Source organism: Dasypus novemcinctus, chromosome 19 (assembly GCF_030445035.2).
Source record: "Dasypus novemcinctus isolate mDasNov1 chromosome 19, mDasNov1.1.hap2, whole genome shotgun sequence".
NCBI classification, from domain to species: Eukaryota; Metazoa; Chordata; class Mammalia; order Cingulata; family Dasypodidae; genus Dasypus; species Dasypus novemcinctus.
The window spans coordinates 78,883,229-78,999,817 of NC_080691.1; the positions used below are offsets into that span (position 1 = coordinate 78,883,229).

General features: G+C 39.8%; 1 protein-coding gene across 1 annotated transcript; it reads left to right on the forward strand.

Moving 5' to 3' along the window:
- Positions 1 to 26,763: 26,763 nt before the first annotated feature.
- LOC101421720 (adhesion G protein-coupled receptor E1-like) lies at positions 26,764 to 79,616 on the forward strand. Its single transcript, XM_058281976.1, has 20 exons — positions 26,764 to 26,839; positions 32,088 to 32,180; positions 40,322 to 40,372; positions 41,282 to 41,404; positions 42,760 to 42,912; positions 44,695 to 44,741; positions 46,610 to 46,742; positions 48,987 to 49,063; positions 52,254 to 52,331; positions 52,584 to 52,761; positions 57,045 to 57,164; positions 60,005 to 60,216; positions 61,489 to 61,659; positions 63,842 to 64,036; positions 65,534 to 65,769; positions 68,123 to 68,189; positions 69,946 to 70,037; positions 73,280 to 73,448; positions 73,561 to 73,665; positions 79,266 to 79,616. Exons 2-20 carry the CDS (start codon positions 32,150 to 32,152, stop codon positions 79,269 to 79,271), a joined length of 2,244 nt encoding a protein of 747 aa, XP_058137959.1. The 5' UTR covers positions 26,764 to 26,839; positions 32,088 to 32,149; the 3' UTR covers positions 79,272 to 79,616.
- Positions 79,617 to 116,589: the final 36,973 nt, after the last annotated feature.

The window sequence follows — 116,589 nt, forward strand, 5'->3', positions numbered from 1 at the left end:
TACCCCTCCCTCCCCCTTTTTTTAAAGTTAGGTGCTGTTGCTTGTTTTCTGTTCACTGTGCTTCATCTTCCTCGAATTTCTCTTTTCTTTACGTACTGATTTTGGCCACCGACATTATCTCTTTTCCTTCCTACATCTTTCTATCTTCTACCTTCTGTTGTTGATCTTACATTCCATCTCTCTTCGCTTAGCCCCCAATTTTTCTGGCTTTTTATTTCTAACACTTCTACTCTGTTTTCTATCTTTTATTAACTCTTTCTGTTATTGTCCTTTCTTTTCTCTTTCCCTCTCTCCTCATTTCTCTGGCCTTTTCATTCATTCTATAGTCTTCTCCATATTCGGTTTCCCATTTTATTGTAGGTACTCCACTTTTTTATTCCTGTAACTCTACATTGCTTACATGAGTTTACTATTCATTCTCCTAGGTCTTACAGGGTTCTTCTGCTAACAATTACTATCAATACTGTTATTATACTTTTTCTTTTCTTACCTCTTTTGCTTTCCCTGGCCATAATCTTTTTCCTTCAAGGGAATTTGGATGACAACAAGGAAACAGAACAAGAAGAACAAAATGTCAAAGAGAACACTTAACACACACACAAGAACAGCAACTAAATAATACCAGAGGCTAGAGGGAGAAACCAATCAACTGAACAAACCCATCAAGATAAAATGATGACCAGACAGCAACAAAAAATTACAAACCATACCAATAATCAGGAAGACATGGCCCAGTCCAATGAACAAACTAAAAACCAGGAAGAGGAATAGAACATCAAGCAAATAATCAAAGCTCTCCAAACAAATATCATAGACCAACTTGATGAAGTGAAGGGAGAGATTAAGGATATTAAGAAAGCACTTGGAGAGCATACTGAAGAAATTATAAACATATACAGTCCATAGTTTGCTTTGGTTGTATTTTTGCCCAGCTTTCACCCTATTATTAACAATTTGAACCATTATCATACATTTTTTGTGTGTGTTTCAGAGAAAATCCATCTTATTTTTATGCAATATTAACCACTTATTTTCCACAAGAGGTTTTGCTGTGCTGTACAGTCCCATGTTTCATCTTTTTTTTTCTTTTTTTAAAGATTTATTTTTTTAAATTTATTTCTCTCCCCTTCCCCTCCAAACCCCCCCCCCCATTGTCTGCTCTCTGTGTCCATTTTCTGTGTGTTCTTCTTTTGTTCGCTTCTGTTGTTGTCAGTGGCACAGGAATCTGTGTTTCTTTTGTTGCATCATCTTGTGTATCAGCTCTCCATGGGCGTGGCACCATTCCTGGGCAGGCTGAACTTTCTTTCATGCTGGGCAGCTCTCCTTATGGGGTGCACTCCTTGTGCGTGGGGCTCCCCTATGTGGGGACACCCCTGCGTGGCAAGGCACTCCTTGCGTGCATCAGCACTGCACGTGGGCCAGCTCCACACGGGTCAAGGAGGCCCAGGGTTTGAACCGTGGCCCTCCCATGTGGTAGATGGACGCCCTATCCACTGAGCCAGGTTTGCTTCCCCATGTTTCATCTTTTAACTTTCCTTCTAGTGTACTTGACCTTAGAATTTCTCCTTCAATCATTATCATACCCATACATTAGTGCCACTAAATACAAACATTTCTATCCATTTCTAAACATTTCCAAACAGCTATTTGTTTACCAGTTCTGCACAGATTAAGTCAGGTTTCCATTCTTTGTCCTCATTCTATCTTCTGGTGGCCTAAAATTTTAGCTATTTATGAGTTTGTTCATTATATTTAGTTCATAATAGCAAAACCATACAATATTTGTCCTTTTGTGGGTGGCTTGCTTTACTCAACATAATGTCCTCCAGTTTCATCCATGCTATCATATGCTTCACCACTTCATTTCTCTTTATACCTGAATAATATTCCATCATATATATATACTATAATTTTTTAAATCTACTCATCAGTTAGTGTACATCTGGGTTATTTCAGTCTTTTGGTAATTGTGAATAATACCACTATCACCTTCGGTGTTCAAATGCCTACTCAAATTTTTCCCTGCTTTTTTCTATCTGTTCTTCTGTCTTTAATTTTAGCTGTTTTGCCTGCTAATTCATTAATTCTTTCCACTGCTATTTCAAACCTGTTGTTGAATGCCTCAAATGTATTTTAATCTCATCCATTGTGTATTTCACTCCCTTAAGTTCTGTTATTTTTCTATTTAAGCTTTCAAATTCTTCCTTATTCTCACCCTTTAATGCCCTTTCAACTCCTTCAATTGATTTGTATGAACATAATTGTCTAGTTTTTTCAAATCTTGCATCTCATCTGTCATTTTGAATTGTTTCTTTGCCTGGCCATATCTTTCTGTTTCTTACTATGGCTTATAATTTTTTGTTGTTGTCTAGGCATCTGAATATGATGGTGAGTTTACTATGAGGATCAATTTCTCCCTCTTGCCTAGGGATTTATTGTTGAGTGGCTTTGTGTTATGGCTCTGCTTTTATTCTTGGTTCAGCTTATTCTTGGTCTTTAGAATTATCCATTTAACTGCTCATATCAGGGCCAGGGACCCACTACTTGGCTGCAGGCCAGTTTCCAAGGGCCTTGGGAAGGGGGTCAGTAAGGACACCAAAAAGTCTCTCATTTATTTCCTCCCTGGAATGCACTTTCCTGGTATTCCAGCAAATAGCACTCTTTTGCAAAGCTCTCTGCTGAACCCCTAGTGGGGAATGTGTTCACTGGTAACTTGCCTAGATGGAGTCATTTAGAAGCAATGTCCTGGAGAGTTCCTTCTCAGGGTGGGTGTTCAGAGCCAAGTTTATCCATTCAAACTTGCTAATCAGAAGCCTCTCCTCCTTCAGCCACACCCTCCCTTTCCTGAGGGGTTCAAGAAATTTCCACTTTTCTCTGTATTGGAGGTGCCAGACCAGGTCAGTAAGGAGGGTGTTTTAGAAGGCTCTATTTAGCTCTCTGCCAGCTCTAATATGAAGACAATGGTGTTGCCACACACAGCCAGAAGTTTGGGCTTCATGGGATATGGTAGAACAAATTTGCCAGTTAAAAGCTGGATCAGCAGTAGGCTGTGTCATTCCTTTACCACTTTCTTGGTGAAGTGGTCCCCAGTGAGCATCTTGGTCCATAGTTGTCTGCTCCAAGGGTGCGAGCTGGGTACCAGCAGCTGCAGCACCTGACTTACTCACGGATCCACTCCACAGAGTTTCCTTTTCTTGGCCTCTCTCTCTTATGGATGCTGCTTTTCCTTCCCCTGGTCTCCTGAGCCCAAGAACAGTGTCCTCTAGCTATTTTTCTGGGAGAAAAGTGAGCCCTCTACCTCTCTAGTTCTCCATCTTTCTGGAAGTCTCCCTTCCCTGGTTTTAATGCAAGAAAACTCAGCAAAAGCTTGTCCAAAATCAACTCCTGGATAAAGATCTAACCATTAAAAATACATGAAAACATGGATATATGGGCGTACATTCTCCCTATAGCCTCCTGCTCCATCATGACCTGGCACAGCACTGTGATCTGTCTTTATTTAAATTTTGAATATTATTCTTCATGGATTTTCTGGCAATGATTTAGATTTTTAAAGATATTGTATTATCATTGTACTGATCTTGAATTATTTAGTGTTTGTCACTCCCTTGAATTTTTTTCTTCTTTATTTTCTTTTAAATGTTACATTTAAAAAAATATGAGGTCCCCATATACCCCTCACCCTTCTACCCCACTCCTCCCACATCAACAACCTCTTCCATCACTGTGGCACATCCACTGCGCCTGGTGAATACATTCTGGAGCACTGCTGCACCACATGGAAAGTGGTCTACATTGTAGTCTACATTCTCCCCCAGTCCACCTAGTGGGCCATGGCAGGACACACCATGTCCAGCATCCTTTCCTGCAGCACCACCCAGGACAACTCCAAATCCTAAAAATGCCTCCACATCATATCTCTTCTTCCCTCTCCCTACCATCAGCAGCTACCATGGTCACTTTCTCCACATCATTGCTACAATTTCTTCCATTACTAATCACAATACTTCCACAGCAGAACACCAGTAAGTCCGCTCTAATCCATACTCTCTTCCTCCATCCTGGGGACCCTGGGATGGTTATGTCGAGCCCCCCTCTACACTAAGAGGGGGCTTATATTCCACATGGCTGATGGGTGTGATTCTCCTGCTTGCATTTGTAGGCACCTTGGCTCCCTGGTGTGGTGGTTGACCTTCTTCACCTCTGAGGCAACTGCCCTCTAACCCCATCCTGATCTTGGCCCTAATCTTGAATTTTGGGGAAAGATTTATAAGGTATTTTCTAGGATATAGGACAGTAGGCTTGGCATTCATGGCTTAATAACACCCTATTATTAATAATCTATCTACATGTAAAGGCAGAAGTGTAACATGGCAGTGCTGCGTGTCTCTTGGTGATGCAGGGAATTATCCTAAGGGTAAGATACCCTTATAGCTAGAATAGATATGACGAAGTTATTTTTTATCATTACATTTTTATTTGACTTTTACATCCTGTATGAAGTAAAAACTGGGGTTGCAATTCAAAAATACAATAGTACTGACATTTGGATTTACCCATACTATTGCCCTCACTGGAGATCTTTATTTCTTCATGTAACTATTAACTGTTATTTTTACTTTCAACCCACAAAACTCTCTTTAGCTTCTCTTGTAGGACCAGCTTAATGATGTTGAACTCCCTCAGCTTTTGTTTATTTGGAAATGTCTTCATCTCTCCTTCATTTTTGAAAGGTTGTTTTTCCAAATATAGAGTTCTTGCTTGGCAATTTTTTTGCTGCCAGCACTTTGTGTCATTGCATTGCCTTCTTGTGTCCATGGTTCTTGAGAAGAATTGACACTTACTCTTAGTGAGGATCCTTGTACATTACACATTGCATCTCTCATGTGGCCTTCAGAATTCTTGCTTTATTTTTGGTATTTGGTTGATTTTCATAGAACAGTGGGTCCAAACATGAAGTTTGTCAAATTTATATCATGCTTTGTAATAGAGTGGAAAGTGGTTATATTAACTTTTTCTAATTAGAGAAGTTTCAGGTTTACAGCAATTCATCTAAAAATACAATGTTCCCATATACCCCTTGTAATTGACACTTTGCATTTGTGTGGTACCTTTGTTACAACTGATGGAAGAATATTAATATAGAACTATTAACTATAATCTGTAGTTTACATTAGGTGTAATTTCCTCCCACATACCACCCTATTATTGGCACCTTATCTTAGTGTAGCAGTTTGATATAATTGTTGAATTCCAAAAAGAAATATTGGATTATGTTTGTAATCTTTGATCTTTACCTGGACATGATTGAGTTATGATTAGGGCGTGACAAAGAACAGAGTTGGGACTTTTAATGTTAAAGGAATTTTGATTTTGGAGTTTGACGCTGAAAACTTAAACCAAAGCCCTGGGAAGTCAGCATGCAGAGGAAAGAGAAGCCAGCCCCAGGAGGGAAGGAACCTTGAAGCCAGAGTAAAGCAAGCTCCAGGAACGTAGGAACCCAGGAAGCCTGAACCCTCACAGACGTCAGCAGCCATCTTGCTCCAAATAGACTTTGGTGAGGGAAGTAACTTATGCTTTATGGCCTAGTATCTGTAAGCTCCTACCACAGATAAATACCCTTTATAAAAACCAACCAATTTCTGGTGTTTTGCATCATCACCTTTTTTGCCTGACTAATACACTTAGTGAGATACATTGTTGTAATTCATGAAAGAACATTCTTATACTTGTACTGTTAACCACAGTCCATCATCCACAACATGGTTCACTGTGTCATACACTCCCATGTTTTATCTTCTACCTTTCATTCTAGTAAGATACAAGACCCAAAACCTCCCCTTTCAAGCACATTCGCACGCAGAATTCAGTACTGTTAAATACACTCACAGTCATGTACTACCATCACCACCATCCTTTTCCATACCTTTATGATCAACCTAAATAGAAATTCTGCACAAATTAAGCATCAGCTCCCCATTTTCTATCTCAGTCTATCTCCTAGTAACCTATATTCTAGAGTCTAACTGTTTGAGTTTGCTCATTATGATTAATTCACATCAGAGAGATCAAACCATATTTGGCTTTTTGTGTCTGGGTTATTTCATTCAGCATAAAGACCTCAGAGTTCATCCATGTTGTTGCATGCATCAGGACTTCATTTCCTTACAGCTGAATAATATTTCATTGCATATATATACCACATTTTGTTTATCCATTAATTGGTTGATAGACAATTGGGTTGGTTCAATCTTTTGGCAATTGTGAATAATGCCACTATGAACACAGGTGTGCAAATATCTGAGTCCCTGATTTCAATTCTTCTGTGTGTATACCTAATAGCGGGATTGACAGGTCATATGGTAATTCTATATTTGCCTTCCTGAGGAACTGCCAAATTGTCTTCCACAGCAGCTACAACATTTTATATTACCATCAGCAAAGAATGAGTATTCCTATTTCTCCACATCCTCTTCAACACTTGCAATTTTCTGTTTTTTAAAAAATTGCTATTGTCATAGGTGTGAAATGATGTCTCGTTGTGGCTTTGATTTACATTTTCCTAATAACCAGTGATATTGATAATATTTTTCATGTGCTTTCATTTGTATAGCCTCTTTGGAGAAATGTCTGTTCAAGTTTTTTGCCCATTTTTAATTGGGCTGTTTGTTTTTTTATTGTTCACTTATAGGATTTATTTATATATTTTGGGTATGAATTCCTTATCAGATATGTGAATTCTGAATATTATCTCCCATTGAGTAGGCTGCCTTTTCACTTTTGTGACAAAGTCCTTTGTTGCACAAAAGCTTTTAATTTTGAGGAGGGTCCCATTTAAATAGTTGTTTTGTTGGTTGTGCATTGAGTGTAAAGCCTAAGAAACCATTCCCTAACACAAGATCCTGAAATGTTTCCCTATATTTTGTCGTAGGAGTTCTACAGTCCAAGCTCTTATATTTAGGTCTTTGTGTGAAGTACGGGTCCTCTTTCATTTTTTGGCATCTGGAAATCCAGTTCACCCAGCACTATTTGTTAAAGAGACCATTCTTTCCCAAATCATTGGACTTGGCAGGCTTGTCAAAAATCAATTGGTCATAGTTTTGAGGGTCTATTTCTGAACTCTCAGTTCAATTCTATTGGTCAATAGATCTATCCTTGTGCCAGTACTATACTGTTTTGTCCACTGTGCTTTTTTAACATGCTTTAAAGTCAGGATGTGTGAGTTCTCCAACTTCATTCTTTTTCAAGATGTTTTTGGATTATTTTGGGTCCATTATCCTTTCAAACAAATTTGATAATTGGCTTTTCCATTTCTGCAAGGTAGACCATTGAAATCTTGGTTGGGATTGCATTAATCTGTAAATCAATTTGGGTAGAATTGACATCTTAGCAATATTTAGTCTTCCATTCCGTGAACATGGAATGTCCTTCCTTTTATGCAGGTCTTCTCTGATTTCTTTTCAAATGATTTTAGTTTTCTGGATACAAGTCCTTTATATCCTTGGTTAAATTTTTCCCCCTAGATATTTGATTCTTTTAGTTGTTATTTTAAATGGAATTTTTTCTTGATTCCTTCCTCAGCTTCTTCATGACTAGTGTATACAATCACTACTGATTTTTGTCAGTTGATCTTGTTGCCTGCCACTTTGCTGAATTCAATTATAAGCTCTAGTAGTTTGTTGTTAATTTTCTGTGGCTTTTTATATATAGGATCATGTCATCTGCAAAGAGTGCAAGTTTTCTTCCTTTCCAATTTGGAGGCTTTTTCTTTCTTTTTCTGACTTAACTGCACAGACTAGAAGTTGCAGTACAATGTTGAATACCAGTGATGACAGCGGGATCCTTGTCTTGTTCTCAGTCTTAGGGGGAAATCTTTCCACCTTTCACCATTGAGTACAGAGTTAGCTTTCATATATGCCCTTTATCATGTTGAGGAAATTTCATTTCATTCCTATTATGCTTAGTGTTTTTTTTTAATCAAGAAAAAACACTGGAATTGTCAAATACCTTTTCTGTATCAATCAAGATGATCAGATGGTGTTTCCCCTTGATTTTGTTGATGTGGTGCATTACATTAATTGATTTTCTTATATCGAACCACCCTTTCATCCATGGTCTAAAACACCATAATTATGGTGTATAATTTTTTTAAGGTTCTGTTGGATTCAATTTGTAAGTATTGTGTTGAGGTTTTTGTATCTATAGTTATAATAAAAACTGGTTTCTAATTTTCTTTTCCTCTAGTATCTTTATCTGGCTTTTGATACTAGGGTATGTAGATGAAGATCTCATAGAATGAGTTAGGTAGTCTTTCTTCCCCTTCAAATTTTTTGAAAAGTTTGAGCAGGATTTGGATTAATACTTCTTGAAATGATAGGTGGAATTCACTTGTGAAGCCATCTGGTCCTGGGCTATTCTTTATTGGGAGTTTTTTCCCATTTGTGAATATACACATCTTGTTTTATTAGAGAAGTTGCGGGTTTACAAAACAGTCATGCATAATATCCAGATTTCCACACAGTACCTCACTACCAACACTTTGCATTTTTGTGAAACATTTGTTAACAATTGACGAAAGAATATCTAAATATTACTTTTAACTATAGTCCATAGCTTACACTGAGTGAATTTTCTGAATAAACTATACAATTATTAATCTCTTGCGATATTATTGTATTAATATATTTGCTAGAGTTCATGAAAGAATTTCTCATCTTTGTGCTGATAACCACAGCCCATCATGCACCAGAGGGTTCAGTGTGATTTACAGTTCCATGCCTTGTACAATCCATTCAAAGTGTACACTTGTTGATTTACAATATCATCACAGAGTTGTGCTGTCCTCACCACAGTCACTTTTAGAATATTTTTCTTACTCCAGAAAAAAAAATCTCATATTCTCTCATACCTCCCTATTGCTGACCTGTAGCATTAAATATAGTGCCTTCATTGATATTGATGAGAAAATATTACAATATTACTATTAACTATAGTGCATAATTTACACTAGTTGTATTTTTCCCATATATTGCCATATTCTTAACACCTTGTAATAGTGATATACATTTGCTGTAGTCCAAAACATTCTTATTTTTGTACTATTAACCCCAATCCTCATCCATCTCCAAAACCACTATATTATACAGTCCTGAGATTATCTTCTAGTTTCCTTTGTATTGATGCGTATGACCCTAGATTATCCCTTTCAGCCAAAATTATATTTATGTATAAGCAGTACTAGTAATATTCATTATATTGTGTGACCATTATCTGTACCCATTTCCAAATATTTACATTCAACCGAATAAAAAATTCTATAGACCTTAAGTATCAGTCCCCAGTTCTCAATACTCAATCTGTATCCTAGTATCCTGTACTCTAGATTTTAACTCCATGACTTCACTAATGATATTTAGTGCATGTTAGTGAGATCATACAGTATTTCTCCTTTGGTGTCTGACTTAATTAACTTAACATAATGTCCTCAAGGTCCATCCATGCTGTCACATGTATCCTGATCTCATTTCTTCTTGCAGCTGAATAGTATTCCACAATATGTTTATATCACATTTTGTTCCATCCAATCATACGGTTTGGACACTTGTGTTTCCATGTTTTGGCAATTGCGAATAATGCTGCTATGAACATCAGTGTGTAGATATCAGTTTTCATCATTGCTTTCCATTCTGCTAAATGTAGTCCTCGTAGCCGGATTGCTGGATCATATAGCAGTTCTATATAGTTAGCTTTCTGAGGAATCACCACACTCTCTTCCGCAAAGCCTGCACCATTCTACATTTTCACCAGCAGTGAAGGAGTGTTTCTATTTTTCCACATCCCCTCCAATACTCCTGGTTTTCTTTTTTTTTTAATAGTGGCCATTCTATATGGTGTGAAATAATGTTTGATCGAAGTTTTGATTTATGTTTCCCTAATAGCTAGTGATGTTGAACATCTTTTCATGTCGTTTTTAGCCATTTGTATTTTCTCTTTGGAAAAATGTCTGTTCAAGTTTTTTGCCCTTTTAAAAAATTGGTTTGCTTGTCTTTTTGTCATCGAGTTGTTTGATATCTTTATATATCTCAGCAGTTAAGCCTTTATCTAATAAGTGACTTATCTGATAAATTACCAAATATTTTCTCCCATTCAGGAGGCTGCCTTTGTACCTTCTTGACAAAGTTGTTTGAAGTACAACAATGCTTAAGTTCATGTATTTTTTCTTTTGTTGCTCCTGCCTTGGGTGTAAGGTGTAAGAAACCACCTCCCACCACAAGATTCTGAAGATGGTTCCTTAATTTTCTTCTAGGATCTCTGTGGATCTAGCTTTTATATTTAGGTCTTTTGTCTTTTTTGAGTTAATTTTTGTATAAGTTTTGATATAGGGGTCCTATTTCTATCATTTGGATATGGATGTCTAGTTCCCCCAGCACCATTTGTTGAACAGAGTGTTCTAACCCAACAGGGTGTATTTACCACCTTGTCAAAAAATCAATTGACCATAGATGTGAGAGACTGTTTCTGAACTCTCAATTCAATTCTATCGGTCAATATGTCTATCTTTATGCCAGAATCATGCTGTTTTTACCAGTGTAGCTAAGTGATATGCTTTAAAGTGAGGGAAAGAGTCCTTCAGCTTCCTTCTTTTTAAAGATATTTTTGGCTCTTCAGAGCCCCTTACCCTTCCAAATAAGTTTTATTGGCTTTTTCAACTTCAAAAAAGGCTTTTGGAATTTTAGTTGGGATTGCATTGAATCAATTTGTGTAGAACTGACATCCTAATGATATTTCGTCTTCCATTCCATGAACACTGGAATGTCTCTGCTGTGAATGGGTCTACAGCCTCTGTCTGTGGTTGGAGGCAGCCAGACCTTGCTGATTGTGTGTGAATCTCAAGCCACAGGGAATTCAATGAAGGGGAGGAGAAAGGGAACCAACTGGCAGTCCAGAATCTAATTTCTTAACTGAGATTTTTCTATTTCTTTGATTCAACATTCACTGAGTCCTTCTCCAGTCTCTATCATCCTCTAAAGTTTTAAGCAAGTAGAATTTGTCCTTTTATTTGCTAAATCCCTGGGGAAGCTTTTTCAGGGGTTGTCTCACATCATCATGTTAATGATGTCAACTACCTGATTCCTATTCTATGTTGTTGTAAGGTAGAACGCCTTCCTGTAATTGATGTCAACCCGCATACTGAATATCACCGTTTCTAGGCACACGGTATGCGTTGAGAAACAATTACTTCAAGTGACCGGCAAAGGAGGATGTGGTGTTTGTGTTTGTGTCCTGGGTCAACATGTTCGTAAAAGGATGATATTTCCTTCTTTTCTTGAAATGTGGCTTCCTCTTTCATAGCTGTTGTTAAGAAAGGTTTAGTTTCTGGTTAGAATCAGTACAGCTAGGATAATGTCATGTTGTGTAATAGCATGTGCACTAGCTGTTAGCTTGGCAGAAAGTCAGCTGGCACTGTTAAAAGGGTTTAATTATGGAGATGTAGTGAAGGGATTATTTATATAGTTGTGATATGGTTAAGAAAAATTGATAAAGGATGGTGGGGCACTCTCGGAATAACAATAAGGGTTATTCTGACCAATCTTGGACTTGAAGGGGCAAGGAGAAGGAGCAGTTGTAGGAACTTGGGAAGGGTTTCAGCTTGCAGCAGAAGAATCCAACCACTGCCCAAATGTGATGTCCTATGAGGGGATAAGGGAAATTTGGGGAAATAAATACCTTGAATTTTCTTTCTCATCCTGTCCTTCTTGTCCTTCATGGCTACCACTGGCCAATCTCAGCTGGAAGACAGAACACAAGAGGGCATTTGGTAGAGTCCATACAGAATAAATTCCCAGTGTACAGAACAGGTTAGAGAAAGATGGAGATAAGAATCTTTCACAATCTCCCAAAGTCAATTTTTACATGCTTGTTGAAGTATGACAGGTGATCCCCCTCCCACTCTTCCTTAGACTGAGCATTTGTTCCCTTGGCTTGTGAAATGAGTTGGAGTCATGATGGTGACAGCCTACAGTTCTACTACAGCAGGATGAAACACTGAGGTAGGGATTAGAGAAGATGGTCATTAGCAGCTTCCCCTATCTAACAACTTCTGCTTATTTAAAAATAAAATAAAATATTATTGAGGTATAGCAGTCATTCATGAACAACAAGTGTATAGTAAAATTTATGAATTTACCAAACAAACATGCAAATCATCATACAAGGCTCCCACACATCTCCCCACCACTAACACTTTTCATTGTTGTGAAACTTTTGTTACAAACTATGAAAGAGCATCATCGAAATACTACTACTAATTATAGCCAATATCTTACATTTGGTGTATTTTCCCCCAAACCACCCAATTATTAACACCTTATATTAGTATTATATATCTGTTACCATTCATGAGGAAATATTCTTATATTTGTTCTTTACCATAGCCCACCATCCGCCACTGGATTCTGTGTGTTATAGAGTCCCATGCTTTGTACAAGCCATTCAAAGTGTACACTCAGTGGCTTTCATTTTCATCACAGAGTTGTACTGTCATCATCTCAGTCCATTTGAAAATGTTTCCATTACTCCACAAGGAAAAATCTCATAAGCCTTTATACCTCCTATTGTTATCTCTTAGTATTGAATAAATATCTTCCTGTCATTGCTGCAAAATATTACAATATTACTGTTAACTTTCATCCATAAGTTACATTATTTGTAAATTTCCCATGTAGCACCATATTCTTAGCGCTTCGTAAAAGAAGACCATTCTTATATTTATACTATTTACCACAATCTTCACTCTCTACTGAAATCACTATGTTATATATGCCCTGGATTATTCTCTAGTTTCCTTTCAGTTGACAGTTACTTCCACAGACTACACTTTTAAGCCACAATCAGATCTAAAAATCAGCAATGTTAGTTATACTTGTTATAATGTGTTTCTCTCAAGTCTATTCATTTCCACACTTAAGAAGTTACCCTTATTAATTATGTGGTATACATTAAGCATATTTCCCTATCTATTTCCTAGTAAACTGTATTATAGACTTTACCTTCATGAGTTTATTCAACATATTTAGTTCATATTAGTGAGACCATATAATATTCGTCTTCTTGTGTCTGGCTTATTTCATTCAACATAATATATTCTCTAGGTTCCATCCATGTTGTCATATGCATCCTGATTTCATTTCTTCTTATAGCTGAATAGTATTCCACTGTGTGTATATTAATATACCACATTCATTGGTTGATGGACATTTGGGCTGGTTCCATATTTTAGCAACTGTAAATAATGCTGCTATGAACATTGGTGTGCAAATGTTATTTTGTGTTCTTGCTTTCAGCTCTTCAGAATATACTCATAGAAATGAGACTGATGGATCATACCGCAGTTCTATATTCAGGTTCTTTAGGTACTACCAACTGTCTTGGACAGAGGCTGCCTCATTTGACCTTTCCACCAACATGAAGGAGTGCTACTGTTTCACCACATCCTTTTCAGCACTTGTAGCTTTAAAAAAAAAAATGGCCATGCTATAAGGTGTGAAATGGTATCTCAGTGTAGTTTTGATCTGCATTTCCCTAATATTTAGTGATGTTGAGTACTTATTCATGTGCTTTTTTTGCCGCATGCATTTCTTATTTGGAGAAATGTCTATTCAAGTCTTTTGCCCATTTTATAATTGAGTTGCTTGTCTTTTTATCATTGAGTTCTATGAATATGTTTATCTCTTTATTTAAAATGGGTATCAAGCCATTATTGGATATGTGATGTCCAAATATTTTCTCCCATTGAAAAGGCTTCTTTTATCTTTCTTGACAAAGTCTTTTGAAGATCAAGAGTGTTTAATTTTAAGGAGGTCCCATTTATCTATTTTTTCATTCATTGCTTGTGCTTTAGATGGAAGGTTTAAGAAACTACCAGCCTACATCAAGAAAGATAAGATATTTTCTTGCAATTTTCTTCTAGGAGTTTTATGTTTGTAGCTTTTATATTTAGGTCTTTTTTCCATTTTGAGTTAATTTTTGTATATGTTGTGAGATAGTGGTCCTCTTTCTATCTTTTGAATATATAGACATGGATATCTAGTTCTCTCAGCACCATTTGTTAAATAGACTATTCTGGCTCAATTGGGAGGGCTTAACAGCCTTGTAAAAAATCACTTGACCATGGATGTGAGGGTTTATTTCTGAGTTCTTGATTCAGTTTCATTGGTCAATCTATATATCTTTATGCCAGTCCCAGTTTGTTATTTATTTATCACTTTTGTGAAGTAATTGCTTTAAAGTTAGGAAGTGAGAGTCCTTTAACTTTGTTCTTCTTTTTAAAGACACCTTTGGCTATTTGGGGCCCCTGACCCTTCCAAATAAATTTGATAATTGACTCTACCATTTCTCCAAAAAGGGCTTTAGAATTGTTATTGGGATTGCATTGAATTAGTAAATCAGTTTGGGTAGAACTGACATCTTAATGATATTTAGTTTTCCATTCCATGAATACAGAATGTCCTTCTATTTATTTAAGTCATCCTAGGACCTTATAACAAAGTTTTTTAGTTTTCTGAATACAGGGCCTTTATGACCTTGGTTAAACTTATCCCTAAATATTTGAATCTTCTAGTTGCTCTTAGAAATGAAATTTTTTCCTGCTTTCCTCCTCAGATTGCTCATCAGTAGTATATATAAATGCTATTGCTTTTGCATATTAAAATGTATCCAACCATTTTGCTGAACTCGTCAATTACTTCTAGAAGCATTGTTGTGGATTTTTCAGGATATTTTAGATGTAGCATCACGTATCAGTGAATAATGAAAGTTTTACTTCTTCCTTTCCTGTTTGGATGCTTTCTATTTCTTTAGCTAGCATAATTGCTCAAGTTAGAACTTGTAGCACAATAATGAATAACAGTCATGACAGTGATGACCAGATCCTGGTCTCAGTGGGAAAGCTTTCAGTATTTCAACATTGAGTACAATCTAGCTGTAAGTTTTTCATATATGCACTTTACGATATTGAGAAAGCTTCCTTCTATTCCTGTCTTTTGAAGTATTTTTACCAAGAATGGATGCTGTGTTTTGTCAAATGCTTTTCTGAATCAACAGAGAAGATCATGTGATTTTTCTTCAATTTATCAATAAGGTTTATTACACTAATTGATTTTCTTGTGTTGAACCATGCTTGCATACCTGGGATAAAACTCAGTTGATTGTGGTGTATAATTATTTTAATGTGCTTTTGGATGTGGTTTGCAAGTATTTTGTTGAGGATTTTTGCATCTACATTCATTAGAGATATTGGTCTGTAGTTTTCTTTTTTTCATAGTATCTTTATCTGGTTTTGGTGTTAAGGTCATGTCTGTTTCACAGACTGAGTTTGGTAGTGTTCTTTTCTGTTTAATTTTGTGGAAGAGATTATGCAAGATTGATACTAGATTATCATAGAACAATTGGTAGAATTCACTTGTGAAGCTATCTCTTCCTGGACTTTTCATCTTTGGGAATTTTTTTGTTTTGTTTTTAGGTTTTTTTTCTATTTTTCACTTTTAAAGATACTGAGATTATACAAATGTCATATACAAAATATAGAGGATTGCCATATGCCCCATTCCCCACACTTCCCACATTTTCCCACATTAACAACATCCTTTGTTAGTGCTGTACATTCATTGCTATTGTTGAACACATTTCGGAGCATTGCCACTAAGTGTGGATTAAATTTTACATTGTAGTTTACACTGTCTCCCATCCAATTCTGTAGTTATATCTATACAAGATATAGAATGGCCTGTATCTGTCATTGCAATGTCATTTAGGACAATTCCCAAGTCTCTAAAATGACCTTTGGGTGGTTTTTGGTGACTGTTTCAATCTCTTCACTTGTCATTGGCTTACTGAGGTCTTCTATTTCTTCTAGGGTCAGTGTAGGTATTTTGTGTGTTTCTAGGAATTTGTCCATCTTGTCTAAATTGACTTGTTTCTTTTTTTGGCTTACAGTTATTCAGAGTATCCTCTTATGATCTCTCTTATTTCTGTGGTGTCAGTGCTGATGTTCCCCTTCTAATTTCTGATTTTATTTATTTGCATCTTCTCTCTTTTTTCTTTGTCAGTCTAGCTAAGGTTTTGTCGAATTTGTTCTTCTCAAAGAGCCAAGTTTTCTTTTGGTTTTGTTAATTCTCTCTATTGGTGTTTTTCATTTATTTCTGCTCTGATTTTTATTATTTCTTTTCTTTGAGTTGTTTCTTTTTTTGTTGTTTTTTTTAGGTCCTCCAGGCATGCAGTTAGGTCTTCAATTTTAGCCCTTTCTTATTTTTTAAAAAAAAAATTATTGAAATATATCATTCATACATAGCATGATTGTTTTATAAGTTTGCAACTTCTGTCATAAGAAAATATATCTTCTTCTTTTTTACTCTAAGCATGGAGGGCTATGAATTTTTCCCTCAGCACTGCCTTTGTGGTATCACATAGTTTGTTTTTTCTTACTTTATTTTGAAAGAAGTTTTAGATTAGAGAAAAGTTACATAAAAATATAGGGGGTTCCTATATACCCTATATACCCCCTGCCTTCTCACCTATTCACTTATTAACATCTTTCATTAATGGAACATTTGTTATAATTGATGAAAAACATTGAGGTATTGCTACTAACCACACTCTATAGTTTACATTGTGGCTTACATTTTGTACCATGCACTTTTATAGGTTTTGATAAAATGCACAATTGGCTGTTTCTGTCATTGAAAACTCATGCAGAACAATTCCAATGCCCTAAAAATGCCCTATGTTCCACCTACCTCAGAGCCCATGATAACCAATAAGTTTCAATTTTTCAAGGATAAGTTTCTTAGGTACAAGAAGTAATATTTAGCACTTGACATTTTCATCTATTTTCTTTTATTAGGTACTGCCTAATAAATAAATGTACTTGAGAGATTCCCCTCTATCTGAGAATGTGTCAGGGCTCCCCAAGATGGGGGTTTAATATTCTCTTGTTTATCATGCGGGTTTCCACCCACTGAGATAACACCCTATGACAAGATTCATATTCCACAGAAGTAGGCCCCAGGTGCAAACTTTCCCACACGCCCTGCCCCGACGCTCTGCACTAGTGACCCTCCCCTTGCCACATTTGCCAGAAGAACATTCCCACAATTGTATTTTCAACTACAGACCTCCACCTTCCCAGAGATAACCAGTTCCTTCCTCTAGCCCTACCCCCAGTTCCATGGATAGTCCAACCCACCTCCCAACCTTGTTTTCCCTTCCACTCCAGCACTGGTACTCCACTCACATTCTTTTTTTTTTTTTTTCCTATTTTTTTTAATTATTTATTTATTTTTTAAAATTACATTATGAAAAATATGAGGTCCCATTCAACCCCACCGCCCCCACCCCCCACTGCCCCCACAGCAACACTCTCTCCCATCATCATGACACATCCATTGCACCTGGTAAGTTCATCTCTGAGCATCACTGCACCCCATAGTCAATGGTCCACATCATAGCCCAGACTCTCTCACGTTCCATCCAGTGGGCCCTGGGGGGATCTATAATGTCCCGTAATTGTCCGTGAAGCACTATCCAGGACAACTCCACGTCCCGAACACGCCTCCACATCTCATCTCTTCCTCCCGTTCCCCACACCCAGCAGCCACCATGGCTACCGTTCCCACACCCATTCCACATTTTCTCTGTGGACATTGGATTGGTTGTGTCCATTGCACACCTATGTCAAGTGAGGGCTTAGATTCCATATGGGTACTGGATGCACTCCTCCCGCTTCCAGTTGTAGACACTCTAGGCTCCATGTTGTGGTGGTTGACCTTCTTCAACTCCATGTTGGCTGAGTGGAGTAAGTCCAATAAATCAAAGTGTAGGAGCTGAAGTCTGTTGAGGCTCTGGGCCTGGGTGTCATATTATCTCCACTCACATTCTTGAACCACTATCACCTCAATCTACTGCCAAACCATTTCCTTCTACCTTATCATAGGTTCTTCCCAGATGAAACACTGACTTACCACTCGGTACTCACTTTCGGTCTCCTGGTAACCTATCCTCCAGGCTCTAGCTCTGTGAGTCTGCTCAATATGCTTGTATCAGATGAATGAGGCCACGTAATATTTGTCCTTTAGTGACTGGCTTACTTCACTCAACATAAGGTATTTGAGATTCATCTATGCTGTCAGATGTGTCAAAATTTCACTCCTTGATAAACTCTCTTAACTTCTGTTTATCTGTGAATATTTTGAATTTTCCTTTATTTTTGAATGCCAGCTTTGCTGGATAAAGAATTCTTGGCTGGCAGTTTTTCCTTTAACACCCTTACTATGTCATACCACTGCTTTCTCACCTCCATGGTTTCTGATGTGAAATCAGCACTTAATCTTAATGAGCTTCCCTTATATATGCCGGATCTCTTTTCTCTTGCTGCTTTCAGAATTCTCTCTCCTTCCTGAGCATTTGACAATCTGATAAGTATGTGTCTCAGGGCAGGCCTGTTAGGATTCACACTGTTTGGAGTGGCCTTCCTAGACATGTACATCCATGTACCTCAAAGGAGTTGGGAGATTTTGGGCCATTATTTCCTCTAACACTTCTGTCCCCTTTCCCTTCTCTTCTCCCTCTGGGATGCTTACAATGCATATGTTTGTATTTTTGTGTTGTCCCTGCTGAATTTTTTTCTATCTTTTTATCTCTCTGTTCTACTATCTGAGTGAGTTCATATGTTCTATCTCCAACATCGTAAATCCTTTCTTCTGGTTGTTTAAATCTGTCATTAAGTGCTTCAAGCATATTTTTTATTTCTTTCATGTGCCTTTCATCACCATCAGATCTGTTATCATTTTATGTATGTATATGATTTCTTCTGTACATTCCCCTAGTATCTTCTTAATATCCTTCATCTCTTCCTTCACTTCAATAGGTTGATTCATATTTATTTGGACATCTGTGATTATTTGATGCATGTTTATGCCTCCTTCTGTTTTTTAGTTTTCTCATTAGACTGGGCCATGTCTTCCTGTTTCTTAGTATGGCTTGTAAATTTTTGCTGATGTCTAGGTATTTGTTTATTTTGATGGGCTTATTCAGGTGGATATGTTCTCTTTCTACCCTTGTGTTTCATTTCATTTTCTGTTAAGTGTCCTCTATGACACTTGGTTCCATTAATTCTATATCCTTGTAGTTTTCCCTGTTCTTTCAAAAAATATTAAGACCATAAAAAAAGAAAGAAGAAGAAGAAATAATAATAATTTAAAAAATGAAAGAAAAGTAGTCATGAAAGAGCCAGGGAAAAATAAGTAATGAGTGACAAATCATAAAAAAATAAAAAGGATTAAGAACAAAAAGGCAGGAGAAGAAGAAAAAAAAATAAAACAAGAAATAAAAGACCGGAAAGATGAGAAATGAAGAAAGAATATGAAGTCCAAATGAGAAGTTGGAATGAAAGGGAAGCAAAGGAAGAGGGAAAAATGGAGTAAGAAAAGAAATAAAGAAAATAAGGAGAAAAAGGGAAACAAAAGTAAAACAAAACAAAACAAAACAGAATAAATAGGCCTTTCTCTCAACTGTCTCAGGCTGCTCGTGCTCACCAAATCAATCACCCTGTGGCCCACCCTCCACAGGCAAGGTACTCGGATGTAGAGAAAAAAATAAAGAACAAAGAATATAAATAATAAAACATGTAAAAACCTTAAAACTTTCAACCTAATTTCTCTATTAGGAGGCTGCTTCTCCCGCAACTTCCTCTCCCCCAGGGAGCTGGTTGTGCCTGACAACACACTGGATCACTCTCTGGCTCCCTTCTCTTCCAGGTTGCTTGGGCATCCAATGGCTTGCAGGCTGCCCCTCCAGGCTCCCCTCTTACCCAGAGGACTGTTAGGTGCCTGTCAGTCCAACCCTTCACTGATCCAGTTCCTCTCTCTCCCAGGGCGAATGAGTGTGACAGCTGATCTCATCAGCTTGCTCCCTTCCCTCTCTCTTGAGCCGCTTCAGCGCAGGCTGTTGTTGTTGTTGTTTTTTTCTGGTCCACCTGCCCTACTTCCCCTTACATCTCTCACCACCTGAGCCAACTGGGTACCGGTACCCACACCTCTTTGCCCTGCAGCTCCCAAACCTTGAGAGACTGCTGGGCACGGGGATGCAATTCTGGTCGCCTAGTGGCTTTCCTCACTCTTGGAGCGTCCAGACAAATCATTTCCCTGATTCCCTCTGTGAGCCAGCTGAGAATTGGCTTGCCTGCCCTACCTCCAGTGGCTTCCCTCTCTCAGTCAACTAGGTCCTCCTTCTCTAGCTGCTCTCTCTAATTGCCCCCATGGTCCCACAGCTTCCTTTCTTCCAGGTAAACCTGCCTACCTTCCCACAGGTTTCTGAAGAAGGAGTACAGCCTGCTGTTCCCTACTCTGCCATCTTGGATTGCCTCCTCTAATTTTTTTTTTTAATCTCCTCCATTGTGTCTTTCATTCCTATAAGCTCTGTTACTTTCCTTTGTAAGTTTCCAAATTGTTCTTTATGTTCACCCAATGTCTCCTTTTTTAAAAGAGAATTTTCAGACTCGCACATCCAAGTAACCCATTTTTCAAATTTATTTTGTTTATTTATTCTCTTTCCCTTTGTTGTTTTTGCACTTGCTGTCTGCTTTCTGTGTCCATTCTTTGTGTGCTCTCTGTGTCTCCTTGTCTTCTCGTCTTCTCTTTAGGAAGCACTTGGGAATTGATCCTGGGACCTCCAATGTGGGAGAGAAGCACTCAATCATTTGAGCCACCTCAACTCCCTCATTTGTTGAGTCTCTCATTGTCTTTCCACTTTGTCTCTTTTTTTTGGAGCCAGCCTGCCATTCAGGCCAGCTCATCATGAGAGCCAGCTTGCCTTCACCAGGAGGCCCTGTGAAATGAACCTGGGACCTCTCATATGGTAGATGGGAGACCACTTGCTTAAGTCACATCTGCTTTCCCCAGTGTCTTCCTAATATCCATTATCTCTTAAGTCATATTTTTTCAATTATTTGAATTGATTTAGGAGATTTCTGTGATTATTATTGATTAGTTTTCTTAAATCCTGTATCTCATCATGGTATTTGTTTTGTTCCTTTGTCTGGGCCATTGCTTCCTGTCTCCTAGTATGGCTTGTAATTTTTTGCTGATGTCTGAGTATCTGAATATGTTGGTGAATTTACTCTGATGGCCCATTTCTCTCTCCCACCTAGATATTTTTTTTCATGGCTCTTCTCTGATTTTTGGTTCAAATTATACTGATTCTTTAAAACTGCCCAGCTCATGTTATCAAAATTGGGCTAGGGACTTACTAAAGAGGCACAGATTTTCTCCCAGGAGTTTCATCTAAGAGAGACCTAAAAGCAGTTTTTCTCGTTGTAGTTTCCTTTCTGGCTAGTTGATGGCAGTCATTGGTGAACTTTCCCATGGAGTTTTCTTTCAACCTCCAACTGCCGGTGTTTCTGGTCTGGTCAGAGACAATATTCAAAGTAGGTTCTATTGTTCAAATTCACTGAAAAGAAACTGCTCTCTGCCCTCTGATGTATCCTCCTTCTTCCCAGGGAAGAAGACATCTGTTCCCCTCTGAGTTGGTTGTAGTGAGCCAGGGGATTTTACCCAGGCTGCTTATCTTTTGGGTGCCCTTCCTGACCAGCTCAGGGTTTAGTAACTCATGTTTGCTGTTTCAGGTTCTTCGTCTCTCTGTCCCTCACCTGCCTTGGGTTTGTGCAGCACTGGTCTGCTGAACCCCAAAGCAGGCCCCTCAGACAGCTTTTGGCCCTTTCTCCATTATTTTTGTAAGAGTTGAGCCCTGCCTGCCTATTCTGAGGCCATCTTCCCAGAACCTCTAGCTTCTGCTTTTGTTAGCTCTCAGTTTGTTTGTTGGCTCACTTTAATGTTTCTCTATGTCTCTCTCTGGGGTTTTATGTTAAACTCTCTAAGGCAGAGAGATACACAATTTGAATGGATTGGCTAGTCAACATCCAAAAATGGAGAAATGCTGTAAGTTAGACTTCCTTGCTTGCCTACCTTGTCGGTTGTTGGTTGGTACATGTAGTAAACCAAAGGGGTGCTGATGCAAAGTACCAGAAACCTGTTGGCTTTTATAAAGGGTATTTATTTGGGGTAAAAGCTTGCAGTTACAAGGTCCTAAAGAGTCCAACTCAAGGTACCATAAGAGGTACTTTCTCACCAAAGTCAGCTGCCACGTGTTGAAGCAAAATGGTGGGCCTATCTCTGCTTGGCCTCTCCTTCCTTCTTCTTCTTAAGACTCTGGGGGCCCAGATTCTTCCGATCTCAGCTATAAGTGGCATAGTGCTTTTCTCTCAGGGTTTCCTATATCAGCTGCATACTACCAAGCAATTGGCTCATCTCTTTTCCCAGGGCTGCAGGATCAAAGCTATCTCCTCCGTGTTTATGGAGCTCTCTCTCTTATTGTGTGTCTTCTTGAGTGAGTGTCCATTTATATCAGCCCACCAAGGGGACTAATCTTTACAGGTAATTTAATCAATGCAAGCCAGCTGAATCTAAGGCATTCAAAAGGTATCATACCCAGAGGAAGAGACCTGTTTACAAACATAATCTATCATTTGGGGATTCATAAATAATCTCAAACTTCTACAGTAGGCATAGGGACCAATCCCTGTCCAATCAGCTGTATTTTAGAGGGAAATGTATGCAATGAACGGCTTCCAGCCTGAGTTAGTTGTGCAGTGTATGTGTTCACTTTGGCTATGTAACTGACCACCCCAAATCTTAGTTGCTTAAAACAACAGCCATTAATTTAGTTCTGATTTTCTGGTTTGGCGAGCCAGTTCTTCTGGTCTGGGCTGGCTCAGCTGGTTTCTCGTTGGATCTTTTCTTAATTTTCACTTTTTTAAAAAAAAAGATACTTAGATTACATTAGTGTTACATAAAAATATAGGGAGAGGGAAGAAGAGGTGTGATGCGGGGACATTTTTGGGACTTAGAGTTGTCCTAAATGAAGACTATAGGGAAGAATCTTTTTTATGCTTCTCTCTTTGTGTTTGGTGGTGGTTTGTTGGAAATCCACATCATTCTTTGCCTCAGTCATCACAAATTCTTAAAGTGTCTGTGTCTGTATCCAATTCTCTCCTTATAGGGACACTAGAAATATTGGAAACCCACTTTACTCCAGTTTGACCTCGTCTTAACTAATAAAATCTTCAATGACGTTATTACCAAATGATGTCACATTCACAGGACCTGGGGTAAGGACTTGAATGTGTCTTTTTGGGCAGACAATTAAACCCATAAAAAAAGTGAACAATTCAGTACCACTTAGTACATTTGAAATGTTCTCCAACCACTACCTCTATCTGGTTCCAAAACCTTTCCTTCACCCTGAAACCCTGTACCCATTAAACATTAAGTTGCTCCCCAATTCCTCACTCCCTCCAGGCCCTAGCAACTGCCAATCTGCATCCTCTCTCTATGGATTTACCTATTCTGAATATTTCCCATAAATGGTGTCATACAAAATGTCACTATTCTGTGACATAGCATAATGTTTTTAAGGTTCATCCGTGTTGTAGCATTTTTCACTACTTCATTCCTTTTCATGGCAGAATATTATTGCATTATATGTACATACTACAATTTATTTGCCCATTCATCTGTTAATGTACATTTGCATTGTGTCTACTTTTAGACTATTGTGAAGACTGCTAGTATGAACGTTCCAGAACATGTATTTGTTGGAGTAACAGTTTTTAATTTCTCTTATAACTCTATTTTTAGCTTTTTAAGGAACTACCAAACTTTTCCCCATATCAGCTGTGCCATTTCACATTAAAATCACAACTCATGAGGGTTCCAATTTCTCCATATTCTCACCAAAACTTTCTATTTTCCATTTTTTGAATATAGCCTGTCTGGAGAGTGTGAAGTGGTTCCTCCATGTGGATTTGATTTGGATTTTCCTAATGACTAATGATTTTACAGCCAACATTTTCAGTCTTACATAGCAGGACTGACTCATAACCAATCTGGGAAATTATTTGAATATTTTATTGCACTGTCTATAATTTATACAAACAAATGGCATCAAAGGCCATCAGCATTGGATGAAGGATGCTCTTCAAATCTGCTGAACTTATGCAGACAGCACTTTCTTGAGGACAGACTGTCAAAAACTGATTTTATTTCACCTTTCTATTTATAGGCATGCTGCTGACTTGCTGAGCCATATTTAGCCAGCTCAAAACTTCTCATTTTTCCTGTTTTTATGTCTAGATTGTAGGGTTTATAAAGAACTCTTTTTCCAACTTTTAGTTGGAAAAAGGTTTACGCATTTAAAGAATAGTTATATTTCATCTCAGCAGGATCTCATTGACTGCCACAGTAAACAATGCCTCAAACAGCAGGACTGCTGAGGGCTCTAGAGACATCTAGACACTATAAGCAGGGCAGACAGCTCAGGAATTGGGCACTCTGTCAGTGGGTTTTACTTTGGAATTTATGCTTCCCAGTGTAACAGAGTTAGACTCATTTATTGGTTCCCTACACAGGACTCTTCTGCCCCTTATATTTGAATCTATAATTGGCACTATACTTGTTAAATATATTTCCCATACACTTAAATCTTTGGTCTGTTCATGGGCTTGTTGAGCCCCTAATATCAGCAGAGTTGCAACACCTACTCTCCAGTTCACTGGACTCACCCAGGACAACTAACAAGGAGAAGATGATGGACAATGGCCATCCCAAGGAACAAAGTGTCAACAACTGCAAGCAAGACTGATCCATCCATCTGCCCCATGAGTTCTAATCCCGCTCTCAATAAGAAACAGAGTTGGCATCACCATCCCCAAATTCTCAAGTTTGGAAATGAACAATGGACTAAAGTAGATATTATTATTGTATTATATACTTATTATTAGTCTAGCAATGGAAGAACTTGTATCACTGATATAAAGGCAGTGGTCACCAGAGGTCCTGAGGGGAAGGAGAGGAAAAAATAGGTGTAACATGGGGATATTTTTGGTACATTGGAATTGTCCTGCATGACATTGCAGTGACAGATGCAGGCAATTAAACATTTTGTCAAAACCTATAAAATCGTGTGGGGCAAAATGTAAACTATAATTTAAACTATATTCCACAATTAGTAGCAGTGCTTCAATATATGTTTATCAATTGTAAGAAGCATACCACACTAATGAAGATGTTGTAATGAGAAGTGTGGGAGCGGATGGGGCATTTGGGAATCTTCTCTATTTTTGATGTAACATTTACATAATCTAAAGCTTATTTAAAAATTAAAAAAAGTATTAAAAATAGTGATATTTATCAGAAGACTTCATCTCTACAGAGATAAGTGAAAATGTTATCTTAGAATTAAAGTACTCTGTCTATTTTGTTCTTCACTGGAATGAAAATTCTTTGAAAAAAGGGACGGTTGATATCCTTTTTTTTTCGAATTCCCACCTCTCAACATAATACAGCCTAATGAGGTCAGGTGCTCTTTACCTGGTTAATGAACCTAATGGAATCCATGGATGCAGGTCAACCTGTTGATTAAAAAACTGAAAGTGCCATGAAAATAGCTCAGACAAAGCTTTGTGCAACTACCCATGTTGTCACCTGGTTATCTTTGATCTAGGATGCAGAATCTGCCACTTCTGGCTCCTTAGATCAGCTCCCGTTTCCTAAGGGAAGACCAACTGGATGGAGGACGGAGGTGAACACCATTCCACCCAGTGATCTCTGCCTTGAAGACTGTTGGAGGAAGCTGTTCTTGCTGGCATGGAGATCCCCTATAGCTGCCTGGTGTAAACTTCTGCAGGGGGAAAGATGTGTTTCAGACCCCAACACCTGGCCTAGGGCTTGTCTCATATGGGAATACACTTAATAAAGGCATGTTGTAAAATTGAATCAATACTCTATGGCATGTAATTTCATGGAATCACAGAATCAGGCTTACCAGCGTGTGCTAGAGTTGGGTGCTTAGTAGGCTCAATTAAACTGGGATTTCCTAAAAGGCAAATATGATGTTTCTTCATTTATGTATCCTTAATACCTAAAATAGGACTTGGCACACAATAGATGCTCAATAAATTAATGAATGGAAAATAATGGGAAAAAGAAAAATTAAAATATTAATGTTAGTCATAATATGGATATGTTTCAGAAATGTAAGAAAATCAAACAAGGAGGAAATATCTATGTGTGTATCTGGGCTTGCCAAGCTCAAATATATTTTTCATATTTTTTTTGGATGTTAATAAGATGCTTCTCAGACAAATGAAATGAAATTTCGCCACATCATGGTAAAGAGAAAAGTCAAGAATTTTACCAACTTGTAAAGAAGAGTTGTGCAATTATGTCTTATGTAACATTTCCTATTCTAAATATGGTTCACTCCTTTTGGAACTTGATAAACCAAAAAAATGATTTGATGATAGCAAACTAGGTAATACACAAATCTGCTCACTCCGTCCTACACTCTGGACGTCAACCTTGCACTAAGAACATGACCAATTATAGCACCTCTTTGAAATTTGATCCATTACCTTGGAATTAGTAGACATTGTCAGCATTCTTCATTACTTGGTTTTCCTCATTATATATTATCTCTGTTTCCAAAATTTGGGATGCACTTTAACATGGCCCTCTCTGCTAATGTACAATTTTAGTTACCGTCATGAAAAGAGAAATAATGGATCCTGCATTATGCAAATCCACAAACCAACGTCCTCCACCCTCTCATCTACCAACAAGATTCCTTGAGCAACTCTGGAGTTCAACATAAGAAGCAAAGAAGTTCCTCTTTGGTCAACACTGAGACGCAACCAGCCTGGCTGACAAGCAAGAACTTTTCATCTTTGCAAGTAAGTAGGAACTAGTTTAGTGTTTTCCCATAGAAAAGAGAATGTAGAACTTATTTTATTCGGGGTCTAGAAACATTCAGGCTCTGGAATTTTCAAGGGGACTTATTTACATGCAGTGTTGCTTTACTTCCTGAAAACTGCTTTGCGGGCATTTGATTTTAAATTTTTCCCCTTCTCCTTGTGCATGGAATGTGTGTTTTGTCTGTGATAGTGTGGAATATGCTGAGATGTTGAAACACACTGAAAGAGTTGGTGAATTGTGAATTTAAATGATAAAGTTGCAAAAAACAGCCTGAAGTATACTTAGCCTGTAACCAGTTTGTTATTAAGATTATGAGGGGGGAGCGGATTTGGCTCAACTGATAGAGTGTCTGCTTACCATATAGGAGGTCCAGGGTTCAAACTCAGGGCCTCCTGACCCATGTGGTGAGCTGCCCAGGAGTAGCGCCACACACACGGAGAGCTGACACAAAAAGATGATGAACAAAAAAGAAACACAGATTCCTGGTGCTGCATGAAAAGAACGCAAGTGGATGCAGAAGAACACACAGTGAATGGAAACAGAGAGCAGACAACGGGGTGGGGGCGGGGGGGTTATGGGAGAGAAATTTAAAAAAAAAAAGAATATGAGGAAAACAAGATCTGAAAAGATTAATGAGCTGACCGTTATCACCTAGTAAATTAACAAGATGTGATTTTTCACATGCCACACACCTCCCCTTTTGAATGAACGCAATGGCACATTAAATGTCAGGTTCATAGTAGAAAGGTTGTATGATTTATTCATGGCCAAAGTGGAGAGATTCACAGGTCAGTGTTTTTCAACCAGCTGGTTGTGACTCACTAAGCAGGGTTGTCATGAAACCAAATTAATGGGTAACAAGCAGCCTTTTTAAAAAAATGAAAATGTCTAAAATGATAAAATATCACATAGTTCATGTAGTGAATATTGTTTTGTGAAATTAGATTTATTTCCTCCCTTCTCTTTTCTTTTCTGTCTCTTACAATATCTTTTTCTCGAATTCTCCTGAAATCAGCATTGCTAGATGCCTCTGCTCTTCTGAAAAGAATATTATTACTATTACCTCATTTATGTAATTTACTTCAGTTAAACTAGTTTCAAATGAGACCTCAAAAAGCAATGCTGAATAATATTCCATTGTATGTATATACCATATTTTATTTATCTATTCATTGGTTGATGGACACTTAAGTTGCTTCCATCTTTTGGAAATTGTGAAAAATGCTGCTATGAACATTGGTGTGCAAATATCTGTTCAAAGGCCTGGTTTCAGTTTTTTTGGGTATCTACCAAGTAGTGGGATTGCCGGGTCATATGGTAATTCTATACTATCTTTCTGAGGAAGCACCATGGACTATTGTTGATAGTACACTTATAAAAATGTACTTTCATCATTTGTAACAAATATTCCACACCAATGCAACGTAATAACAATAGGGTGCTATAAGGGGATCCTGTATTTTATGCATGATTGTTCTGCAAACCCACAACTTCTCTAATAAAAAAGTAAATAAATTTGCCCTTATCTGGACAGAGATTTTTAATAGTATAGCTTAGTGTAGGATTTTTGAGGGGAAGAGTAAAATGAATTTAAAAAAAGGCAAATGTTGAAAGACAGGAGTATGTCCAGGAAATGTCCATGCATAATTCTTCCAAGGGACAGAAGATGCTCAATTAAATAAATTGATTTTAGCTCAGGCAATATTATCTACTGCAGAAGTTTGAAGAAGGTGTCCCACTGGTTCTTTACTTAAGGAAAAGTGCATTTGAAGGTCTTTAGATAGTGGCTGTACTCTCCACTTCTCCAAAGTTTACACAGCTCACCCATGGTGTCATTTATGTTACATATCTAGCTCCCAGGAGTCATTGGCTTCTATGAGCTTGGTGTTTCAGCTGTCCATGGGTTTTGGACTCAGCAGTCTCTGTCCAAATTTTAGGTCTGCATTTTACTATCAGTGTGACCTCGAGCAAGAGATACAAACTCTGTGAACTTTGATTATTTTATCTGAAAAGTGGGGCATAATTATATCTACTTTACAGAGTAGTCGTGTACTTCCAATGGGACCATAATTTCAAAGCACTTAATCAGGTGCTTGGCCATAGTAGAAGATAAATTTAAAATTTTGGAAAGGATAAGATGATCCATTTAGCAAAATATGATTTATAGCCAAGGTTTCAATGCATAATATGTGACCAGTCCTTATGTTTGTTTATTCCTCAGTCTTGAGAATTTTGGGATAGTGATGTCCACTCTGTTTCTGATTGAGAGGGAGCTTAGATCCCATGGGGCAGATGGATAGAACGGTCTTGCTTGCAGTTGTTGTTTCTTGTGATGGGTGTAGGACAGCTCCTTTTTAAGTTTAAAAAGATGTCCACAATTGTGTAGGGCAGACGTGGCATAGAGAAATTGAGAGACAATGAGGTTTTTTTGTTTGTTTTTTGTTTATAGTTATTATTGGAATAATGAAAGTGCTTTGGGAATGATAGGGGTGATGAATACACAAATATGTGATTACACCAAATACCACTCATTGTAGTCTTTGGATAGGATTTATGCTTTATTAATATATAACAATAAAATTGATTTGTTAACATTGCAAAGTAAAAAAAGATAGCCACAGGACAAAAACATACAACAATAATTTTAAACTCTTTGTAAGGTCTTTTACAGTGATGTCTAATACTTTCATTTTATTCTTTAGAAGTGACTTAATTTTTGAATATAAAATGCATTTACATTTTTGTACCTTCAAAAGGTATAGAAGGGGTGTATTAGCCAAAGGGTTGCTGATGCAAAATACCAGAAATTGATTGGCTTTTATAAAGGGTATTTTTTTGGGGTAGGAGCTTACAGATACCAGGCCATAAAGCATGAGTTACTTCCCTCACCAAAGTCTATTTCCATGTGTTGGAGCAAGATGGCTGCCGAAGTCTGTGAGGGTTCAGGTTTCCTGGGTCCTCTGGGCTCATCTCTTCTGTTTTCTCCACAAGGTCAACTGTAAACTATCAGGTGAATGGCTCTGTCTCTCTCCCTGGGGTTTCTGCCATGTCTAAGGAGTCATCTCTATTCCTCTGTGTTCTTCTCTAGGCTCAGGGTTCCTCTCTTCCCTGGGCTTGCTTCTCTTTGCTCTGTGTGCTTACTTCCTGGGGCTCCAGCTTAAGACTTCAGCATCAAACTCCAACATCAAAACCCCTCAAACTCTGTCCTTTGCCATGCCTTTTATCTGTGAGTCCCCACCCACTAAGGACTCAACTCTTTAATGATGTGGCCCAATGAAAGCCCTAATCATAACTTTATCGCACCCAGATACACACCAGATTACAAACCTAACCCAATATCTATTTTTGGAATTCATAACCATATCATACTGCTACAAAGGGGAACTGTGGAAAGTATCCTTCTTACCCCTACTTTCTGGGACTCAATTCCTTCCTTCAAAAGAAACTGGTGTTATCAGCATCTAAGGAATCTTCCAGGAATATTTCATGCAAATACAGAACCACACATACATATGTACATGCATTTGTATATATTTTTGTCCATATATGTATGATTTTGTATATGCATAAATATATATGCACAGATATGCAATTGGGTAAAGAATGTAACATTTTTACAAAATAGGGGAGATAATTTCCCTATTAAGTAAATATGTCATAAATTTATGTATTTATATTTCTACTTCTGTTTAGTGTGCTAGCATTTTCCTTTTTATAGCCCCTTTTTTTTTCATTTTTTTGTTAGTGTAGTGTTAAGTTTACAGAAAATCATGCAGAAAGTACAGAGTTCCATAATACACCCCCTCACACAGTTTGTCCTATTATTACCATTTTGTATTATGTGGTAATTTGTTACAATTGATAAAGCAATGTTATTAAAATGATATTAAACACTATACTCATACACACTGCCACCCCTTGGTAGGAACAAATGTGTATATGTAAGTACATGGTTTTAAAAGTATACTTTGAAGATCATCTTTTCCTTCAATTCCCTTTTTCTTATGGAACTTTTCAAACCTCTACTAATGTAGAGAGAATAGCATAATGAACTCCCACTGGCCTTCCACCTAGCTTCAACAATGATCAAATCTAGACAAACTTGTTTCATCTTTACTCTCACCATCTACACAAACCACTCCTCATCCAAAATTGCTTTAGAGTAAATCTTATTCATCACATTTTTTCAGCTACAAAATGTTTAGTATGTATCTCTAAAAGATTAGGACTCCTTTAAACATAGACATTTATATTATCTATGGCTTCCTCTGGGCAAGCCACCTAAATCGACAGGTGAGGAAATTGAGAGTGAATTATTTTATCTATAAAAACTATCATTCCTTAACGTCATCAAATATCCAGGCTCATAACTTTTTAAAATGCTATTTGTTTGAACTGAAATCTAGAAAGACTTTGGAATAGGTTGATATGTTTCCAAGTCTCTTTCAACGTAGTTTCTAGATTACCCTTAATCTTCCCTCCTTTTATGAAGAAACTGGGAAGTTTGTCCTGTGGAGTTTTCCACAGTCTGGATCTTGCTGATTGCAATAGAACAGTGTTTTCCTTTTTTTCAAAGATTTATTTATTTATTTATTTCCCCCCCCTTCCCCTCCTCCCACCCTGCTGTGTTGGTTTTTTTTCCCCCCTGTCTGTGTTGTCTTCTCTTCTCATTTTCTCTCCTCTAAGATTCACCAGGATTCAATCCTGGAGACCTTTGATGTGGAGAGAGGTTCCCTGTGAGTTGCGCTACCTCAGTTCCTGGTTTCTGCTGCACTTCACCTTGACTCTCCCCTTTTCTCTTTTTGATGCATCATCATCTTGCTGCATGAGTCACTTGCATGGGGCACTGGCTTGCCATGCAGGCATGCTTTCTCTTCTTCTTTTTCACCAGAAGGTCCCAGGGATTGAACCGAGGTCCTCCCATATGGTAGGTGGAAGCTCTATCACTTGAGCCACATCCACTTCCCTAGACTAGTATTTTCAATCCCAGCAGAATATTCCATAAGATGAATCTGTTTCCCAGTTGTTGGGCGTAATTATCAATTACCATAAGAAATTCTGCTATGATCGTCCTTGAATGATCCTGTCTTTTAGTTTATTTCTGTGAAGTTGAATTGTTGGGTTGAAAAATATGCAAAAATATGGGGATTTGATAAACACTAGCCACGTTAACTTCTAAACATTGTGACCGTCAGGAGGGGTTTTCATGGAGCTTACTGATTACAGGAGCTTTGTCACAGCCTTCCTGAGGAAGTTTCTTGGATTGTTGCTGCTGGTGTCTCACTGTGATGGGAAGCAGGTGCCTGGTCCTCCTCTCTGGTGAGTGGAACAAAGAATTTTTCTAGTTTCTGCCCATGCTACTGCATCCTAACTTAAGTTGGCAATTTTCTCTAGAAATGACAGTGTCATCTGCACCATTAGAAACTTTCACAATTTTCTCTTAGTTTGGACTTCCACAAAGCAGACCCTGAGATAAGAACTTGAGTATAAGTAGTTAATTTTGGAGGTGATCCCAGTAAGTACAAGTGAGGGAGTAGGGGATGTGAGAAAGGGATGGAAGAAGAGTCAGTGAAGGGTAGTTAATGAGAGGGACACTCCAAGAAATTTTCCAACAAGGACCTCAAAAGCACAAGGAAGCTGGGCTATCTGTCCATCACTCCTATTATGAATGGAATCATGTCCTCCACAAAGGCATGTTCAAGTCTTAACCTGGTCTTGTGAAAGTGAAGTCATTTGTAAAAGGATCTTCAAAGATGTTACTAGTTAAGGTGAGCCAGACCAAAGCAGGGAAGTCCGTAATCTAATATGACTGGAGTCCTTATAAGCAGAGGGAGGTTGGAAACAGGCAGAAGACAGATGGACAGAGGTAACCATGCAGCAGGATAGAGATTGAATTATGGATTGCCAGCAAGTCATCTCCAGAATGCTGCAGACTTCGGAGAAAGCACAAACCTGCTGACACCTTGAGTTTGGACTTACAGCCTCCAAAGCCATGAGGCAATAAATTCTTGTTGTTTAATCCAACCGGCCTGTGGTAATTGTTAAAGCAGCTCTGGAAAACTAAGATCTAACCCATTCCTCATTTCTTGGCCCTCGTACCTAGTGTAAGACCCAGGCATTTTGACCTCTCTACCCAAAGGCTACACAAAAATGTTCTGTAGTATAAAGAAGCAGGAAGTTACCTTCATGTACAGCAAACCCATCTGGGGTATGCTAACAGGTGACTGCAAACATTTCCTGCACCGATTGACCACCAAGAGAGTCCATGCGTGGAATACTGTGACTCTGCATGCTACAACGACATGGACCTACCCACATCTCCTCTGGGCTTTCGGGTTTGGAGGTAACAAATCTACCATAGGCTCAGTCAGATACAGTTTAAAGCTAGAACGTTTATTAGGCAATATTGTAGGTGCATACTGTCCAATACTTTATAGCAGGGGTAGAAAAACATTTTCTAGAAAAGGCAAGATAGTTACTAGTTTTGGCTTTGTGGACCATGTGGTCTCTGCTGCAACCACTTAACCATGACCCTGCTGTTGTTGTGTGAAAGCAGCCATAGGACCAGATGTAAATGAATAGGAATGGTTGAGTACCAATAAAAAATTTATTTATAGACAGATATGTGAATTTCATGGATTTTTCAAGTATCATGAATTATTATACATCTTTTGGCTTTTTTGAACCATTTTCAAAGGAAAAACCATTCTTAGCTCAGGGGCCATAGTAAAAGAGTCATTTGACCAGATTTGGCTGGAGGTCAATAATTTGCTAATTATTGTCCTATGGGAATCATAATCATTCTATCTGTGAAGAAAAAGCATTCTTAGAGAAATGGTTGTTACTTGAATGTTTTTGGCTTACAAAATGGCCATGCCATATGATTCAACCTAATATTATGAATCTTTAAATATAATAATTTCATCAGTACACAAGATGCTGAGCACAGTAAACTTAAAGAAGGAAGGAAAAGGAGAAGGCTTTGACATTACCTTGGCAGGGAGGCTTATCTTCTTTCTTTAAAAATTTTTCTTTATTTTTAAAGGAGTTTTAGGTCACATAAATACTACATCAAAAATATAGGGAGGGTTATCCCCACACTGGGGAGAAGGTAATGCATTTACATGCTTAGTTTGGCTTAGAGAGTGGCCACATTTGAGCAACATGGAGGCTCTCAGGAGGTAACTCTTAGGCACCCTGCAGCTCTAGGCCTAGTTGAAATTTCAAGCACACAGGCTCATAAGCATAGTCATCAGTATCAAAGGCCCTTCATTGTACCTTCTTTCTTTACTAGTCTTTGCCCTTATACTTGGGGGATTGTTGCTGCTTCATTGGGGAGTGTGACAGGGTTTCAGGGAATGGAAACTCAGCAGTCCCTCAGTTGTCATGTGAAACCCTATCTCCATGTCAATACCAAACAAACCAGTGTAGGATATGACTCCCAGGATGAGCCTGGCACCAAGGGATTACTATATCAGGCACCAGTTGGTAATGCAACTAGAAAAAGACCTTGAATAAAACAGGGAAATGGTAAAGCCAAATGAGTTTATATGGCTAAGAGACTTCAAAATGATCATCAGAGGGGTCGTACTTATGCACATCTCAGCAGGGCCTCTGAGATAGTCAAAGTAGATACAACCCCAGGTAGTTATGCTCCTGAGGGCCATGGAGACACCCAGGCCCTATGGTCATGACAGATAGCTCTGGAGTTCAGTGCCTTGCCAGTGGACCCTACTTTGGAATTAGTGCTCCTGAGTGTGAAAGAATGGGACTCAGATGTAACCTATCTATGCATGCCTCTTCTGTCACTTTTATGGAACCTGTAGTTGGTGCTGGGGTTGGTGTATGCTCAGGAGATTTGAATCTCTGGACTGTCTATGTGCCAGCTGGGCCCTGAGCCTCAGTAGAGTTGCAACATCTACTCTCTGGTTCATTTGACTCACCTAGGTCAGCTAACAGGGAGGTGAGGATATTCAACAACCATACCAGGTAACCAAGAGTCTACAGCTGTAAGCAGAAGAATTCCATCCATCAGCCATGTAGAAGCTAAGACCCTTCTCTATTTAGAGGTGGAGCAGGCATCACCATCCCAGTGTATTCAGGATGGAGGAATAAAATATGGATTAGAGTGGACTTACTGGTACTCTACTATAGAAATATAGTGACTCTAGCTGTGGAAGAAATTATATCATTGATGTGGAGAGAGTAGCCATGGGAGTTGCTGAAGGCAGGGAAAGAGAAGAAGAGGTGTGATATGGGGGCATTTTCAGGACTTGGAGTTGTCCTGTATGATATTGCAGGGACAGAGGCAGGACATTATATATCCTGCCATAACCCACTTGACGGATTGGGAGAGAGTGTAAACTACAACATAAACTATAATCCATACTGTGTAGCAATGCTCCAAAATGTACTCATCAAATGCAATGAATGTACCACACTAATGAAAGAAGTTGTTGATATGAGAGGAGTGTAGGGTTTGGGGAGTGGGGTATATGCAAACTTCATAAGTTTTACTGTAACATTTTGTGTGATCCATGTATCTTAAAAAAAAAGATAATGAAAAATAAAAAAAGAAAATATAGGGGATTCCCATATACTCCACCCCCTACCCCACCACACTTTCCCCGATCTTTCATTAGTGTGGTACATTTATTACAACTGATGAATTTATGTTGAAGCATAGCTACTAAACATGGTCTATAGTTTATATTGTTTTATACTTTGCTGTGCAGAATTTTTTAGCTTTTTTATCTTTAATTTTTAAATTTTTTAAAAAGATACTTAGATTACATAAATTTTACATAAAAATATTGGGGATTCCCATATGCCCCACTCCCTACCCCTCCCACATTTTCCCACATTAACAACATCTTTCATTGGTGTGGTACATTGTTACAATTAACAAACACATTTTGGAGCATTACCACTAAGTGTGAGTCACAGCTGACATTATAGTTTAAACTTTCTCCCACACAATTTTGTAAGCTATTACAAGATATGTAATGGCCTGTATCTATCATTTCAACATCATTCAGGACAATTCCAAAGTCCTAAAACTGTCCTCATATTACACCTATTTTCCCCCTATCCCTCTATAGGTTTTGACAAAATGTATAATGGCTTGTATCTGTCATTGAAATATCCTGAAAATCAATTCAAATATCTCAAAAATGCCCAATGTTAAACCTATTCTTTTCTCACCTTCCTCTCAGAAACTCTGGTAACCACTTTCTTAATATCAATGTTTCAAGTTCTTCCATTACTAAAATAATGATGTCTACTTTAGTCCATAGTTGTGTTCCAACTTTGTTCATACTTCTATCTTCAGGATTTTGGGATGGTGATGTTCACTCTGCTTCTGATTGAGAGGAGGCTTATATCCCATGTGGCAGATCGATGGAAGTGTCTTGCTTGCAGTTGTAAATACTCTCTGCTTCTTGGGATGGGCATTATCCATCATCAATATTTTGTTAGTTTCTTGGGTTAGTCTGATAAATCGGAGAGGAGGTATTGGTTGCAACTCTGCTGAGAGTCAGGGCTCAACAGGCATATGAAGAAACCAAAGATTTAAGTCTCTGGGACTTATTTTTAATGGATATAGTGTTAATTATAGGGTCAAATAAATGGAGCAGAAGAAATGTATAGGAAAATTTAAATGAATCTAACTCTGATACATTGGGGAAGGTGGATTATTATATATTCCAAGTAAGGCCCACTGATGGGGTACTGACCTGTGGTTGTTTGCTTTGCCTATAATGTCTAGATGTCTTTACAGCCCGTAGGTGCACCCCTACTTGAGGCACTGCTTACTGTGGCAGACAGTGAGATTCTCCTGAGATGTGCTTAAGTGTAGCCACTGGAATGACCTCCTTACTCGCTTTGAAGTCTCCTAAGCATAAAAACTCATTTGCATTCAGTATTTTCCCCATTTGAGGTCAATTTGTTGTCTTTTTAAAAAATTTTAATTAAAAAAATTTAAAAAGATACTTAGATTACATAAATATTACATAAAAAATATAAGGGATTCCCACATGCCGCAATCCCCACATCTCCCACACTTTTCCATATTAACAACAACCTTCATTAGTGTGGTACATTCATTGCAATTAGTGAACTTATTTTGGAGATATATAATGGCTTGTATCTGTCATTGCAATGTCATTCAGGACAATTCCCAAGTCCCAAAAATGATCCCATATTATACCTGTTTTTCCCTCTCACTGCTCTCAGAATCTCCAGTGACCACTGCCTCCACATTAATGATATAGTTTTTCCATTACTAGAATCACAAAGAGTCTCTAGAAGAATACCAGTAAGTCTACTTTAGTCCACTGTTCATTTCCCAATCCTGAGGATTCTGGGATGGTGATGTTCACTCCACCTTTAATTGAGAGGGGGCTTTGATCCCATAGGGCTAATGGACAGGACTCTCTTATTTGCAATTTTAGACTCTCTCAGTTCCTTGGTATGGTGGTAGTCTGTCATCACCTCCTTGTTAGTTGTTCTGGGTGTCCAATGAACTGGAGAGTAGGTATTTCAACTCCATTGAGATTCAAGGCCCAGGTGGCACATGGACAGCCCAAAGATTTAAGTCTCTTGGAGGTACACCTACCAACTCTAGTACTAATAATAGGTTCAGATAAAAGGAAAGAACAGCCATATATAGGGAAACCACAACTAAGTCCAACTCTGTCACACTGGGGAGCATAAATTCCAAAGTAGGGCCCATCTACAAGGCACTTAACTCCTGAGCTATCTGCCCTGACTATAGTGTTCAGATGTCTTCAGAGCCCTCACAAGCCCCATTATTTGGGGTAGTATCTACTTTGGCATTCGGTGAGATCCCACTGAGACTTGAATAAGTATAATCTCTGAGATGACCTCCAGACTCACTTTGAAGTCTCCTAGTCATATAAACTCATTTCTCTTTACCTTTCCCCCCTTTTGGTTAAGGTCTTTTTCCAGTTGCATTGTTAGTTGGTGCTTGGTAGTAATTGCTTGGTACCAGGGAGGCTCATCCTCAGGAGTCATGTCCCAAGCTAGGGGGGCTGTAATGTGTTTATATGCTGAGTTCAGCTTAAAGAGAGGTCATATTTGAGCAACAAGGAGGCTCTCAGGAAGTAACTTTTAGGCACCCAATAATACCAGGCTATGTTCAATTTCAAGAGTAAAGGTTCATAAGCACGGTCATCAATACCAAGGGCCCATCAATGGACAATCCTCCTTCATTAGTCATTGCCCCTGTACTCAGGGGAATCTTGCTGTTCCATTAGAGAATGTGGCAGAGCTCCCCAGGATGGGAATTCGATATTCTTTCAGTTATTTTATGAATCTCTACCCACTATGACAATGGCCCTTGAACATTTAAACACATTTATTTGCCTTATATGTATGCCCAGTTTGAGCTTCCGCCCATGTATCCCCCATCACTGACATCCTGCATCAATGACCCTCCCCTATCACAGTTGTAACCCTTCTGTGATCCAAAACTTCTTCAAAAATGAAGCCAATAAAATAGCCAAATATAATTAAAAGAAAATGAAATAATAATGATAGTTTTAAAAATAAGAAATAAAATACAAAAAGATAAAAAATTTGGGATAACAAAAAATAATGAAAACATAAATTTTTTTGACATCTTTCATCACTGTAAGATCTGGTGTCCTGTATGTACAATTACTTTTTTTTCCTTTTATCCCCCCCAGTGTCTTACTTCTTCCATTTTGTCTTCAAGGAGGTTTTAGGTCAGAGGAAAGTCACGTACAAAATATAGGGAACTCTCATATATCCAATGAAAATCCAGTGGATCACTTTAATAAGAAGAGCTGGGAGTTCAGCCAGGGACTTTGTATATGCTAAGCAGGAATTCCTCCTTCTAATCTGCCTCCTTGGGTTAATTTACCTTTCAGAAGGATATCTGCCCCTTTTCCCTTTGGCAGGTTAGATCCCCCGCAGTTTGCCGGAATCCTGCTGATCAGCCATCTGTCTGTCTCCTTTCAGACATAATTCCTCTCTTTTCCTAGGAGGCAGGACTTGACAGCCTGCCTGGGGAGATCCCCCTCCCCTCTCCCAGTGGAGTGAGAGCTCCTTCCGATATTCAAGGTCTGCCCAGCTGGGTAAACTCACTGCAAAGAAACCACTTTCCACAGTCGTAGGCCCCTCTTCCTCCCGGGAAATCTGTTTCACGCTCTTTTTGGAGCAGGGACCCAGCGGCTCCACCCAGGCTGTCCGCTTCTGAGGGCAGGGTGTCTGTGCTGCTTCCAGCCACACGGGCGCGTGACCCACGATTTCCCCCTGGCTTCCCTACCTGTCCAGTACCCTCTAGATGACTCAGAGCACCTTCCTGCTCTATATACACCCAAAGGAGCTGGCAGGGAGGAAGACGCCCACTCTCCTCTCAGTTAGATGCAATTTGCCAGGAGTTTTACCCTCACTTAAAGTCTCAGCGGTGGCGTAGGGGAGCCCTTCCTGGCAGCCAGGAAGTCTAATACTATAATTCACAGCCCGTTATTTCAGCTGCTTCATCTCTCCGTCTCTCACTCTCCTGGGAGCCGTGAAGCAGGGTCCCAGCACGCTGTATCCCAAAGCAGGTCCGCCAGGCAGTCTCCGGTTCCCTCTCCATTGTTTTAGTGAGAGCAGTTCCTTATCTGCATAACGCGGTGCCACGTTCCCACAATCCCAGCTCGCTGACTTGCTCGTCCTCTCTAGGAGGTCCTGGGAACCAACCGCCCATGTGGTAAGTGGGCTCCCAAATGCTTGAGCCACATCCATGTCCCTCATATTGCTTCTTAATTTAGGGAAAGTTCTAACTATTCAGAGGTCCAATATGGTAACCGCCAGCCACATGTGACTACTGAGCACTTGAAATGTATATGTGCCATAAATACACATGCACACTGGATTTCGAAGGCTTAACACACACAGAAAGAATATAAAATACTTTATTAATAATTTTTATATATAGATCCACATTGAAATGATAACGTCTTGGCTCTATTGGATTCAATAAAATATATTATTAAGGGAAAGTTTACCTGTTTCTCTTTATTTTTAAAAATGTGGGTACTAGGGCATTTAGAAGTACAAATGTGACCCATCCTCCCAAGCCTAACCCCTGTCAAACCTGCACAGCTCTTGTATTCTGTTTCTACAGTGCTTGATTAAAGGTCTGTACGTGAACATAGAAAAGAGAGTCCAGATTTGGCCTTTTGCTGTCATACTAGAGGAAAAGCTGAATTAGCTTCTGGATTTTCTGTTATTCGGGCATTCAGGTGCAGTGACATATTCCTCTCATGCCCTGATATGATTGCCCCTATGACACTTGTCCTCATGTCCTGCCTGGAAGAATCTGGAGTGTAGTTAGCACATATGACTGGGCAGTAGCAAAAGAAGCTCCTAGGTAGCCCAGGCTTCTGCCAGGCACCCCCATGAGAACTAACCCCTCTTCTCTCTTCCAGGTGTCAGTGTTCTGCTGGCTCTGTCCAGTTCAGAAGTGAAGAATTCTGGAGGTGAGTCTACTCATAGTCAAAGAACAGGTAAAAGGAAATTGGGTTCTAGAACCTGCCTTCTGTGCAGATGTTTCCCTCTTCCTTTATCATCACCATCCTCCTCTTCATTTATAGCTCTTGCATTGAACTAGGAATGTCGCTAAGCAAATTAGATGCATCATCTCATCTAATCCTCGTAATATTCTTATAAAAAGGTACTGATATTATCTCCAATTGATCAGTGAGGGAAGTGGCTGGCTCAAGATCACACAGCTCATGGGTGCTGGAGCTGATGTGAGACTCTGCCCTTTCTTTCCCCCAAAGCCTGAGCCTGTGTGATACCATGTCTTAGGTTGGGTGCCAGGAGAAGCAGACCCTGAGAAAAGGACTTGAGTGCAAGCTGCTTGTCTGGGAGGCGATTCCAGGAAATACCAGTTGGGAGTGGGAAGTGAGATGGGAAGGGAAGAGGTCAATTCAGAGACCTTTATCAAGCTGCCATGTGAGTAACTAGAGCTGGAATCTCTGGGAAAATGCTAGACGTAGTACGGAGCTTGCACCTCAGAATAATTGCTCTCAATGGGTAATGAAATTGTTTTTCTAAAATACTGACTTATTTCATTTTTTGATTTAGAGAGGTGGGGGGGCTTCCAGGGGGCTGAGCTTTATTGACTTCCCACATGGTGTGCTAAGAGGACTCTTGTGGCTAGACTAAGCCCTAGTTAAAGAAATGAAGGTTCTCACAGTTGTAAGTTGTTGTCAGGTGAGCTGGTGAGAGGATGGTATATGGATAGATGCCAAGAGTTTATTTATTCAGTCTTGGGATGGATGCAAAAAGGATGCCTACAGCATCTATTACCTTGTAGATGCTCAATGAATATTTCTTGAATGAATGCACAAGCAGATGTTTCAATGGATCTGTGTTTCCTGCAGCTTTCTGTCCTCCATGCCCTAAAAATGCTGGCTGCCACAACCGTACCCACTGTGCTTGCCATAGTGGATTCCAGTCCATGTCTGGGAAGAAATATTTCATGGAGTCCTCTGAGAAATGTGAAGGTAAAGATACAATCCTCACACATCTTGAAGTTTGGAAGAGGGTAGGGGACGTCCTTCCATGCCGTGTTGTTTACATTTGTCAGGGCTGCCATGACAAATTCCATATACTGGTTGGCTTAATAACAGGATTCTAGGGGCTCCAGGTTTGGGAGGCTAAATGTCCAAAATCAAGGTGTTGGTCAGGTAGTACATTCTCCTGGAACCTGTAGTGTTGTGGTGTGGTAATCCCTTTCCTCTCTGGCATCTTCTGGCTTCCCCTTCCAGTGTCCAATTTTCTTTTCTTACATGGCCCCTGGTCATATGAATTAAGGCCCATCCCAATTGAATTTGGCCTTGTCTCAACAGGATCTGTGAACTTGCTATGCACAAATGAGCCCACACTGTAACTAAAAATAACATAGTCCAGGTCTAACTTACAAATGAGTTCACACACATGGGAATATGGTTTCAGATTTGAATGTGTCTTTATGGGGCATATGGTTCCAGTGCTTACGCCCAAACACTGTTATTACAAAATAACACAAAATGGAAAATGTCAGGGCTGGCTCATTACCTTAAGGGAAGCCCCTTTCCCTTGTACCCCTCCCATCCTCATTACAGAATCCATTGGTTTTAACTGTAAGGTCAGGTAGACACTGGGCTCTTGAAGTCTCAGGTATTGGGGTGTTTTTGCCTGAAAACTCCACAGGGCAGGGATCATACCTGTTTTGTTCATCACCGTGTCCTAGAACAGAGCACAATGCTGTCACTTAGTAGACACCCAATGAAAAGTGTCGACTGAAGGGACAAGCAAATAGCTTATTATCTTGGTACTCAAGTTTCACTTTTCAGTACTCCCATTTGCTATAGCCCAATTTCTCTTTCGTATTTCCAAATGTTCTAAAGGTCAATTTGAAATACTAATCCTGTATATTAGACAAACTAAACTTTGTGTGAATTGTCTGCTCCTGTTGTTCTCCCATTTTTCTGTCTTGCTTTTGTTAACTTGTTTCTCAATTTTAAAAAATTAAAAATAAATTATGAATATTAGCCCTTTGCTTGCAGTATAGGTTGCAAATATTTTATCCTACTTTGTCGATTGTCTTTAGAATTTGTTTATAGCATCGTTTTACCATACAGTTAATTCAAAAAATATGTAGACAAATTTATCAATGAAATAGAGTCACAATTATTTAAGTCTTTCCCTATACTGATGTTAAAGGGAAATTCACCCACGTTTAATTCTAGTGCTTGTTTTCAAGAAGAGGAGATGTTTTGGAGGTGTTTTTGACAATATTGGACTGTAAGTATTTCATGGGCAAGGGTATAAGGTATAGTCCTAGAGAGTGAAAACAGTATTTTCTCTTGATTCACAGATATTGATGAATGTAAATCTGGAATGGCAAATTGCAAGGGAAGAGCATACTGTAAAAATACAGATGGAAGTTTCTACTGCAGCTGTATCATAACATATCCAATCTTCAACTGGGTGGCTGATATCTTTAACTTTGATCAACCAGAGTGTTATGGTAAGAACCTCCAAATATTCTTTCTACCATGAAAAAAAGGGAGACGAGACTTTGTGAGGTCCACTAATTTCAGGCCACTGTAAGAAAGCAAGGCTCTGTCCCAGACTTGCCCTTCATTCTTTTGTTGTCTTTGGAAAAATTTTCATGGAAGTTCTCTTCCAAGGCCATAGCATCAATCACCATCTCTCTGTGGAAGCCATATACATTTAAATCTCTGGTCTGGGTATCTTTCCTGGGCTCCCCCAAAAGACTTCTCTAATTTTCTACTGGACTTCTCTATGTGTTTATTTGTGCTCATTTTAAATTCAAATTCTATGGCTAGGTATCTGTGTATACACTAAAAACCATGAGTTCATGCTGGTGCCTTTGATTTCAACCTATAGCAATATTTATTCTCAATTTCCTTCTCTTATTTTTATATTCTTTCTCTGACAATGAGAAACACTGCTCTCACCACACACAATCTCATCACTTATATGTCGAATCCTAGTAGAATTCTGTTTCCAGTTAGCTAGAATTGAATTCATGTCCTAGCTCTACCACTTACTAGCTGCTTTTGTTTAATGACTTAACTTCTCTCTATCTCATTTGTAAATTGGTATAATAATAGTATTGACTTTTTAAATAACATGTTGCTCTGTAATAAATTACCCCCAAATTAGCAGCTTAAAACAGTACATATTCATTATCTCACAGATTCTGTGGGTAGGAACATAGGCATGGCTTAAGCTGGGACCTCTGCTTCAGGGTCTCTCACATGTGCAATCCAGGGGTTGGATGAGGCTGGGGTCTCATCAGAAAGCTTAACTGTGGAAGGATCTGTGTTCAAGCTCAATCACATGGCTGCTGGCAGCATTCATTACTTTGAAGGACTCACTTCCTAGTTATGAGGACTCTTTCACTTGCTTTACCATAGCAAGCATATGAGAAGAGATAGATGGAGCTTGTGAACAAGACAGAAGTCACCTTCTTTTATGACTTAATCTCAGAAGTGACATCTCATCATGTTTGCTGTGTCTGCTCATCTAGCCATTTGACCATGAGTCACCAGATCCTGTCCACCCTCAGGGGAGCAGTGTACACCAGGTCACGACTACAAAGAAGCAGGATCATTAGGAATCATTTTAGAAACTGCTTACCTCGCCTACTCTTTATGATTATTAATGCATAAAAATGCTGAATGCAGTGCTGGGAAGACTGAATACATACAAACTATTATGCTACATAATCTGTTCTAGAGCCTTCTAGAACATGTGATGGTGTATATGAAGTCACTTTATATTATATACTATGATATGTAGAAAACTGCAGGTATTATTACTGACTCTCTTTTATTAAGTCAATTAATACACATCCATAAGGAAGCCTTCCATGCACATTTGATATGCTGAGGTCCTCAGCTATATTCTCTGCTGTCACTCTTCCTTATTTCATAGAGGCAGTTTTTTTATTTGTAATTTTTACATAATGATTTCCATACTGGACTGCAGTTTCATAAGGGGGCACACTTTCTCCCTTTTAACCTATATCCACAGTCCTTGGATTTTATCCAACTTTTATTAGGTGCTCAATATTGTTGTCAATTGGATTTTTGAATGCATGGTTTCATCCTAACTCCCTTTTAAAATTCTATTGTGGAAAACATTTTAGATGTAGAAGGGAATTAAGATGGGCTTGGAAACATCAGGGAAAGACTCAACTTGAGCCCTGTAGGAAGAAGTTATGTGAGACAGAGCCTTTCCTCTCCCATTTTCTATTTTAACAGCTACTTTTCTTTCCCAGAGGACACCAGTGAGATACTGTCATCTTCATCAGGAAAATTTCTTTTGGTGAGTTGGGCATAGTCTGGGTTGGGAATTAACCAGTCATTCTTTAAAAAAAAAATTTTTTTTTATTTTTAAAGAAGCTTTAGAAAGACAATTTCAGTGTCCAAAAATGCCCCCATATTACACCTAGTCTTCCCTCTCCCTCCCCTAAAAAACTCTGGTGGCCACTGCCTTTATTTCAATGATAGAAGTCCTTCCATTACTAGAATAATAATAACTATATAATAGAATAATTATAAATCTGCTTAGTTCATTGTTCATTCCCTAATCTTCAGGATTTTGGGATGGTGATGCCCATTTTGTTTCAAACTGAAAAGGGTCTTAGATCCCATGGGGCAGATGAATGAAACTATCTTGCTTACAGTTATAGATACTCTCTGTTTCTTGGGGATGGCATTGTCAATCATCATCCCTTTGCTAGTTGTCCTGGCCAAGTTCAATGAATTGGAGAGTAGCCAAAAGAATAATGAATTTCCATCCTAGGGTTTTCTGCTACATTCTGTGATAAGATGGCAAGAATCCCCTGAGTACAAGGGTAGTGCTTAGTGAAGGAAGACAGACCATTATGCCAGGCCCTTGATATTGATGATTGTGCTTATGAAACTTTTCTTGTGAAATCGAAACTTAGCCTAATATTATATATTGTCTAAGTATTACCTCCTGAAAACCTCCTTCTTGCTCAAATGTGGCCTCTCTTTAAGCCAAACTTAGTATATAAATGCACTACCTTCCCCCCAACATGGGACATGACTCCCAGGCAGAAGCCTCCTTGGTACTCAGAGATTATTACCAAGCACCAACTCGCAATGCATCTGGAAAAAGACCTAGACCAAAACAGGGAAATATTAAATACAAATGAGTTTATATGGCTAAGAGATTTCAAAATGAGTTGGTAGGTCATTCCAGAGGTTACACTTATGCATGTTTCAGAAGGATCTCATGGGTTTCCACACTAAACAGTCTCTCAAACAGCAGGGCTCCTGGGGGCTCTGGAGACATCTAGACACTAAGTAGGGCAGACAATCTCAGGAATTCAGGATCCTGTCAGTGGGCCTTACTTTGGAATTTATGCTCCCATTGTAACAGAGTTAGACTCATTTATAGTATCCCTACACATGTTCTTCTGCCCTTTTTATTTGAACCTATAATTAACACTATATTTGTTAAATACATGTCCCAGAGACTTAAATCTTTGGTCCATTCATATGCCAGTTGAGCCCTGAATCTCAGCAGAGATGCAACACCAAACAGTCATTCTAGATATGCCTTTCTTTTGCTCAAACACTGCCATGACTTTCTGTGATGTTCTGGATAGGGCAGTCCTCAATTGGGAGTGATTTTCTTTCCCAACCTGCAGGACATTGGCAATATCTTGAGACATTTCTAGTTTTCACCATGTGGGGAAACTGTGCTATACATATGTAATGGACAAAGGCCCGGGATACTGCTAAACATACCACATTGCGCTGGACTGTTCTCCAAACCTAACATTATCTGACCCCAAATGTCAGTATTTCTCAATAGATTGAGAAACTCAGTTTCAGCTCATTCAAAGACCTGCATCGAACACCTTAAGTCTCATCCCCAGCACTTCTCACCCTCTATTTCCCTCCTTAATGCATTCTTTTTGCATTCCAGAAGTCTCATGCTCTAAGTCTTCATATTCTTACAAAATAAATGAAGCTAATGATATGCTTTTTACAGCGCTGTGCATGGTAAATAAGAAAACACAAATCATGTTGATAGCCCAGAGTCCATAAGCTTAATAAAAGTCTCATTGACTTCTGGGGTTACCCATTTACACTTAGTCATATTCCTGCATGCTGAAGTTTTGGTAAGTTTCTCCCTAATTAGTTTTATTTCATTGAAAGGAAATTTTGAGGAACCGTACACACAATGACAACTCAACACTGACTAGTCAACCTTCTCAGCATGTGGACTTGATCATACGGAATGTGAGTCTTGTTTCTACAGGAAATCATCTTAATGCTGCCCGAGGCAAAGGTGAGAAATGCTGAGTAGGCTCTTCAAATGGCCACCATAAGGGTTTTGTGCCTGGCATATTCAGGGCCAATGAATGATAAAATTAGCTCTCAGCTTTGTAGATTCCCCACACCCCTGTTTTACATGAGTAGGGCTCTGCTTTCAAAATGTAAATTCAAAGTACAAAGGAATCAAACTGCTCTCTTCCCCTTTCCCACTTGCCTTGGGCTGGTGAAAAGTATTCACAACCACATTCCTTAGCCCACCATGAGTGAATCAGAAAGACCTCTTAGCCTCTGTTACATATGGTACTAGAACAATCGACACCTAGTTTCAGATATTTGCTCCCTGGTTCAGACTCCCTCTTCCTTGGGGAAAAGGCTGCACTGGTTTCCTTTGATTCCACTTCAATTCCAACCCTGGGCTTTTGTTCCAATCCGGGAGCTCCTGGGAAAGATGGCAATTCAGCCGCAAAAGTCAAAATCTCCTTGTGTCCCTTTGCAATGGAATTCATGACTCACTTTAGTAAAAATACTCACTCTTCCCCACCTCTGGATCTTCCTCTTACTTGCAGCTCATCCAGAATTTCTTTCTCTTCACTCACTCATTTATTCATTCATTATTTCACTAATTAATATATCATTTTTGAAGCACATATTGTTTATTTTAATTAATTTTTTAAATTAGAGACGTTGTGGGCTTACAGAACAAACATGGATAAAATACAGGATTTCCATCTAACACCCTATTATTAACACCTTACACCAGTTTGGCACATTTCTCAACCTGATTCAAGTAGGCTTTTATAATTGTACTAAATATTCCACAGTTTTACTTAGGGTTCCCTTTTTGTGTAGTGAAATTCCATGGATTTAAAAAAATGTATTCTATTATCCTATATACAACCTAATATTTCCCATTCCAGTCACATACAAATATATATTTCAGTGTTGTTAATTATATTCACATTGTTGTGCTACCATCACCACCATCCATCACCAAAACATCTCCATCATTCCAAATAGGAAACCTGTACATTTTAAGCCTCAGCTTCCCATTTCCTGTCCCCATCCCATCCCCTGGTAACCTAAGTTCTAGATTCTGACTCTATGAGTTTGCTTACTGGAGTTCCTATCAGTGAATTCACACAGTTGCCCCGGTGTCTGGCTTATTTCACTTAACATGATGTCTTCAAGGAAACCACATATCTAATAAAGCATTAGTAGTCTTAATGTTTAATTTTTAACCTGGCCACTTCTCTAGGCACTTAAGATGCAATCCTGGATATGATAGACATGATCCTTGTCTTCATGAACCTTATAGTCTGGAGAAGGAGACAGAGAGCACACACAATTATTTAATAGTAACCATGATAGAAGCCACAATTGGATGATCACAGTGCACTTTGGATTGACTAGTGGGATACTTAATATGCACCAAGCAAATGGCATTTAAGCTGAAACTCAAAGGAAGGCTAAGAATATTCCAGATGAGATTGGAGAGCAAATATTCTGGGTTATAGCATGTGCAAAGGCTCTGAGGTGGCAGAGATGGAGAGATTGGCATGGATGAGGAAGTAAAGAGAGTCCTAAAGGTTAAACAGAGTGAGGGCATGGGGAAGCGGTGTCAACTGAGTCTGTCAAGGTGGGCAGGTGTCAGATTCTGCAAGGCCTTGTGTGTTCTACATAGAATTTTGGTATTATTTTCCCCAAAGACAATGGGGAACTTGGAAAGGTTTAAATTTTGAAAATTATGGGTTGTTTCATGGATTAAAAGGAAAATATGCAACACTTATGGAGGCAACGAAATTTAATAATAAAATGAATAGCCAGGAGGCCCTCCTCAGCATAAGAACTAGAAAGCTATCAATTATGCTGTGTCTCCTGCATGCTCCTTTCCCATTTCATCTCCCAGTCCCCACTCTAGAGGAACCAATTATCTACTTATTATTCCTTTTTTTAAAATGTATTTTCCTCCTATGTATATATCCCTAAACAATATCTTGCTTGGGTTTGTTTGCTTTGGAGTTTTATACAAATGATTTCACACTATGTGTAATGTGTTATCTTTTCTTATTTGCTCTTTTCATTCAATACCATGTTTCTCAGAATCACTCTTGCCTTGTGTAGCTGTAGTTTGGTCATTTTCACCATTGTATGTATCGCAGTGGATAGGTTTTTAGAGGGGTAGTGTAATCAGACGTGCCTATTATCATATTAATATCTTGCTGTGGTTCAAGTTTCTCTGCTTTTGTTTTCTTTCTAGGAATTCCCTTCAGGAGTAAAGGAAATATGACATCCCGAAATAAGCTTGTCCAGCGATGCCAAGAGAAAGCAGTCTCTGTAAGGTTACTACCTCTTGAGGTTTTTCAAAGTCATTTATTTAGGACATTGTTTTTTTTTTCTCTCTCTCTCTTTCTTTCTATTTCTAACCAAGACCAAAACAGCAATGGCTTAAACCAGATAGAGATTTGTTTTTTTTCCCACCGTACAATCTGAGTATAAGCTGCCAAGAGCTGATATGATGGCTCCATAATAATCTGCTGTCATCAGTGTAAGACTTTCACTTTGTTGTCTAAGATGGCTGCTCTTGCACATGCCATCAAATCTGCATTCCAGCTAGTAAGAAAGGGGCAGGGAAAGTGAAAGGCAAAATCATTCCCTTTAAATGGTGTTCCCTAGAAGTCACTTCTGCACATACCTTATTGGTCAGAAATTAGCAATATGGTCATACCTAGGTGAGGGAAGCTGGCAAGGAAGGACATTTGCCAGTCTAACACATGGGAATTTATTTACTAAAAGAAGAGGAGACTATATTGAAGGCTCACTGCCAGTGAAGGTTTTGATGCTGTATCTGAATAATAGGGGATGTTTGATACACAGCTAGACCAAGGTAGGAGGAATTTGGATTACCTGACTCTCTAATGAAGTAATTTCCATGAGTAAAAAGAATTAACGACCCTCTTTAGAAATTGATGAGTTTCTGAATTCACTATTATAAATCTGAGCTTGTAAGTCATCTTTAGAATTCCCACCCACCTCAGTCCACTGATGTATTCTTCTTGTGGTAAAATAGTTTTAACATAAAATTCACATTTTAACCACTTTAAGGCATATGATTTTTGGCACTTAGTATATTCCTAATAAGTACAAGCATTACCAACTATTTAATTCCAGAACATTTCCATTACCCCAAAAGGAAACTTCATACCTATTAGAAATCACTCTCCATTTTCCCTAGTGGTAAGCCCTAGCCAACCACTAATCTACCTCTGTCTCTATGGATTTACCTATGATGGATTTACTTTAAATAGAAGCATACAATGTTCTTCCTTTTGTGACTGCCTTATGTCACTGAGCACCATGTTTTCAAGGTTTTTCCATGTTATGCCATGTATCAGAATTTCATTCCTTTTCATGGCTGAATAATATTCCCCTTGGGCCACTGCTTTTTCACATATTTCCCCATCCATTGACTCCACTGAATAATTTTGCTGTGTGTTTATATTTGCTTTTTTAGTTTTTAAATTGCGTTTTCATTTTTTATTAGAGAAGTTGTAGATTTACAAAAAATATTGTTTTTTAAATCGTATTCTATTATTTAACACTTATAAAATATTTTGATAGTTACAAAGCTTAAAATAAATGGAACATCTCTGAACTGCAACCCACTCCAAGAACTAGAATGTACTAAACTTCCCATCTTACTGTGTATTTTCCTACTCTAAACCCTGCTTCCAACCCAGAGGTAACTAATCTCCAATGTCTGTGCTTATCAGTCCATTGCTTTTTTTTCCTCTCCTCTTCTCCCCTTCCCCCTCCCCCCCCCCCACCAGTTGTCTGCTCTCTGTGTCCATTCTCTGTGTGTTCCTCCATGACCGCTTCCATCCTTATCAGCGGCACTTGGAATCTGTGTTTCTTTTTATTGCATCATCTTGTTGTGTCAGCTCTCTGTGGGTGCAGCACAATTCTTGGGCAGGTTGCACTTTCTTTTGCACTGGGCTGCTTTCCTTACGGTGCACACTCCTTGTGCATGGGGCTCCCCTATGTGGGGGACACCCTGCATGGCACAGTACTCCTTGCTTGCATCAGCACTGCACATGGGCCAGCTCTACATGGGTCCAAGGAGGCCTGGGGTTTGAACCATGGACCTCCCATGTGGTAGGAGTATGCCCTATCCATTGGGCCAAGTCCACTTCCCAGTCCATTGCTTTTTATCTTAACTACATATTTATCTCAACATGTATATACTTTAGTTTTATTCCTTTTTGAGTTCTATAAAAAGTCTTATCATATATATATATTTGATGTCACCACCTCCGTCAATTGTATTTATTTTTTCTTTATTTTTAAAGAAGCTTTAGCTTATATAAATGTTACGTTGAAAATATAGGGGATTCCCATATACTCCAACCCTCCCTCTCCCACACTTTTTCCCATTAACAACATCTTTATTTAGTGTGGTACATTTCTCAAAATTGATGAACTCATATTGAAATGTTGCTACTAACCACGGTCTATAGTTTACATTATGGCTTACACTTAGCACTGTACAATTTTATAGGTTTTTCAGAATGTATAATGGCTAGTATCTGTCATTGCAATATTATGTAGAACAATTTCAACGTCCCCCAAATACCCCACGTTACACCTCTTCTTCCCTCTTCCTCCCTTCAGAACCTCTGAAGACTACTATCTTTATAACAATATTACACGTTCTTCCATTATTAGAATAATAAATATGTCCATAGTTGTATTCCAACCTTATGTTTCCTCATTCCTCAATCTTGAGGATTTGGAGATGGTGATAACCTACCCTGCTTAGATCCCATGGGGCAGATGGATGGAAATGTCTTGCTTGCAGTTGCAGATACTCTGGTTTTTTGGGATAGGTGTTGTCCATCATCATCCTTTTGTTAGTTGTCTTGGGCGAGCCCAATGAACTGGAGGGTAGATATTGGCTGCAACTCTGCTAAGATTCAGGGTTCAACAGGCATATGAATAGCCTGAAGATTTAAGTCTCTGGGATGTACTGTTATTGGGTATAATGCTAATTATAGGTTGAAATAGAAGGAGCAGAAGAATACTTTTTATTTGAAATGAGTCTAATTCTGATACATTGGTATAGTTGCTTTTTTAATTCATGGAATAGATAGGTGAGTGATTCCAATTCTAATAATACTTTTTATTTGAAATGAGTCTAATTCTGATACATTGGTATAGTTGCTTTTTTAATTCATGGAATAGATAGGTGAGTGATTCCAATTCTGATAATACTTTTTATTTGAAATGAGTCTAATTCTGATACATTGGTATAGTTGCTTTTTTAATTCATGGAATAGATAGGTGAGTGATTCCAATTCTGAACAAGTGGTGAGTTCTTACTTCCCTGAAAGTTTGACAGACATACTACCTCGGGAAGAATTGGGGATCTCGGTAAAGGTTTGCTTGCCCCAGGTGTCATATTGGGAGATTACCTGACTGTGGGATAGATTGATCGATACTCACAAAGGCTCTTCCTTCTGGGACACAGGACTCCTACTGTGGACTAATGAGCTCCACCTTCAGCATTGTAAATGATGCCTGGAAAACTACCACCAGTTCTCTGAAGGTAATGATGAAATATTCATAATCATGTTTCGAGTTTTGAACATCTTGGGGACACTTTGGGTGCACCAAGACTTCTTTATAATTAATGGGATGTGAGCTAATGTTTAAGTTATTGTAATTGAAAGGTTTTCAAAATTAACATGCAGTAAAATTAAAATTTCCCATTAAGAGAGGACACTTGTTATTGCATTGATGACAGAGAAAGAGGGACAGAGTGAGGGAGAGGAAAAGGAGACTTTTTTTTTTCTTGCAGGAAACGGCTAAGCATTTTGGCGGTGTGCTTAAAGAAAGACACACATGGTCCAAATTCAGCAAGGAGGAGACCTCTTTGCTGGGCACGTTCTTGTTGGAGAGTGTGGAGAGCACCACATTGGCAGCTTTTCTAAAGCCATCAGCGAATGCCAGTCAGAGTATTCAGACTGAATATTTAGGTAGGGCATATCCTTCATGTTAAGGTCATGCCTGGATGATTATTCCAAGGGTGACCTTGGTAATGTGATTCTCCATGACATTCCCACCCACCTATTTTCCTAACTGTTCCAAAACCCTAAAATCACAAGAATACAAGTCTAATCATGTTAACATCTCCCATTTATTGTCTATGGGATGCCAGGCACTGTGCTAAGTGTCATTAATTTATTCAACAAATATTTGTTGACTGCCCACTCTATGCCAGGGGTTAAGCTGTGGTCGATAATTTCTATGTTCAAATAATTCTAACTCTCCCTTCTGGGTCCATGCTAGGATTGCATTTCCTGGCTACTTTAGAGTTAGATAAGATTTTTTATTTTATTTATTTCTCTCCCCTTCCCTCCCCCCCCCCACCCCAGTTGTCTGTTTTCTGTGTCGATTTTTGCTGCATATTCTTCTTTTGTCTGCCTCTGTTGTTGCCAGCAGCACGGGAATCTGTGTCTCTTTTTTGTTGCATCATCTTGCTGCATCAGCTCTCCATGTGTGCGGCACCATTGCTGGGCAGGCTGAACTTTCTTTATGCGCTGGGCAGCTCTCCTTATGGGGTGCACTCCTTGAGCATGGGGCTCCCCTACACGGGGGACACCCCTGTGTGGCACAGCACTCCTTGCACGCATCAGCACTGCACCTGGGCCAACTCCACACGGGTCCAAGGAGGCCCAGGGTTTGAACTTCAGACCTCCCATGTGGTAGACGGATGCCCTATCCATTGGGCCAAGTCTACTTCCCTAGATAAGATTTTAAGACAAGTTCAATCCAGTGAATTATGGGTGGAAACTTCTTCTAGGGCTCTCTTTCCCTTTGCTGTAGTAACTTGCAATATTCCAGATCATGGAGATTCTGTCTTAGTTGGTTCTAGAGAGCAGAGCTACAAGTCAACTTATGATGGAAAGAAAGCATTAATAAGAAGTAATGAGATGTGGAGGTGCCTTTGGGACTTGGAGTTGCCCTGGACGGTGCTTCAGGGGCAATCACCGGACATTGTAAATCCTCCCAGGGCCCACTGGATGGAATGGGGGAGAGTATAGGCCATGATGTGGACCATTGACCATGAGGTGCAGAGGTGCCCAAAGATGTACTTACCAAATCCAATGGATGTGTCATGATGATGGGAGTGAGTGTTGCTGGGGGGGAGTGGTAGGGCGGGGGTGGGGGGGTTAAATGGGACCTCATTTTTTTTTTAATGTAATATTTTTACAAAATCAATTTAAAAAAATAAAAAATAAATTTAAAAAAGAGATAAGTAAAATAATAAAAAAAAAAAGAAGTAAATGTATATTTAAGGTTCTGAGGTTTTGGGATTGTTTGTTACTGCTGCATGAATGATACAGCTATCGTTATACAACCCTAAATGTGCTTAATGGGTGACCACTTGGGAATGCTGGATGCTGCAGACCTTTTTAAAACAACAATCTGTTTCTAGGAGTAGTACAGTTACATAGCTCTTTTTTTTTTTTAGCAGGTTGAACTTGGACTGAAGTTTCTGTTTATTAATTACATTTTCCAACTTGTAGATTAAACCAGTTTTCCCCACTCAAATACTTCTAACAACGTACCTTAGAATTGGTATTTTCTATAAGTTGTCACAGTATGCATTATCTGAAAAATAGATACTTTTCTTTTTTCATTTAATGATGCAACACACAAATGTTGACTGTATATTCACGTACAACTTTTTCATTTACATTTACAATGCAAAAGATTGGTGAACACAGAGGAACTGCTGTAATCATTACACGGAGCATACTATGTTAGTATTTCAAAGTTTATTCCAACCCATTTCTTCTTTTATACTCCAAAACATCTTCATTATGTTGGCTAATGAGATAGCCCCACAGAAAGATGCTGGTGCCGAAGGTCAAGCCAACTTTCAGCCAGTCAGGACTGCTGTGCGGCGGCTCCTGAACGTAGAACTTTGACGGCGCTGAAGAACCGCTAGGGAACCGGGCCAGGGCCAGCAGCTTGGAATAAGGACGCAGCAACGTTGACGGCGCCATCTTGCCGGGCCGGGCTCCGCCTCCCTCCCCGCCACATAGCTCTATCTTGAGAGCTCAGAGGTGGAAGTTCAATATTTGGGGGCTGCTACTAGAAGTGAATAAGGCTGCCCTTATGAATCTTCTCTTTTAGTTAAGTGAATCATACACTAATCAAACAGATACCTGGCAGACCAGATGGGCATACCAATGTTGGGAAAAATAGAGAAGACTAAGGGGGTTAGAGATGGGGGAATGGTTGCTATTTAATAAAATGTGGTCTGGATAGTCATTGATTAGGTGGTTAGGAGGTAGACACCTGATGGAAGGGGGCTTTGTGTATATCTGTATATCTGTGAAAAGAGCAAGGGTGATTTCTTGGAACAGTGAGGAGGTCCCTGTGGCTGAAGCTGAGTAGGGGATGGTGAGAACAGTAGGACAGGAAATGGGGAGGCAGATTTTGTAGATAAATGTAGGGAGTTTATATTTTACTTGGAGTAAGATGGGGTGGGAACATTGGAGAGGTTTGAGAACAAAGAAGGCATCATGTAGTTTATATTTTTATTTTTTTTTAAATATTTATTTATTATTATTATTTTTAATTACATTAAAAAATATATATGAGGTCCCATTCAACCCCACCGCCCCCACCCCCCACTCCCCCCACAGCAACACTCTCTCCCATCATCGTGATACATCCATTGCACCTGGTAAGTTCATCTCTGAGCATCACTGCACCCCATAGTCAATGGTCCACATCATAGCCCAGACTCTCTCACGTTCCATCCAGTGGGCCCTGGGGGGATCTACAGTGTCCCGTAATTGTCCGTGAAGCACTATCCAGGACAACTCCACGTCCCGAAAACGCCTCCACATCTCATCTCTTCCTCCCGTTCCCCACACCCAGCAGCCACCATGGCTACCCTTCCCACACCCATTTCACATTTTCTCTGTGGACATTGGATTGGTTGTGTCCATTGCACACCTTTGTCAAGTGAGGGCTTAGATTCCACATGGGTACTGGATGCACTCTTCCCGCTTCTAGTTGTAGACACTCTCGGCTCCATGTTTTGGTGGTTGACCTTCTTCAACTCCATGTTAGCTGAGTGGAGTAAGTCCAATAAGTCATAGTGTAGGAGCTGAAGTCTGTTGAGGCTCTGGGCCTGGGTGTCATATTATCAGTCCAGAGATTCAAATCCCCTACATATATCTTAAACCCAGCACCAACTACAATTCCAATAAAGTAGCATGCAAGTCTTGTGAAAAGAGATCCCCTCTGAGTCCATTTCCATCACGCAGAAACACCAGCTCCAAAGAAGGGCCATCTGTCATGGCAGTGAACCCCTTCTGCCATGACCATAGAACCCGTGGGTCTCTTTATCCCTCAAAAGAACCAATACCTGGGGTTGTATCTACCTTATCTGTCTCTTAGACTCTGTTCAGTTGTACATAGGGGTATTCCTTCTGACAACCTCCAGACTCTTTTTTAGAGACTCACAGCCTTATAATCTCATTTCTCCTTTCCATTTCCCCCTTACATTAGGTCAAACCGCTTCCCAAAGTCATGTTATTATATGTAGACAGGTATATTCTGCTGTTCCGCATTGAATCTTTAATTCAAGGTCATTTTCTAGTTGCTTCTTCAGCTGGTATGTGGTAGTGATCCCTCGGTGCCAGGGAGGCTCATCCCCGGGTGTTGTGTCCCACACTGGGGGGAATGCATCACATCTACACGCTGAGTTTGGCTGTGAGAGTTATATTTTTAAAGACTACGTCTGGTTATAGGATGTTTTTTTATTCCCAAGAAGAACCAATGGGAAGGTTCTTCATTTATTGCCGTATTACAGGTGAAAAAGCTGAGGTTCAGAGACGTTTAGTAATTGCTTGCATTTATGCAATTGTTGTATGGCAGGACTGAGATTCTTAGCCCTGTCTGACTTTAGAACCTCTGCTCTGTTCAACTGTCTTTGAACAACTTGTTTAAATTCATAGTAGCCAGAATGTCACAGCCTTGTCTTCCTCCAGTGTTGATTTCAATCCTTATTTCCATCATATACTAGCTCACTCCTGAAGCTCCAGCTGGGCTTCTCATCTGATGCTTTTATCCTGTGATCTTTCATCAGAAGGTTCAGGAGCTGTCCCATGATGAATTGATCTTTCTATTCTTTCTTTTGCTTGCAATTATGGGTATGTACCTTTGTTAGACAGCAACCAATCTCAGGACTCACTTTCTGGGTGATGTCTTGCAAATTCTCCTTTTATTCTTTTAGATATAGAAAGCAAAGTTATCAAAGAAGAATGCACTGGAGAGAATATCACCTTTAATTTGAAAGCCAAGGGAGATGCGATGAAGATTGGGTGTTCTACAGTTCAGGAATCTCAATCCTCAGGTATAGACCCACTCCCAAGAACCTAAGTGGCTATTTTTTTTTTAGCAATTGGACTTTTTAAAATTATCTTTTTTTAAAAGATACATACATCACACGAAGTGTTACATTAAAAAAATACAAGAGGTTCCCATATACCCGTACTCCCCACATTGCCAACCTCTTTCATTAGTGTGGCACATTCATTGCATTTGGTGAATACATTTTGAAGCACTGCTACACAACATGGATTATAGTTCACATTATAGTTTACACTCTCTCCCAGTCCATCAAGTGGGTTATGTCAGAATATATAACATCCTGCATCTGTCTCTGCAACATCATTCAAGACAACTCCAAGTCGCGATAATGCCCCCATATCACACCTTTTCTTCCCTCTCCTTGCCCTCAGCAGCTCCCATGGCCACTGTCTCCACATCAATGATATAACTTCTTACATTGCTAGTCACAATAATTCTATGGTAGAATGCCAGTAAATCCACTCTAATCCATATTTTATTCCTCCATCCTGAGCACCCTGGGATGGCGATGTCCACTCCACCTCTAAATCGAGAAGGGGCTTAGATCCCACATGGCTGATGGATGGGATTCTCCTGCCTGCAGTTGTAGACTCTCTCGGTTCTCTCATGTGGTGGTTGACCACCCTCACCTCCCTGTTAGCTGATCTGGGTTAGGCGGCTGGTTTTAGTACATCCAATGATCAAATATTTATTGCTCACCTCCTAGGTGCCCAAATCTATGTGAGATGTTGGGGAACTAGTGATGGTTGGGACAGAAATGGCTCATGACATCAAGAATTTTCTATCTGGTAGGGAAGTCATACATTAAATAAATAATCTCCCAACCCTGGAGCATTTGAACCTGTGCTGTCCAATGTGGTAGCCACTGGCCACACGTAGCTATTCAGCACTTGAAATGTGCTTAGGTCAAATTGAGATCTTCATTACATGCAAAATACCCACCTGATTTCAGAGACTGTACACAAAAAATAGGATGTAAAATATCACATTAATATATTTTTATATTGATTATGTGTTAAAATGATATTTTATATAGAGAGAGTTAATATATTAAAATTAATTTTGTCTGTTGCTTTTTACTTAAAAATGTGGTAACTAGAAAAATTTACTTTACATAAGTAGCTCATACGATATTTCTATGGGACAGTACTATCTGTATCAGGTTGGCAAACTTTCTCTGTAAAGTTCCAGGTAATAAATATTTTAGATTTTGCAAGCCTTACATCTCTGGTGCAACTACTCCACTCTGACATTGTCGAGTTAAAGCCTTCACAGGGTGAAAGCATTCATCCACAATATGTTAATGAATGGCCATGATTGTAAGCCAATAAAACTTTATTCATAAAAGCAGGCAGTGGGTCTTTGTTAGCTCTTGATATACATGATTAACATTTTGAATAAGAGGGTGTTACAAGCAGCACATATAAAGACTTTTTGTTGCAGAAAAGCTTTTTGTGTACATGAAAATAAAGAAATAGAGTGAGGCTTGATCATCATAAATGTGGGGGAAATTGGCAAAAAGAATTAAAAGTCTCAACTCGCTGGCTAATTTTTTAAAAAATTTTTACTGTAGTAATATTTGTACAACTCATAATTTCCCATTACAACCATTTTCAAGTGCACACTTTAATGGAGTTAATTACATCCACAATACTGTGCTACCATCGCCACCATCCATTATCCAAAGTTTTCCATCCTCTCAAACAGAAATATTTCACCTATTAAGCAATAAATCCCCATTCCCCTCATCTACCTAGCCCCTGTAACCTGTGACATAATGTGTTTCTATATGAATTTGCTTATTCTACATATGTCCTATAAATGAGTTCATAAAGTTATTTGTTTTTGTGCCTTATTTCACTCAACCTGATGTCTTCAAGGTCCATCCATGTTGTAGCATGCAACAGAATTTCTTTCCTCTCAGTGGCTGAGTAATATTCCATTATATTTATCTTCAACATTTTGTGTATTGATATTTTGGAGCATACCTTGGTGGCTTCCACTTTTTGGCTATTGTGAACAAAGGCTAATGAGTTTGGACCTTATTCAGAGTACATAGAAAGGCTTGGGAAATCTCTTTTAATAACAGGAAAATTATTTGTTTATTGCAGATTGAAGTCTGTTTATAAAAGGACCCTGTGGTTGCAATGTAGAAAAGATTGTGGGTTAGGCTGGTTGATCTAATAGGGAAAGTTTAGGCTTGGCGAATGGCAATTGAAGTGAGAAATGGAGAGGAAAAACCAGATTCAAGTCATATTTAAAAGGAATAATATGCCCTTGGGTGGAGGGAGAAGTCAAGGAGAGCCAATAAGTTTTCAGTTTAGGTACGTTGGCATCGTCATTAATAGAAAATAGGAGATACACATAAAAGCAAATGGGGAGAGGAAGTGCTCAGTCCTTGTGGAGGACTTTCCAGAGGGACCTCCAGCAGGTCTGTGGAAACCATCAGTCTGGAGATGGTGAGCAAAGCCTTGGGGACAGATGGGGGCTGTCACAACTGGGGCAGAAGCAGGTCTAAGACCAGCCTGATGTGCAGCAATATTTAAAGGGTGGACAGTAAATCGAAATCCAAAGAGACAGGAATTATGATAAATGTGGGAGGAGAAATTATTTCCCATAGTTGAGTTGGAGTGTCCCTGATTTGTCCAGGTAATATCACCTCAAAATTATTTTTTATGATAATATAGAGGGTCACTTTCCTGAGAGTCAAATGGTGTTTCCATTCTCAGAGCAGTCAACGAGGTTAATGTATTTGTATGTGTGTGTGTGTTGAGTCAACTATAATTACCACCTACCAAACGTCTCCCACTTCTCTTTGTTTAGGGGCACTTGCAGTGACTACCGGGGTGGCTTTTGCCTCCTTTGAGGGCATGGAGTCTGTTTTAGATGAGCGCTTCTTCCAAGACCCCCAGGACCCCTTGGCCAACTCCAAGAGGAAGCTGAAGATGAATTCTCGCATTGTCAGGGGCATCATGACTGGGGAGAAAAAAGACGGCTTCTCAGATCCAGTTATCTACACTCTGGAGAATATCCAGGTTTGTGATGAGGTTTTCATGGAGGTCCCTGTTGATGCATTGCAACCCCCCCTGCCCAGTAGGCTAAACTCCAGCTTTGATTTGGGATCCACCATGGCAGGAAGCTTCTACAATTTCTAGAAGGTCAATCCAATTCATGAAAGACACCTCTAGAAGAATAAGCTCTCCTCTTTCTATGTGATGTTTTTCCATTCAGCAGTGGCAAAATTTTTGGCCAGATTATGTAATGCCAATGCAGGAACATTTATTAGGAATCCACACTTCCTCTGAATTCATGAACCTAATGTTTGCTAGTTTTAGTAATGAGCCCCGATACAATTCTTCTTTTCTCAATAGTACTCCACAGTATATCCAACCAGTCATAGATGTGTTTTGTTAATTTGTTATCATCTCACCTCAGAACTTTTTTCATATATGATTTTTTTAGTATCAGGTAAGTCTTTATAATTAACTTGACGGAATGTTCTGTAGAGTTCTCCATCAATCTACATATTTGATTCTAGGCCAGCACGGTACCTACCAGCCTCATCATTACTTCTCACTCTTCTCTCTCTTTCTCTTTCTCTGTCTCTCTTATTGCTCTCAAACTATGCTGGATTTATTCCAGTTCCGGAAATACTACAGTTTCCTTTCTGCCTCAGGAAATTTGCACATGCTGTCTCTTCTGCTCAGAACACGTGTCCTCACTCAGTCCTCCCACCCCAACATTATTCATCCTGATAACTCCTAACATTACATCTTTCTGTGTCCCAAACATCACTTTTTCAGAAGTCTTTCCTGCTCCACCACCATACCATAGAAGATTAGTTTAACTTCCATCACACACTCTTAAAGCACATTGTTATTTTATAACTGTTATTAACAACATCTCTCTGTTTACTTGTTTTTCATGTTTCCCTCCCTCTGTACTGTGATTTATTAGCAGGTCAGGACCATGTCTGTTCTAGTCACGTTTTCCCCATACACAGTGCAGATCATATCATTGGATAGGTACTTAATAAAAGCATTTTGAATACATGACCAAGTAAATAAATAAATGAGTGAATATGCAGGAGACCTCATTGTGAATTTGATGAAAGGAATTTTGCTCAAGCAAACAGAAAGTGGCTGCCATATTAGATTGGCCATCACTGTATCTGGAATTATCAGCATTTCCTCAGTTCCCTACAGAGTATGAACCACCGTCTTCCTGCCTCAAATTGCTCTTGAGTTTGGTCACACTGAATCCATCCGAGGAGGATTCTCAGGTGACCAGGATCTTTGATATTTCAGCCAAAGCAGAAGTCTGAAAGCCCCATCTGCGTTTCCTGGGACACAGATGTGGAAGGCGGAAGGTGGACATCTTTGGGTTGTGAGGTCCTCAACGTTTCTGAGACCCACACCATCTGCAGCTGTAAGCGTTTGGCAAACTTGGCCATCATCATGGCTTCTGTGGAGCTCACGGTCAGTACTGATGGGTTATGATATGACTCCCAAAGGATCTGGCCCCAAATCTAACGGGGAAAAATGGTAGATATTTACATGCACCCGTTATGGTGCTTGGAGGAGTTGGAGGGAGTCATGGGAACAGACTTTATTTTTTCAATGTTACATTAAAAAAATATGAGGTCCCCATATACCCCCCACCCCCCTCACCCCACTCCTCCCCCCATAACAACAACTTCCTCCATCATCATGAGACATTCACTGTGCTTGGTGAATACATCTCTGATCACCACTGCACCTCATGGTCAATGGTCTACACCATAGCCCACACTCTCCCCCAGTCCACCCAGTGGGCCATAGGAGGACATACAATGTCTGGTAACTGTCCCTGCAGCACCACCCAGGACAACTCCAACCCCTGAAAATGCTCCTACATTACATCTAGAAGGGGTTTTTAATATACTCCTGACTTCAGGAATTCACAGTCTGGTTTGGAAACTCATGAAAATCACATATCAAATGAGAATTAATGCCCCAAAGTAGGCTAGGCACAATATCAATCACAGATCTTATTTATTGAGCACCTACTGTGTGCTGAGCCCTTTAGTTTACATTAGCTCTAATCTTTAACAAGGAGCCTGCAAGTTTCATTTTTTTAAAACCCATCTTTCAGAATAGAAGACTGAGTCTTGGCAATTTTTTAGTCATGAGTGGTGGAGATGGGACTCAAATCCAGAGCAGTATGGGATGAAAAGTCATGCTCTTTCTACTAAACTATACAAACAGAGCAAGAAGTTGTCCTGTAGAAATTCAGTGTTTGGGGGGAAAACTTGGGGAGATTGGGAAGGAGATGGAATAGGAATTGAACTTTGGTGACTTGGTAGATTTAGAGGAGGGGAAAACTATTTCCATTAGGGTTGGGGTGAACATCCTCACCTATCATCCCATCTCCAAGGTTCAATTCCATGCCAAGGAGCCTGTAAATGCTATTAGAGGATAATATGACTGAGACCTTAAGAGTGATACCTCTGGGGAAAGACTGGTCTAGTTTCAAGTCCTATTTCTGTGACTTCCCAGCTGTGTGATGTTGAGAAAGCCACTCAACATCTCTGAGTTGAATTTAGTTCTTAAATTTCAAAAATGTGAACAAGGGAATTGGATAACTAACACTTAAAATAGTGCACTATATATTTCTGGCATATTGTAAATAAGTATGTTCATTTATTCCTCCTCAAACAACCATTAAGATAGTATCATTTTCTCCTTTTAGCATATGAGGAACCTGAGGCACAGAGAAGTTAAATGTTTTGCTGCAACTAGAAGTGTCAGAACCACAGTCTATTCTCTTAACCACTGAGTCACAGTATACTAGAGGGGAGCCCCTGAGATAGTGCCTGGCACACATTTAATAAATCTTTAACACTTAGAAAATGTGCAAATTTTACAATTAATTATGAATAAGTGGACTTGGGAAAGTATGCAGCTTGTCACGTTCCACTCCCAGAAATTGGGGAAGCTCTGAATGTCTGCCTATTATTTGAGGTTCTGTGCAGGAAATATAAAGCACTCAAAGTATGTCAAGCAAGAAGGGACTTAGCACAGGAAATTGGTCACAAAATTATTGAAAGAGATGGAGGAGTTGACGTCAGTGGGAGGCCATTTGGGTTTTGGTTTCAAGGTCACCCTTCCACAGCTGTGATTCAGAGGTCAGAAACAGCTGCTTCTGGGTTGCCACATGTCTTTCAAATCAGGAGTTAGACAGCTGAAAGGTGAAATCCAACCAAAACTAACTAGCGAGTGCTGGAACCCACTTGGTTCCCAAAACTACTGCAGAAAGAGCTGTCTGGTCTACCTTATGTCTTTCCCCCGTTTGTTTTACAAATATCATGGATACATCTCCTTGAAGATTCTAAATTATATCCAAGATTTTAGCCTCAAAGGATTCTTGGAAATTAAGTTTACAGATATTTTGTTCCTGCATCCACAGGGTGGGACATAGAACAGGGGTAGGAATCATGGCTGGAGGAAGCCAATGCATGGTAAGGGATGACGATGGACAAAATCTTATTCACTCTGAGTGTTGGGGGAGCAAAGGTCTTGAGTCCTTCTGCCCAAGCCAGGGAGATGGGACATTCTTTTACCTGCCTGGAGGGGAAGTTGATGTGTCTCTGAGGTCTAATGTGGATCTCCTTCCTGACAGATGGAGTACTCCTTGTCCATAATTAGCCATGTGGGCTTAGTCATCTCCCTGGTGTGCCTCGTCTGTGCCATCGCCACGTTCCTTCTGTGTCGTTCCATTCGCAACCACAACACGGACCTACACCTTCACCTCTGCGTGTGCCTCTTCCTGGCCAAGATTCTCTTCCTCACCGGTGTGAACAGGACAAAAAAGAAGGTCTCATACTCCCTAGGCTGCATCCCATATCCCATATAGCCCCATCATCTCCACATATGCCCCCGATCAGCTCTACCCAAGTCCCTCTGTGCTCATCAGGACTTCAGGATCTTATGACTTGCTGTGCCTTCTGCCAGCAATGTTTTCCCCTCAGCTCCTCATCTTGTTGACCTCCTGTGATAGATATCAGTCTAAAATTACTTTTATGATCAATATATGTAATGTTTTCCCTTTTATTGTTTCTCTCTGAGCTTCTGGTTCTCAACTGATTTAATTCTGTCTCCCAGGGGACACATGTCAATATCTGGAGGCAATTTTGGCAATCATGTCTGATAGAGGGGGGAGTGTTACTGGGATTTAGTTTGTCAAGGCCAACAATGCTGCTGCTAAACAAGTTTTACTGTGTGGTAAGCCCCCCTACCTCAAAGAAAAACTGTACTCAAATGCCAATAGTGCTGTCGTTGGGAATTCCTACTGTCACCTATCATTTTATTTATTTCCTCATGCAGCACTTATCAGATGATTGATTATTGATCATTGATTATTTGTTGTTTTATGTGTATATCTACATCCCCTATTGGACTATTAGCCCCATGAGGGCAAGGACTTTGGTCAGTTCACTACCTATAACCATGCTAGACCCATAGCAGACAGTCAGTGCTTCTCAAAGGGAATACTATTGACATTTTGGGTGAAATGATTGAACTTTGAGTAAAAGTGACCCTCTAACTGTAGGATGTTTATCTTTCCTGATGCCTTCAGAGCTAAATGATAGAAGTGCCCCTCACCTTTTTGACCAGAGTTTGGCAAACTTTTTCTGTAAACTGCTAAATCGTAAATAATATTTTTCTTTGGCACTAGGTTTCTGTCTGTCACAATTACTTAACTTTGCTGTTGCTGAGTGAAAGCAGCCACAGATAATTTCTTTTTTTTAATTATTTATTTATTATTATTTTTTAATTACATTAAAAAAAATATGAGGTCCCATTCAACCCCACCGCCCCCGCCCCCCACTTCCCCCACAGCAACACTCTCTCCCATCATCATGACACATCCATTGCACCTGGTAAGTTCATCTCTGAGCATCACTGCACCCCATAGTCAATGGTCGAAGAGAAGTCAGTGTGTGCCAATAAGCCTTTGTTTACAAAAGAAGCTATCAATGCCCTGGCTCTAGTTTGCTGATCCCCTGTAATTACACATGTCCCTTACGTAGGGCAATCAACTATCTGCTTTGTCCCAAAACCTCTCACTTGTAACACTGAATTTCATGCATTCAGGGAACCCTTAATCTCAGCAACCCAGGATGCATGGACCACTGACCAAAAGGATGGTATCACTTCCCCTTAAGAACCACTATGTATCTCTAAATATTTGTGGGATGAGTAAATGGCCAAGTTTGAGGAACTGCAATCGAGGCAGTCAGCTCCCTGCCCTCCTCCCCTCAAGGGTGCTCCCTGGATGGGGACACTGAAGGAGCGTGTTTCTTCTCTCCAGCTGGGCTGTGCCATCATCGCAGGCTTTCTGCACTACCTTTTCCTCGCCTGCTTCTTCTGGATGCTGGTGGAAGCCGTCATGCTCTTCCTGATGGTCAGGAACCTGAAGGTGGTGAATTATTTCAGCTCTCGCAACGTCAAAATGCGGCACCTGTGTGTCATTGGCTATGGACTCCCAGGACTGGTGGTGCTTGTCTCTGCCAGTGTCCAGCCAAAGGGCTATGGGATGCATGATCGGTGAGTGTTGTCCCTCTCCCTGAAGACCTTTCTTCCAGGGCTGATGATGATTATTATATGAATAAGAAGGAGAGCCATAATGAAAGCAGTGGTCGTGGCTACCTTTTATTGAGATCTTATTTTATGTATTGTTGGACTCAGGGCAGCCATGTACAGCAGCACAGGAGGTGTACTTGCAAAATAGAGAACATTATTTATACAGCAGTATAGGCAAACGGTGCTGCTCTACTCAGATGACTTTATCATACAGTTTTAAAATCATAGACTCTGGAGCAACCTTCTTGGGTTTAAATCCTAACTCTATCACCTTTTTTTTTTTTTAGTCTTTTTTTTGGTCTTTATTTATTTTTTTAATATTACATTAAAAAAATGCGAGGTCCGCATATACCCCCACCCCCCTCACCCCACTCCTCCCCCCATAAAAACAATCTCCTCCATCATCATAAGACATTCATTGCATTTGGTGAATACATCTCTGAGCACCGCTGCACCTCATGGTCAGTGGTCCACATCATAGCCCACACTCTCCCACAGTCCACCCAGTGGGCCATGGGAGGACATACAATGTAATCTATCACCTTTAACTGTGCTACCTTGGCCAAGTTACTTAATCTCTATGTGCCTCCCTTCCCCCATCTGTAAAATCGGGCTGAAAACAATGCCTACATCATTGAGTTGCTGTAAGGATTGAAAGAATTATTTTCTGAGAAATATTTAGGACATTGTTTGGTGCATAGTAAAGCAACTTTAAACAAGATAATTATAACCATCATTATGAGCTTTGTCCATTCTAAAGAGAGTTATGTTCATCACGTGTTTCTGTGGAAGATGATTTTAGGTAGTAGAGTGGTGAACTTCAATTTTTAAAAATCTTACTATATTTAGTTTATAGGGTATTAAAAATATTAACAGCTCACCAGACTCATGATTTCACAGACATGACTCTATAGTATAAGCAAAAGTGAATAAATTTTGAGTGGAAACATGTAAATGACAGAACAAGAGGTCTTTAGACAGGGTCTACACTGTAACATCCTGTTATAGCCTTTTATCAATGAGAAAGGGGCAGAATGAGCATTTGGATCTGGGTCATTCCACTTTTGGGGTCCTGCTGATTGACCCTGTGCTGTAGGCGCTTTGCTGAGCTGTGTTTGGGGCATTAAGTACTCAGGTTCCGTGCTGTGTGCTAATGGTTTGCACTTCAGGTGGCCTCAAGACAAGGAGGTGAAGGAGTTCATATTAAATAAGCATGCCTCATGGGACCTGCTCTGCCATGAGAATTTTCATAGAGTCTCACCTCCCAAGGTTGTCCTCTATTTTACATTATATTCTCTGTGATAATGGTCAACAGAAATTCTACAGGTTAAGAATTGGGATCTCCACTTATAGAAGAGGAAATTGAGGCCCCTAAGTCCTGAAGGGATATGGACAACATCATCTCTGTGATGCAAACATTTTTCGCCTTTTGATTGTTCTACTACTCAAGACTCACATTCCAGGGAGAGCACGTCTAGGTGGCCTATCTTGAGTCTTTTCCTTCTCCAGTGGGGGTGGGGGAAGGTATATACTTATGCTAAGGAAATATTGGGTACTGTTACTGGACGTAGCAGAATGTTTGTGGGTGGTGAAAACAGAAAATAGCCCTTGTATACATGATGGAAAAAGACATCTCAGGCAATTCATTACTTAACTGTCTTTTTTCTCACTCTCTCTTTTACTTTCTTGCTTCTTCCCTCACTCCTTCATTTCCTTTTTCCTCCTTTCATTCTTCATCTCTATCTTTTTAAAAAGTAAGATGCATCTGTTCAAACGTCTGGTCCGTGTCAGTGTTGGGTGGCATGCAGAAGTGAGCAATAAGCTAATGTCAAAATTGTCGTTCAGCTCATAGTTTAGAATGGGGAGACGGACAGTTGACAAGCAATAAAACAGCTGAATATTATGATTTATGATAGTGATAGATGATATTTTAAAAAAGAAAGTATTGAGTAGAGGTAGGAGTAGGATACTTTAGCTAGGGATGTTCTGTAGTTGTTTCTTATAGGAGGTGACATTTGAGTCCTTTGAGAAGGAGTATCAGTGGAGCTCTGGACAGAGGGAAAAGGGATTCCAAAGGCTCTTAATTGAGAAGGAACTGAATCTAAGATACTAGATGAAGGTTTCAGGTACAGTTGACCAGAAAACAGGTCTGAAAGAAGATTCACTTGGTCCAAAGGAAACCAAATTGGGACCTGATCTACTATGAGAATTTTCCCTGGAGTATCATGTCCCAGTATTCTCCTCCACTAGTGCCTCTGTTGGACACAGTTAGTGTAGAGTCAAGAATTTTGCACACATCTTTTGTTTCTCTCCATAGCTGCTGGCTGAGTACAGAGTCAGGATTCATCTGGAGTTTCCTGGGACCTGTCTGCACAATCATAATGGTGAGCAAATTGCTTGGTGTAGTATGTTCTGGAGGAGGACCAAAGAGAGGATCACAAAGTATCAAGGAGGATGCACAGCTGAGTGGGTCACATGCTGTCCTCAAAAGTTCTACATTTTGATCTGTGATTCTTGAGATTTCCAAATTAGAATACAATTTATTTAACTTCTGATTTCATATCCAAATTCAGATGCTTCTAGGAGGGACACAATCTTATCTTTCATCTGTTCTTCAATAAGATGGGTCTGTCAATTTCTTTTAAGTACAGATGTTAAATGAGAGAAAAGGTAGAAGGAAATTAAAGCTATTTGGAGGGGTGGGAGTGAGAGGAGGAAATGGTGGGAGGTAGAAAAAGGGAAGCCTGGAGATGCTAAACACCATCTTCTTGCTTCCAATACAGACACGATAGTTCTGCCAGATTTCAATTTCCTGACTATCACTCATGGTTGCTTTTTTCCCCTGTGTCATTTGTAATTTTTAGTCATGGGCTCACATTCGACTGACCTATCTTGTGGATGCTGAGGGTATATTCCTCCAGACAGGTTTTGCTCTTTCTTCTATCAGTTTCCTTGAAGGCACTACCTACCTGAAACACCATTAAATGAATTTCTCATCTCAGGGTCTCCCCAAATATGAAGGTATTGTCAGTTTGAACTCAAACTCATGGGCAGTCAGAGCTGTGCTCCTCCCCTCCCCTCCCTTCCTCTCCCCTCCCCTCCCCTCCCCTCACTTTATGTGGAATCAAGGAGTCACCCTCTGTCCCCATGAATGACCATTAAATCCGCAGACCTTAGACTTCTGCTTTCAGAAAATACCCTTTGGGCAGCCACTGTGTCAGTTCTAGCTCATGACTCTGGTTTCAAAATTACTCAGTTGTGGTCTCTGAGGTTTTCCTTTACTTTCTTACGAGCTCAGCAATAAATTTAAGATGACGTCTGTTAGATTTCAACCAGCATTTCTGGAGTTTTGCAGCAAGAGATTTTTCAGGGTAATCTTCCTAAAACCGAAAACTGACCTTGATACTCTTCAAACTGAAACCATTGCGCGGTCTCTCCTTTGCCCTCAGGGTGGTTCCCGCCCCCCTTAGCCCTGAGCTCACTACCTGGCCCTACCAATTCCCAGAGTTTCCTCTTTTCCTATTTTCCTCTCACCCAGTGCTCTAAGTTATCGCCCACTTCTCCCCTGCAGGGTCTTCTCACCAGGGTGGGGGTGGGGTAGTGGGGCTCACACCGTACCTGTGCAATACTTAGCACAATGTTCAGCTAAATATTTGAGACAATGTATGTGTGTTAATGGAAATAATAACATTTTTATCCTGTCCATTCTCAAACCTTCAAGGACATTTGACTTCTCTGAAAGTTTTATGAATTTGGAAAAAAAATAATGTTGTTCTTCAGGGCAGTGGTTCTTCCCCAAGAGATTCTTCCTTCCACCCCAAGGACATTTGCCTATATCTGGAGACATATTTGACTGTCACAACTGGGGTTGGGTGCATTATTGGCATCTGGTGAGGAGTAGCCTCACCAGAGTAGCTGCTAAATATGTTGCAATGCACTGCAAAGAATGACCCAGTGCCAACTATCAATAGTGCCAAGGTTGATAAACTGCCCTAAGGATAGGTGTATCCCAGTCTGAGATGCTGGCCTAGGGCCTTAGGTGAGAATGACCTTGACTTCTATTCAAGGTCACAGTCTTTGTCCTACGCTCTGGTCTTGATGCTAACTTTCCAGAGATGTTCCTTGTGCTTGACTTTGCAGATCAACTCCATCCTTCTCACTTGGACACTGATGATTCTGAGGCAGAAACTTTCCAGTGTCAGTGCTGAAGTCTCAACAATCAAGGACACCAGGTGCAAATACTCTTTCCTTTTTCCCTCTTTCACTCTTCCTTCTTTATTTCTGCAAATGTTCATTGAATGAATGCCAGGTCCTGTGCCCAAAGCAGAGGGCAATGAGGCCTGCTTAGAATAGCACAGCATCTAGATCTAACCCCAGCACTAAGACTTCCTTGCTGTGTGACCTTTGGCAAGTTACATAACATCTCTGAAGCTCGGTTTCCTCATCTATAGAATGTTATTATTGATATTTGTCACATTTTGTGGTTTATGAAGCCTACAGCTCAGTGCCCAGGAACAGTGAGTGCTGCATTTGTTGCAGTTATCAATACTACTTTTCAGTACTTCCACTGGGAATACTTAGAGGGGCATATTTACAAAAATGGATTCATTGTATTTTCTTTCTTATAAATTTTTTTCTCTTAGTAGATACTATGTCATAAATATTTTCCAACTGAATTAGTAATTCTTGTACCATGTCATTTTTTATTTTGCATGGCACTTCAGTGTAATGATGCAGCACCATGCATTTAAATTGCCCCTCATTCGTGGACATTTAAGTTGTTTCTGTTTTATTTTTCTGCTTTCAAAAACAATACTGCCTTGAATATCCATGTAGATAAACATTCCAGATCCATGGTTATTTAATCATGATAACACTAAGTGTGATATTGCCTGAGTCAAACGAGGGTTGAATTTTAATAGTTTTATTATATGGTGTATATTATTTTCAGGAAAATTTGTTACAATTTATGTGACCATCGGAAGCGTGTATTTGTTTCTCTGTGGCTATTATCCTTATTTTTGTTTTGCCATTCTACTAGTTGATATATACTATTTCATTATTTTAATTTCAAATAATTTTGTTTAATAGAAGTGAGACATTTTTGCATTTTTATAAAAATGTCAAAATTCAGGTTTCTCAACTTCATCACTCCACTATTTAAGAACCTCCCAGAACCAGCCATTACCAAGGTTTTACTGTCAGTGATGTCCTGATGTCATTTTCTTTTACCCTGGCAGTGTCCAATCCCCTGTCCAGTAACATTTTTGAAAAGTTAATGCAAATATTTAAAAGTTAATGCAAAGATTTAATAGTTAAATCATGCAACAGCAAAAAAAGCCATAAAATAGAGAAAAGTGAAAAGGATTTCCCCAGGTCGCCCCCAACTGAAGCAACTGTCATCTGAATTATGTTTCCTTCCAGAATATTCTATAGCTATACATTCACCTTTTTTTGCTTCAATGATAGGATATTGTATACATCACTCTGCATTTTGCTTTATCCACATGATATGCAACACTTAATACAAATACTTATGGCTAATAACAACATACACTAATGTTTATATTGTGCCTGATGTTGTTTTAGGCACTTTAAGTGTCTTTTATCTCTTCATTTAATCCGTAGAACAAGCTGACTGCATACGTATCTTATTGTCCTTATAACAAAGTGAGGAAATTGAGGCACAGTAAGGTTAAATAACTCATGGAATTAGTAAATGATTCAGTCAAAATGTGAAGGCAGTAGTCTGCATCCTCCCACTAGAGTATATTGTCATTCTCTTCTCATTTTACAACACACCGATAATCTTTCTGTCTCTGTGGATTTGCCCATTTTGGACATTTCATGCAAATGGAATCAACACTCTGTGCCTGGCTTCTTCCCCTTAGCATAGTGTTTTCAATACTCAACCATGTCATAGCATGTATACATCTTCATTATTTTCATGATTGAATAATATCCCATTGTATGTATAGATCACACTTGGTTGTTGATCCATTCACCAGTTATGGACATTGGGATTGCTTCAGTAGGGGATGGAGAGTTACTGCTTACTGAGTACAGGTTTCTTTTGCTTTTTAAAATTTTCTTGTCGTACAAATATATAACATATAATTTGCTATTTTTACCATTTTTAAGTGTACAGTTTCATGGCATTAAATACACTCACTCTATTGTGCTATCACTACCATCATCCATTAGCAGGCGTTTTTTGTGACCCCAAAGAGGAACTCCATACCTATTAAGCAAAAGCTCCCAATTCCCTCCTCCTTCCTCCTGGCCCCTAGTAAACTCTAATCCACTTTTTGTCTCTGTGAATATGTTTATTCTACATATTCCTATAAGCGGGACTGTACAATATTTGTCCTTTCATATCTATTTTATCCCATTCAGCATAATGTTTCAAGGTTCATCCATTGCAGCATGTATCAAAATTTCATTCTTTTTTGGCAGCTGAATAGTATTCCCTTGTATACGTAAAGCATATTTTGTGGACGCATTCATCTTTTGATGGACATGGTTTATTTTCACCTTTTCATTTGATATTATGAATAATGCTGCTATGAATATTGGTGTACAAATATGCCTCTGTGTCCATGATTTCAGTTCTTTTGGGTTTACACCTAGAAGTGGAATTGCTAGGGTCATGTAGTAGTTCTATGTTTAACATTTGGAGGAACCTCCAAACTCTTTTCCACAGCAGCAACTTCATAATTTACTCCCACCAATAATGTACAGACTTGCCAATCATTTGGCATTGACTTTCTTTTTTTTTAAGTAATATCCATCCTAGTGTGTTTGAAGTGTTCTCTTATATGTATGTGTATATATATATTTCTGGTTATAAGAATAATGTTTATTTCAAATAATTCAGAAGTTATAGAAATGTATATTTAAAAGTTACCCATAGAATCTATTCCTAGAGATATCTTCTGCTAATATGCTAATATATCATTTTATTTTTGGTTAGAGAAATTGTGGGTCTACAGAACAATCATGCATAAAATACACGATCCCTATATACCATCTTATTACTAACACTTGCATTGGTGTGGTAGATTTGTTACAAGTGATGATAGCACATTTTAATAATTGTGCTATTAGTCCACCATAGTCCATGGATAACTTAGGGTTAATTTTTCTTGCATTATTGTGGTTTGATTTACATTTTCATGGTAACTAATATGTCGAGCATCTTCTCATGTGCTTATTGGCCATCAGTTTATCTTTGGAGAAATGTCTGTTCAAGCCCTTTGGCACTTTTACATTTGTGTCTTTTTGTTATTGACCAACACAAATACGTGCGGGATTTGATTTCCTGCATTGTCCCTTGGAGCCTCCACCTTGAGTTCATCTCCCATGGGTGGGGACTCACCTGGTGGCAGCCTCAGACGATTCCTGGGCCAGGGAGGGGGTCCACCAGGAAACACCCTCATCCCAGCAGCTTATCCTTTGCATCCTTCCCCCACAGGTTACTCACGTTCAAGGCCTTTGCCCAGGTCTTCATCTTGGGCTGCTCCTGGGTGTTGGGCATTTTCCAGATTGGAGCCATGGCCAGGGTCATGGCCTACCTGTTCACCATCATCAACAGCCTGCAGGGAGCCTTCATCTTCCTCATTCACTGCCTGCTCAGTCGCCAGGTGTGTGGCCGCCGCCCTCCCGCCTCCTCACCCCCTTCCCTGGTTGGCCTGTGCAGGGTCCATTCCCTGAGCCTGGGAGTCACCTGTCTACCTGACGTGTCTCCACCTCCAGGTGAGAGAAGAGTACAGGAGGTGGTTCACCGCGAAGACCAAGCCCAGCTCGCAATCCCAGACCTCAGGGATCGTACTGTCATCTGTGCCCTCCTCGTCCAAAACGGTGAGAGCCCGCATGTTTGCACAGGCTCCTTAGTGCGAGCTGAGGCCATCCACACTGGTATCCCACTGAATAAGGGGTGGGTGAAGAGTGGGGGTTCGTGAGCCAGACAGCCCGGGTTTAAATCCCAGCTCTGCCCCTTAATTGCTGCAAAACCGTGTTTATATTATTTAGCCCAAATCTTATACAGATATAAAATAATGAACTCACATTAAAATTTTTATTTTATTCTTTAATTAATTCATGAGTAGGAACCAGGGAGATGCTGGAAATTGTTTAAAAGAGAATCTGAAGGACAGATCTCTCTATCATCTATTTTACTAATCTATCTATCTAATCTATCTATCATCTAATCTATGTATTTATCATTTTACTAATCTATCATTTTACTAATCTATCATTTTAGCAATCTATCGATATCTATCTTTCTAATCTATCTATCATTTATATAATCTCTCTACCAATCTACTTACTTATTATTTCTCTCTCTAGCAACTATATAATCTATGTAATCTATCTCTACCCATTCATCTATTACATTTATGTATCTTTCTAATCATCTATTATCTCTATCTTTCTACCTTTATATACCTATAATAGGTTTATATATGTATTATATAGATTTACTTTGTACATTTTTATTGAATGCTAAAATTTAACTTTAAATGTATTTATATGCACTTATATATGGAATAAATACACACATATATGGATAAATATTTATGTATGGAATCTATATGGGATTTTGAAATGATGGTGAATGGAGGCAGAAATGCCTTTTTTTTTTCATGGAATTATTTTGTACTGCTACCAGTTATCTACAATTAAAGAACTGTGAAATAGCGCCTATAGATTGGAACCTGGAGAGGTGTCCTCTGGTCAATGCTTAGTTTTCCATCGAGACACGTTTTACTTCACACAAGCAATCTCATTCAATTGCATGATTTAAAATGCCACCTATTAGCTAGGACCCCTCAGTTTTAAATATGTAGGACTGCCTCCTCTCCTGAATTCTAGACTCATAATCAATCACCCACCAAATGTCTCTATTTCTATTAGATGTCTAAGGGCTAACTCAATTTTAACATATTATAACCTGAATTCTGATCCCCCACCTTCCATCTCCATAGGTGGAACCTCCATTTTTCCATTGCTCAGCTTGTAACCTTGAGGTCAAGCTTGACTCCACACTGCTCCTCACCCTCCGTCTCCATTCAGTCCACCAGCAAGTCCTGATGCCTCTGTCTTCCTCTTTGCTCCTGCCACCCTGGGACATGCACCATTGTCTCTTGCCAGGATTATTGGTCGTTATTTTTTATTAGAGAAGTTGCAGGTTTATAGGACAACCATGCATAAATTATAGGATTCCCATATTCCATCCTATGACTAACACCTTAATCCAGTGAGACACATTTGTCACAATTGATGAAAGTATTTTTTTTATAATTATACCATCAAGTATAGTCTATACTTGAACTTAAGTTTCACTGTTTGCATTGCACGGTTCCATGGATTTAAAAAAAAACAATTCTATTCTAGTACCATATGTGCAACCTAACAATTCCTCTTTTACCTACATTCAGATGAATATTTTAGTACTATTAATTATGTTCACAGTGCTGTACGACCATCACCACATCCATTACCAAAAATTTTCCAGCATTCCAGATAGGACGTTTTAAGCCTTACCTTCCTACTCCCTATCCCCACCCAGTCGTCTGGTAACCTATATTCTAAATTCCCACTCTATAAACTTGCTTATTCTAATCATTTCTTTCTGTGATTATTAAAATAGCCTCATAAATTGTCTCCCCATCTTGTTATCTCCAAGCTCTATTTTTTTGTCTATTCTCCCTGTAGCCACTAGAGGGCAAGTGTGAGCACATGCATTAAGTCCTGCTCCTCCTCTGCCCACAGCCCTTCATGGCTCCCGCCTCACCCAGAGTTAAATACTAAGTCCTCTCCACAGCCCAGAAGGTCTTGCAGAATCAGACCCTCTTTATCTCTTTGTCCTCATTTTTTATTACTCATACCCTCATTTTTTATTACTCATACCCCCTTTTCACTCTGCTCCACACACATTGGCCACTAGTCAATTCTTCAAACATACCAGGCTCACTTTCACCTAACAACCATGTTGCCCTGACAGTTGACTTTACCTTGAATGATCGGTCTCAATGTCCACCTGTCCAGCTTCCTCACTCCCTCACACCTTCTTGATGGAGCTTCCCCTGACAAATCCTCTGCTCTGGCGTCCCTGCTCCCCTCTCCCTCCATTCATAAGTTTAAAAAAGCACAGCAGTTTCCCCTTTGAAACATACTATATCTTAGTTATTTTGTTTTTTATTTATGGTATGCCTCCTCTGTCTGAGTTTTTCACTGATTTTTTAAAGCACCTAGAATAGATAATAGGAGCAAAATAGGTCCTCTAGAAAACAAAGTACTTCAGTTTCCTCCTTAATAAAATGGGAATATGCTCATTTTTACTGGAAAGGGTTGTGGTGATGATTAGATGAATGTCTTTGTTTGCCAGAGCTGCTATGATAAAAATGACACAATGTGTTGGCTTATACAACAGAAATTTATTGTTTCACAGTTGTAGAAGGAAGAGGTCTGCTTTCTCCTGTGCTCAGTAGCATTCTGATGCTGGCTGGCCACAATCTGTGGGATTCTGTGGCTTGAATCTCTTCCTTCTGCCATGCAGTGATGTCCTCTCATTTCATCTCTGGTTTCCTGCTAACTCCTGCGTAACCCATTGAGGGGGTGACTAAGACCATCCTCATTCAGTTGGGACAAACTGTTTTAGTCTGCTAGGCTGCCAAAATTAACATACCAGAAATGAGTTGGCTTTTACCAGGTGGATTTATGACCTTACAAGCTTACAATTTTGAGGGTGAGAAAAAACAATCCAAATCAAGACATCATCAAGATGATACCTTCTTCCCAAAGACAACTACTGGTCCTGGACTCCTCTGTCACATGGCAGCATCTGCTTGTCTCTCCCTTGTCTTTCAGGTTATTACTCCCAGTTTCTTGCCTCTGTGGCTTTCTCACTCTCTCTGTCTGTATTCAATCATTCATAGTAGGAACTCAGTCTTAAGTCTTGCAAAGGTCTGATGAGATAGATATCATTAGTCCTGTTTCCATCATGAAGAAAATGAGAATCAGAAACACTAAGTTCCTTGATTAAAGTATGAGGCACAAGACTCACCATCCCTGAAATACTGCCCAAATGCTAGATTACATATCCTTTTGCCAACATGTTTTTAAAAATGATATTTTTTTAACTTGTTAATATTATGTGCAAAAAATATGAGGTCCCCATATATCTCCCACCCCACCCACCCCACCCCTCCCACATCAACAACCTCTTCCATCATTGTGGCACATCCACTGCACCTGGTGAATACATTCTGGAGCACCGCTGCACCACATAGACAGTGGTCCACATTGTAGGCCACACTCTCCCCCAGTCCACCCAATGGACCATGGTAGGACACACAATGTCCAGCATCCATCCCTGCAGCACCACCCAAGACAACTCCAAATCCTGAAAATGCCCCCACACCATATCTCTGCTTCTGTCTCCCTACCATCAGCAGCCACTGTGGCCACCCTCTCCACATCACTATTATAATTTCTTCCCTTACTAATCACAATAGTTCCTCAGCAGAACACCAGAAAGTCTACTCTAATCCATACTCTATTCCTCTATCCTGTGGACACTGGGATGGTTATGTCCAGTCCCTCTCTACATCAAGAGGGGTCTTAGATTCTACATGGATGATGGATGCAATTCTCCTGCTTGCAGCTGTAGGCACTCTTGGCTGTCTGGTATGGTGGTTGACCCTCTTCACCTCCCTGTCAGCAGACCAGGGTTAAGTCCAACAAACCAGAGGGTAGGAGCCACAAGCCTGCTGAGGCACAGGGCCTGGCCATCACATGTACAGCCCAGATATTCAGGTTACCTGACTATACACCAACCCAAATGTCAACCACAGGTCCGGTAAGAAGAGGCATGTGTAAAAGGGTCATATCTGAGTCTATCTCCATTACACTCAGGAGCACAAACTCCAAAGTAGGGCCAACTGACATGGCCCTGAACTCCAGAGCCATCTGCCATGATCATGGAACCTGTGGGTCTCTGCAGTCCTCAGGAGAACCAGCACCTGGGTTTCCATCTACCTTAGCTTTTTCTGGTATCCTGCTGAGGCATGCATAAGCATCACCCCTATGATGACCTCCCAACTCTTTTTTGGAGACTTATGGTTGGGAGAGAGTTCTCTAGGGCATGTATACAGGGTATACAGAAAGGTTTGGATATTTTCATAGTGGTTTCAGTTGGAAATGACAGCTGAGAGAATGCTAAGTTCCTGGCCAGGGGAGCTCTATCACATTCCCAAATGGAACAGCAGCAATCCCCCAAGTGCAATGGCAAAGACCAACAAAGATGGATGGTCCAACGATGAGCCCTTGGTACTGATGGCTCTGAATATGAGCCTGTGTGCCTGAAATATGAACTAGGCCTAGAGTTGCAGGGTGCCTAAGAGTTACCTCCCGAGGTTCTCCATGTTGCTCAAATGTGGCCGATCTCTAAGCCAAACTCAGCATGTAGATGCATTGCCTTCCCTGCAGTGTAGGACATGACTCCCAGGGATGAGCCTCCCTGGTGCTGGGGGATTACTACCAAGCACCAGCTGATGATGTAACTAGAAAAAGACCTTGAATAAAGGGATCAACTCAGACTGGCAGAATATCTCAGCCTACATGTAATATCAGGTGTTAAAATCTACTTTTTGACTTTGGATAAAAGGGGGAAATGGAAAGGAAAAAATGATAATTTTTACTCTATTTTTGCATAGCAAAGTTACTATAGCTGTAGAAATTTTAGGACACAGTCATAAGCAACAATGAAGAGAATTAAAATGATCCATTATCCCACCACATGAGGATATAAGGTAGTTATTTTGCCTAGAATTAACTAACATCTTGATTGCTATTGGCTAAATTAAATAGGGAACTATTTTTCTTCTGAGAAAAGTAGTCCAGAGTTAGGACTTACCAGTGTTGGTGCCATTACTCAGTGGTATTGTAAAGGACCCATACTATTCCTAATTTTCCCATTTTGTTATCACAATGCTGGCTTTTGGTCATATCATTTTCACTGTTGCAAGATGGCCACCATAGCTCCAGACATCAGAAATAGCACAGAAGTAACCAATTCTCCTTTCAGGCCTCTCCCTTTAACAGAATCAAAGGCTTTCCCAGAAACTTCTCAACAAATTTCTCTTTACATGATTGATGAGGGCTGTTATCACATGGCACCTTTATTTGTAGGAGAGTCTGAGAAAACAAGTATTTGGCTTTCTAGCTTCTACAGTGGGGGATATAAATGGTGAAGGGGTCAACAGCAAACCCTTTTGGGTTGGACAATAGTGCCTGATAGTCATTGTTATTTTCATGTTTACCTTTTTAGTCTTTTTTTGTTATATCCATCTCCCTTTCCCTTTATAAGATCCCTATTCTTACAGGTATGATGTCTGGAATCACATTTGACTAATTCTGCCACTGACGCCAAGGAAATACTCTTTACTCCACTACAGGGTTGAAGTCCTTTCCTGCTTTCAAATATGTGATGGAGCAACACTTGAGGAAAGCTCTTGCCTGCTGGAGCCCACCCTGGAATCTTCTCTTCAAAGCTCTTGGCGATTCAGAGCATGAATGGTGGGCTGTCTTCCCATTTTCTTGGACTGGTGCTAAACAATGTTTTCGACCCCAGATTACCATTTATCTCCTATGCCCTGCAACTCTTTGAGTTTCCAGTGTTTTGTGCAAATAAAAAATACTAATTCAATGGCACAAGCAAGAACTTATGGCTACCATTTTGTTTTCTCCTAAGCCTGCTGCTGCATGACCCTGACAGTTTTTCTCTAGCACCCATTTCCAGTTCATAGATACAGAGTGGCACTTACTAGATAATTTTTTCTCTGATTGGCTGTCTTTCCCAATGCTAAGTACTGCTTTTGCTTGTAAAGAAATGGTCAATAAAATTCTAATGAGAGTTCCAGAGGGCCAATGAAGCACATTGACATTTAGACTACTTTGACACAAACACTTAAAACAACTATGTTGTAAGTAGGAGCCACTGATGGAGCAGAATTCTAGCACTTCATGGAGGGTCGAAGCACTGGATGACAATTGCTTTGGTTCCCTGGGCCCTTTAGTAGCATTCTGGTGCTGGCTGGCCACTCTCTTTGGAGTTCCTTTGTTTGAATCTCCCCCAGGAAGTTTTTGTGATTGGCCTACAGAGTTTATTTTTCACCCCCCATACAACCTTGAGAAGAAAGACATGAACATTTAAGATGCAGACATTCTCACTTCCATGGATGCTCTAAAATCTAACTACTAAGTGTGTGGTCCATGGACCAGCCTCAGGACTGAATAATAACCTGCATTTTGACAAGAACCACAGGTCATTCATGGACATATGCATGCTCAAGAAGCACATCCGTCCACTTGCCATGCTGATAACAGACTTTGTCTTTAAAACCAAAAAGTAAACCTTCTTCCTCCTGACCTGAGCCTTTGCACCTGCCACTCCCTCTTCCTAGGACACCCTTCCTCAAAACTTGGCACATTTCCACCTTTTCCGTGAGTCTCAGCTTAGTCATCACTTCCACCAGCAGCCTTTCTTGAATTTCCTGCAGTGAATTAGGTGTGACCTCTCTGTGTCCCCTAGCACCACGTGCTTCTAACGCTGTATTATAATTTCTCATTTTCTTGGGTGTCTCCAAGGAATGAATTGTTTTTAGTAAATTCTCATAAATACATTGAATAAATGAATGACTAAATGATTACTCTGTATTTTTAAAAATATATTTTTAGTTTTTTTTTAAAATGATACTCAAATCACATAAATGTTACACAAAAATATAGGGAATTCTCATATGCCCTGTTCCCTGCCACGCTCACATTTTCCCACATTAACAACATCCTTCATCAGTGTGGTTCAGTTTTTACAATTGATGTAACCATTTTGAAGCATTGCCACTGTATTAGTCAGCCAAAGGGGTGCTGATGCAGAATATCAGAAATTGGTCGGTTTTTATAAAGGGTATTTATTTGGGGTAGCAGCTTACAGATACCAGGCCATAAAGCATAAATTACTTCCCTCACCGAAGTCTGTTTTCATGTGTTGGAGCAAGATGGCTGCCGACGTCTGTGAGGGTTCAGGTTTCCTGGATTCCTCCCTTCCAGGGTCTTGCTTCTCTCTGGGTTCAGGATTTCTCTCTTCCTGGGGTTCCAGCTTAAGGTTTCAGCATCAAACTCCAACAACAAAACTCCAACATCAGACACCCTCGACTCTGCCCTTTGCCATGCCTTTTATCTGTGAGACTCCACCCACCAAAGTGTGGGGACTCAACGTCCTACTGACACAAGAGGTTTACATAATTCCTTAATCAAGTAAACCTATGGATTCAATATAATCTAATATGCCCAGAGGAAAGGATCAGTTTACAAACATAATCCAATATTTCTTTTTGGAATTCATCAAACTGCTTCCAAACTGATTTTTGGAAATATCAAACTGCTACAGCCACTAAGCATGGATTATAGTTTACATTGTAGTTTATTCTCTCTCCTTCATAATTTTGTAGCATTTTGCAAGACACATAATGGCCTGTATCTGTCATTGTAATGTCATTCTGGACAATTCCCAAGTCCTGAAAATGCCCCCATATTACACTTGTTTTTACCTCTCCCTGCCCTCAGGACCTCCAGTGGCCACTGCCTCCACATCAGTGATAAAATTTCTTACATTTTTAGAATCACAGTAAGTCTACAATAGAACCAGTAAATCTACTTTAGTCCATGGTTCATTCCCCAATCCTGAGGTACTCTGTATTTTGAAAATGAACAAACTGAGGCTCAGAGACATTGAATAACTTGCCCAGGGCCACTCAGCAATAGGTGGCTGATATGGGCTTCAGCTCCTCACTGCAGAGCTTCTCACCTAGACCACTTGTCCCTTTTCTTCTCCTCTTTTGACCCCAGTAATGCATTATTTGGGACTGCAATGACAAGACTAAATATTTACTTTTATAGGATTGCCTTAAACAAATTGGATTTATTTGTTCTCTAACGATCATGTGTTGGACAATTTTATAACATTAAACTCTGTTGATGGAGGCTCAGGCATTGTAATTTGTGGCAACCACAGCCTCAGGGGTATGGCCATGTTTACATAGAGAAACTCATTTATGACAGTTCTGTGTCCAGTGTTTGCTTGTCCGGAGTGCCCATTGCAGAGGTGACACTTCTAAGGGATATCGAAGCAAGAGATGGCACAGCTCTCACCACACAATTGTGGTGGGTTGATTGCATCAGCGGGCCCAAGAATTGCCTCCATTTACCACACCCCCTCTTGTAGTTTTGTAATCCCTTTCTATGCACTTGTTATATAGCCAAAGAAATTTTGTTTGTGTGAAAGAGCTTTTAATCATAATGAAAAAAGCACAATTTGTAAAGGTAAAAATTGATGACATGAACTTTATAAAAATTAAAAAACAATTTGCAGAGTACACTGAAAAGAATGACATGATAAGCCACAGACTGGAAAAAACATTTGCAAATCATTAATCTGACACAGTACTAATACCCAGAGTATATAAGTTAAAACTTGAGTCAAAATACAAATAACCCAATTTTTAAGATAGGTGCTTTGAACAGACACATCACCAAAGAATCTATCAAGGATGTCAAATGAGTCCACAAAGTGAGTCTCAACATCATTGGCTATTAGAGTTCTGCAATTTCAAACCATAAGGCTGCCAATGGAATTTTAATGATTGTGACGCAAACAGAGGCTTCAAAAACGTGTGCATTCATGAATGTGCCACTGTTGTGGAAGCAAAGAGCTTCAATGATCCTGTATGGAAGGCCAGGACTCAGCAATAATTTTGGGAAGGGAAATTTATTTACGACCGGCCGGACTTGGTGGACTCTTGCCCTAAGAAAAACCGAGCCCGGAATAGGATCTTTGGGTTTCTTTTACACAGAAGATATAGGAGTCCAGATTCAAACGGTGATGTTTATATGCAAAAGGACTTTTCATTAGTTTCTTAGAGTTTCAAGTGTTTTATCTGAGTATCAGTTAGGTCTTGAATTAACACATACTGTCTAGGTAAGTTCGAATGAACACATAACCCCCCACACATATCTTCCACAACCCAGGTAAGCTTGAATTAACATATTTAGCTTACACGCACAGTCCAGGTTATTTATGAAGAAACATACAGCCCCCCCTCACAGCCCATGTTACCACACTAATGGAAGAAGTTGTTGATGTGGGAGAGGTGGGGAGTGTGGGGAGTGGGGTATATGGGAACCTCTTATATTTTTTAATATAAGATTGTATGTGATCTATGTATCTTTAAAAAAAAAGAAAGATAAAAAATAAAAAAATAAAAACATAAATAGACTATTATTCTTGGGAAAAAAACACAAAAATGTGTGCATTTCTTCTTACCCTTTGTATGAATAAGCTTGCTGTTGCACTTCTGGGTATGATGAGAACATGCCCAGAGGGGTGTGAGAAGCACCTGGAGGAGAGTTCAGGCATCTCAATTGTCCCAGCTGAGGCCAGTTTCCAGCTGACTGCCGTCATGTGAGAGTCAGTGAAAATCAACAGACTTAGAAGCAGTAAGAAAATCTGCTCATTTTAAGGCACTGAGCTTAGGGGATGGTTAGTTATGAAGCTTTATTTGTGGCAATTGCTAACTGATACAACAACCAATGGATTGTCATTGTTTTGCATTTTATTGCAATAATTAAAATTGTAAAAGGAGAAGCATTCTTCATTTCCTATAGCATCTATAACTTCCATACTGCTTGAATAAAGTTCTTTTTGACAGATGCCTTGAACTAATCTTTACCTGCACAATAGTGTTATATGTTGGTGTAAAATGCAGTTGCCTTAAGGAAACTTATATTTTGAAGGTAAATGACTAAAGATGTGACCTCTACAACAGGAATTTTTCTTGCCTATAAACATTAAGCTATATTTGGCATGTTCCTTCTCACCTGTGGCCTCAACTACTTTCAGTAGAGGTAGAAAAGAGACTCATAAAAAATGCACAGCTCTCAAATTCCATAAATATAATGCAAAATAACAGTGTTCTTTTATAATCCGGACAAGTTATGGTTTCTCTAACAGTACATATCAATTCATTCGACAAGAATATTTGACCATGTTTTGCCCAGAAAAAATATATAAAAAATTGAAAAATAAGGGTATTAAAATTTGCAGCATTACTTTGTATTTAAATATTTTATTTAAACAAAATCAGAATATATAATGATATTCTTTCCTGGTGTTAATGGAAGAAAACTCATCAATAAGATATCCAAACCCAACTCCTAGATAAATGTTGCCGAAAATACGGCACTTACTGGGACACAGAGACTGATATGGCTAAAGACAAAGAATTCATTGAGAAGCTCTCCCAATGGAGAGGGTCTGAAGAACAGACTTCGGCGTCTGTTCCATGCTGGTGGGGGTCTAAAGAGAGACTTCAGCCCACTCCTGGAAGGGGGGCACTTGAATTTATACAGAACTTTCCTAGGTGGGGAAATGAGAGTTGAAAGACAATTTTTCCAAATATAGAATGCTTGGATGGCCATTTTCACTGTCAGCACTTTAAATGTGCCATCCTTTTGCCTTCTTGCCCCCATGGTTTCCAATAAGAAATTGGCACTTACACCTGTTGCATCTCCTTGAACATGACACATTGCTTATCTCTTGTGGCTTTCAGGATCCTATTTTTTTTTTAAAGATTTATTTATCTATTTACTTATTTATTTATTTCTCTCCCCTCCCCCCCCCCATTGTCTGCTCTCTGTGTCCATTTTTTACTGCATATTCTTCTTTGTCCTCTTCTGTTGTTGTCAGCAGCACGGGAATCTGTGTTTCTTTTTGTTGCGTCATCTTGTGTGTCAGCCCTTCGTGTGTGTGGCGCCATTCCTGGACAGGCTGCACTTTCTTTCACGCTGGGCAGCTCTCCTTATGGGGCGCACTCCTTGCGCGTGGGGCTCCCCTACGCAGAAGGAAAAGGTAGTGCAGAAAGCCTGCGATGATGGCACAGCCCAGCTGGAGAGAAGAAACATGCTCCTTCAGTGTCCCCATCCAGGGAGCACCCTTGAGGGGAGGAGGGCAGGGAGCTGACTGCCTCAATTGCAGTTCCTCAAACTTGGCCATTTACTCATCCCACAGATATTTAGAGAGACACAGTGGTTCTTAATGGGAAGTGAGTCCTTCCCTGTGGTCAGCTGCCCATGCATCCTGGGTTGCCTGGGGCTGAGGTTTCCCTGAATGCATGAAAGTCAGTGTTACAACTGAGAGGTTTAGGGCAAAGCAAAGTAGATGGTTGATCACCCTACTTTAAGGGATATTGGTAAGTACAGGGGAACAGCAAGCCAGAAGCCAATGGTCTGGCAGTCTCTTTTGTAAATAAATGTTTATTGGCACATACCCACATCTATTTAAAAATTATCTGTGGCAGTTTTCTCTCAGCAAAACAGAGTTCAGTAGTTACGACAACAGAAACCGTACGGTGCCAAAGTAAAAAAAAAATTTTCTTTTACTATCTAGCACTTTACAAAAAAAGTTTGCAATACCCCGGTCAAAAAGATGAGTGGCACTCCTATCATTTAATTCTAAAGGGGTCTGGGAAGATAAACATGCCACAGTGAGAGGGTCAGTTTTACAAAAAGTTCAATCAATTCACCCAAAATGTCAATAGCATTCTTTTGGGAAACCCTGAGTGTCTGCCATGGGTCTAGCATGGTTATAGGTAGTGAAGTGACCAAAGTCCTTGCCCACATAGAGATCACTTTCCAATAGGTGATACAGATATGCAAGGAAAACAATAAATAAGCAATGATCAATAATCCTGTAAATTCCAGGAGGAAAAAACAAAATGAAGGGATAGGTAACAGTAGAATTTCCCGACTATAGCCCTAGTATCATTTGGGTACAGTTAACTCTACGTTGTGAAGGTTCATCTGTGCATAGTAGAATTATTAGCAGCAGCATTCTTGACCTTTACACACTGAATCCCAGTAGCACTCCCCCTCTAATACCTATGATTACCAAAATTGTCTCCAGACATTGCCTCTGTCCCCTGGGAGACAGAATCACACCAGTTGAGAAATACAGGTTCAGAGAGAAACAATAAGAAGGATAACATTACATATATTCATCCTGAAAGTGATTTTAGGCTGATCTATCTCAAGAAGGAGTCAACAAAATAAGGAGCTGGAGGGAAAGTGTTGCCAGGAGAACGCACAGCAAGTGCAAAGGTCCTGAGGTAGAGATGAGCATAGAGGGACTTGGATAGAGAGGCTTGGGACAGATGTGGAGATGATGGGGCTATATGGGATACAGGGTGCAGCCTGGGGAGTATGAGACCTTGTTTTCCGTCCTGTTCACACTGGTTAGGAAGAGAATCTTGGCTAGGAAGAGGCACACGCAGAGGTGCAGGTGTAGGTCGGTGCTGCGGTTGCGAATGGAACGACACAGCAGGAACGTGGCAATGGCACAGACGAGGCACACCAGGGAGATGACCAAGCCCACATGGCTAATTATGGACAAGGAGTACTCCATCTACCGGGAAGGAGATCCACAGTAGAACTCAGAGATGCATCAACATTCCCCCCAGGCAGGTAAAAGAATGTTCCATCTCCCTGGCTTGGGCAGAAAGGATGCAAAGGCTTTTATCCCCAACGCTCAGAGTGAACAATTTATTGTTCATCCTCATCCCTTGCCATCCACTGGCCTCATCCAGTGATGATGCCCACCCCTGTTCTATGTCCCACCCCATGTATTGCAGGGGCAGGATATCTTTAAATTATATTTCCCAGAATCCCTTGACACCAAAGTCCTGGATATAATTTAGGATCTCCAAGGAGATGTATCCATGACATTGGGAAAGCAAAAGGTTGGAAGACATAAAGTAGACCACACAGCCCTTCCTCAGTAGTTACAGTAACCAAGTGGACTTCCAGCAGTCAGTAGTTAGCTGTGACTGAACTTCTCCTTCCAAGTGTTCAGCTCTCAATTTCAGAGATGTGTGGCAATATGAAAGCAGCAGTTTCTGACCTCTGAATCATAGCTGTAGAGGGGCCCTTGAAGCCAAAATCCAGGCAGCCACCTACTGATATCAATTCCTCCATTGCTTCCATAATTTTGTGAGCAACTTATTCTCTGTGTTAAATCCCTTCTTAACTGAAAGGCCTTGATTGGTTTCTGTTTCCTGCACTGAACCTTAAATGATAGACAGATATTCTCAGCTTCCCCAGCTTCTGGGAATAGAACACAACAATCTGAGTCCTTCCCCTATGTCATAATTCATAGTTAATTTTAAATTTTGAGTGTTAAAGATATGTTAAAGTTATACCAGGCACCATTTCACGAGCTCCCATGTAGCATACTATGACAAAGGGGCTAAGAGAATAGATTTTGGTTTTGCCAAGTTCTAGCTGCATGAGTTTTGCGAGACAATTAAATGCTCTATTCCTCTGTTTCCTCACTTGTAAAAAGGGGATATTAATATTAACTATAATAATGGTTGTTTAAGGAGGAAGAAATTAACATACTTAAAGTATACTGTGATAGATATCATCGTCCGTTGTTTCAAGTTTTGAAACATGAGAATTGAACTCAGCTCAGAGAGATTGAGTTAATTTCCCAAAGTCACCCAGCTAGGAAGCGATAGAAATAGGACTTGAAACTAAACCAGTCTTTCCTCAGAGCCATCACTCTTAAGCCCTCATCAATATTACCCTCTGTAGCAGTTTGATATGGCTATGAATTCCAAAAATAGATATTGAATTATGTTTGTAAACTTGTCTGTACCTGGGAGTGTTTAAGTTATGATTAGGGCTTTGAGTCCCCACCCACCAAGGAGTGGGGACTCACAGATAAAAGGCATAGCAAAAGACAAAGCTGAGGGTTTTGATGTTGCAGCCTTAAGCTAGAGCCATGGGAAGTAAGCTCACAGAGGAAAGAGAAGCTAGCCCCAGGAAGAAGCAAGCCCTGGGAAGAAAGACCCTTGAACCCAGAGAGAAGCAAGACCCTGGAAGGGAGGAACCCAGGAAGCCTGAACCCTTGTGGACATCAGCAGCCATTTTGTTCCAACACGTGGAAATAGACTTTGGTGAGGGAAGTAACTTATGCTTTATGGTCTGGTATCTGTAAGCTCCTCCCCCAAATAAATACCCTTTATGAAAACCAACCAATTTCAGGTAGTTTGCATCAGCACTCCTTTGGCTAACTAATACACCCTCCAAATAGCATTTAGGGCCTCCTTGGCATGGAATTGAATTATGCAGATTGTGAGAATTATACTGAGCACAGTCTGTCAGTACTGACCGTGAGCTCCACAGAAGCCATGATGATGGCCAGGTTCACCAAATGCTTACAGCTGCAGACGGTGTGGGTCTCAGAAGCTTTGAGGATCACACAGCCTGAGGATGTCCATCTCCCACCATCCACATCTGTGTCCCAGGAAACACAGATGGGTCTCTCAAATTTCTGCTTTGGCTGGAATATCAAAGAACCTGGTCACCTGAGAATCCTTCTCCAGTGAATTCAGTGTGACCAAACTCAAGAGCATTTGATGCAAGAAGATGAGGGTTATGCTCTATAGGGAACTGAGGAAATGCTGGTATTTCCAGATGCAGTGATGGCCAATCTAATTGGACAACTACACTCTGGTTGCTAGGGAACACCTTTCATCAAATCCACAATGAGGCTTTCTGCATTTATTCATTCATTAATTCATTTAGTCAGTCATTCAGTCAACATTTTTTATGAAGCACCTGTCCCACAATATGATCCACACTGTGTATGGAAAAAAGTAAATGGAACAGACATGGACCGTGCCTCCAAGGAGATCATAGTGAGTAGGAGAAAAACATATGAAAAACAAGTAAACAGAAAAATATTGCTAATAACAATTATAAAGTAATAGTGTTCCTTAAGAATATGTAACAGAAGTTAAGTTAATCTCCTATGTGTGATGGGGGAGCAAGTAAGACTTCTGAAAAATGATATTTGTGACATAAAAGGATGTGCAGGAGTTATTGAGATGAATAATGTTGGGGTGGGAGGACTGGATGAGGGCATGTGTTCTGATCAGAAGGAACAGATGTGCACATGTCCTGAGGCAGAAAGAAAATTGTTGCATTTCCAGAACTAACATAAGTCTAGCATGGTTTGAGCACAGTGAGGGAGAGAAAGATAAGAGAGAGTAAGAAGTAAGCGATGAGGCTGGGCAAGGTGCTGGCCTAGAATCAAAATCTAAATTGATGGAAAACTCTCCAGATCATTCCTCTAAGTTAATTAGAAAAACATACCTGAGATTTATCAAAAAAGAAAATCGTATTTGTAAAAGACTCAGAGGTTAGCAGATAATAAATTTACAAAAAATATCATAACTGGTTGAGTATATTGGGGAGTATTATTGAGAGAGCAAGTGTATCAGGGCTCATTAGTACAAATAGCAAACATTAAGTTCTTGAAGTCAGAGGAGGCTTGGATTCCAGATCTGTCTCTACCAGCAAAATTGGCATAGCCAATGTAAATATACCACCAGAAATGCTCCCACATCAGCGTTACTTAAAATGGCTAAAATCTTTACCAATACTGAATAGGAAAACATCACATAGAAAGAGGAGAGCTTATTCTTCTAGAGGTGGCTTTTGTGATTTGGATTGACCTTCTAGAAATTGTGGAAGCTTCCTGCCATGGTGGATCCCAATCCAAAACTGGAGTTTAGCCTACTGGGCAGGGGAGTTTGTAATGGATCAACAGGGACCTCCAGGGTGACCTCATCACAAACCTGGATGTTCTGCAGAGTGTAGTAAACCGGATCTGAGAAACCGTCTTTCTTCTCCCCAGTCATGATGTCCCTGACAATGCGAGAATTCATCTTCAGCTTCCTCTCAGAGTTGGCCAAGGGGGCCTAGGGGTCTTGGAAGAAATGTTCATCTAAAACAGACTCCATGCCCTCAAAGGAGGCAAAAGAAAAGAAAAGGGGCATATTTGCTAAGTCAACTATAATAAGTAAATTAGAGTTGACATAACACACATACACATTAATGTCTCATGCCCTTCATAGGGCTCTCAGGACAATGACCGTCTACAGTCATAAAAATAATTATAAGGTGATATTACCTGGATAAATCGTGGACACATCTAAAAAAATTAATTTGAGTTTGTGTTTTTAGGGGACATTCAACAGCAGGAAATAATTTCTCTTCCAACATTTACCATAATTCCCATTTCATCTCTTGGGTGGGATTTGCTTTCACTGTCTTCCTTTTCATTGTTGGTGCTTACCAGGCTGGTGCCTGTCCCACTCCTGACAGTCCCCATCTAATCCCAAGGCTTTGCTCACCATCTCCAGGCTGATGGTTTCCATAGACCTGCTGGAGGTCCCTCAGGAAGATCCTCCAGACATCACAAACTGAGCTTTTCCTCTCCCCATGTATATCTCCTATTTTCAAGGATGACAACACTGAGGTAGCTCAACTGAAAACTTACTGACTATCCTTGACTTCTCCCTCCACCCAGAGGCATTCTTTCTTCTTAATATGCCTTGAGGCTTTTTCTTCCTTTCCATTTCTCATTTCAATTGCCTTAGACCATGTCTAACCTCTCCCTACTAGATCAATCAGCCTCACCCTCAATCATTCTCAACATTGTCACCGAAGGGTTCTTTTATAAAGAAATTTCAAGCTGGACATAATCTGATAATTTTCCTGCTATAAACAAAACTTTCCCAAGGCTTTCTATGCTCTTGGGATAAAGCCAAACTCATCAGCTTATGTTCACAATGGCCAAAATGTGGAAGCAACTCAAGTTTCTCCAATAGTGAGAGGATATTAAAAATGTTGTTTATAAGCATGAATGGACCTTGAAGACATGAGGTCGAGTAAAACAAGACACAAAAGCAAATACTGTTTGATCTCACTTATGTGAAAAACCTAGAATAAGCAAATTCATAGAACCAGACAGCAGATTAAAGGTTATCAGGGGCCAAAAGAATGAGGAGAATGGGGAGATACTGCTTAACGTAGCCAGAGTTTCTGTTTGAGGGGATGGAAAACTTTGGATAATAGATGGTGGTGGTGGTAACACAGTATTGTAGATACAACTGACACCATGGAAGTGTACACTTGGGGATGGCTGCAATGGGAATTTTTGAGTTTCACATATGTGACTCCAATAAAAAGTTTTTTAAATTATCCAATAAGTTGATGCCTTAATTATTTATGCCCCTTTCCCCCACGTTTATGATGCTCAAGGCTCACATTATTCCATTTCCATGAACGCACCAAGCTTTTTCCCAAAGCAGAGCCCTTTATTTTTTTTAAATATTTATTTATTATTTTTTTTTAAATTACATTAAAAAAATATATGAGGTCCCATTCAACCCCACCGCCCCCGCCCCCCACTCCCCCCACAGCAACACTCTCTCCCATCATCGTGATACATCCTTTGCGCCTGGTAAGTTCATCTCTGAGCATCATGCACCCCATAGTCAATGGTCCACATCATAGCCCAGACTCTCTCACGTTCCATCCAGTGGGCCCTGGGGGGATCTACAGTGTCCCGTAATTTAAAGCAGAGCCCTTTAAATGCTGCCTGTATCACTCCTTTTTCACAATGTTAATCATATATATCACTAGCCAGGAAAGCCCACTATCTATTTTATAAATGATGTTTTATTGGCACACCATCCCACCTATTTATTCATGTATTTTCTATGAATGCTCTCACCCTATGAATGCTTTAACTCAACAGTGGCAGAGTTGAGTAGTTGCACCAGAGACAGTAAAACCTGAAAAACCTAAAATATTTATCACCTTGACATTTACAGAGAAAATTTACCAACCCTGAAACAGATCAGTGTTGTCCCAAATAAATATGTGAGCCACAAAATTAATTTAAAACTTTCAAAAGATGGTGGTTGAGTGAGCGCACCTGATAGTCTCTCCTGCAAAGAAGCAGCTGGGCAGCGTTAGAAATTCTTCAAGATGAGGCTGTTTCAGGATTTTGCAGGGCAGGAGGTGTCTAGACATTGAATTCATGGGAAGGTAACAGAGAAAATTCATGTAAAAGAGAAAATTGAGGCTCTCTTACATGGAGTTAGGGGCTGCGCGCAAGATGCTCCCCCCCTGGGGCGGGTGGAACCGTGGCACCGGCACTGCGGCGGCGATTCCTGGAGGCTCTGCGGTACTGGGGAATTCATAAGCCCTGAGCGGGCTATTAAGGGGCTAACAGGGCAAGAGGCCTTCGCAAACTGATTTGGTGAGACAGACGGGAGTTTTTTGCGAGGCAGGGAATTTTTGATTTCTGACACAAATAATAGCACTTCTGGCTAGAGCCCCCGTCCGGCTGCTGATTTGCAGTGGCCTTAAATCGCTCACAGTAAAGGGATGTCAACAGGAGGCTATTTCGAGGGATTGCAGGGTGGGAGGCGTCTGGAAGCCAATTAGGGGAATCTTTTGCGAGGAGTGGGAATATCAGTTTCGGACACTGATACAGGGCTTCTGACTAGAGCCCCACCCCCTATGCCTGGCTGCAGATCTGCAGATCTGCAGTGTCCTAAAATGGGCTGCAATATAGAGGCACCCCCAACTCGCTGTTTTGGGGGCTTGCAGGGTGGGAGGTGTCCTGAAGTCGAATTGGTGATACAGCCACAGAAGAGACCCTAGAGAGAGGGGGAATTACGGGTTTCAGACACATAGGTCAGAGTTTGGGGATGTGACCTCTCCCATAGGGCTGGCACCCAGCTGTGGGGATCCCTGAAGGCTGTGTTGCACTGTGGTGCTCCCAGGCTCCCTATTAACCAGATTTGAGATTGCCAGGTCTGTGTCCCCTAAACCCTGGTGGCCCACACCACAGAGACTCACACCTCTTGAGTCTGCAATATCACAGACTTTCCATCCCTGATATCACCATGCCCTGAGGCCCATCTGAGGTCCTTGATTGTCCTAGCCCTCAACGTTTGTGTTTTTTATTAATTAAATTTTAATTTTTTACTTTTTATTATCCTCGTTGCTAATATTGCATTATTTCCTAGTCTTAATCCCATTGTATTGCCCAAGGTCTTTTTTTTTTTTCATTTATTTAGTGGTTTTTGTTGTTGCTGATGTTGGTGTTCTATATCTTCTTTTCTTTTCCTTACTTGTTCCCCTCCCTTTTCTTAACCCACCCCCCTTTTTCTTTCTTTATTTCTTCTCTCTTTTTTTTTCTCTCTTTTCTCTTGTCCCTCATTTTCTTCTTATTTTATTTTATCTTAATTATACAATAGGTGCTGCAGGGAACACCTCATATTTGCTGGGTTTCCTCATCCTTTGCTGCCTCATTTCTGTGTGAATTGATTTTGGCTACTTACACTATCCCCTTTCCCCCACATCTTGATATCCTCCATCATCAACTGTCTCTCCTATATTCCATGTCCCTTTCTTTGATCCCCAAATTGTCTAACTCTTAATTTCTAATACCTTTGTTTTGTTTTCTGTCTTTTATCCACCCTTGAAATGATTGCCTTTCTTTTCTCTTTCCCTCTCTCACAAAAACACTAGCTTTTTAATTCATACCATATTCCTCCCATATCCAGTCAACTACCTCATTATAGGTACTCTACTTACTGCTATAACTCTACACAACTTACATGAATCTAATATCCATCTTCCCAGATCTCATATTGTTGCTCTGTTAATATTTATTACCAATACTACTTTACACATTTTCCTTTCTTACACAATTGCCTTTCCCTGGCCCTAATACTTTCCTTCAAAGTAAACTCAGCCAGCAATAAGAAATTAGAATAAGAAGAACAAAGTGACAAAGAGAAGATATAACACTTACACAAAAACAGCAGCTAATTAATCCCCAAGACTAGACAAAGAAGCTAAGGAACTGATTGATTCCATCAAGATAAAATGATGACCAGACAGCAACAAAAATCTACAAACCAAACCAGTAATCAGGAAAACATGGCTGAATCCAATGAACAAACTAAAAACCAGGAAGGGGAGCAGAACTTCACACAAGTAATTAAAGATCTCAAAACATATATCACAGACAAATTTAATGAAGTAAAGGAAGAGGTTAACAGCATGAAGACAACACTTGGAGGGGAAATTGCAGACATACACAAAAGGTAACAGATATGATGGGAATGAACACCACAGTTCAAGAAATCAAAAATACACTTGCAGCAAATAGTAGCAGATTAGAAGAGTCAGAGAAGAGAATTAGTGATGTGGAAGACAGTACATTGGAAATTAAACAGCTAGTAGAATTGATCAATAAAAAGATAGAAAAAATCCAGCTAGGACTTAGGGACCTGGATGACAATGCAAAACGCTCAAACATACGTATTATAGGCATCCCAGAAGGAGAAGAGAAGGGAAAGGGATCAGAGGGAGTGTTGCAGGAAATAATGGCTGGAAACTTCCCAAATCTACTGAAAGAGACAGATGTACATATCCAAGAAGCACAGCACACCCCAAACATCATAAACCCCAACAGGCCCACCCCAAGGCATATACTTATCAAATTATCCAATGCTCAAGACAAAGAGAAAATTCTAAAAGCAGCAAGAGAAAAGAAAACCATCACGTACAAGAGAAGCTCCATAAGATTAAGTGCTGATTTCTCATCTGAAGAAATGGAGGCAAGAAGGCAGTGGTATGATATAGTCAAGGTACTAAAAGAAAAAAATTTCCAACCAAGAATACTCTATCCAGCTAAACTAGCATTCAAAAATGATGGAGAGTTCAAAATATTCACAGATAAACAGAAATTGAAAGAGTATGCCAACAAGAAACCTCCCCTTCAAGAAATTCTAAAGGGAGTTCTGCAGGAAAAAAGGAAAAACCAGGACAGACAGAGTTGGAGGAGAGTGTAAGAGCAACAGAAAAGGCAAAGAGAAAAGAAAAAATGAACAAAAAACAAAATCTGACAACAGAAGTCCAATCAAAATATGGCTAACATAAATAATTCCTTGAAAGTAATAACACTGAATGTCAACGGATCAAACTCACCTATCAAAAAATTCAGACTGGGACATTGGATAAGGAAATATGACCCATCTATATGCTGTCTACAAGAGACACATTTTAGACCCAGAGATTCATGGAGGCTGAAAGTGAATGGTTGGAAAACAATCTTACAAGCAAACAATAACCAAAAAAAGGCAGGAGTAGCTATATTAATATCAGACAAAATAGACGTTAAATGTGAAACAACTGTGAGAGTCCAAGGATACTATATATTAGTGAAAGGGACAATCTCTCTAGAAGAATGAACAATCATAAATATTTATGCTTCTAACAAGGGTGCCTCTAAATACATGAGGCAAATGCTGGAAAAACTAAGTGAAAGAATAGATGCATCTACAATTCTAGTGGGGGATTTTAATACACCACTATCAACTCTGGACAGAACAGCTCAAAAGAGAATCACTAAAGAAACAAAATATTTGAACAGTATATTAGAGGAGCTGGATCTAAGACATATATAGATCATTACATCCAAATACAGAAGGATATACATTTTTCTTAAGTGCACATGGATCAATCTCCAAGATAGACCATATCCTAGGCCATAAAGAAAGGCTCAATGAATTCAGAAAGATCGAAATCATACAAAACAATATCTCTGACCACAGTGGAGTGAAGCTGGAAATCTGCAAGGGCCAGAGGCCCAGATTTCACACCAAGATATGGAAATTAAACAGCACACTCTTAGAAAAATAGTGGTCAAAGAGGAAATCTCAAAAGAAATCAATAACTACCTTGAAAAAAATGATAATGATAACACAACATACCAAAACTTATGGGCTGCAGCAAAAGCAGTACTGAGAGGGAAATATAGCCATAAATTCATACATCAAAAAAGAAGAAAGAGCAAAACTTGAAGAACTAACTGCACATTTGGGGGAATTAGTAAAAAAAAAAAAAAACAACAAAGTAACCCCACAGGAAGAAGAAAGAAAGAAAGAACAAAGATAAGAGAACTAAATGAAATAGAAAATACAAAAGCACTTGAAAAGATAAACAAAAACAAGAGCTGGTTCTTTGAGAAGATCAATAAAATTGACAAACCCTTAGTTAGACTAACAAAGAAAAAAAGAGAGAAGATGCAAATACACAAAATAAGAAATGAGAAAGGAGATATCACCACTGACCCCACAGAAATAAAGACTATCATAAGAGGATACTTTGAAAAACTATATACCAACAAAAATGACAATTCAGAGGAAATGGACAAATTCCTAGAAACACATAAGCAGCCTATATTGATGATCTTAACAAACCAATCACAAGCAAAGAAATAGAATCAGTCATTAAAAACCTCCCAACTAAGAAGAGCCCAGGGCCAGATGGCTTCACAGGTGAATTCTATAAAACATTCCATAAAGAACTAACACCAATCCTGCTGAAACTCTCCCAAAAAATGGAAACAGAAGGAACATTGCCTAACTCCTTCTATGATGCCAACATTACCCTAGTACCAAAGCCAAACAAAGACACCACAAGAAAGGAAAATTATAGACCAATTTCTCTAATGAACCTAGATGCAAAATCCTCAACAAAATACTAACTAACCATATTCAAAAACACATTAAACAAAGTATACACCATGACCAAGCGGTACTCATTCCGGGTATGCAAGGATGGTTCAACATAAGAAAATCAATCTATGTAATACACCATATAAACAGATTGAAGGGGAAAAAATCACATGATTATATCTATAGATGCAGAAAAAGCATATGAGAAATTCAGTACCCTTTCTTGATAAAAACACTGCAAAAGTTTAGAATACAAGGGAATTTTTTGAACATGATAAAGAGTATACATGAAAAACCCACAGCCAACATCATTTACAATGGTGAAATCCTAAAATCCTTCCCTCTAAGGTCAGGAAAAAGACAAGGATGCTCACTCTTACCCCTTCTATTTAACATTGTCTTAGAAGTACTTGCTTGAGCACTGAGGCAAGAACCAGATATAAAAGGCATTCAAATTGGAAAGGAAGAAGTCAAAATTTCATTATTTGCAGGTGACATGATCCTGCATATAGAAAACCCTGAGAGGTATACAACAAAGCTTCTAGAACTCATAAATGAGTTTAGTAAAGTCACAGGTTATAAGATCAATGCACAAAAATCAGTAGCATTTCTGTATACCAATAATGAGCAAGCTCAGGAGGAAACCAAGAAACAAATACCATTTACAATACTAAATAAAAAAATCAAATACCTAGGAATAAATTTAACTAAAGATGTAAAAAACTTATACACAGAGAACTACACAACACTGTTCAAGGAAATCAAAGAAGACCTAAATAAATGGAAGAATATTCCCTGTTCATGGATAAGAAGACTAAATATTATTAAGATGTCTATCCTACCAAAACTGGCCTACACATACAATACAATCCCAATAAAAATCAACACAGCATTCTGTAAGGAACTAGAAAAACTAGCTGTAATATTTATTTGGAAAGGAAAGAGGCCCCGAATAGCCAAAGACATATTGAAAAAGAAAAACGAAATTGGAGGAATCACACTACCTGATTTCAAAACATACTACAAAGCTATAGTAGTGAAAACAGCATGGTATTGGCACAAAGAGGGACACAGAGACCAATGGAACTGAATTGAGAGTTCTGATATAGATCCTCATATATATAGTCATATAATATTCAGTAAAGCCACCAAACCCTCTCAACTGGGAGAGAATGGCCTATTCAACAAATGGTGCCTGGAGAACTGGATATCCATACGTAAAAGAATGAAAGGGGATTACCAACTCACACCTTATACAAAAATCAACTCAAGATGGACCAAAGACCTAAATAAAAGAGCCAAGACCATAAAGACTTTGGAAAACAGTGTAGGGAAGCATATCCAGAAACTCGTAATAGGAAATGGCTTCATGAAATTCACACCAAAAGCACGAGCAGCAAAAGAACAAATAGATAAATGGGACTTCCTCAGAATTAAAGCCTCTGCACCTCAAAGGAGTTTGTCAAGAGAGTGAAACAAGAGCCTACACAATGGGAGAAAATATTTGGTAACCACATATCGGATAGGAGACTTATAACGTGCATATATAAAGAACTCCTATATCTTGAAAATAAAAAGATAAACAGCCCATTTAAAAAATGGGAAAATGATTTAAACAGACACTCTCCATAAACAAAATACAAATGGCTAAAAGGCACATGAAAAAATGCTCCAAATCTCTAGCTATCAGGGAAATGCAAATCAAAACTACAATGAGATACCATCTTACTCCCATAAGATTGGCAGCTATGAAAAAAACAGAAGACTACAAGTGCTGGAGAGGATGTGGAGGAATGTGGACATTCATCCACTGCTGATGGGAATGCAGAAGGATCCAACCATTCTGGAGGACAGTTTGGTGGTTTCTCAAAAAACTAGCTATACATTTGTCATATGACCCAGCAATTCCACTGCTGGGTATATACCCAATAGAACTGAAAATAAGGACACAAACTGATATATGCACACCAATGTTCATAGCAGCATTGTTCACTATCGCCAAAAGTTGGAATCAACCCAAATGCCCATCAACAGATGAATGGATAAATAAAATGTGGTATATACATACAATGGAATACTACTCGGCTTTCAGAACAAATACACTACAAACACATGTGATAACATGGATGAATCTTGAGAACCTTATGTTGAGTGAAGCAACCCAGCCATTGAAGGACAAATACTACATGACCTCAATGATATGAAATAAGTAAACCAAGCTGCCTCAGAGAGCTAGAGACTGGATGATAGGCTTACAGGAAATTGGGGAGTAGAGGAAGGATGTAAGCTGACACCTACATGGGTGAAATCTATAATAAGCTGGAGGTATTTGTACAAAGAAGGGATAAAATGGAGGCATAGGGTTACCTTTGGCTGGCGCTTTGCAGGCTTGAGAGGGCTTAGGGATTGGAGGATGGGTAATACTGCCCAAGAAATTTTGGGGAGGGTGGGGCAACATACAAATATAGGAGATTGTCAGGTATTTGGTTGAGAGTATAATGCTGAGAAAACCTTTTCAAAAATATAATAAGGAAAGTTACCTGTTTAAGATGATTAAAGAGGATAATCTGACACAGGACAGGCTCCTAGGGAATATGTGAATGCTCTTTTTGCCATAATGGGTTATATCATTAGATAGAGACCCATATAATGAGAGTAAAGATATACCCACATCCTGGAGAGGACTGATGCCATCAAATAGAGCAAGCTGTATCTCTCAAGAGAAATGTTGGCTCCCAGTACATTAGGGCAGTTGACATGTCAAGCCCTCAACACTGTTGCAAGTATCTCTGAACATGGCCCTTCAAGCAATGAAGATTGACTGTCACTATGGGTCCTAAGGGGAGGGGAAAGAGGTATTGAATAGATGGAACCAATGTAACTGTATGGGAAATAGAAGTTTTTCACAAGAGTAGGCAAGGATGGATATAAGACATGTAAAATTACACCAAAAATATATGCAGCCTGATAGGCTAAAATGTAAATCATAATGCAAAACCTAAGATAACTAAAAATTTAGAAAATTGTATAGTCTAAAATATAAACCACACTGTAAACATAAATGTTACCTTGTTTGAAAGCTATTGTCTCAATATCTGTATATGTTTCAATAAATATAGTATGAATATGTAAAAAGATTATTGCTGTGGAAGGAAAAGGTTTTATGTTGGATATGTGGGAATACTGTATATTGTATATATGAATTACTGTGATCTAAAACTCTTGTGAAGATAAGCTTAATAATTAGAAAAAAGAAAAGAAAAAGGACATAGACATTGAGGAAAAGATGGAAGTAGTTGCCTTGCCAATTTGCATAAAGGGCAACACTTATTGCAGTGATGGAAGTCAAAACATCAAAAGAAAGCTTGCATTTTTAAATTTTTTGATACCCCAATTTATTTTACCGTAATTTTTCCAAATTAGCATGTATTCTATATCTAACCTTTAAACTCATTGCTATATTCTATTTTACTATTAGTGGAATCTGGCAATATATTGGGTTTCACTTTTCAGGAAGTTTTGGATCACAGAGAGGTTCAACAATGGCAGGGGAGGAATATTGGTGTGGGATGTTATTGACAGGGGGCACATGGTTGGCAGGGAGTTCTACAGGGCATATATCCAGGGTACATGAAAATGTTTGGATATTTTCATAGTGGATACAATTAAAAACAACAACTGAGGGAGTGCTGAGTTCCTAGCCAGGGGAGCTCTATCACAGTCCCTAAAGGAACAGCAACAATCCCCCAAGTGCAATGGCAAAGACCAAAAAAGAATGGAGGTCCAACAATGAGCCCTCGATACCAATGACTATGCTTGTGAGCCTGTGCACCTGAAATAAGAACAAGGCCTAGAGCTGCAGGGTGCCTAAGAGTTACCTCCTGAGAGCATCCATGTTGCTCATATGTGGCCAGTCTCGAAGCCAAACTCAGCATGTAAATACATTGCCTTCCCCCCAGCATGGGACATGACTCCCTGGGATGAGCCTCCCTGGTGCCAAGGGATTACTACCAGGTACCAGCTGATGATGTAACTGGAAAATGACCTTGAATAAAACGGTCAACTCGGGCCAGCAGAATATCTCAGTCTACATAATATCAGGAGTTAAAAATGCTTTTTGGCCTGAATCAAGGGGGAAATGGAAAGGACAAATGAGTTTTTATGGCTATGAGTCTCCAAAAAGAGCCGGGAGGTTATCAGACGAGTTGCCCTTACACACACGTCAGCAGAGTCCCAGAGACAGATAAAATAGATACAACCCTGGGTATTGGTTCTTCTGAGGGCTACAGAGACCCACAGGTTCTATGGTCATGGCAGATGGAGTTCAGTGCCATGTCAGTTGGCCCTTCTTTGGATTTTGTGTTTCTGTGGGATGGAGCTGGACTCAGATGTGATCTTTGTTCACAAGCCTCTTCTGTTACTTTTACCAGAACTGTAGTTGGTCCTGGCGTTTAATATATACCCAGGGGATCCGAATCTCTGGACCGACCATATGATAGCCAGGCCATGAGCCTCAACAGACTTGAGCTCCTACACTCTGGCTTATTGGACTTACCCACTCAGCTAACATGGAGTTGAAGAAGGTCAACCACCACACCATGGAGACAAGAGTGCCTACAACTAAAAGCAGGAGAATTGCATCCAGCATCCATGGGGAATCTAAGCCCCCTCTTGATATAGATGTGGAGTGGACACAACCATTCCAAGGTCCACAGGATGGAGGAATAGAGTATGGATTAGAGTGGATTTACTGATATTCTATTCATGAATGATTATGATTAGTAATCGAAGGAAATGTGGCATTGGTGTGGAGAAAGTGGCCATGGTGGCTGCTGGGGGTAGGGAATGGGAGGAAGAGATGAAATTTGGAGGTGTTTTCGGGATGGGTTTGTCCTGGGTAATGCTGAAAGGGACAGTTACCGGACATTGTATGGCCTCCCATGGCCCACTGGGTGGAACGTGGGAGAGTGTGTGCTATGATGTGGACCATTGACCATAAGGTGCAGTGGTGCTCAGAGATGTATTCACCAAATGCAATGAATATCTCATGATGATGGAGGAGATTGTTGCTATGGGGGGAGGAGTGGGGTAGGGGGGTGGGGGGTATATGGGGACCTCATATTTTTTTAATGTAATATTAAAAATTAAATAAAGACAAAAAATAAAAAATAATAAAAATAAGAAAGCACCCATGGCAGACCAGCTGAGCCATCCCAGACTGGGGGAACTGGCAAGCCAAACCAGAAAATCATGAGCCAAATTAAATGGCTTTTGTTTTAATCAACCAAGTTTCAGGATGGGCTGTTTTGCAGACAAAGCCAAGGGATACACTGCACAAGTTAGACAGGAAGCAGTTCATCACACACATGTTATCAGGCATGGTACCATTTGACTTCACTTCCCACACATAGCTGTTTAGATCAGTGATTGGTTCATGTGCAAATCAACAACCTATGAGGCAGTCAAGCTGAGAGGTCTAACACTGGCCAATCAATTCAACTCGTAAAACCCCAGAAAGAGACACAGAGCAACAGTAAAGAAAGCCAAGGAATAAACTGAGAGCTAACAAGGGCAGAAGCTGTCAGACAGGAGAAGCTGTTGATGGCCATCTTCTCTAACACTTACATGTGTTTCATCCTGCCATAGTAGACCTGCAGGCTGTCGCCATTATCTGTACTCATCATGAATCCAATTCACTTCACAAACCAAGGGAGCAAATGCTCAGTCTAAGGAACAGTGGGACTGGGATCACTTCTCATACTTTAATAAGCATGTAACAGGGAAGCAGATTTGGCTCAATGGATAGAGAGTCTACCTACCACACATGGGAGGTCCACAGTTTAAACCCCGGGCCTCCTTGACCTGTGTGGAGCTGGCCCACACACAGTGTTGATGTGCACAGGGAGTGCCGTGCCACGCAGGCTGTCCGCCATGTAGGGGAGCCCCAAGCACAAGGAGTGCACCCTGTAAGGAGAGCCGCCCATCGCAAAAGAAAGTTCAGCCTGCCCAAGAGTGGCAGCCACACATGCAGAGAGCTGATGCAGCAAGATGATGCAACAAAAAAGAGACACAAATTTCTGGTGCCACTGACAAGAATAGAAGCGGACACAGAAGAACACACAGTAAATGGACACAGAGAACAGACAACTGGGTGGGGGGAAGGGGAGAGAAATAAATAAAATAAATCTTTAAAAAAATAAACATGTAACAGTTAACTTTGGGAGATTGTAAAGAATCTTATCTCCATCTTTCTCCAACACGTTCTGTTATCCTATATGAACTCTCTCAAATGCCCTCTTGTGCTCTCTCTTCCAGATGAGATTGGCCAGTGGTAGCCATGAAGGTCAGAGGAGGACAGGAAAAAATTCATACTGTATATTACCCCAGATTTCCCTCACCCCCTTTATAGGGTCATCACATTTGGGCAGTGGTTGGATTCTCCTGAAACCCTTCCCAGATTCCTACAACTTCTCCCTCTCCTTGTCCCTTCAAGCCTGATGAAGCAGGCTAGTAAGATAGAGAATCAATAAGTGGATCTGGAACATAGCAGAGAGTCCATGTGGACATCAATGACCCCCAAGATGGCTGCTAGAAACCCTCCCAAGAGTCTGCTTTCACAGCAAAGACTTCTGGAAGCCAGGAGAAGCCCCGTAGGAAAAGCCCTGGATATTCCCCAAGGAATTTATCTTTGGGCCTTCATGGGGAATTGATGGGTGGGGTAATCAATCAAAACACCAAACAGCTGGAACTCCTCTCCTGCCATTAGCAAAGGGGTGGAATGATTAATGGTTCAAAAAGCAGACAGCGAGGCCTGAATGAGCACTCTTGCTCTCGCATTCTATGGCCTCTGGACCCATTCCTGCCGTCTGTGCACCCTCTTGCCATTTTTCCTCTGCCATGTGGCCATGCAAGTAAAACCTGGGTATTTATCATCTATAATTGGGAATTGTAGTCTGTAAATCAGTCCACTTCATCACTTCTCAACATTTTCTTCACTACCTGGAACCCTTGATCTGTTATTTTCTCCCATTTCTCATCCCTCCATACTGAAGAGATGACTGGCCTAACTCACACGATGTGCTCTTGAAAATTGTGCAGCATAGTCAAAGAACCTAGATAAAATCTGGTAATACTAGGATTAGTCAGAACAACCCTAATTGTTATTTTGTGTGATTTATTAACTTTTTTAAAAAGATAATTAAAAATTAAATTAAGTACAAAAAATCTATATATATTTGCTAAATATCTGTCTATTTATTCTGTTAAAGTTTAACTGCATTTATCATGCTTTAAAAAATAGAAATAAAAAGAAAGCATTGGGGACATTCTGGTTATAAGCCATTAATTAAGAAACAAAATTCTTGTGCAAAACTGCATGGTCATAGTGCAAATTTTTTAAAAAGCTTTCCAGGAGATCTTTTAAAAAAAAAAGGAAAAAAAAAACCCTAATTGTTATTCCCAGTGTTCCCCAACATCCTTTATAGATTTTTCTTAGCCCTGCCCACAACTATATAAATAATCCCTTCTCCAAATCTCCGTACTTCAACCCATGTGACAGTTCAGCTGCTTTTCTGCCAAGCCACCAACTTTAGTACACACGATGGCATTATCCTAGCTGTACTGATTGCAGCCAGAAACCAAACCTTTCTTAACCACAGTCACGAAAGAGGAAGCCACATTTCAAGAAAAGAAGGAAACGTCATCCTCTTACAACATGTGACCCCTGGGTACAAACACAAATGCCACCTCCTCCTTTGCCAGTCAGTTGAAATAATTGTTTCTCAACATATACCCTGTGCCTAGAAATGGTGATCTTCAGTATGTGGGCTTACGTGACTTACAGGAAGGTGTTCTACCTCACAGCAACATGGAATAGGAATCAGGCAGTTGACATCATCAACATGATGATGTAAAACAACACTTGAAAAAGCCTCCCCAGGGATTTAGAGAACAAAAGGACAAATTCCACTTGCTTTAAACTCTAGAAGAGGACAGAGACTGGAGAAGGACTCTACAAATGCCGAATCAAGGAAACAGAAAAATCTCAGGTAGGAAATTAGATCCCAGACTACCAGATGGTTCCCAGTTCCCCCCCCCCTCCTCATTCAGTCCCCAGCAACTTGGGATTTAAACACAGGCAGCTTCCTCTGACTGTGCCAACCCCAGACAGAGAATGTAGACCCATCACAGCAGTGTGTTAGAACTCCACGCATATCCAGCCACACGGATTTAAGTCTTCAAAAAGCAAGGGTGTCCCACACATAGGGGAACCCCATATGCAAGAAGTGCACCCAGCAGGGAGCCACCCAACATGAAAAAGCACAGCCTGCCCAGGCGTGGTGCCACACACATGGAGAATTGACACAGCAAGATGATGCAACCAAAGAGACACAGATTCCCAGTGCTGCCAAGAATGCAAGCAGACACAGAAGAACACACAGCGAATGGACACAGAAAGCAGACTGGGAGGGGGCGGGGAAGGGAGAGAAATAATTAAAATATTAATCTTTAAAGGAAAAAGAAAAGCAAGGATGGAACCCAAGCCACTGAAGATTGCTGCAGAACAAAGGGCCCTGGTGGGGCGGGGGGAGAGAGGGGTCACCATAGAAAGACTAGTAAGAACCTTTGTGGCCTCACTCAATCCAGTTTCAGTTGGCTGAACCACCTAAAGGCAAAACAGACTTTTCTGAAGTGACCCACCTTTCTGGATTAACTCCATCTGGCTTCCTGGGGTGAGACAGACTAACAGAAGAAATTGGAAGCAGGGAAGACTCACAGGAAAAAAGGAGAAAGAATGAAATGCTATAAGATAAGAAAGGTGCAAGAAATGAAAAAGAAAAAGGAACTAGGGCAACGAGTGAAGGAGAGAATGTAAACAAATCATAGGAGCTGGGGGAAAATGTTTGAACTTAAAAAAAAAATGGAACGAATCAAGATTCCCAGAAAGACAACAAAGGAAGGAGGAAAGGAAGTTCTCTTCTGGCAGTAAAACAATTGCACAAAAATTCCAATGTCAAAAATTGCACCACATGCCCAGGGAAAATCAGGTGAAGAAAAAAATGAGAAAATCTGAACAGGCAAATACAGTATATTCTACAGGTATAGGTAAATTATACTAAGCATCAAAGAAGAGCCTTAACCCAAAGCTGATATTGGCACAACACTAGACAAGAGATAGAAACTGTCCTTAGAGTTAATTCATCAAGATAATCATATGCCTAGACATCAGCAAAAAAATTACTAGCCACTCCAAGAAACAAGATGATAAAAACCAATCAAGGGAAGAAATTAAAACTTCATAGGTACAAAGAAGTTAGGATACCCAAATATTTTCAGACAAATTCCTAAATCAATTCAAGGAGATGAAGGAAATAGGCATAAAGAGAAAGTGATATTAAGAAGACAAAGTGTGAATATAAAAAGAATTTGAAAGTACAAAAAGAAACGTAATGTAAATTATGGATATGAAACGTTCAATGGTAGAAATTTAAAAAACAACAATAATACTAGAGGCATTCAATAGCAGATTTGAACAACCAGAAGAATCAATGATTAGAAGACAGGACAATCAAAATCACACAGTCAACATGGCCCTGGAGTTCAGTGCATTGCCAGTGGACCCTGCTTTGGAATTTGTACTCCTGAGTGTGATGGAGTTGGACTCAAATGTGACCTCTCTATGCATTCCTCTCCTTTCACTTTTACTGAACCTGTGGTTGGTGCTGGGGTTGATGTATGCTCAGAAGACTTCAATCTCTGGACTGTCCACGTGCCAGCTGGGGTCTGAGCTTCAGCACAGTTGCAACACCTACTCTCCAGTTCGTGGGACTTACCCAGGTCAGCTAACAGGGAGGTGAGGATGGTCAACCACCGCACCAGGGAACCGAGAGAGTCTACAACTGCAAGCAGTAGAATTCCATCCATCAGCCATATGGGATCCAATCCCCCTCTTGATTTAAAGGTGGAGTGGAGATCACCATCCTAGTGTCTTCAGGATGGAGGAATAAAATATGGATTAGAGTGAACTTAATGGCATTCTACTATAGAAATATTGTGACTCGAGCAATGGAAGAAATTATATCATTGGTGTGGAGACAGTGGCAGTGGTAGTTGCTGAAGGCAGGGAGAGGGAAAAAGAGTGTGATATTGAGGCATTTTCAGACTTGGAATTGTCCTCGATGATATTGAAGGGACAGATGCAGGACACTATATACCCTGGCACAACCCACTGAATGGACTGGGAGAGAGTATAAACTATGACATAACTTATAATCCAGCTGTGTAGCAGTGCTCCAAAATGTATTCCTCCCATGCAATGAACGTACCACACTAATGAAAGAGGTTGTTGATGTGAGAGTAGGGGATGTGGGGAGTGGAGTATATGAGAACCTCTTATATTTTTTAATGTAACATTTCATGTGATCCGCGTATCTTTTAAAAAAAAGATAATAATAAAAAAACTTTAATCACACAATCAGGAGACCAAGGAGAGAAAAGAATATTTAAAAAATAGAGCAGCATCACAGGGATATAAATGACAGCATGAATCACACAAACATACACATCAGGTGTGTCCTAGAAACGTAAGAAAAGGGAAAAGAAGGAGTTGAGGTGGTGCAGGGGATTGAGCAACTCTCTCCAACTCTCCAACTCCAGAAGTTCTCAGGATCAGTTCCTAGTGCTGCCTAAAGAGAAAAGGGAAAAGGGACAAAGAATATTTGAGGACATAATTGCCAAAAACTTCCCAACTCTTATGAAAGACATAAATACACATGTCCAAGAAGTAAAAAATGCTACAAAAAAAACAATAAATCTTAATAGATTTACCCCAAGACACATATTAATCAGAATATCAAATGCCAGAGGTAAAGAGAATTCTGAAAGCAGCAATAGAAAAGTGATCTGTCACATACAACAGATTCCCAATAAGACTAAATGTCAATTTCTCATCAGAAACCATGGAGGCAATAAGACAGTGGTATGATATATGTAAGGTATTGAAAGAGAAAAACTGCCACCTAAAAATTATTTATCCAGCAAGACTTTCCTTCAAATGAATGAAAGTTTAAAGTATTGACAGAAAAACAGAAACTGAGAGTTTGTCAACAAGTGACCTGCCCTACAAGTATCAATAAAGGGAGTTCTGCACATTGTTGAAAGGAAAAGAGTGTAAAGTACTACTACTTGCAGCAGCATGAAGAAATGAAGGTAGTTAGTAAGGATAACTCAAAGGGTAAATGTAAAATCCAAAGGTCCTGTATCCTTAATATATAGCTCCACTCTTTAATTCAAACTAGAAGCAGAATAAATTTGAACATGAAAAGAGCATATTTCCTGATAACAGACATGCAAAGTATAAAGAGGTAAAGTGGGAAAAGCACCATGAAGAGGAGAAACAGATGGATAGGAGAGCAGAGAATGTGTATGCAATGGAAATTAAAGAGATAACTTTTCAAATTGGTACATTCTAGATTCAGGTTGTGTGATATAACCCTAGAGTAACCAAAGGAAAGTATTTTTAAAACATACACAAACAGAAATGAGAAAGGGATCAGATACATCACAAATGATCAACTATACAGAAAAGGAGATTGCAATAAAGGAAAAGATAGGGATAAAGATATGTCATATAAAAACCAAAAGAGGAAACGCGCACGCGCCAATGAAGGGTGGATAGAGAGCATGCCACGAGAAGCCTGAGGAGATTTGTGAGCAAAGGCGCGGGTCTGCTGCTTTCAAGTAACTAGAATAAGAAGAAAAAAGTGACAAAGAGAAGATATAACACCTATGCAAAAATAACAGCTAATTAACCTCCAAGAGCAGACAAAGAAGCTAAGGAACTGATTAAATCCGTCAAAATAAAGAGATGAGCAGAAAGCAACAAAAATCTACAAACCAAACCAGTAATCAGGAAAACATGGCTGAATCCAATCAACAAACCAATAATCACGAAGGGGAGCAAAACTTGGCACAAGCAATGAAAGATCTGAGAACATTTATCACCGACAAATTTGACGAAGTAATGAAAGAGCTTAACAACATGAAGACATCACTTGGAGGGGAAATTGCAGACATACGCAAAAACATAACAGATATGATGGGAATGAACACCACAGTTCAAGAAATCAAAAATACACTTGCAGCAAATATCAGCAGACTAGAAGAGACAGAGCAGAGAATTAGTAATGTGGAAGAGAGTACATCAGAAATCAAACAGATAGTAGAAGGGGTCAATAAGAAGATAGATCTGGAATGACAATGTGATAGCCAGGTCCTGAGCCTCAACAGACTCCAGCACCTACAATCTGATCTATTGGACTTACCACACTCAGCTAAGATGGAGTTGAAGAAGGACAACCACCACACCATGGAGCCTAGAGTGATTACAACTGAAAATGGGAGGATTGCATCCAGCATCCATGTGGAATCTGAGCCTCCTCTTGACATAGAGGTGCAATGGACACAACCAATCCAATGTCCACATAGAAGAGGTGGCATTGGATTGGGAAAAGTGGACATGGTGGACGATGGGTATGGGGAAAGGCAGGAAGAGATGAGAGGTGGAGGCGTCTTTGGGACAGGGAGCTGCCCTGGATGGTGCTTCAGAGGTAATCACCGGACATTGTAAATCCTCACAGGGCCCACTGGATGGAATGGAGGAGAGTATGGGCCATGATGTGAACCATTGTCTATGAGGTGCAGAGGTGCCCAAAGATGTACTTACCAAATCCAATGGATGTGTCATGATGATGGGAACGAGTGTTGTTGGGGGGGGGAGAGGGGGATGGGGGGGTGGGGTTGAATGGGACCTCACATATATATTTTTAATGTAATATTATTACAAAGTCAATAAAAATAAATAAGAAGATAGAAAAAATCCAATTAGGATTTAGGGACCTGAATGACAATGCAAAACGCTCAAAGATACGTATTATAGGCATTCCAGATGGTGAAGAGAAGGGAAAGGGGTCAGAAGGAGTGTTGCAGGAAATAATGGCTGAAAACTTCCCAAATCTACTGAAAGAGACAGATGTACATATCCAAGAAGCACAGCGCACTCCACAAGTCATAAACCCCAACAGGCCCACCCCAAGACATATACTTGTCAAATTATCCAACGCTCAAGACAAAGAGAAAATCCTAAAAGTAGCAAGAGAAAAGAAAACCATCACATACAAGGGAAGCTCAATTAGATTAAGTGCTGATTTCTCTTCTGAAACCATGGAGGCAAGAAGGCAGTGGTATGATATAGTCAAGGTACTAAAGGAAAAAAATTTCCAACCAAGAATACTCTATCCAGCTAAACTAGCATTCAAACATGATGGAGAGTTCAAAATATTCGCAGACAAACAGAAACTGAAAGAGTATACCAACAAGAAACCTCCTCTTCAAGAAATTCTAAAGGGAGTTCTGCAGGAAGAAAGGAAAAAACAGGAAAGGCAGAGTGGAGGAGAGTATAAGACCAACAACAACAACAAAAAAGACAAAAAAATATATACAAACAAAATATGACAAACAAAAATCCAATCAAAATATGGCTAACACAAATAATTCCTTGATAGTAATAACACTGAATGTCAACGGATTAAACTCACCTATCAAAAGATTCAGACTGGGACATTGGATAAGGAAATATGACCCATCCATATGCTGTCTACAAGAGACACATCTTAGACCCAGAGACGCATGGAGACTGAAAGTGAATGGCTGGAAAACAATCATACAAGCTAACAATAACCAAAAAAAGGCAGGAGTAGCTATATTAATATCAGACAAAATAGACTTTAAATGTGAAACAATTGTGAGAGACAAAGAAGGATACTACATTTTAGTGAAAGGGAAAATCTGTCAAGAAGATCGAACAATCATAAATATCTATGCCCCTAACAAGGGTGCCTCTAAATACGTCAGGCAAACGCTGGAAAAACTAAGTGAAAGAATAGATACATCTACAATTATAGTGGGGGATTTTAATACAACACTATCAACTCTGGACAGAACATCTCAAAAGAGAATCACCAAAGAAACAAAACATCTGAATAGTATATTAGAGGAGCTCGATCTAATAGACATATATAGATCGCTACACCCAAACACAGCAGGATATACATTTTTCTCAAGCGCACATGGATCATTCTCCAAGATAGATCATATGTTAGGCCACAAAGAAAGGTTGAATGAATTCAGAAAGATTGAAATCATACAAAACATTATCTCTGACCACAGTGGAGTCAAGCTGGAGATTTGCAAGGGACAGAAGCACAGATTTCACACCACGATTTGGAAATTAAACAGCACACTCTTAGAAAAACACTGGGTCAAAGAGGAAATCTCAAAAGAAATCAATGACTACCTTGAAACAAATGATAATGATAACACAACATACCAAAATTTATGGGATGCAGCAAAAGCAGTACTGAGAGGGAAGTTTATAGCCATAAATTCATATATCAAAAAAGAAGAAAGAGCAAAAATTGAAGAAATAACGGCACATTTGAAGGAATTAGAAAAACAACAACAAAGTAACCCAACAGGAAGAAGAAGGAAGGAAATAACAAAGATAAGAGCAGAACTAAATGAAATAGAAAATAAGAAAGCACTTGAACAGATACACAAGACCAAGAGCTGGTTTTTTGAGAAGATTAACAAAATTGACAAACCTTTAGCAACACTAACAAAGAAAAAAAGAGAGAAGATGCAAATACACAAAACAAGAAATGAGAAAGGCGATATCACCACTGACCCCACAGAAATAAAGACTATCATAAGAGGATATTTTGAAAAACTATATTCCAACAAAAATGACAATCTAGAGGAAATGGACAAATTCCTAGAAACACATAAGCAGCCCATATTGATGAAAGAAGAAATTGATGATCTTAACAAACCAATCACAAGCAGAGAGATAGAATCAGTTATTAAAAATCTCCCAACTAAGAAGAGCCCAGGGCCAGATGGCTTCACAGGTGAATTCTACAAAACATTCCGGAAAGAACTGACACCAATCCTGCTGAAACTATTCCAAAACATCGAAACAGAAAGAACATTACCCAACTCCTTCTATGATGCCAACATTACCCTAGTACCAAAGCCAAACAAAGACATCACAAGAAAGGAAAATTACAGACCAATTTCTCTAATGAACCTAGACGCAAAAATACTTAACAAAATACTTGCTAATCGTATTCAACAACACATTAAACGTATTATACACCACAACCAAGTGGGATTCATCCCAGGTATGCAAGGATGGTTCAACATAAGAAAATCAATCAACGTAATACACCATATAAACAGATTGAAGGAAAAAAATCACATGATTATATCTATTGATGCAGAAAAAGCATTTGACAAAATACAGCACACTTTCTTGATAAAAACACTCCAAAAGATTGGAATACAAGGAAATTTTTTGAACATGATAAAGAGTATATATGAAAAACCTAAAGCCAATATTGTTTACAATGGAGAAATCCTAGACTCCTTCCCTCTAAACTCAGGAACAAGACAAGGATGCCCACTGTCTCCGCTCCTATTTAACATTGTCTTAGAAGTACTTGCTCGAGCACTGAGGCAAGAACCAGAAATAAAAGGCATTCAAATTGGAAAGGAAGAAGTCAAAATTTCATTATTTGCAGATGACATGATCCTATACATAGAAAACCCTGAGAGATCTACAACGAAGATTCTAGAACTCATAAATGAGTTTAGTAAAGTTGCAGGTTATAAGATCAATGCGCAAAAATCAGTAGCATTTCTGTACACCAATAATGAGCAAGATCAGGAGGAAATCAAGAAACAAATACCATTCACAATAGTAAATTAAAAAATCAAATACTTAGGAATAAATTTAACTAAAGAGGTAAAGAACTTATACACCGAGAACTATACAAGATTGTTCAAGGAAATCAAAGAAGACCTGAATAAATGGAAGACTATTCCTTGTTCATGGATAGGAAGACTGAACATTATTAAGATGTCTATCCTACCAAAACTGATCTACACATTCAATGCAATCCCAATAAAAATCAACGCAGCCTTCTTTAAGGAACTAGAAAAACTAACTATGAAATTTATTTGGAAAGGAAAGAGACCCCGAATAGCCAAAGACATACTGAAAAAGAAAAACGAAATTGGAGGAATCACACTACCTGACTTCAAAACATACTATAAAGCTACGGTGGTGAAAACAGCATGGTATTGGCATAAGGAGAGACACATAGACCAATGGAATCGAATTGAAAGCTCTGATATAGAACTTCACATATACAGCCACATAATATTCGATAAAGCCACCAAACCCTCTCAACTGGGAGAGAGTGGCCTATTCAACAAATGGTGTCTGGAGAACTGGGTAGCCATATGTAGAAGAATGAAAGAGGATTACCATCTCACACCTTATACAAAGATCAACTCAAGATGGATCAAAGACCTAAATATAAGAGCCAAGACCATAAAAACCTTAGAAAGCAGTGTAGGGAAACATCTACAGGACCTAGTAATAGGAAATGGATTTATGAATATCTCACCAAAAGCACGAGCAGCAAAAGAACTAATAGATAAATGGGACTTCCTCAAAATTAAAGCCTTCTGCACCTCAAAGGAGTTTGTCAAGAAAGTAAAAAGGGAGCCCACACAGTGGGAGAAAATATTTGGCAATCATATATCTGATAAGAAACTTATAACTTGCATATATAAAGAACTCCTATATCTTGAAAATAAAAAGATAAACAACCCATTTAAAAAATGGGAAAAAGACTTAAACAGACACTTCTCCGAAGAAGAAATACAAATGGCAAGAAAGCACATGAAAAAATGTTCCAAATCTCTAGCTATCAGGGAAATGCAAATCAAAACTACAATGAGATACCATCTTACACCCATAAGATAGGCAGCTATGAAAAAAAACAGAAGAATACAAGTGCTGGAGAGGATGTGAAGGAAGGGGAACACTCATCCACTGCTGGTGGGAATGCAGAAGGATCCAACCATTCTGGAGGACAGTATGGCGGTTTCTCAAAAAACTAGCCATAGATTTGCCATATGACCCAGCAATACCACTGCTGGGTATATACCCAGCAGAACTGAAAACAAGGACACAAACCAATATATGTACACCAATGTTCATAGCAGCATTGTTCACTATTGCCAAAAGTTGGAATCAACCCAAATGCCCATCAACAGATGAGTGGATCAATAAAATGTGGTATATACACACAATGGAATACTACTCGGCTGTAAGAACAAACACACTACAAACACATGTGATAACATGGATGAATCTTGAGAACCTTATGTTGAGTGAAGTAACCCAGACATTGAAGGACAAATACTACATGACCTCAATGATATGAAATAAACAAGCTGCCCTAGATAGCAAGAGACTGAACGATAGGCTTACAGGAAATCGGAGGGTGGAGGAAGGATATGAGCCGATGTCTGCAGGGGTGCAATTTAAGACGAGATGGTGGTAAGTATGAACACAAAGAAGAGATAAAATGGGGGCAAGGGGTTGCCTTTGGTTGGGGCTTTGCGGGTTTGAGGGTGGCTGGGGAGGGACGGATGGGTAACGTTGCCCAAAAGTGGGGGGAGGGAGGGGTAGCATACGAACACAGGAGAGGGTCAGGTGTTGGTGGAGAGTAAAATGCCGAGAAAATCATATCAAAATATAATAAAGAGGGTTACCTGTTTAGAATGCTCGGAGGGGAGGGTCTGATGCAGAACGGGCTCCTGGGGAATGTCTAAATGCTCATTCTGCCAGAGTGGGTGACACCATGGGGTAGAAACCCAAGTAGTGAGAGTGGGGGTGGACTCACATCCTGGGGAGGACTAATGCCATCAAATAGAGGGAACTGTATCCCTCGAGAGAAAGGGTGGCTCCCAGGGCATTGGGGCAGTTGAGCAAGTTAGGCCCTGAACACTATTCCATCTATCTCTGGAAGTGGCTCCTCAGGAAACGGAGGTTGGCTGTCACTGTGGGCACCAAGGTGGAAGGGAAAATGGACGTTAAATGTGTGGAACCAAGGTAAATGGGGGGTAAGAGAGGAGTTTCTTGAGAGTACACAAGGATGGATATAAAACATGTAATATTACACCATAACATATAGGAGATGACAGACTGATAATGTAAACCATAATGTAAAACATAGGATAACTAAGAATGTAAAGAACTGTGTATCCTAAAGTATGCACCATAATGTAAGCACAGATGTCACCTTGTTAGAAAGCTAATGTCTCAGACTCTGTACATCACGTTAAGTAAATATGATGTGAATAGGGTATAAGAGTATCGCTGTGGAAGGAAAAAGGTTTTGTGGTGGATGTATGGGAGTGCTGTATATTATATATATGCATTGCTGTGGTCTAGGACTCCTGTGAAGAGAAGCTGAATAATTAGGGTGGAAAAAAAAAAAGAAAAAGATAGGATGTAGAATTTTTTCAAGTCAACATTCTTTATCTAAGTTCTTTATCTAACTTTATCCAAGTTCTTTATCTAACCTTTAAACCCATCGCTATATGTCATTCCCTAGTAAGGGACCATGACATTATATTGGGCTTCAAATTTCGGGGAGTTCTGGATCACAGAGTGTTTCAACAATGGCAATGGAGGGATACTGGTATGGGATACCAATGACAGGTGATATATGGCTGACAGGGAGCTGTACAGAACATATGTCCAGGGTGCAAGGTAATGTTTGGATATACTCATAGTGGCAACAATTAAAAACCACAGCAGGGGGGTACTGGGTTCCCCAGTACCCTAGGGGAGCAGCGACAGTCTCCCAGGTACAGCGGCGGGGACCGGGAGGGAGTGAGGGTTCAACAGTGAGCCCCTGATGCTAATGACTATGCTTGTGAGCTGATAAGCCTAAAATAAGAACAATGCCTAGAGCAACATTGTGCCTGGGAATTTCCTCCTGTCAGCCTTCATGTTACTCAAATGTGGCCAGTCTCGAAGCCAAACTCAGCATGTAAATGCAATGCCTTCCCCCCAGCGTGGGACATGACACCCGGGGATGAGCCTCCCTGGCACCGAGGGACCACTATCAACTACCAACTGATGATGCAACTGGAAAATGACCTTATACGGAAGGTTCAATGCGGATCAGCAGAATATCCCTGTCTACATAAAATAACATGACTTTAAAATGCTGTTTGACCTAAAGTAAGGGGGAAATGGAAAGGAGAAATGAGTTTATATGGCTACGAGTTTCTAAAAAAGAGTCTGGAGGCTGGCAGAAGGATTGCCCTCATGCACAACTGAGCAGAGTCAGAGAGACAGATAAAGCAGATACAACCCCCAGATATTGGTTCCTTTGAGGGCTAAAGAGACCCATGGGAGTTATGGTCATGGCCGATGGGGTTAACTACCAGGTCAGATGGCCCCTCTTTGGAAATGGTGTTTATGTGTGATGAATCTGGACTCAGATGGGATCTTCCTTCATAAGACTTTCATACTAATGTGCTGGAGGTGCAGTTAATGTTGGGGTTTAAGATATATTTAGGGGATTTGAATCTCTGGACTGACAATGTGATAGCCAGGTCCTGAGCCTCAACAGACTCCAGCACCTACAATCTGATTTATTGGACTTACCACACTCAGCTAAGATGGAGTTGAAGAAGGACAACCACCACACCATGGAGCCTAGAGTGATTACAACTGAAAGTGGGAGGATTGCATCCAGCATCCATGTGGAATCTGAGCCTCCTCTTGACATAGAGGTGCAATGGACACAACCAATCCAATGTCCACATAGAAGAGGTGGCATTGGATTGGGAAAAGTGGACATGGTGGACGATGGGTATGGGGAAAGGCAGGAAGAGATGAGAGGTGGAGGCGTCTTTGGGACATGGAGCTGCCCTGGATGGTGCTTCAGAGGCAATCACCGGACATTGTAAATCCTCACAGGGCCCACTGGATGGAATGGAGGAGAGTATGGGCCATGATGTGGACCATTGACTATGAGGTGCAGAGGTGCCCAAAGATGTACTTACCAAATCCAATGGATGTGTCATGATGATGGGAATGAGTGTTGCTGGGGGGGGGAGAGGTGGGGTGGGGGGGTGGGGTTGAATGGGACCTCACATATATATTTTTAATGTAATATTATTACAAAGTCAATAAAAAAAATTAATTAATTTAAAAAAAAATTTCACCTATCAAAAAAAAAAAACCAAAGGACAAAATGGCTGAAGTAGGTACTGCCATGACAATAATCACATTGAATGTTAATGGATTAAACTCCCCAAATAAAAGACACAGATTGTCAGA

Excerpts from the sequence above, each read along its gene's own strand:
- LOC101421720 (XM_058281976.1), top strand. The coding sequence starts at position 32,150 with ATGGGAAGCAGGTGCCTGGTCCTCCTCTCTG. Across the intron at positions 41,405-42,759 it reads GTCCTCTGAGAAATGTGAAG|ATATTGATGAATGTAAATCT; the intron begins GTAAAGATACAA and ends CTTGATTCACAG. Across the intron at positions 61,660-63,841 it reads TGGCTTCTGTGGAGCTCACG|ATGGAGTACTCCTTGTCCAT; the intron begins GTCAGTACTGAT and ends CCTTCCTGACAG.